At 33.8% G+C, this 144,179-nt stretch overlaps 20 protein-coding genes across 22 annotated transcripts; 11 read left to right on the forward strand and 9 right to left on the reverse strand.

Annotated features, from left to right (window-relative positions):
- Window positions 1-15,274: 15,274 nt before the first annotated feature.
- BDCG_06625 (import receptor) lies at window positions 15,275-18,871 on the reverse strand. The gene is made up of 5 exons (XM_045422377.1): window positions 18,483-18,871; window positions 18,301-18,383; window positions 17,451-18,222; window positions 16,906-17,379; window positions 15,275-16,811 (listed from the first exon to the last, which is right to left on the reverse strand). The coding sequence occupies exons 1-5, from the start codon at window positions 18,808-18,810 to the stop codon at window positions 16,561-16,563; spliced, it is 1,908 nt and encodes a 635-aa protein (XP_045278030.1). The 5' UTR covers window positions 18,811-18,871; the 3' UTR covers window positions 15,275-16,560.
- Window positions 18,872-19,645: 774 nt separating this feature from the next.
- Window positions 19,646-23,242, reverse strand: BDCG_06626 (uncharacterized protein; the record flags this gene model as incomplete). The annotated part of the gene is made up of 7 exons (XM_045422378.1): window positions 19,646-20,363; window positions 20,424-20,999; window positions 21,065-21,553; window positions 21,640-21,833; window positions 21,879-22,379; window positions 22,515-22,651; window positions 23,041-23,242. The coding sequence occupies 7 exons, from the start codon at window positions 23,240-23,242 to the stop codon at window positions 19,646-19,648; spliced, it is 2,817 nt and encodes a 938-aa protein (XP_045278031.1).
- A 468-nt stretch (window positions 23,243-23,710) lies between these two features.
- BDCG_17349 (uncharacterized protein) lies at window positions 23,711-24,127 on the forward strand (the record flags this gene model as incomplete). The annotated part of the gene is made up of 1 exon (XM_045426488.1): window positions 23,711-24,127. One exon carries the CDS (start codon window positions 23,711-23,713, stop codon window positions 24,125-24,127), a length of 417 nt encoding a protein of 138 aa, XP_045281770.1.
- Window positions 24,128-24,419: 292 nt separating this feature from the next.
- On the forward strand, window positions 24,420-24,715 carry BDCG_17350 (uncharacterized protein; the record flags this gene model as incomplete). Its single annotated transcript, XM_045426489.1, has 2 exons — window positions 24,420-24,438; window positions 24,489-24,715. 2 exons carry the CDS (start codon window positions 24,420-24,422, stop codon window positions 24,713-24,715), a joined length of 246 nt encoding a protein of 81 aa, XP_045281771.1.
- Window positions 24,716-25,159: 444 nt separating this feature from the next.
- On the reverse strand, window positions 25,160-26,222 carry BDCG_06628 (metalloreductase transmembrane component; the record flags this gene model as incomplete). The annotated part of the gene is made up of 7 exons (XM_045422379.1): window positions 26,022-26,222; window positions 25,897-25,995; window positions 25,758-25,776; window positions 25,657-25,694; window positions 25,528-25,612; window positions 25,307-25,487; window positions 25,160-25,248 (listed from the first exon to the last, which is right to left on the reverse strand). The coding sequence occupies exons 1-7, from the start codon at window positions 26,192-26,194 to the stop codon at window positions 25,160-25,162; spliced, it is 684 nt and encodes a 227-aa protein (XP_045278032.1). The 5' UTR covers window positions 26,195-26,222.
- A 1,307-nt stretch (window positions 26,223-27,529) lies between these two features.
- BDCG_17351 (uncharacterized protein) lies at window positions 27,530-27,916 on the forward strand. Its single transcript, XM_045426490.1, has one exon. It carries the CDS (start codon window positions 27,542-27,544, stop codon window positions 27,896-27,898), a length of 357 nt encoding a protein of 118 aa, XP_045281772.1. The 5' UTR covers window positions 27,530-27,541; the 3' UTR covers window positions 27,899-27,916.
- A 771-nt stretch (window positions 27,917-28,687) lies between these two features.
- BDCG_06629 (CMGC protein kinase) lies at window positions 28,688-30,184 on the reverse strand (the record flags this gene model as incomplete). Its single annotated transcript, XM_045422380.1, has 5 exons — window positions 28,688-29,095; window positions 29,154-29,272; window positions 29,325-29,534; window positions 29,590-29,916; window positions 30,046-30,184. 5 exons carry the CDS (start codon window positions 30,182-30,184, stop codon window positions 28,688-28,690), a joined length of 1,203 nt encoding a protein of 400 aa, XP_045278033.1.
- BDCG_06630 lies at window positions 29,622-32,315 on the forward strand. 2 transcript variants are annotated; one of them, XM_045422382.1, is made up of 6 exons: window positions 29,622-30,835; window positions 30,917-31,056; window positions 31,122-31,181; window positions 31,243-31,460; window positions 31,529-31,643; window positions 31,707-32,315. In XM_045422382.1, the coding sequence occupies exons 1-6, from the start codon at window positions 30,819-30,821 to the stop codon at window positions 31,826-31,828; spliced, it is 672 nt and encodes a 223-aa protein (XP_045281774.1). In that variant the 5' UTR covers window positions 29,622-30,818; the 3' UTR covers window positions 31,829-32,315. The 2 variants fall into 2 exon arrangements, with proteins under 2 accessions (XP_045281774.1, XP_045281773.1); XM_045422381.1 differs by having other exon boundaries at window positions 29,622-30,816.
- Window positions 30,396-36,841, reverse strand: BDCG_06632. Of its 2 annotated transcripts, XM_045422385.1 has the most exons (4): window positions 35,704-36,841; window positions 34,198-35,532; window positions 33,350-34,141; window positions 32,546-33,281 (listed from the first exon to the last, which is right to left on the reverse strand). In XM_045422385.1, exons 1-2 carry the CDS (start codon window positions 35,782-35,784, stop codon window positions 34,354-34,356), a joined length of 1,260 nt encoding a protein of 419 aa, XP_045278035.1. In that variant the 5' UTR covers window positions 35,785-36,841; the 3' UTR covers window positions 32,546-33,281; window positions 33,350-34,141; window positions 34,198-34,353. The 2 variants fall into 2 exon arrangements, with proteins under 2 accessions (XP_045281775.1, XP_045278035.1); XM_045422384.1 differs by having other exon boundaries at window positions 30,396-35,532.
- Window positions 32,546-34,326, forward strand: BDCG_06631 (RTA1 domain-containing protein). The gene is made up of 3 exons (XM_045422383.1): window positions 32,546-33,026; window positions 33,093-33,341; window positions 33,444-34,326. Exons 1-3 carry the CDS (start codon window positions 32,867-32,869, stop codon window positions 33,986-33,988), a joined length of 954 nt encoding a protein of 317 aa, XP_045278034.1. The 5' UTR covers window positions 32,546-32,866; the 3' UTR covers window positions 33,989-34,326.
- Window positions 36,842-39,796: 2,955 nt separating the features above from the next.
- Window positions 39,797-41,512, forward strand: BDCG_06633 (PiT family inorganic phosphate transporter; the record flags this gene model as incomplete). Its single annotated transcript, XM_045422386.1, has 1 exon — window positions 39,797-41,512. One exon carries the CDS (start codon window positions 39,797-39,799, stop codon window positions 41,510-41,512), a length of 1,716 nt encoding a protein of 571 aa, XP_045278036.1.
- Window positions 41,513-42,983: 1,471 nt separating this feature from the next.
- On the reverse strand, window positions 42,984-43,831 carry BDCG_17352 (uncharacterized protein). Its single transcript, XM_045426491.1, has one exon. The coding sequence runs from the start codon at window positions 43,517-43,519 to the stop codon at window positions 43,181-43,183; it is 339 nt and encodes a 112-aa protein (XP_045281776.1). The 5' UTR covers window positions 43,520-43,831; the 3' UTR covers window positions 42,984-43,180.
- A 254-nt stretch (window positions 43,832-44,085) lies between these two features.
- On the forward strand, window positions 44,086-44,467 carry BDCG_06634 (RNA polymerase II transcription factor B subunit 5; the record flags this gene model as incomplete). Its single annotated transcript, XM_045422387.1, has 3 exons — window positions 44,086-44,104; window positions 44,177-44,328; window positions 44,420-44,467. The coding sequence occupies 3 exons, from the start codon at window positions 44,086-44,088 to the stop codon at window positions 44,465-44,467; spliced, it is 219 nt and encodes a 72-aa protein (XP_045278037.1).
- A 40-nt stretch (window positions 44,468-44,507) lies between these two features.
- Window positions 44,508-44,855, forward strand: BDCG_06635 (uncharacterized protein; the record flags this gene model as incomplete). Its single annotated transcript, XM_045422388.1, has 1 exon — window positions 44,508-44,855. The coding sequence occupies one exon, from the start codon at window positions 44,508-44,510 to the stop codon at window positions 44,853-44,855; it is 348 nt and encodes a 115-aa protein (XP_045278038.1).
- Window positions 44,856-45,053: 198 nt separating this feature from the next.
- BDCG_06636 (uncharacterized protein) lies at window positions 45,054-47,193 on the reverse strand. The gene is made up of 3 exons (XM_045422389.1): window positions 45,904-47,193; window positions 45,622-45,836; window positions 45,054-45,486 (listed from the first exon to the last, which is right to left on the reverse strand). The coding sequence occupies exons 1-3, from the start codon at window positions 45,977-45,979 to the stop codon at window positions 45,352-45,354; spliced, it is 426 nt and encodes a 141-aa protein (XP_045278039.1). The 5' UTR covers window positions 45,980-47,193; the 3' UTR covers window positions 45,054-45,351.
- An 11-nt stretch (window positions 47,194-47,204) lies between these two features.
- BDCG_06637 (uncharacterized protein) lies at window positions 47,205-50,018 on the reverse strand. Its single transcript, XM_045422390.1, has 2 exons — window positions 49,030-50,018; window positions 47,205-48,955 (listed from the first exon to the last, which is right to left on the reverse strand). The coding sequence occupies exons 1-2, from the start codon at window positions 49,052-49,054 to the stop codon at window positions 47,547-47,549; spliced, it is 1,434 nt and encodes a 477-aa protein (XP_045278040.1). The 5' UTR covers window positions 49,055-50,018; the 3' UTR covers window positions 47,205-47,546.
- BDCG_06638 (uncharacterized protein) lies at window positions 49,325-49,794 on the forward strand (the record flags this gene model as incomplete). Its single annotated transcript, XM_045422391.1, has 1 exon — window positions 49,325-49,794. Exon 1 carries the CDS (start codon window positions 49,522-49,524, stop codon window positions 49,792-49,794), a length of 273 nt encoding a protein of 90 aa, XP_045278041.1. The 5' UTR covers window positions 49,325-49,521.
- A 6,566-nt stretch (window positions 50,019-56,584) lies between the features above and the next one.
- BDCG_06640 (uncharacterized protein) lies at window positions 56,585-56,937 on the forward strand (the record flags this gene model as incomplete). Its single annotated transcript, XM_045422392.1, has 2 exons — window positions 56,585-56,617; window positions 56,743-56,937. 2 exons carry the CDS (start codon window positions 56,585-56,587, stop codon window positions 56,935-56,937), a joined length of 228 nt encoding a protein of 75 aa, XP_045278042.1.
- Window positions 56,938-121,110: 64,173 nt separating this feature from the next.
- Window positions 121,111-121,556, forward strand: BDCG_17353 (uncharacterized protein; the record flags this gene model as incomplete). The annotated part of the gene is made up of 1 exon (XM_045426492.1): window positions 121,111-121,556. Exon 1 carries the CDS (start codon window positions 121,140-121,142, stop codon window positions 121,554-121,556), a length of 417 nt encoding a protein of 138 aa, XP_045281777.1. The 5' UTR covers window positions 121,111-121,139.
- Window positions 121,557-140,762: 19,206 nt separating this feature from the next.
- On the reverse strand, window positions 140,763-141,115 carry BDCG_17354 (uncharacterized protein; the record flags this gene model as incomplete). The annotated part of the gene is made up of 2 exons (XM_045426493.1): window positions 140,763-140,916; window positions 141,042-141,115. The coding sequence occupies 2 exons, from the start codon at window positions 141,113-141,115 to the stop codon at window positions 140,763-140,765; spliced, it is 228 nt and encodes a 75-aa protein (XP_045281778.1).
- Between the last annotated feature and the right edge of the window lie 3,064 nt (window positions 141,116-144,179).

The raw sequence follows: 144,179 nt of genomic DNA on the forward strand, positions 1-144,179 counted from the left end.
TAGATAATATAACTGGTGATTGAACAGAATTCTGAATCCCTACCAGCTCAATTGACATCTGTGTATACTACAGGTTCAATTTCAGCACCTCTGTGATAGATTATACTCTCATTGATTGAACTCTGTAGATAATGAAATGTATACTTGTATACAGCCCAGTTCTTTGATGTAGGCTGAAAGCTGAATCATTCAAGAAATCCTGCAGCAAAGCTCATATCAGAATGTGTATTAAATGCCAGATATTGCAGAGATTCAATACTAAATTAATAGAACTGTAGAATAAATTCTGCTGTGTATACAATCAGTTTCTTATCATTATTCATGAAATCAACATTCTTCTTCATAGAAGTGAATGTAGAATGACAGTTATTTATTAAGAACTTCTTCAGAAGATTTCTTATAAAGTGTAAGAAATCCCGCTTCTCGCGGATTCTTTACCTCTATTTCTATCTCTCGCGTAATTAATAGGGCTAGCGGCCCTTGACTACACACAACTATATAGACTGGAGTTCATGAATACTATTCATAACTCAGCTTGAATGCTATTATACATTTAATCTCTACATTTATCTTCTTATCATGAACACTTCTAGTAGTTAACAGTACATATCATATCAAGCTGCAAACACCTGAATAATCATCTGTAAGCACTTATTCTTATATTTCAAGCTCAGTCAGTCAGCAATCACTTATTATAACTGAAAGAACTAGAAACTTATATACTTTAATTTCTATGAACTCTACTACAGACACTCAGAAGCAGTCATCTGAATCATGAATAACTCTCATAAAAGAAGTCTCAGAGAACTTATTAATTACTTATAAGACATCATTCTCTACATCTGTGACAGAGAAACTCTTCAAACTCATGAATAAATCAATCTTAGTGAAGAACATTCTTGAGCATCTTCTACAGAATTAAGCTATTTTTCTATAAGAAATGCTTACTGTCTGTAAACACTCTTAAACTGAGTCTCTAGACATGATCTTCAGAGACATCTGCAAACTGAAAAGAAACTTTCTCAAGTTACAATCACTTAAGACTATCTATCAAATCATAATCTATAAAAGCTTTTACAAGTTTGTATTTGAAATTGACTCATAAGCCTAACTATGTGATATGAAAGATGAAGAAGCTGTTATCTATGTAATAACAGACCTCTATTACACTGAAGTTAAGAACTAGCTGAACTATTTAGAGAATAATTATAAGAGATTCTGATAATCTGTTCTCAAGATCTATCTAGAGAATAAGTTGAGAGACTCTGCAAACTGAACAGAGAACATCTGAGCTGTAATTATTAATATTAGAAAAAGAGATGAGAAATCTGATAAAGACTACTCACAGCACTTTATAGAATTATAATATGAATTAAGATCTGTGAAAACAGAGCTCTGAAACAAGACCTGAATAATGATATTTATAAAGAGACTGAATAAAGATATGTAGAATAAGCTTATTAAATAAGACTCTAAGCTCTTGACTCTGAAGAAACTGATGACTCTTATTCATTACTTACAGATCACTGTGAGAGTCACAGATCTACAGAGAGTAGATTATCAACTGACTCTGCAAGAGCTAGAATAACAGAGAACAGATTTGTCAGAAAAAGATGATAAGACACAGAGAGATTCATATCTGACTACTGAGCAGAGAGAGAGAGCTTTACAAGCTTCTGTGAATAGAGTGTATAACAGAGAGATTAAGAAAAAGAGACTCTGCTTTATCTATTCTAAATCAGAACATCTCTACACAAACTGTCTAAATAAATCAAAATAGAAATTTAAGAAGTTATGAACAGAGTCAGCAACAGTCTTCTTAAGAGTCTTGAAGCTGACATCTGAATCTGTTACTCTCTCAATGAAAATACTTGCTTATAGAGAGAGATTATATCACAGTACTGCTATCTTACAAGTATAAGAAGTATTAATGAACTCAGAATCTCAGATCACTGTGATGTCTCTAAAGCTCACAGAGTGAATAAGCTGAAAGATGAAGACTGAGAATCTGCTCTTATAATAAGTAGAGTATGAGAACTCAGATCTGAGAGCTGAGAGACTCATAAGAGTCATCTTTAAATTACAAGATCTCTCTAAAATCTGAAGAAGATTTGTGAAAACTGTGATTATTATAAATATCACAGATGACATGTATTTAAGACTTGTATAACTTTAAAGACACAATTCACACATAGCTGTCTGTGAGTCAGGTTTATACTTCTGATCAGTGTTGACAGACTTATTTACAGAGATAGAAGCAGTTGATACTGTAGAGTTGATTAGAGAAGATAAGCTTATCTATATAATGACTTTACAAGTATCTGAGAATCTCATAATTATGAAAACTGAGCTTCAGATACTAGAGAAATACTGAGATCTTACAGAGATATTTAGCTCAGTTAAGACAGCTGAGCTTTCTTCTCACTATGAGAAGAATCTGATAATAGATTTAATAGAAGAGTAGAAACTCTTCTGAGAATCAATCTATAAGCTCTTTCATTATGAGACAGAGGTTTTACAGATCTATGTAAAGAAGAATCTGAAGAATGACTTTATTCAATCTTCACAGATCTCTGCAGAAGTCTCTGTAATATTTGTAAAGAAGAAGAATGAAGATCTCAGATTGTGTGTAGACTACTATAATCTGAACTCTAAGATAATAAAGAGCTGCTACTCTCTATCTCTGATTGAAAATGTAATCAACTGTCTCATGAAAGCTGTTATATTCACACAACTGAATATAATCAATATATATACACAGCTGTGAATACAGTCTGAAGATGAATAAAAGACTGTCTTTAAAACTGCACTGAGACTGTTTAAATATCTAGTAATGTCTTTTAATCTGACTAATATCTCTGCAGTATTTCAGTCTTTTATTAATAAAACACTTCATATATATCTGAATGTCTTCATAATAATATATCTGAATGATGTGATAGTGTACTTTATAAAGAAGAAAGAACACACTGAGCATGTATAAAGTGTGTTGAAGACCTTAGATAAGACAGAACTGTATATTAAGCTTATAAAGTGCAACTTCAGTACTCACTGAATTAATTTCCTAAAATATATAATCACTGCAGATGATATTCAGATGAAATCTTCACAGATTGAGACTATTCTATCATGATCAGAGTTAACTAGTATTCATGAAATTCAGATCTTTCTGAGCTTTGTGAATTTCTATAGATAGTTTATCTTTGCATTTATAAGAATCTTCTTGATTCTTACAGACATACTGAAGAGTGAAAACAAGAAGAAGTCATTTCATAAATAGAGAATGAAAAGATTGTTAAGAAGAGAGAACTGTAAGAACTTTCTTATCTCAGAAGCTCATGAGATCTTTATAAGATTAAAACAGATATTCACAGACACAGTGATACTGTTTCACTTTGATTTCTTACTCTTAATCAGATTGAAGACAGATGTCTTCTTCTTTATAATTTCAGAAATAGTCTCATAACTACAGTTAAATGAGAACTGAGTTTCAGTGATCTTTTTCTCATAAAAGATACAACTCACAGAGATTAACTATGATATTTATAATCAGAAGCTTCTTATGATAGTGAAATTCTTTCATCACTGATATTACTACTTCAAGAATCTTATGACAGTGATTACTGTTAAAACTGATCATGACAGCTTACAATAGTTTACTTCAATTAAGAAACTCTCATAGCAGCAGATTCACTGAGCTCAGAGACTGAGTGAGTTCTGATTCAAGATAGAATATATCAAGGAAATTAAGAACTCAGCAGACAGACTCTCTCACAGATCAGACTATATTAAGAAGACTAGAGTAACAGATATAGAGAGATTAGAGAAGACAGAAAAGCTTTATAAAATGCTTAAACTGAGTATTATAAAGAGATTGACTGAAGAGTCTTCTAATCTCTTATAAGAGAAGAAAGAGAAGAAAGAGAAGAAGTCTGTGTAACTACTCTCTATAACACTGAGAGTTAACACTCTGAGAATCTCTGTAAGAATTCTTGAAGAGAGTATCTATAATCTGAAGAGTTTGCAGGCTTTGAGAAGCACTGTGAAAGACCTGATATAAGAAGAAACAGAGTACAAGTCTTTATAAGATCTTCTATTCAGATTGTCTGAACTGCAACTGAAGAATGAATATGCTCAGTATATTCAGAAACTGCTTACAGCAGAGATTAATTCTGCAGAAACAAAGAGTTGAAGAGACTTAAATAACCTCTTGTAAAGAGAGAGTCAGATTTATATGCCTGTAAATGAGTTTCTATGCATAGAACTCATTAAAAGATATCATGACTCTTCTCTAGCAGATCATTTTACAGATACTAGAACTCATGAGTTACTCATAAGAAAATACTTCTGATCAAAGATGCAAGGACTTGTGAAGAAGATAGTGAATTCTTATACTATTTATCAGAGTTTATGAGTAGTGCAGTTCAGATTATATGAAGAACTTACTTCTCTACTCATTCTGCAAGAACCTTGAGAACAGCTAGAAATGAATGCTCTTATAAGTCTCTCTGAAAGTAAGAACATATATGATGCCTGCTTTGACAGTGTGCTGATGATAGTGAATCACTTTATTAAGATAACACACTTTATACTCATCTGTAAGAACTTAAAGTCAAAGAATTTGATTTATATCTTCATCTGTGATGTGATTCAGTTATATGAGTTATCTGTGAACATTATCTTAGACAGAGAATCAATCTTTGCAGAAGAGTTCTGATCTGACCTGATGACTATACTGAAGATCTCATAAGATTTAAACACAGCTTTTCATCAACAGATAGATAATCAGATAGAATATCTGATGAGTATATTGAAACAGTATCTATGATGCTTTGTCAATTACAATCAGAATGACTGAGTACATTGATTATTACTTACAGAGTTTATATATAATAACTCAAAGTATATCAGCACAGATAAAATTCTCTTTGAGATGCTCACTGAGACTCATCTGCAGATAATCTTGATAAATCTGTAAGAGTATACTATAGAGTGTGATGATGTCTGTGAATGAGCTGAGAGAATTCAGAAGATTTAAGAGAAAGTCTGTGAATTCTTGAGAAAGGCTCAAGAGTATCAGAAGAGATACTATAACTTCAAGTATATTATAAAGAGTTTCAAGAAAGATGATAGAGTCTGACTGAGTCTAGAAAATATCATCATATAGAGATCTAGTAAGAAGCTGAATCTCTTACAGACAGAGTCTTATAAGATTATGAAGAAAGTTAGCTCACAGTTCTATAGATTGAAACTGTTATCTGAGTTACAGATATATAATGTTTTTCATATCTCTTTACTCTGTGAATATAAGAAATTCTTAGAAGAGAACTCTGTAACTTATCACTCTGTCTATGAAGCACTAGAGAGTGAAAGAGAATACTAGATTAAAGAAATTATTAACTCAGAGAAGTGAGGTCATGAGCTCTGATTCAAGATTCAGTGATAAGAGTATTCTGACAAGATGAATAAGTTTACTTAGAAATCATTTAAGTAGATAAGATATCTGCAGAAGCTGAGACATGACTTTTATGTTATAAATTCTGATAAGTCAGAATAATATAATCTTTGCTAAGAATCTGATTGTGATAAAGATATTAACACTGTTATTTATAAATTCTAGTCTATAAGATAATGAGTTTCTACTGAGATGAACAGTCTGCAGTGTATATAAGAGAAGAAGAAAATATATTCTTATTAAAGCTAAAAAATAAGAAAATAAACAGGATTGTAAATGCAATTTAGAGATTAACAAAGAAAAAATAAAGAAAACTCATATTTATATTATTAATATTCATGATACTCAATCTTCTCACAACTATTAATTTCTCTCTTCAAAGAAGCAGAGAGTATCATATCTGTAATACAGACAATTATTACATTTGATATGAAGACTGTCAGAAATGCACAGACTTCAGAGAAACTGAATATCAGAGTATATACAGTTGTGACAGAGTCTTGAAGACTGATTATCTGTGTATGTAATCAGATATTTCTTACAAAGCTGTGTTCACTCTCTCAGTTATGCTGAAGTATTCAGCCTGAAAATAATTGAGATGTAGAGAGAGAGCTCATCTGCTCAGATCAACTCCTGTCATAAATTCATAGCATTCACATTGCCTTGATTACCTGGATTTTGCAGGTACTCAGAGACTCATCTCTCATTGATAATGAGATTGCAGAAATGTGCCGCGGCGCGAGAATCATTGATAGAGAACCTAGGCATATTTACATATACCTGATCAGAGATTGTGTGAACAGAGAGAGAGTAATTGTAGATCTGTGAGACTGCAGAAGACACTGACAACATCAGAAGCTTTATAAGAACTGTTAGCTAGAGTCTGTAAGAAATTACTTATGAGAAGACTTATAGCAAAGAAAGAGACTGCACTGCTTGAAGTCAGAGACTGATCTGAGAAAGACAGAGGATTGACTGCTGACCTGAAGATCAGATATGATAACAGAGCTGAGAAGAATGAAGGTGTGATTATAAGTGACAGTGTCCCTGCTTCATCAGCCAGCAAAAAGTAATCAGAGAAGTTATGAGAACACTTATAAGAAGCTCAGCAGTGATCAGACATTGTTTATAAAGAGATTGAAATTGAAAAAATTTTTTATTCTTAAGAAGTTCTTGAATCAATACACAGACACTGTCAGAAACACTCTCTCTCTGTCATCTAAATAAAAACACTTCACAGATGAATGAGAATACTCACAGTTTATAAGAATAAGAGCTGTTATAGAAAAAGAAAAAAGAAGATGAGATTTCATAGACAGATCTGAGATATTTATACTACTCTAGAGAGGTTTACTTACACTGTGAGTGATTCTGTGAAACAGTCAGATTACTCTAGTAAATAAGAGTGATTATGAATCACAGGCCTGAATCTTTCTATATAACTATAAAGAGTGATTGTAGACTGTGAATATCTTGATTCTATAATTCTACAGAGTTGATAAAAGAATGAAAAATTCCTCACAATTCTACAGTGTCAAAGAGTAATGATTTGTAAGAATGAATAAAAGATTAACTTATGAATATTTCTCTTTGATGAGAGTAATCTCACAGAGAGTGATTCATCTGTGAGATGAATCTGTGTGATAATTACATAAGAATCTTATGAAAATGATTGAGAGTTAACTGAAACTCTTCTATATGAAAGATGTGAGATGAATCTGTGTGATAGTCAGAGAAGAATCTGTAAATTATAAAGAATCTCACAGAATAAGAAACTGAGTAACAGACTCTTTTCTCTTTATAGTAACAAGAGATTTTTTCTCACTGAGGTTTTTTATAGATATAAAGAGTTTTTAGTGAGTATTACTACAGTGCTGAGCTGACTATGAAGTCACTCAGTGAAAGACTTCACAGACAAAGCCTTAGAGAGAGAAGAGTATGTAAGAAATCTCACTTCTTACAGATTCTTTATCTCTATTTCTATCTCTTGTGTAATCAATAGAGCTAGCAGCTCTTGACTACACACAACTATATAGACTGAAGTTCGCGAATACTATTCACAACTCAGCTTAAATGCTATTATACATTTAATCTCTACATTTATCTTTCTACTGCAAACACTTCTAGTAGTTAATAGTACATATCACACTAAGCTGTAAACACCCGAATAATCACCTGCGAGCACTTATTCTTACATAAAGAGAGATTGAGACAATGTCAATGAAGTTGAATCTCTATCAATCTTCATTTCTAGATAGCAGTTGAAATTTCCTACATTCTTGATATTATAATTAGTAGTGATTTCAGCTTTGACTCAGTTCAGGTCTTTAATTTTCAGGCTGTAGAGATGAATATTATTCACATAGATAATTATATAGACCTGTCTTTCATCATAAATAAATAGTTCAGTATCATAGAGACTGACACAGAAGTCTGAGTGTAATAGCATCTTTCACAGCTCTTCATATCATAAGAGTGCTGCTTGCTTAAGACTGTAGAGTCTCTGTATCAACTCACATACAAGATCATCACAGTCTTCATGGAATTCTGTGAATTGATTCATATATATTCATTCATCAGCAGGTAATTGAGCATTTAAAAAAGCAGTCATTATATCAATCTGCAGAACATATCATCTCTGAGATGCTGAGATTGCTATGAGAGCTCATGAGATGAATACAGAGATAACAGATGTAAAGATTCTTGAGTAATTGACTCTCTTCTGTTGAAGATTTTCACAGACAATTCAGCAGATCTTATAACAGATAACATCACTTATATTATTAAACTTTTTATCAAATACTCATTGACTGTGAAGAACACTCATTTATGATGTTCTCTCAATCAGTTATCAGATCTCTATCTGTTTCAAACAGTTGATCTCTTTAACACAGGCCTTGTAATAATACTTTCATTTCATGAAAGCTTTGACACATGTGAGGTTTTTCAGGATTGAAAGTGCAGTGATCTTGGAATCAGTGAGTAGATTTTCAAGACTGTTTCTCACTGAAGCTTCTCTCACTGTAGTGATATCTCTTATAGATGTCAGAGAATCATTCAATTCAACTGTGAGTTCTGAGAAGTTCAGTGTATTCTGCACTAAAAAGATAGATATTCTCGCAGAGATATCATAGTCAATTCATCAATTATTAGTGAGTATAAGAAATAATGAACACTCAGGTTGGATTTCCTTATCAATGAACAGATTATCTATTGATGAATCAGAAATCACTGCAATCTCTTGATAGACTGCAGTGAGTAGGCCTGGTATTACTGAAGAAATCATCACAGCTGCTTTACAGACTGCATTGAGTAGAACCTTCAGGTTGTGTATTATAGTCAGTATTGATGAATTAGCAAGATGAAGATTCTTCTGAAAGATGATATCTTTTGATATGTATAAACACCTGTTGAAGAGGTTCATCAATCTATAATTGATAAAATCATCATAACTCACAAAAATCAACTTTTTGAAATGAGAAACTATCTTATTGATGAGCTTGAGAACTATCTTCAAGAATGCTTTACAATCTCATCAGCAAATGCCACATGCAGAAGGTAGAGCTTCAAGCCAGGCCTTATACAGTGTAATCAGCTTTGTATTTTCAGAGCTCTCATACAATATTATTGAGATTGATATAAGGTTAAGCAGCTCTGTAACTGCAATAACTGTCTCATCTCACATCTTTTTCAGAGCTGAAGAGTCTATTAATAGTGATCAAGACTTCTCAATGATCAAACTAATTAATTATTCAGATACTTCATCTTACTGTGAAGTATAAGAAGAAGTCAGCTTTCATTTTATATCTTCACTGAGCATGTATGCTGTGACTGTATTTGAATTCAATTCTTCATGATCTGAGTGAATGATTGCAATACTACATCTCAGCAGATTCTTGATAAATTGATTGAAGATCTGTAGATATCTCAACATCTCATCTTTGCATTCTAATAGGAATATTTACCTCATATAGATGACATCATCTGTTATCATCATTGCAAGCTTCTTACCAGTGTAAGATGATATATCATTCTCAGTTTCAAGAGTCTCATCATCATTGAATATATTCATTCAAATCTTCAAGACCTTGCAGGTGGCATGATGTGATGTGAAATTCTTGTAGAAAGTGTGTTTCTGTTTAGACTTAACATATGTGACACAGAATGATAATTTCTTCAGACTGATAATAGTAATATCAAATCACAGATCTCTGATCATTTTTAATATACTATTTTCACTGATATGATCAAGTCAACAATGTCACTCATCTATCAGAAGCTGTTTCAGAAGAACTGCAGATAATTAAGATAGAGATGAGATAACAAAGAAATCAGTATCTGAATTCTTAGAGTTAATTAACTGTTCAATCTTCTCACAGCTGAAAGATCTCAAAGATTCAGCATTCAGATTATAATCTGTTGAAATTGTCTTTGATTTCAGAACAGTCATATATATCACTGCTTCATACATTGAGTCATTCATTATTTCATGAAATGTCAGTGAGCTGTTGAATAGAATGTAAATATTATTGTAAAACAGATTGATGTAGAAGATATCACTGTTGATAGATGATAGAAACTCAAAGTAGTTTTCAGTATCAACTTGCATATTACAGTGAATATAGCTCTGATGTTTCATCAGCTTAGCAGAGATCAGATTTGCAGATAACTCTGATATGTAGTATACATAATTGAATTCTATCAATCTTTCACTCACTGAGATAAATACAGTACTGACACTCTGAATCTTTATAATAATCTTATTAGTCACTTAAACTGTTGAATCATTGATTGCTATAAGTTCTGAAAATTGTGATCTATCACTCACTATGTGGCAACTGGCGCCACTATCTCATATAGTGAGAGAATTCTTGTGAGATTTCACAAAACAGACTGACACATTGATAATCTCTGTGAGATTTGTTATCTGATAGGTGTCTGATTTATCTGTAATGAATAGTTGAGTTCTATCTTCACTATTGTTCTTTTTCTTCTTTTCCTTGAATTTCTTTATTCTCACAGTATTGTTTATTCTTCAATTATTCAGAGCACTGTCTGAATTAGTCAATCAACAGATATCAAAGTGAGATCTCTCATAATCAGAATATGTAGATGAATTTCTCAATTCTCAATGATTTCAGAAGCTCTCTTATATACTGTTATAATCACATTCAGTACAGTCTTCACAGGCTGAATTCAATATATTATTGTTTGAATTGATAGATGTAGTGATCATTATATCTATTATAGCTATTATAGCTATGTTGACTGCAGAATCTATATTCTGCAAATTCTTTTTATCTTTTGAAGAATTAAGCTGCAAACAGATCTTCTTCATGAGAAGATTAACATTCAATATCACAGCTGTGAATTTGAAATTCTGTATCTTCTCTATCTTCTTCTGAACATAATTTCTTCAATTGTTGAGTAGAACTGAGTAGAAGGTATCAAATATTCATGCATCTGAGAGGAAAGTATTCAACATCTTCAATTTTGTAATGACAGACTGAAACTTATCAAAGAATGTGTGTAGATTGATGATCTGTGTGTTATCAAGAGACATGAATTTCAGAACTGTCTCACAGTGTAACTGTGTTTTGAGAACAGAGTATTTCTATTCAATCACATTTCATAGAGTATAGATAATTCAATTTTCATCATACTTGAAGAAATGTGATCTGACATCTGCACTCAAGAAGTTTGAAATGAATGTGTAGAGTCACTGATTTCTGACATCTCAGAATGATGCTTATTCATCATCTCTTTATAGAGGGTTCTGAGTCTATTGTTTCTCTATTATATATCAACACTGTGCATTAATCAGTTTCAATTTCATGAAGATGCTTCATGTGATGTAATTGAATGTATCAGTCAGACTATTTAATCTCATAGTATTCTTAACATCTTTCTTGAATTAAGAGATTGTCTTGTCAACATGACTATTCAGTTTATAAAGATTGAATTTCAATCTTTCATCAAGATTAGAATTCCATGTAACTGTTGATGTGATAGCAGAATAATTATTAACATTCTGAGATTAATCTGTAGAGAATCTCTGTTGACAGAGTTTTTTCAGTTGTAGTTTGAGTTCTAAGACTCTTTGCTTTTTCTTATTCATCTCAAGTATTATCTTGAGATGTTTCATCTGTTGATCTGATATTGTCTCATCTGAACTGTTGAATTCATGAGAATCAGCTTTATCAAGCTATCAAGTAGATCAGAGAGCTGGTCTGACTGTGTCAGAAGCTGTATTCAAACCAGCTTTGAATCAAGAGAATGTTGCAGAGTGTTCTTCAATGAAGCTTTCAAAGACTTCAGAAGAATGTTCACTGACAGAGTATAAGTGTGAAGAATTATCATTATCAACTGCAACTGATTCAGTGAAAAGAACACAAGATCACAAATGTGTGTGTGAGTGTAATCATATTGAATCTGTCATCTTAATATTCATTTATTGAATCCTTGTCAATATCATTCTCTTTTTTTCTTGCTTTTTTGCAAATGTGATGCATTTTCTGCAAGTCTCTTTTTTAAGTGAGCAGTAGTATTATTGATCATCAAGATCTCAAATGCATTAATACTGATAGAATAAGACAATTTTAACTTCTGAAGAGTGTATCAAATGAAGCAGTAGTTCAAATAATGATTATATTGATAAGAAATCCTGAATTGACAGTGATTTTGTGCAAAACAGGTCTTATAACCTGTGAAAGATGTAAAGCTTGTATGATTGAAAGGTTGCTAGCTTTGTGAGAAGTTATATGATGAAAGGATTAGTAAGCCAGATCACGTGACCTGACACTTTAACTTTATATTATATATTAAACAGAGTTCTCTAGTAGTTCTAAAACAGTAAAGATTTCACTGAATTCAATATACAGTGATTAGATAATAATCAAATACTCTGTATAATTTCAGCAGATATATAATCATTCTTAAGAAGATATATAATCTCATTGATAATGAAATCACTGAGTTGAGATAATATGTTAATGATAAAGATAAGAAAGATATGTATTTAAATGTCACGCTCCCGGCCGCGCCAAGGCCCCGTTGCGGTTCCACACGGCCCATCGCTTCCATGCGGATGATTCCATCCCGTCCGAACCGGTTTCCAACCACCCTATGACATCATTCGGATGTATCATAGGAAGATCCGATTGATGGATATGAGAACCCCGCTTTTATACGAGGTCAGCAGATTACTCTTCCTTGGCAATGAGGCGCCGCTGAGGTATCGCTCCGGCTATCCTCGCTCGTGGAATGGGAGGAGGGTATCCGCCCATTGTCTATATAGAATAGCTAGATGCTGGCTCCCCATCAAAGGAGCCAGCGATTCGTTTTCCTCCTACGGAAATATATACAAGAGTTACTGCGTGCCCCATACAATCTTCTTAGTATACTAAGTACCATATCTGTGATATCCTCGCAATAACCTTGTAGCCTACGAGCTCGCTATTCAAGCAAGATAGTCAAGCCCACCCATACGGCTTCCCAAACAACTACTCCTACGTGACGCCGCCGACTAGCCACCGCTTCGGTTCCGCCACGTTACATTAAATAATAATTAATTAAAAAAGACATATATTAAATAATAATTAAATGATTCTAGAGAAATATGAATATTTTGATTTTTTTATAATATTTTGCTACTAATTTTCAGAGAGTGCTGAGAAAATTCTGTTTTTACAAGCAATAACTTATAACCGTGCCATGCTTACTCACTCTCTGTAGTGAGTGTGTCACAGCATATGAAAAATCACACTGTAAAGAAAATATTTTCAATATCTTCATTCTTCATCTTCAAATAATCATCATTAATTATAACCATGTCTAAATCTTCTAATTATACTGAGAAGCAGTTGCAAAGAGCTGTTGATATGTACAAAAGCAATTCAAAATTAAAAATCACATCTCTGTCACAAGAATTCAAAGTCTTATATATCATCTTGTATGAAAGGATCAACAGAAAGAAATCAAGAACTATGAGAGTTTCACTGAATTGAGTATTGAATAACAGTCAGAAAGAGGTAATTAAGATATGAATTCATCAATTAAACATTAATTTTTATTCATTCATTATCAAGCATATCAAAGCTGCTGTGAACCACATGTTGAGACAGCATCATACAGATTCAGAGACTGCATCTCTCACAGTAAGTAAGATGTGAACATATCAATTCATCAAACACCTGCCAGATTACAAACAAGTCAAGCAAAAACCCATGAATTCAAAATGATGCCCTGGATCTCAATATATATGATGGTGATGATGATGTATACAATCACTTTATCTCATCACCTGCAGATTGACTGTCAACTGCCTCCTTGCAATTAACCTCTTCAGAGACAGTTACAAAACTACATCATCAAATCGATGCAGCAGTCAAGGCCTTAGAAGATGTGAAGAATACCCTTACATCTGGTTTGACAAGATGATTGAACAAGATCTTCAAGGATAGCATGGTCCAGGCGGAATTGAACACGCATCATGAGGGTGAACTTACAGATCATTATCAAGCAAATAGACATTGAGTTGTCAAATCCTCCCGCAGACAGGTGCAAGTAGGTGAAGTCCTCACTATTAAGAATGCCAATTGCAAGATTATGACCTGTAGAGCAGATGAGATGAAAAAGACATTCAATAAGACTCTTTGATTGATTGAAATCAAATCTACAAAATCTACAGTCACTCAACCACAATAAGATAATTCTATAGAATCTCAACTTACAGTGGATTCTACACCTTCTAATGAGTATATAGATAATCTTTATATTATAGATAGATGTGATGATGATTATTAATTAATTTTTGAAGATTACTATATTCAAAATATTTTCTTTACAGTGTGGTTTTCCGTACGCTGTGGCGCACTCACTACAGAGAGTGAGTAAGCATGGCACGGTTATCTATCACAATACAAGTTGCATTCAATATCACTACTTTAAGAACCTGTGACTGCCCCACCACGAACTCGCTCAATTTTTCGAATAAGAACCCGCCGATAGATCCATCGAATAGCCCTCGATCATACGAGCATTTTGACCCCATCGCCGACCGCATACCCCGTGTGGTGGTGGAGATATCCAGCCAAACGTGAACCAGACGTTGTTCGAAACTCCTGTGTGGGATTATCCCCCGTTCACCCCTACCACACCACAACCCCGGGCCAAATTGCCATACAAATTGTAAGGTGAAGAGACCTAGCCATATGCGCCAATCTTCTTGATTTTGGAAGATCCCCGACTGTATAATTTCTTTAAAAGACTGAACTACTTATTCAGTTCTATTATATTATTAATATGAATAACTTAACAGAGTCTGATATAGAGAAGATACTTCAATTATATAAATTATTCTCAATACTACAGATCTATCTGCCTTTAGGGAAACCAAGGCGTGCAGGTTCGAAACCCGCAGGGGGATACATTAAATCCGGAACCCAAGCACCTCAGGTTTCTAATAAATACAGAGGTGTACAAATCGCTCCAATAAATCACTCTATGTTCCTGGGCTGGGAAGTTATTATCGCATGTATCTAATTGTCACTCCTTTGTATTTTCCTCTATGTTCTGTTATCTTGGCGTGGTCTCAACACTTGTATTTCCTCCTCCTGTATAGTTAACCAACACTTGGCCTGTATTTAACATCACGCAAGGACTTCATCATAAGCTCCGCTTGCATATGAGTATAATGGAAGAATAATAATAATAATAATAATCTAGAGCTTGAAGATCTGAATAGTATAGAAACTTCTCTCTCTGCATCTCTATAAGAGTAGCTTGAACTCACACTCAAATCTAGTTAATAATCTTCATAAGATATCTGTCTGTTTATTTATTTAAAGCTATATTTATGTAGCAGCATGTGAGACTCTGTCAGGCCTCACTTAAGATACCTAATTAGACTAGATCAAGACCAGTTGCATAGCGCCCTTACGGGATGCAGACACCAACTTAAAGATGTAATCAATCAATCAATCAATCAATCAATCAATCAAGCCCAGGCAGAAGGGCTGGCGGGTTTTGTCCAGTTCCCCGCGGTACCAGCTACCAGATGTTGGTGCGGAGTTGCAGGTTGTGTCCAGGTCACAGTTACACGCCTGCGATGCATGCCGCATAGATCGGTGGTATGGATACGCATGGTATTTACCAGCTGGTGTCTCAATTTAGGGCTGTTCCCTGTGGTATCGTGGTATCGGAATTACAACCAGCGTTTGGCCAGGCGGCTGATGATGTCATCGCAGTCATGTGAGATGTGTCTGATCCACATGGGATCAGATCTATTTGAACTCCATCCAGCCAGAGCAGGCATACAAAAAATAAAAACAGGGGCCAGAGGGAAAAGGGAAGAAGAAACAGATATATAATTACATTTAAAACGTTGCAGCAGCCAAACCCTAACCAGGTATGGCAGTAAATACGTCCCTCTCCCGGCACTGTCCAATCACTCCACTCACACGCATATACATACATACATTCAAACACACAAACCCAGACAGTATGTCTGCAAGTAACTCGCGGGACAAGAAAACCAGAGAACACGAAACGGAAATGCACGGGCGAGATGAATGGGGTTAGGATGGGATGCCAGCAGCCAGAGATAGGGAAACAGTCTAAGCGAAAAACGAAATGATCAGACGTTGAACAAAGGAAGAACGAAATAACAGACGAGAAGCAGTAAAGCTAGGGGCTGCCCAACACGAAGCATATGCGGAGAGGGAAAGAGAAGAGAATTTTTTGGCCTGGTTTATCCTTCTCGTCAAGTCTAGTTGATCAACTTTTGTTTTTCTTGTGCCTTTTTTTCTTTTTTCTTTTTCCATTTTTGTTTAGAAAAACCAGGGGACAGGATGTCATCTTATCTTATCCTAGCCAGCAAATCATCAACAGCGTTCGGGTTTCATTGTTCATGGACGGGCTTGCTTCGGTGTGCTTTTGCTTTTCCCTTTGCTTGGTAACTCTAGTCTGGTTGAGCAATAACGCGTTCGTCTTTTCGTTCCCATCGTCGAAAGGTAGGTGCTATAATAATTATATAGGAGGGTGGAGGAGAGAAAGGGGAGATGGAGACTAAAAAATGGCTCTTTTTTTTCTTTTTTTTCTTTTTTTTACGAAGGCGGCACACCCATACCACCCGCTCCCGCCACTTGCTGCAACCGGGCAGCGAGCTTGGGATATCGCTCCTGGACTTCGAGTTGCGCCCGTGTCGCTTCGGCATATGACACGGCGTTGATCACTTCGGCTTCTGTTCGGGCAAGCTCGCCCGCTCGCTCAAAGTATTTGAGCGCTTCGGATACTTTGCCTTGTTGGAGGAGGAGTTGGGCGAGGGTAGCCACGGCAACGTCGCATTCCGGGTCAACTATCGGAAGAGAGATTGGGTTAATAGCCATTTTAGGGTAAAGGGGGTTAGATATGGAGAACAACAACGGGATATAAAATAGGATGGAGCGTACTGATGAGCGCCTTCTGGCATAGGCTCTCTGCTTCAGCAAAATCATGCTTCCATTGGAACAGGGCTAGAGCCTTGTTGATCAGTGGTAGCACGTTGATACCCCACGGTTTGTTCTTCTTCTCCAGCTCGACCGCCTTGTCGAACTTCTCGATCGCCTCAGCATGCTTCTGCTGGTCGAGCAGGAGCTCACCGTAGTAGTTGTAGACGTCAGAGACGTTCTCGAAGTTTTTAACGGAGCGGCGGAAGGTGGCCATCGCAGAGGCGACGGAGCCCATCTTATACTGTGTTACACCGAGTTGGATGTGCGAGTAGATGAAGTCCCGGTCGACATCGATGGACTTTTGGTAATCCTTGGCGGCCTCCGGGAGCTCGCCTAGGATGAAGTGGAGCTGGGCACGGTGGTAGTAGATGTCCGGGTCATCCTTGTTCTGCGCCACGGCGAGGTCAAAGTCATCGGCTGCAGCCTCTCGGTTGCCTATTGTTGAGACGTTAGTTTCAGTCCGATCGTTGTACCTTGTGTTTGGGATAGAAGAGACGAAAGCCTACCAAGTTCAAGGTGTAGACTTGCTCGCTTGATGTAGCTCTGGACTAACGACGGATCAAGCTCCACACTCTTATTCAAGTCTTGCAGGGCAGCTTGGACATCGCCAGTCAAGTATGTGAAGGTGGCACGCATGTTCAGGGCAAGGGCTTCAAAGTTCCCAAGATTCCCCAACTCGAGTGATTTTTCAAACGCTCTTGCTGCCTCCTCATAACCATCTCCCGTCGACTCGGACAAGGCGAGGAAACCCTTGCGCAACTGACCCTTGCCGCTGTCCTCGTCTAACTCCACATCTTCACCCAGGCCCTCAGGCAGTGGTCGTGGGCGGAAGCTCTGCAGGTAGTTGGACACGAACGTGGCACCGGGGAGTTTCTTCCCCTTCGCCTCCAAGATGGCATGTCCCTTTTGCTCCGCAACTTTCTTCAACAGCCTCTCCACAGCCTGCTTGCTAGATTCCTTAGCGAAGCCATCGATGATGCAGCTGGCAGTATAGTCCAGCAGAGCCTCGCTGAATTTACCCAACTTCTCGTAAGCGTTTGCTCGGCGGTTCATGGCTTTGACATATTCATCATCCATGGAAAGAGCGGCGGAGGTGTCCTCCACCACTTTGTCCCACTCACTGAGGGCATTGTAGCATGCAGCGCGGTTCGAGTAGTACACCGGATCGGGTTTGCAAAGGATGGCCTTGCCGTATAGTTCGATGGCTCGGTTGTAATCGAGGGATCCGAAGGCCTTGTTTCCGGCGGCCTTTAACTTTGCAGCGTATGCCGCACGAGTCTGGGGGAAGGAGAAAAGAATCTCGTATTAGCAAATGATTTACTGGGTTGTTTTGCGGGTGATTCAAGGCGCGCATACTTCGGCAGACAGGCTATCGACGGTAGATGCGTCGACCTTGGGCAATTCTTCTGGAACTTCCTCAGGCTTTTTCTTGGCAGGGTCTGTATCGGAGAGTTGGGTCAGCATCTACCTCGCACCAGTTCTACCCGTGTATACAGGTATCGTAGCAGCAGAAAAGGAAGATGGGTTTGTAGCCATACCAGTAGCGGCAGCAACGCCAGCCTTTTTCTCTTCCTCAGCCTTCTTTTTCTCACGCCGCCTCTCCTTTTTGCTCTTCCTCTTCTCCGCAGGGTGTGCGGAGGCCGCGGAGCGGCCGGACGCTGATAGGTAGTAGACGACACCGGCGCTTGTGACGACAACGGCAACTCCGGCAATGGTGTAGACAATTGCCTTATTCTCGGAGGCCCATTTGGAGATGCGGTCCCAGGCGGAGGATGACGGTTGCGCTTGGAGAGAAGATGTGTTGAAGGCGGCGAGCTGGCTTGCTGGGACAGCAGGGGGTACGGGAAGGACCTTATCTGACGACATTATTGGGCGTTATGGAGGCGACTTGGAATATTAGAGCACTAGAGAAAGAGTAGAATATAGCAATTGGACTGTTATTGTTGTGAAATAATAAATAAAAAAAAAAAAAATTAAACTCGGAAGTCGCAGGTTTTGGTACAGGCAGAGCTGGGCAAATAATACAGAGACCAGGAATATTACACCCGGAATGAAAAAGCTCCCCCGAAGCAAATGGGTAAGGGCACGCAAATGAATGGGCACGAGACAGGGACGGAGGAATGACAGAGGGGTATGTTATGTATTCCAGGCTGGGGTGGTGGGGAGAGCGGGTGGTTGGTGGTGGTGTTTATGTTTATGCCGGTGTCTGTTTCAATTGCTTGGATTCAGGATGTTGATGTTTGAAGCTTTTTTTTTTTTTTTTTTCCTTTGCGGACGTCTTGGTAAGTTAGTAACAAATTAGTCAGCAGGCAGCTTAGTGATTATGTCAGCCGTATCTCGTTGTTCTTAAGGAACGAGGCCACAGGCCAACAATCTTTATATCTTTATAGTGTGTAACATGTAACTAACTATACATTATTTATATAGTCTTATTATCCTCCAAGAATTGTCTTGAGACAATTTTCATGAGACAGACAGTGGCAGATCTAGGAGAATCTTCCTAGGTCATTCTTCATGGCTCTCTATTCAACGTGTCTTCTCTCCTGGAACGGCGGCACCAAGACATGCTCTCTGGGTCGACATTCCTGGAACTGTTATTGGCACAGATCTTATTCTATTTCGTGTCTTCTCCCTTTGTGACAAATTGTGTCATTGGGTCAGTCGGTACAGTGCTTACGTCGAAACAAGACTACATCGCCTCTCAAGAATATCTTCTTATTCCACATATGGGCTTGAGACTACCGTATATGCAGTTACATGTTACATCTGACCATTCTTCTTTTGGTGTTTTGCTCCTCTTGCGCAGCAGTCCAGCGGCCGTGTTCGGCGGCTCAATCGGACACTCTTGGTCCATCTGCGCCTTTGCCTCCTTGGGAATCAACAGCAGCACGTTGGCTCCGTCCGACATCGCCGCTCGAAAGTTGGACGAGACGCTGACTGACCGCATGCGCATGTCGTAGTACAGAAACATTCCCCGCCGCTTGTAGCCCCAGACAATTCTCTCCAGGGCATCCTTCCTAGAAGGATCGATGGATAGGACGTCGGCCACCCTCCATTGCTTCCGCTCGTAGACGTGAAGTGTGATTGTGATCTTCCCATCGTTGCGCGCCGGCTCTGGCTCCGTCTCAATGGACGGAAGCGGGATCGTGGGCGGCCAAGCTTCCCTGTCGGCGACATTGGTACTGTCCCCACCAGGGTCCGTGAGCGAGCTTGCCGCCAGCTCTCTGAAGTTGTATTGGGTGACGGGCCGCGGACGAAGCCCCCTTCGTGATGCGATGTTCCTGGCCACTCGGCTGCCTCCACCTGTCCGGCCGTCGCTTTGGTCGAGCTCGGCATCCGCGGCGCCCACGTCAAATCGAACGTGAGCGCCCTTCTCCCTCGTTTCTAGCCGTGTCAACTCCACCGCTGGAGCCGCCGCTCTAGGCTCGACTAGTGGTGGCTCTAGGTTCGGTGGATCATCTATGGGCCCGGGCAGCTACTTGGCGTCTGATCTGCTTTCAAGCTCGTCACTGATTGCATCGACCCGGTTGGCCACTCGATCCACATCTCGCCGCGTTGGTTTGGCCCTTTGTGTCTTGTGGATCCCGCCAGGATTGGACTTCCGCCGTCGTTCCCGTCCTGCAGACACGGTGGCGGGGGGGGCGGGGTTGGCTGTTTCTGCTTCAACGACAATGCTGCTGGCCCGTCCCTGATCACCTTGCCCTGAGGCGGATGGAAAGGCTTCAGCCGCGGCAGCTTCTTCAGAGGGTCCCCAGATCACTTCTGGCCCCGCGCCCCGCAGATGACTGGATAATTCTACAGCGGGATTCTCCATATGACGTCGACGTGCCTGTACCAATGCGGAAGGCTCCACCACTTGCCTTTTGTCATCCGCTCGCTGCGCTGGCACTTCAGCAGCTTGCTCTTCAGCATTTCCATCCAGTTGATTTGGCACTGCTGCTTGTGTTGCTGTCATATTCATTGCTGATGATGGCTCCCTCATTTGTGGCACTGGGGTTGAGCTCGGGTCCTCAGGGTGCCATCCCGGCTGGGTATGCACCACTGGAATATGACCACTGGCCCGGTTGGCTGCTTGTTTTTCCATCCGAGATCTTTTTTAATTCCTGCTGGATTCACTCACTGGTGTCCAGTGGAAGTTTTCTTGTGAGTGTCCTGGGGCGGTCGCGCTTCATCATTGCCCAGCACACTTCCTTGCTGACGCCATCCTGTGATCATGCTCCGCGCGTTGAACTGGGTGATGAGCCGGGAAAGTGTAGCAGTAGCAGTGTTGGTTTCACATTTCGCACTGTCAGTGGTTTGCTCGGCTACCTGGCTTTGCAGTTGAGTGAGAGCCATGGCTCGCTCCTGTGCCACCTGCTGTTCTGATTTGATGCGTGTGTTCTCAACCAAGGCACTGTGTTCTATCTCGAGCAGGGCGCGTTGTTCTCTCTCCCACTGGGTGTGTTCTTGCGCATCATGCTCGCCTGCGGCTCTCTGTTCCGCATCACCCTCCAGCATCTCATTGAGATTGTCAGCAATTGCTCTCTCGACCTCCGCGTCATCTCCGGCAGCAGGGGCATCTGTGGCAGGGGCATCTGTGGCTCGCGCCTGGGTCATTTCCGGCCGTCGTCTTGTGAGTGCTGGATAATGTATCCATGCCCCTGGGCCTCTGATGGATCGTCTATCAGACTGTTCTCTGATACAAATAGTGGTGACATAGGCACGCTAGAGGGGGTGCTATCCGCCCCTTGACGAAGGGACGGCTGTGGCCCAAAGAATGCAAGATAGACACAGCACCTCATGAAAAACGTCATGACCCTGTCCGGTACAGCTGCCGCCTGCATGTGATTGACGAAGAGTAGTGGACTGTCTTGCTCGAGGGCCTCCATGGAAGGGTGTTCACAGCGAGCCTTGCGTTTCACCAAGCAGTTGACAAGAACTGATGGTGCTCAAACGTCCCTGGGCATGGCCACTGTGAAGCATTCGACGATCCGATCGATCAATGTATCGAATAGGGTATTGTCATATGAGAAATACTCGGGCTGCGGAGCCTTCAGCAACGCCTGTTCAGCGATCAATTGGTCAGGAGCTTGGTTGATGAGGTTTGTGATCTGAGTGGATCTGAATCTCAGCTGATGAGTGAGGGACGCCATTTCAGACACAACACACTCGTCCGCGGTCGCGTTCCGCGCCTTGGCCAGCTGATTTTTGTGTTTTGGGTCGCGAGGCATCTGTGGATAATGGTGCATGGTGTATAGCCACATCTGCTGAGAGGCAAGATCAAACTGCCTTCCAACAGGCTCACGCTGACTGTTGAATGCGGACTCAGAGGTTTGAACCGGGCATATGTCACTGCCATCACTGCATGTTGTCCATAAGCCCTTCATTGTCTGGTGTACAGTGGACTTCCCCAAGGTGAACAGCCTTGCCAGACAGTGAGCCCAGCTTTTGAAACACTTGAAATGTTTAAAGAAAGAATTCAGAGATAGAACCAGGGTGCTGAATGACCACAGCTTCTCTCAGATAGCATCTCTTTCATCTTCATCAAAGTCAGTGAAGATCTGACCACTGGTCACAAGATCATGCATCACTTTGGCTTTGGAGCACAGCATCATCAACTGAAGTGTCTTGACTGTATGCTGGTCAATCTTCACCATCAACACTGGATTGTTGTTGATGAGAGAGAACCAGAAATCCTTCACATAATTCAAGTATTGAGAATTTCCTGCTGACATTAGTATGGGTGAATGAATGATGCTGAGTGAGAACCAACCTCATCACAACTGACTGCTATGACTTGATGGAGCATGCTGATCCGCATTGCATTCCAGTGTCCTGGTATTCCAAGCACGCTGTCAAAGGCATGTCTGAGGCGAGTATTCTTAAACAGTGACTGCAGACGGGTTTGGCTGTTCAAACACAGCTGAGCCTTCCACCGCAGCTCTCTGTGGAGATTTCTGTTGTTTGCATACTGGCGGATTCAGCGGTAGATTTCTCCATCACTCAGTGGCATCTCATTGAAATATTCTTTGATGAGAGATGTCTTCAGGTCGTCCCTGATATCTACAACGAGCAAAAGTCAGACCTCCTCGCGGCTACCAGCCTAAGAAATCTTACCGTCCGAATAAACGTCAACGACCCACCAGCGGTGGGCAGGCGACAAGACTTCTAGCCCCGACTGCGATCCGGCGTTTCGTCCATGTAGTCCATGTAGTCCCTGTAGTTGCCCGCCCTTCTGCGGCGCAGCCGCCGCCAGATTATGCTGCGATACAGCTGGCTGCAGGTAAATACACGGTGTGCCAGAGCCATGCTCTGGCATCCCTCTTCTTGGAAAATCCTGCATAAGCGATCAACGTTCTTGTGGTCTAGCTGTCGAGATGACTGAGGATCGAAAAAAAAAAATTTGATCTAGATCGACTCTGGCGGTTCCGTGGAATTTTTGAGACGTCTCTCAGCCGCCAGATGAGTGTCTCTCTCGGTGAATTGGAGGGACTCCATCACAATAGAGTGCTTGTTGCTCGTTCAGGATAATTTAGAACAGAGATGGTAAATCGAACAGAGGGGTTGGAGACGAGCTTTATGTACCAGGCGCGGCCACTTTCGAAGGTGACTGCTAAAGTGGCTCAGGGTGAGCGCTGTTTCAAGGACCCTCGCCTTTTCTATTTAAATCGTTGCAGCGCACCCGCCCCATCCCACTCACAAGACCTACCCCCCTACCTCTTCCATTCATTCTCGATCTCTTTCTATCAAGTCTACGCTGCGTGTACCGCTGTGCCATCCCATAACCATGTCATTCCAGCAGTCGAGCAGTTCGATCACTGCATTCCCTACGACAGAACGTGGGAAAGAATCTCCCTCCGTGGAATCTGACAAGGTCAGTCGCGCCGGCACAACCGGTTCACAGGGTGCAGTCCAACCAAGCTGGCCAAAGAAGAGAGCGCCTACCCCCGAACCAGCAACATATAGAAAGCGAATGTGTGGGCCTGCCAGAGACCTGGTTCTTGGAGAACCATCTAAATCCGGGAAGAGTCTGGTAGGATACATTCGTGGTTCAGCACAAGTCACCATGGGAGACTTTCTCAATAAAGTTTACGCGTGTGAGTTGACTGGACCTTTCGATGTAGCTCTTCCTCGCGTCCGCCCCTGCGGACTTGTCGCCATCAGGACATTTCAGGGGCCTGACAGTGAGAAAGCACTGTGGTGATTCAAAGAACTCTGTCATCTCAACATCCTCTCCTCTCAGGAATGCTTTGTACATGAAGGATCAGCCTTCCTTCTTCATTATGAAGTCTCTGTCTCATTGAATCATCTTGTGGCCTGCAAAGCCTATCTGAATGAAATCGAGCTCACATCCGCTTTAGCTCAGGTAAGCTCCCCACAGAAATCAATGAGAATGTCATTTAACCACAGAAAGATCCTTGATGGCTCTTATGTATCTCACTGATTGGTGGGTCGAGCACTCTCGCTTGAGCTCTCTCAACATTCTTGTGTTCAGGATGGGAGAAGTGAAGATTGGTATGAAACATCCCCTGCAGCCGGTGATCATCACTGATCTTATTTTGTAGCTGGTCTGGAGGAATGTTTGGAGCTACCAGCAGGTCTGGTCTCACAGTACTCTAAACCACTGGAGGTGATTACAATGGAACTAATGCAGAAATACAAGAAGGAGAATGGTAAAACTGGTGTGAATAATATTGAACATTGGGGTTGCAACTCACACGTCACGGAATTTCTATCCTTCATTGAATCAGGTGTTTCAGTTGAAACACTATGGAAGGTGAGTTCTATCTGAACTATCCTACGGTTGCTGTTCTCACATTCAATAGCATTCATTATTCACAGAGATAACCTTGGTGCAAAGGTCACCTCATGGATCTGGTGTCTTTTGCTTTGCGCTCGTCGTTTACATACTGCTCTTATTTGAGATGATATGGAATGTGACGTGCCGTATTGTGAGGACCTTGATATATATATATCTATGTACACATCTACTCAAGTAGGAAAATACAACTTTTCAGGCTCACTCTGTCCATGTTCCGTCTAGCCTTGAAAGAAGAAAGGAAGAGGAAATTCAGAGCCACAATTATCAAGCTTGTATCCTGGCCCTCCAGCTCGTAGAACTGTAAACACTAAGGATTCAATATCAAGGAGATGCTTTACACGGCCCGTTCGACGCCACGGTTATATTTGTTTACTAGGTCTACTGTTTCCAAACCGATCATTCCGTCCTTTACGACTAACGTGGCTGAAACTCAAGCTCTGACATAGTAACCCTGTCGTGCAAGAAGTCGTGGACAACGCTTCGCAGCTGATCGCGCATTTTGTCTGACACCGATACTGTGAAGGTCAGACAGAACTCTCACCGGGGGTGTAGTGAACTCACTCATCATGAGCAGCTCGCCACGGTCTTCCTCGCCATTAGAGACTCTCTTGATATGGTCACCTGACACCTCTGTCTGGATGATGTTTCGGTAGTCCGCTAGGCCCTTGTAGACAAGGGCATGTTCATGGTTCTCAAGTTTCATGATCCCTCCGGACTCAACATAGATAGAGATTGTGAGGATCTGCTGTGAGTGTTAGCATGACCCTTGCAGCGGATGGGACAGGTTCACACATGTAGCCATTGGCTACAGTATCATTCTTTAGCAAGCTGTTCACTGCTGATTCTACAGCAATTGCCATATTTAACCTTGTTAGTGTGTTCAACCATACATATCAAGCTAGCTAGCCTACTGAGGGTTTGTAGTTACTAGTTGCCACATCAAATGTACCTGTTATATGCAACAAGTTGAGGTGTTGTGCTCATAGATCAGCTTTTTGAGATACAGGATCACAGCTGTGATGCCAGCATCACTGGCAATCAGCAGAACACTCTCATATCAGTCAACAGGTTCACTGATTCTGTGAGAGTTGGTAATGAAGGCACTGAAGAAAACAGTGCTCTGACACAGTCAAGCAATGTAGCTGACATACCATGCTGAGCCTTCACATAGAGATTCAACATGATTTATCTTCCTCATGATTATAAAGAGATCATGTAGAGATGAGTCTGTGTCTTCAAAAACAAACTTACTGTGAGTATTCAGAGATTGACATACTGTTCAGTATTCAGTTTCATTGAGTGAGGCAGAACAACCTGAATCACAGCAGCTTTTTTGACATCTTCACTTGTTTTCTCATTGTTGTCTGTACTGTCATAGCTAACATATGTCTGAGATGACTCATGAGACATGAATGCACTGTTCTGATAGCAGAAGAACAGGATCTGCATGAAGATAGTCAGTGTAAATGATTTCAGTGACACATAGATACAAATTCTTGACACCAACTGATTTACTGATATATGATGCCAGATTGCATATAGAAGAAGTGCAGTCAGTCCTTGATGAGTCTGAAGAAACCACTCATAGGCCACACAGTGAAAGAACAGGAAAGAAAAGAACATGATCACTGCCACTGAGGCTGAGCTCTAGAAGAGTTTATTTAGCACATGATCATCTCTCAAAGAAGATAACCTACAATGGCAGTGATGAGGTTGGTGGAATCCCTCAGAGGGAAAGCAACTTGACTGATCAGAAAGTGTAATGATGACATGGATTGCAAGAAGGAGAACACTCATCCAAGCCATTGAACCATGTATCTTGCAGCATGTATGAAGAGAAACATCAAGAATCTCAGCCAGGAGGCTGAGATGTGGCCCTGTGAAGAGAAAGGTTATATTCATGACCGACAACACACCTGCTCGGCCACCAATATCAGATACTGAGGGGGCCGAAAGGAGCAGGCAAACGAGGTTCACAGCTAGATACAAAATATGAATGAGAACAACCAGGGCGAGTCCAGGGCCCGGCGAAGCGATGGCGACCAAGGCAATACGGGGTAGGTTAGATGCCTTGAAACAAAGACCGAAACGGAGCTCGCAGTCCACCTCTTCGCGACAACCAACAGGTTGGTTGCTTCGAAGAGTGGCATTCCAGAAGGTGTTGTTGATAGTAGCCAGTCAGCTAGGAGCTACACTAAATCGACCGTGACGTGATGCAAACTAAAAAGTTCGTTGTCACTACGGAGTAATTTAAAGTTAACAACGAACTCTGGTAGTTAACTAGTTAGGGTAACTTAGGTTTAGTAAGTTACATTAGTTAAGCCAAGCATTGCAAAGTTTGCGGAGAGTAACTAGTTAGTTAACTAACTTAACTTACCCCCGCAGCAGCAGAGCTGGGGCCCCCTTTCAACCTCTTAAAACTAATCCAATCATCTCATCAGTAACTTAAATTCTCTCCACAGAAACAACTTTAGCTGGCAATCGAAAGTGGGAACCCCTTGGTGGAGTTATCAGGGGCTAATAATAAATAGTTATGAAGCTGTACTGTAACTACGGAGTACTCCGTACTCCGTACTGCGTATATATGGGGTCCCTGGCTAACTAACTGCATGACAATCGCTGGTAGGTTTCCAGGTTTCCCCTTTTTGGTACCTCTGGCATTAATCGGAACAAGCATCTTTCATTCCATAGAATGCTGGACGATTTGTCCTTCTGAACCATACAGAGTAGGTCAATCTGTACTACTAAATCTTTTGAAACTTTGTCTGACCATTTTTTTGAACCCTTTGACTTCGAATGGAATGGTCAATCTGTAGCGGCGCCCGCCCCAGTGGCGTTGCCCTAGCGATCGCTCGGCCTGCACGCACGTTGATCTCATATGTAATTATTAATAATAGAGAGATGAGGGTAGTAGTTATACAGGAATCTGGCATGTCTGCTTCTGGATTAGTGTGGGAGGCTCGCCGCTCTGTCCTCACCCTTGCCTCACCTCGCCATGCATGTTTGGTTAACGAGATCCAGTCAAATAAGATGGCTCCGAGACATAGCTGCACGTTCGAGGCTGCTCACGGCCGCCAACACAAGCGGGGTAACATGGCTGTTGCTGCCTCGTTAATATATAAAATCCGGCGCTTCGGTTTTCTTTATACGTAGGCTCCTTTGTGATCTTCCCATGACGCCGCGAGCAGACTTATCCAGTGCAGGAAAGATACAATCAGGTATATGAAGCATTGTCTCTTGCTCATAGAGTTTGGAATTCTGACAGGTTTAGGAGCCTTGCAATGAATGCATTGAAGCAAGCAATAAGATGAGCAAAGGGCCAAGCACCAAAGAACAACCCAGTTAAATGGAGAAACACACAAATTATCATCAGCAGCTTCACCGAGGACCCAACACTCCCAACTTACAGTTCCTTCATTTGGGGTGTTATCAAGTCTGTATCCTAAAAGGGAAGTGGATACATGGCGAACTGACATTATGAAGGAACACGGTGCATACTAGCCACACTGACTCTCGGTACCATATCACCCTGCATATAAATACGGCAGAAATGATAGCCAAAGGAACAGTTCGGCCAATCCATATTTACTCAAAAGCCGACAAGGGAGAGGAGTATGAGTCATTCAAAATTTTCGACGAGAGACCAGAAAAGGTGACAGATGGCGAGCCAGGAGATCAAATTGAGTAACTGAGGTCATGAGTAGAAGGACATTCAATGAGAGTTGTCTGATTGTCTTTGCATTGATTAGTTACATGAAGATGAGTTTGCTGGCTTCCTGTCTTCATCTGTGTAGCTCAGTTACTTGATCCCTTTGCACTGTGCCCATGCTATTTAAAGCCGTACCTTATAAACCACATTTCGTAAAGCCTCCATCCCCAACATCCATAGTGGCGAACCTCTTGACTCGCTCCCTTACTAAGAGCCTACGCCAATAAATCATGTCACTTATCCAGGCGAGAAAGAGTTCTAAGTAGAGAGGCAAGTGTACCTCTCTCTTGGGGTTCGTAACTGAGCAGTCCCAGTAAAATCTCTGTCAAAGACATCAGGTCTGTCTCAGTAAACTCTGGTGGCAGCTTCTCGGATTCTTCGATAGGAATTTCTTCTTCGTCTTCATAGCCGTCAAGAGCTAAAAGCTTAGCGTCATCCTGGTTGTAGTTGAGTTCAAGATATTGGTAGAATCCCATATCTCGGGCGGGGGTGCTATCAAGCATATTCCGAACATCGCTTTCCAAGCTGTCATGCAACTTTGATGGCGGTTGTCCAAGGACTTGTTTCAAGCCAACGATCATGTCCATCCGGTCTGCTAAGAAAGAATCCATGAATGTCCTTCCTGTGATAATTTCGAATATCTTGCAAGTCTTTCTGTCAGCAGTTCTCTCACGCCTTTTGAGGAGGATGGATACTGACTAAACAGCCAACGCTCCACATATCGACATTCTTATCCAGAGGTTGGGCATAGACCGACTCGGGTGCACGCATATGCCAAGGAGTGTACAAGCGACTTGGTGGGTTTTCGTGAAAGAATGCTATGTGCGTGTTAGTACTGTGAAAAAGCCTTTGGCAAGTTAGAATATCTACCGTTCCCCAAGTCAGCAATTCTAATGTCCATATCGTCACCGCGGATTGAAACTGGTCGGACCAAGTAAGGCGGCATCGAAGGCGAAGAGCTTTGACCGTCTGTCATTTGAACCCTGCCAGTCACCGGTTTCCCCAAGTAAGGCATAATCTCATCTTCTGATAGTTGAGATACAGCAGGGGCAGAGTAGAGGACATTTTTAGAATATAAATCTTCATAGTTCTGAGCAACGGCACTCTTCAAGTTGTAGGATAGCGGCTTGCTTACCTCCATGTGCAATGCCGCATTTCCAGAGGTAGTCCAAACCGAGGGCTACTCGGGAACAGACGTTTAGCGCAACCTGCTTTGGCAAGCGTTGTCCGTGCTGGGCGTCTATCCGAGAACGAAGGTCCATGCCCATGACCGGGAATATCAAACCCATGTATGGAGTTGCGGGCTCAAAGTGGTCAAGGAGCTGGAGCACTGAAGCACGACCTGGGTGGCCAACATTTGCCTGGGCAACGCTGGATTGTTGGAGGTGGTGTAGAACTCTGAACTCCTGGGAGCTATCGTTCACGTTGATAATCTTTAGGGCCACATTGGAGTATTTACGTCCTATTCGTCATTTAGCTCCACCTCTGTTATTCCATTTACGAAGACGAAGTTAGCTATACAGGTTATCTCTCGCCAGCCAAACAGTTGCGAATCCACTCCACCCAAGTTTATGCAGAACACGGTATCTACCGCCCTTAAACTCATTCCCCAATGTCACTGGAAAGTAGCGTCCCGTGTGATAACCGTTTGGATCCTCAACATCAATGGCACATTCATACACCGAGTTGTAGCAGTTGACATGCTGGTGGTTGATTACGTTAACGGCCATACGGCCATCCAATCCTTGGCTCTTGTTCTATTATTATTCCACAAGAAGTGGCTTAACTAGTTAAGTTAACTAGCTTTTAAGGCTCGCCGCCGCTGCAGTAAACTACCGTACCGCGAGCGGGCCTGGGGATTTGGATACCGAGGTAAAATAACAGGTCGATAGCCTGTGGGGAAATCATCCCGTCGATGAAATGCGGGGATGGTCTCTGGATGTCGGTCAATTATTCCTTTTATTTACTTCCTGTTCTCATATTTAATACGGTCGCTATTCTCTACTATTCCGCCGCAGCATTGGGCAATTTGAATTCTGCTACGCTATTTTTCCCGTGAGCGCTCTGATAATTTTCACTACGAAACTTCAAACTTGGCTTGCACCATGGCTACACCTTCGCTAGAAGCGCAGCTCCAGGCGCTGGGCATGATGAAAGGGCCCCTGCCTGCAGACCCTGTTGATCGGGCCAACGTGGAGCACTGTCTCCGTCACGGCTACGTCGTGCTTGAGAACTGCTTCACCACGGAAGAGGCGGACGCCGCAAAGGCTCAGATCGACCGGCTAAGTGGCTCCGATCCGATCAAAGGTCGGAACGCGTTTGAAGGGCTAAATACGAATCGGATATATTCGCTATTGAACAAGTATGTACAGTACATACATGTACGGGTCTCTACCACGGCAATATCTGAAGATTGTTACTTGTTATAGGATGAGGTTAATGTCTATTTCTTGAGACCATAGGACGAGAGCGTTCGACAAGTTCGCAATGCTCCCTCGTGTGCTTACCTTGAATGACTACTTCTTGGACACGGGGTACAATATCACTGCTTTTCATACCATCCAGATCAACCCCGGTGAAGCCCACCAAGGCTTGCATCACGGTACGCCCGCGAAGTTAATGACAGTCAAGGTTTGTCGATGGCTAACGGAATCTCGAAGCTTGTAGATGACTCTTTCTGTCATGTCCCACGTCCACGTATGCCACTGGGAAGTGCGATAATTCTAGGTACGGCATTCCAAGGGGCCGCTGCGACAAAGCAGATTTCGCTGACTTTGTCCTTTGAAAGCATTCGATGAATTCACTGCCGAGAATGGCGCCACACGCATCATCCCCGGTAGTCATACTTGGGGGGCCGACCGGCGTCCAAAGTACGACGAGACTGTGCCGATGACCTGTCCCCCAGGGAGCGTCGTCTACTTCCTTGCCACAACGTGGCATTGTGGCGGACCAAACAACTCCCTTAACCCCCGAAAGAGCGCGACGGTCCAATACTGCCAGCCCTATGTGAGGAACTAACACCTCCTTACGCTGGGTAATTGTAATGACTCCGCTGACATACCGATCCCCCATAGGTCCGACCAATCGAAAACCAAATTCTTGCAGTCGACCCTCGAAGACTCACTGAGATCCCACGACGCATTGTTGAAATGATGGGATATCAGATCCACGCACCCTTTATCGGTTACGGTGTGTTTCTCCTTATCACCTTTTATGTTCTGCTCGCTATTAACACTTCATTCCTTTGCTCAGCGGACGGCTTGAATCCTATCACTGCGGTACGTAGGATGGTAAACTGGCTTCAGGGTCCCCTGGACCCTAACCCCCCGACGTTTGCGTCCAAGGCAGAAATTTCGGGAAATGCTAAACTGTAAATAACAACTGCGTGATAGTTAATAAGGCATTTTAAGGGGAACAGTCCGCCTGCTCTAGAAATTTTACTTCTGCTTTCATCCTGTCCATTAAACTTATTCGTGGATTTGTTCATTTTCTCGAAATTTCCTTTCTGAAATATGCATGGACCGTTTTGCACCGGTATTAATCCTCCGCCTGATTGTGCAGCGGACGTTGGGAAGCCAAGCACCAAGGGGAATGAATATATTTCTTGCTGCGAAAACGATCGCGATTAGAACCAGCTACTCACAAATCACGGCCGTGGCGCCTTCATAAAGGCGAAGCGTTAATATGTGTCAGTGTGACTTTTCCCTGGCTTCCAGGAACTAATCGAACGCAGGATAAGCTGTCTCTTGCCGCCGATCGAAGTGGATTGCGCTCTGAGATATCGACACCCCATTCATCAGGGAATTCAACGGCTGGTGCCACTTTCCAATAAGCGCATGAAGTTCCAATTTTAAATTTTAGGTATTGTCCTGGCTAAGCTCCAGTTTCCATACAACACAATAATAATATTCAAAGTCTGTAGAAAGAAACTACCGGTCCTTGATTTCGGAATATCGGTCCAGATCGACTTCGGGACTTTTAAGGTTTCGGATTGGTCCAGCTTACTAGTCCGTATTTGGTCTAGTGTCCGAACACGGCCTCGCCCGAGTTGACTCTGCCGAAAGTATTGCATGACCCCTGAGTTGAAGATTCTAAAGGTGGAAATTAATCCGAACGTAGGAACTATAACCACGACCAAGTCCAGTGAGATGGCACAAGACGTACGCAATAAGAGGCGAAGTTTGGACCTGGCTCAGTTTCAAACCAGATTGTATGACGAGTCTTGCTATTTCTGTTCCGAATTGTTGATGCTCTATCGCAATGGCAGGCAATGTCCTTTTCTGTTTATATAAAAGGGGATGATGCTACTAGATCTGTTGTTGCCGTCTCTCGTTCACTTTTCTCCCATACATATATAGAGAGTTTTGTCATACGTTATCACTTCTCCTGCGGCTCGCGAAATTTCAGACAAGATGGCCAATGAAGAATTTCATGACTTCTACAAATATACCCCTTCCAAGGCTGCGGCCATAGTCTTCATTATACTCTTTTTGCCAACCACTGGCTTTCACACATTCCAACTCGTCAAAAGGAGTGTGTGGTTTTTCATCCCTGTCGTTGTTGGGGGAATCTGTGAGTGATTGATGTTGCCATTTTCGGCGTATGAGCTTTGCATGTTTGCTTGCTCATATCATTCAGTTGAGATTGTAGGATACAGCGCCCGCATCATCTCGAGTACCGAAGCGCCCTTATTCACAGATACGCCGTACATTATCCAAAACCTATTTTTACTGCTAGCTCCAGCTCTGTTTGCTGCGTCGATATACATGGAGCTAGGACGCATCATTGCCATCCTCCACGGCGAAAAGTTTTCGGTAATACGAAGAACTTGGATGACCAAGATTTTTGTCACTGGTGACATCCTTTCCTTTGTTGTTCAGGGATGTGGTACGTACTATCTCTCGATACCAGCTCTTCATCGCTAGGTTCTCTTTCACAAAACGGCTCTCGGCTCGTGCGGATACATGGATCATCTAACGGCAAGCTTAGGCGGCGGAATCATGTCTAGCGGTACAAAGTCGAATCTCTCGTTAGGCCAAAAGGTGATCATCGTTGGCCTGTGCATCCAGCTTATCTTTTTCGGCCTTTTCATCATTGTCTCGGTCATCTTTCACCGCCGGATGGCTGCTAGGCCAACGACAGCATCACTATCTATCCAGGTTTCCTGGAGTAAATACCTCTATTCTCTTTACGCCGTCTCCGTCCTTATCATGATCCGTTCCATATTTCGGATTATTGAATACATTCAGGGCGCGGACGGCACGCTCCTGAGCCGCGAATTTTACCTCTATATTTTCGACGCCACGCTAATGTGGATTCTTATGATGGTGCTGAACGTCATGCACCCGGGTGTGATTTCCGAGTTGTTGAAGGGAGATTCTCGGCTGAAATCCGTTGGCATGGATATGCACCCTGAGGAGCTTGGGCTTGCCGGAACTCATGGTAATAATCCGAACTCAATGAGGAAACAAAGGCCCAGTTTCGCGGAGACAACATATGCGAGGCATGCTATCGCAACGAGGGGCCTAGCTTGAGCGATGCGTGTACTCGGAACAACAGAAGCGCTGCTGTATCACGATTTTCCTTTGGTCATCTGGAAGCTGGGGGGTTTTGGAGGCTTCTATTGACGCGGGTTTTCTCGTACTTTGTATGTTACCGTTCATTCGCGCTTATCATGGATTTTGTTCCTTTGGGCATATTTCTCTATTAGCATTTTGTTCAGATATAGATAGATAAACAATACTTTATACTTGACCCTTTTATCGCTTCAGGCGTGTCATTGAATACTAGAGTTCGCTTGTTCTGAATAGTTCCGTCCGCAAACTGTCTCGTGATGAGCAAAGTAGGGAATAGGGCATGAGGCGCTCTACGCACCAGAATAAAAATTCATTGCAATATTTCATATACTAAGTAAATCCCAATCCGCAGCGTCTAAATCTATGCTTCGCATTTCCACACCAATTGCTCTCATCGGCCAAGCTATTGCATGCCTCCAGCGCAGGTCTAGACTTCTAAAAACAGCATCAATAACTTGCTCGCTCCAACCGTCTGCCCACCACCGTGTTGGCGCTCGATGGAGCAAAACACAAAAGTGCGCCAAAAGTACCAGGGCTGTTGGATCTCGCCGCCTCAAGGACTGCTGAATCTGTTTGGAAAATATGATGGGGAATCGTAGAGCCATCGACCAGTCTTTGCGTTTCGTTTCCGCCATGACGAATGAGTCCCAGAGCTGCTTGATGGCGACTTGATAAGTCTCATTGATCGTTCCGTCGCTACCTCGAATGGTAGTCACACTCTGACAGAATTGCTCCATGAGTTCTAGTCCCATGGCAATGTCTGGAGGGAGGTACTGACGGTCTGTAATCGCTGGCCCACGTTGAAGGAGCAGAGCGAGCGGGCCATCTGAAAGTGAGTCCCACGACGATCGTATAGTCTCCATGGCTGTTCTTAGAAGGGTAAACACGTCCAGCAACTCGCCAATCGGATCTTCCATCCTTCCATTGTCGGCCGAGAATTTTGACGAGCCCAAGGCGAAGTAGATTGTCAAATTAGAGAAAGCAAATACGGCGCTGCTATTAGACTTGGTCATTCGCGGCACCGTCGAGCGAAATGCAACCACCGCATCATGGTACTGTGTGCGTGCCAATTCCTTGTATGAAGACCCACTCCCATGAGCAGAAGTCTCGCGAAGATGACTGATATGTAGCGCGGATATGGCGAGGATGACATGCATGAGGAACTGGTACGATTGCGCCTCGCGAGGAACAGCTACCTGCCAAATGGACCTGTACACTTCGTAGTCGGCGAAAACAGCAAATGCAGTAGTAGCATAATGATGCATTAACTCGAGCTCCTGTAATGGCGTGGTTCCATTGTGTGCTAAGCGGGTAGGAGGAATAAGGGGGGGGCGGGAAGACGGGAGCAAGTTGTTCTTTTGCACTTCATTCGACGGTTGGGCAGGCTGAGGGTTACTATATCGAGATGGTATGAAGCTAGATGGTTGACCCCATTGCAACTGATAGCTGCAGTTCACTTTGCGATACTTGCAGTTGCGGCAACACGGTGCTTGTTCGTCACACTTCAACGAGGGCAAGTCAACATCGCTGGTACAGAGCTTGCTTTGCGAAAAGAGACAGAGAGAAAGGATCCTTAGGAAGAAAGGAAAAGAAAAGGACCATCCGGATGTTACGCCCTGCAGGTTGCGGCATAGGATATTTAGAGAGCTTCTACGAAACCTTAGAAGGCCTACCTTCACTTTTCTTGCTTTGCATTGTTGGCAGCCGTTGCGCGACTTCTTTGGGATCTTTCGCACGACCTGAGCATGGGACATTTGCTTCGCTTCTTTGGGTTCCGTGTTCTGTAGTTACAGAGAACGGCGAGATATGGGAAATGAAGAATTCGATAAGGAAAGAATCTCGCTGCCACGCGTCTGAATGTGATGGATGGTGAATCTTCAGGCTGCCAAAATAAATAACTTGCTCGGGTTTGTTAACCCTGACGCTACGCTAGTTACTAGCACTACCAAACCAATCAGCGACAGTTAAATAACTAAATGACTAGTTACTCGTTCCCTCAGGCTTGAGGCTTGTTCATGGTTTCGATTGACAGTCGAGTCGGCGAGCCGGAATACATTACACATTGGGAGTCAATGTGTGTTGCTGGATCGCTGGCTACGCCATGTTAAAAGTAAACACAAGAACAGGAAATGAAATTATCTTCATCTCTCAAAACATGGACAATGTTGAAAGGCAAGAAGAAACGGCCCATGAGTAGTAGATCCTGCTGTCATTCAGAGAGCATGCATGGCCATACAATGTGAAGATGGACAAAGCAGCTAGCTATTCTGGCAGGAGGGCCACCATTTTTGAAAATTGCTCAATCCCAGATTTTGTCGAAGTATCTCAACCCATCGACATCATCCAGCAACCTTCAATCAGGATATATTTTGCAACAACGCATTCCAGATTTCCCAACGCTTATGATCCCCCTTTGGGTATTCCCTTTTGCGTTCCCAATGGCAATTCATACACCTGCTCCAAGCGAGTGGGAATCTCCATATACACCAAGCACCCTCTGTACATCGTCACATAACCTTTCTGAATGCCGCGAAACCGCTTTCACTTCAGCAGCAGCTGTCGGGTGATTGTCCAGGCAATGGTCTGCTAATGAGTGAAAACTCGGAATTACAAATGTGTTGAAGAATATCTACCAACAGCTTTGAATCTACGCTTTAAGTGGTGTGGTGCTTCTATTCTCTTTCCCGCAAGCGCCAAAGGGTCACCTCGAAAAGGTTGCAGCAAGTAGATCAAGTCAGCAGCCCCAGCTCCTCTTATGTTTGCTAAACCCCCTATTATTCAAAGGTAATAATGCTGTTCGGTCATCTCGGCCTCTGGACGCAGGGTTAAGGTAAGCTGCCGTGAGCGCAAAGGATTATGGGATGTCGAATACCAGGTATAAAACGTCGCTGTCCTCATCCTGTTTTTGCCTCCAAGATTATATATATATATATATATATATATATATATATATATATATAGGTTAGGCCTGGAAGCGAAACAATGGCTTAACAGAAAAGCCTGCACGGTAGGTACAGCGCTCGAGTCAATTGTCAGTCGAATCTATTGAAGCGAAATGGCTGTTGAAAATTGAAATAAAAAAAAGAAAAAAGCCCTGGTCATCTCGGACAATGCGTATGTCGGGGGCAGACTGCTCAAACAGGTCGAGGATGGTAGTAAAACTCTGACACGGGGAGGGAACTTTTTTTTTTTTTTTTTTTGGAGAGGGGGGAGGAAGTTCAAGGAGTCAGGGGCCAAGGGGAGCCAGGAGTCAACAAAGAGATATATATTATGATTGGGCCAGGAAGCGACACCAGCAGGCCCGAGCTTATGTGGTGGGGATGCAAGATGACAATTCCCACATACTCGTAACTGTTGTCTGCATCTGCGTGCTGCAGCTTTCTTCCCTGCATTCCTCATTCCTTCTGGATCCACGGGGGGGGGAAGAGTCATCGCGCATGGGCCTCGTGCTGCAGCCGGGAGGGGATACAGACATACAGACATACAGACATGCAGACATACAGATATACAGCCAGGCGGGGCGTATCCGAGCCGGGTGGGTGGAGATCCAGAGGGAAGAGAACCCATGGGCCAACATCAAAAGGAAAACAGCGCGGGCAGCACGGGGAAAACGTGGGAGGAGGGCGCTTTTCTACTGAAGTTTGTCTTCCAAAAGGTGAGACGGGAATAAGCAATTCTTAGTAGTCCGGTCAAGCATTGTGCAGGAAAAGAGAGCGAACGGACTGAAACCGTGCAGGGGATAACAGCAGTCATTGGATCCATAGAGTCAGTCAGCCAAGGATGTATGTGTGTGTGTGTGTGTGTGTGTCTCCCGGTTGCCAGCTCCCAGTCTCGAGTCTCGAGTCTCGAGTAGCTGAGCTATATCTATCTCTCCTCTCCAAGCTATCTGGCTTGTCCAATAATGTTCAAGTGGGTAATACGCGAGCGAAGGCGCTTGGACAAGAATCGTGGTCATATGAATTTCTTCTTCAAATCAAACTCCAAACCAAACTCCTGAAGAAGAAGAAGAAGAAGAAGAAGACGGGAAATGAAGAAATGAAGAAATGAAGAAATGAAGAAATGAAGAAATCAAGAAATGTTTCTATAGATATGCACGTTAAATAGAAACCTTGGATGTTAAAAAGAAATACTGAGTGAGTGAATAATGTGTATATTCTTGCAGTCAACAGCGGAAGCATGAACTCAATACGCAGTAAGCCGTGATCACATATTCCTGAATGAATGTGATACACACATACAACACACATACAACACACATACAACACACATACAACACACATACAAAATCAGTTGCTTATCATCTTTGTACACACATCCGCCCACGTGGAGGGTGTTTCACATCTGCAATTGGGGGGGGGGGGGGGGGGAGGTTGATCTCCGGTTCGGCAGCAAGAATCAGAATGGACAATTTGGCGATGCAGCAGGGCGGTTGTTCAGTAAAAGTTGCATCTCCAGTCCCAGGTGAATATGAATATGAATATGAATATGAATGCTGGTTGGTTTTGGTTTTGGTTTCCATCTCCCTCCCACGACGCCGCCAAGGAACAGAACGAGAGACCAAATTGGGAAAAAAGGAAAAAAAAAAAAAAAAAAAAAAAAAAAAAAGATTCCATCATTCCTCCCCCTCTTCTGCCTCCACTCCGCCACCACAAACCACCGACAAGACTTTGGAATGTGGGATCAACCGATTAGATAAGAAGATGTCGAAGGGGGCAAAGAGGGAGGAAGGGAAGGGAGCAAGGAGGGATGGACGGACGAGGGAAGGAAGGAGAGGAGGTTGAGATAAACTCGGCGCGAGGTTAGAGAACGTGCTGAAGGGCGCCGCGGTGATTGGCGGGAAACCACCACGCAGGGCCAGCCCGTGGTTTCCCCCCACTAGTTAGTTAGTTATTCGTTACCTTACTCGGCCCCAGTGGCTCGTTCGGTGCTAGTCTGGTCTAGTCTAGTAACTAACTAGTTAAGTTAACTTAGTTAATAATAATAATAGTCATAATAGTCTGGCATTGGATGCTTGGATAAGCGATAAGAAGCTTGCTGGCTTTGGTTCAAGCCTGGTTGCGCCATTCCCTTGGCTCGAATTAGGGCTAATTGCCTCTTTGGGACACCTCTGACGGGAGTCCAGGAAGAACGAAATCCAGCGAAATCCAGCGAAATCCAGAACTATGGAGTGCTAAGTTTGGGGGAAGGAAGATCATAGATTCTGCTTTTTCTGACTTTTTCTGAAGGGGGGGGGTGGTTTGTTAGAAGAGGGTTGGTTGTTTGTCTAGCATGTTGCCGAGTGGTTGGCTGTCAGCTGCCGACAATTCTTCTTCCCCCTTCATGTCTTTTTTCTTTTTTTTTTTCTTTCCCATCTATGGTGACACTCGCTGCTTGGGTTTGCCAGGGCTGACAGAGCCATAGTTACATCTTGCGCCGTGGGAAGGGTACCAACGAATCCTATATCTATATATCTATCTCTATATCTCTCCTCCTCCTCCTCCTCCTCCTCCTCCTCCTCCCTCTTCCTTTTTTCCATCTCAACCTCAATCTCAACTTTACATCACATCACATCACCCACCGCAATTCCCCTTCCCTCCACTCCCCTCTCTTCCCCTCGCTTTCGTCTAGCTTAGGGCTAATCCTGCCAAGCTGGGCCGTGCTCTTTTCTATCTCCTCCCCCCCGTCTGGGTTACTTACTTGACTGATCGAGTAACTTTGATATAAATAGAAAATAAAAAATATAAAAATAAAAAAGAGGACTGCTCCCTCCCCCAACCAACCCTAGCCATGCCCGTCCTCACTCAGTATGACTGGATTCTCGCGATCATCTCTATCGCTTTCTGCGGCTCCTCCTTTGGAAACGGTGCCAACGATGTTGCCAATTCCTACGCGACCTCCGTCGCTGCAAGAACCCTCACCATGCCTCAGGTCGGTTTCCTCTCCATGATCACGGAGTTCGTCGGTGCCGTGGCCTTGGGTTCCCGTGTCACCAAAACCATCAAGAGCGGTATCATCGATATCAACCGGTTCAAGCCAAATCCCGGCACCATGATGCTTGCCATGGGCTGCGCTGAAGTTGGCTCTGCTACCTGGTTGCTCGTCGCCACCAGACTCGGTTTCCCCGTCTCAACTACCCAGACCGTTGTCGGTGCCCTTGTCGGCGTTGGTATCGCTTCCCAGGCCAGCGTCAAATGGGCCTGGGACAGCGGCAGTGTTTCTCAGATCGCTGCCTCTTGGGCCATTGCTCCCGCCATTGCCGCCGCTTTCTCTGCCATCATCTTCGGCACCATCAAGTACTCCGTCCTCGAACGCCGGGATCCATTGAAGTGGGCCATGCGTATGATTCCCTACTATCTCGCCTTCACTGCCGCCATTCTTGCTCTTTTCATCATCGTCGAGCTGCCCGGTGGCAAGTCCTATGAGGAGTTTGGTGTCGGGAGGATGTGCGGCATTGTCCTCGGGGTCTTCTTCGGTTGCCTGGCTATCGCCTACGGTTTCTTCATCCCTTACTTCCACCGCCGCCTTGTTGTTGGAGATGCCCGCATCAAGTTCTACCATATTCCCCTGGGCCCAACCCTCTGGCGCGATGATCCTTGGCTCTATTTCCCTGGCGCGGCTGATGGTGAGGTCGTCATTGACTATTACAAGAGCGCCCACACCGCTGCTCCATCCGCCAACAATAATAACAAAAACGACGCTTCCGACCCAGATGCCATCAAGCCCGCCTCCAATGACAAGGGGTCAGACTCTCCCGACCCGTCTACCCTCGAGAAGGGCCTTGAGCATAACACTGCCGCTCTCCAGAGCAAGCAATTCCTCGAACCGGAAGAGCGCTGGCTCGCACCAACAAGACACCTCCCTGTCTACAGCCCAACACGCCTCTGGTCCTGGGTCAAATATTTCTTCCTCCAGGGCGTCTCCCGTGACTGCGTCTCCCACTCCTCCGAGCTCCTTGCTGCAACCCACGCCCGCGCCAAGCGCTACGATAACAGAGTCGAACATCTCTGGACATATGCCCAGGTTGCCAGTGCCATGATCATGTCCATCGCTCACGGTTCTAACGATGTTGCCAACGCGGTCGGCCCCTGGGTCGGTGCCTACGACACCTACATCACCGGCGTGGTCTCGAAAGAAACCAACACCCCGGTCTGGATCCTGATCGTCGCCGGTTTCCTCCTCGGCGCCGGATTCTGGTTCTTCGGTTATCACATCATCCGCGCCCTGGGTAACAAGATCACCCAGTTGTCCCCTACTCGTGGTTTCTCCATGGAGCTTGGTGCTGCCGTCACTGTTCTGATGGCCTCTCGTCTTGGTCTTCCCGTCAGTACCACCCAGTGTCTCACGGGTGCCACTATGGGTACCGCTCTGATGAATTATGATCTCGGTGCCGTCAACTGGAGACAGCTAGGATATATTGTGTGCGGATGGATCATGACTCTCCCGACCGCTGGGTTGATATCCGGTCTGTTGATGGTGATGGCTCTCAATACCCCTCACCTGTAGACGTTTTTAGAATGATATGTTTGTTTATAAATGCATTTTGTCAGCGGGTTCTTTTTTCTTTATTTTTTTTTCAGCGTCTTAATTCTCATTTGTTGATTTCTTTTCTTTTATCTCCGTCTTCCTTATTTCTCCCTCTCTTGATAGCATATATATATATATATATATATATGTTTCTCAACATCGCTTGACTTCCGTGCCTCCCTCGACGTTACCCACTTCAACGCATCTTCTTAGGACGTAGATTTATCTTTCACCAACATGCCCCCTTTCTCTCTCACGCGCATCAACCCTTCCTACCTACCTACCTCACTCAACTACCACACTTCCTCGATCCCATCTAGTCGCTTCTCTCTCTCTCTCTCTCTCTCTCTCTCTCTCTCTCTCTCTCTCTCTCTCTCTCTCTCTCTCTCTCTCTCTCTCTCTCTCTCTCTCCCCCCCTCTCTCTATCTCTCTCCATTCACCCATTTCTCCTTCCCCTACCTTGATACCCAACTTCCGTTAAAATATCACAAAAAAAAACGAGCCAACACACTTACATTCATGCCGCAAATATTTCATCAATAAAACTTATCCTGTTTCCAAATAGCATCTGCTTTCGTTTCCAAGCAACTTCGGAATAAAGCGCTGTCGTGACTTGAATGTTCGTATCTTACTCTGCTATTGCTGCCTAGCTTAAGTTAAGTTTACAAAAGGTGGGGTTAAGAAAATGTTGCACCAACCCAAGCCACAACATCCGCCTCCTTCTCCCTTATTAATATTGCAAGTTAACTTAACTTAGGTTAATTTGGAGTGGCTTTTTGTCGCATAGACAAAAAACTCTTAAACCAATCGCGTCTCCAGGCACGCCTAGTGAGAGTGAGTATAGCTATATGTGATCTACCTACGAAAGATCGAATCTTTGCTAACTACTTTGAATTGAACTCTCGAGAACTGACTTTTGTTGTTCTGTCTTGGTATTCTGGAGATAATGGACGAACAATGGTGCCAAGCCGTTCTGTGCCATTCTGCTTGGCTTGGTTGGTTGTGGCTTGGTCATCGTGCGTGCATCATTGCTTTAATCTGAGTCTTCCTCAAAGTCGTGAAGTTATTTCTTAGATGTAGATGTAATTTGAAAGGGTTGTTTCTTGTCTAATATTTCACATCATGAATATGGTGTGACCAATTACCAATACAATGCGTAAATAAGAATATATATATATATATCGTAACTATATTTATCTTGGAGCCGTTCTTCGCGACCGAGGCATAATTAACTCATTAACCCGTGCTGAATTTTTCTCCCTAGAACTACAAGTTATATAAACGGACGCCTTGTCCTCCGTCACCAATACTAGATTCAGAGAAACGATATTGCAGACGGTCACTTACTGCCAATGGTATAATATATAATATAACTGGAACAGATTACGCAATTTTCTAATCAAATGGACGGATTTTACCCCCTACATAAATGATACATCCCCTCTAGTAGCCCGGTAGTGCCACGACTACCGTCATCATGACGGATGGTGAAAATATCCACACTTCTACATCCCTTCACACTCTCTTCCTCAGAAAAGCCACACCACCGCAAGGATCCGGCTCAGCACCGATGGGATCTTCGCCTCATACAGGGTTGTTATCTTGTTAGCTGTATCACCCACACACAAGTTTTTCTCACCGTCCCCTTCAAACCATCAGTGGCAAATCTATGCCGGCATATCCATTCACTCCAAGTGACTGACTATCCATGGTGATATCAATAACCCTCAATATCCCGTTTTGTGTGGCGCGGTCGAAGATCGACCTCGCTGTGTCAGACATCATCTCATCTGTAAGACTCCACCGCGAACGCACGGCAGGGAACAGGGCGCGCGCGTTATCCCACTTGAAACAAAGGGAAAGAATGGTTTTGAGGATTGATAATTCCAAACTGTAGGAGGGAGGAGGGGCGCGCGCCTTGAAACACTCTGGTCCGCAGAGGCTGCCTCTTCTCCTGGTTTGGGTGATGTTGGATGATATGATCATTCAACAGGTAGGGAGCGATATTCCCCCCGTTCAAATTGATGAACTAGCTCTTTTGCATATGTAGAGTGTTAGCAACGCGTGGTTATTATTATTGAGCGTGGTTGAGATGATATATGGAGCAATCTCGGTTTCGCGGAATACTGCATCTTTGTTTCTCTCTGCGCGTTGGTGAAACGTGAACCTGTACAAGAACCAATTCAGCTGACCTTGATTTTTTTTGGCTATTCAACCCCCAATGGGATGGTCTTGTCTTCACTGGTAGTGGGTTAGTTACTCAATTCGCGCTTTGTGAGTGGGCTCGCTGAGTTTGTCTTTATTATTGTTGTTCTCTTTACTTATTCCGTTACAAGAAAATGCAGAGAAAGTCGTAGAAGAATATCACGTGATCTGGGACAATGCCAAGCTGTGAGCTCTATCCAACCTCTCGTTTCTTGAGCTCAACAATTTATGACCAGAAACCACTCAGTTCCTAAGGATTCTTCTGCTTTTCTCCTATAACAAAAGAAGCCCAAATAACCGCGTCTCCTCCGAATCCAATCTCCACTCTACAACCGTCAGATCCAACCATGCCCCGTGCCGTAAAAGGTATGTATGCTAGGTTAAATGGCACCAGCCATAAATGTATCAATCTCAACTAATATCTTCCTGTGTCCATAGGTGTCCTAATAGAGTGCGACCCATCCGTAAAGGCCATAATCCTCAAATACGACCAGGAGCGGCACGATTACATCGTCGAGGACCTTGATGACGAGCGCCATCTGGTGATTAAAGAAAGCCAGTTGCAGCACTTGAAAGCGCGCCTGAGTAACGTGTGTTCTACATTTCTACATTTCTACGACCCATTTTTTATATCTGTTGAAGTTCCATCTTTGCTAAAATATTCCGCGTTTAAACTCGTAGGAGCTGGATGAGAAGATCATGCAACCGGAGGAGTCCGAGTCGGAGTGAATGTCTTCTTTAGTTTGACAGGAGCAATTCGATTGGGGTAATGATGGATGATCAAGTCATCAACGTGGCGGCAGCTGCCACGAAATTCCGAATTTCTATTCTGCGACAGTCCCTGCACGAAATGTGCGGGGTTGTGAGACCGAAGCTGGATCCTTATTCTGAATTTCAAATGCACTCTTATATTAAAGGCACCGTAGGTGCCAATCAGGGCACAGGGTTACCAGGCAACACTGCCACTGGTGGAATTCCCAGCCGGGTTATCCAGGCTAGCTTCGACTTCACTACACATAGAAAAGCAGCGAGCAAATCCACTCAATCCATCAGTGAGGTTGACTGCAAATTCTTTGGATGCATGTCGGGGGCAATGCGTGCAAGCCGTCGAAAATAATGCGGCCAGAGAGACAAGGACTCTCATGGAATGACTGCCAAAAAGCATAGATTATGGTTGCATTTTCTGTATGTTCGTTTCCATGGAATTCACGACTTTTTTTTTGTCGAGAAAAATCGTTTTCCGCTACGTTGGTGGCAGCTAGATACTCGAGAAGATCTCTCCAGACGTTCGAATATTCCTTACGGTTGCTACTCATGTTGGTAAATACTTATTTATTATTATGAATTCGCTTCAAACAGTACCTTAAATTAAGATAAACCAATTCAGCTTATTTCATACTAACTATCGTTCAAAATTATGAAACTCATTACTTGCTTCTGCGTCCACCTCATGGTCGTTCTTTACGAGCACTGGAGAGCCAACAAAAAAAGAGCCCGGGTGAATAGAAAAGGGAATAGGAGAAATGGAAAAACAATCAACACAACCCGAAACTATCCCCTGCAACAAGTACGCCTAGTTGAACCCGCCTGGGCCGTCAATCGGTCGTATCTGTCTACCCACTGCACTCTTTCTCGTTGATATAGATGCCAATCCCATTCCCCTCGGTATCGCGGCACTGGGTGATAAAGCCATGATCCCCCTCCGGGGTGCGCTCGCCAGTCACAGCCCCACCATTCGCGATGATTGCCTATGATTGAAAGGCTAGTCAGGACACTTGCCTACAAGAAGTGCACACGTATTCGCCATTGTCATGGCATGGCCCATCAAAGCAACTGTCGGAGTTTGTGCTACTGAAACACAAGTCAACGCAAACAAAACATACCTCAGCTGTCTTCTTATCATCCTCAACCATAAAGTACATCTTGAAGGCACTGTCGCCCTTGGTATGCACCTTGGCATCGACGCGCTCAAAGCTACCACACAGGGCTCCTGACTTGGGGTGACTGGGAAAACTGAATATGGCGATATCCTTCTCATTGAGGTTGGCGGGGAGGGGGGGGATGGTCCAATTAAAGACAGCGGTATAGAATGATTTGGCTGCGTGGTAGTGTCAGTGTCTCTTGTCCTTTGGAAGGCTGGGAAATTGGTTGAAGGAACGTCATACCACGGGCAACGTCGATGACGGGGATGTTCACCCAGCATGGGGCGCCGAAGGGGGGAGGAGTCCACTCGCCAGACATGATGTATTGGGAGCTGGGGTTAGGTACCGTGCTTTGGGGTTCGAAGAAGGTTGAAAGAGGAAGCAATTCTATAAGGCTCTGATTTGAGATGCTGAGGTGAACGAGAATAGGGATCCTATGGACAGAAGGGAGGAATCAGGGTCCTCTTTATACCCCGTCATCCCACCTCATCAACTGGGGTCAACACTTCGTATTCATCCCCCCACCATTTCGCCAGATTTCCTTCCCCGGCCAAATGACATCTCCAAAGTACCAAGACGGGACAATTCCAATCCGCTTTTCCCTCTCCCAACCCGCTCAGGATTGAAACCTGAACTCACAAATTCCAATCCCAACCACCGTAGCGCGCAATGAGTCATAAAAACAAAGTAAAATCATCCTTCAAAGGCTATCATAGCACCATCACCAAAGCAACCAACAAACCTAGCAAAAAAACCTGCAAATCGGGCAGCCACGCGCAGGGAAGCCGACGCGAGAATCCGCAAATTCGCCTGCCATTTTACCGCATGTGGTCTAGCGGATGACGCGGAGGAGACACGAGATCATGTGGTTGGGGGCTTGGCCAAGGTTGTAGGATTGGGGGACTTAGGCAGCAATCTTGGTAGTGGAGTGGTCGTCGGGCGGCGGTGGTCTTGCCGCGTTTTTGCGGAACAGGGAAAATCGGGCTCTTCGGCTTTTGGGGGACACACCGAGCGGTGGGCAGGTATCTCGAATTGATTTATTTGTTTGTAGAGTGATCCTCCTGGCTCTGAGGCGAGCGGAGTGGTTGATTTGACGACAACCAGATATTTCGCACAATGCAACCTTACGTTCATGCGTTGGATAGTTGGGATTAGTTAAAGAATGTTCAAGAAATAGTCCAAAAAACGAATCATATTTCTCTCCTAGCTATGGCAGGACCCAAAATACATCGAGAAGTTAGAAATAATATCAACCGTTCAATAAATTGAACAGTGACACGGGAGGAATCTTCTCGGATTCAATTGCCAGAAATATATACCAAAAACAGATTGAAGTCCAATATTAGGACAGAGAACAGGAGTCGTCCTCGGCAAAGTTTTACATGGCATAAGGCTAATGAAAAGTGCTTGTGCATGGACAAAGCGTTCGTTAAGCCAAAAAGTGTAAAAGGTATAGAACTGACCAAAATTAAAGGAAAAAAAGGTGCATGGAATGTCGAACAAGCGCAAAGGAGGTTGAAACGTCAGATAAAAAAAAAAAAAAAAAAAAAAAACCCCGGTATAAAAGACAGAATGCCATTTGTACAAAAATAAAAATAAAAGTAGTCCAAAAACCCAAACCATCGAGTCTTTCCCGTAATGCGCCATATATATTCCCAGTCCAAGCTTCTGCGATCATTACGCCCCATCAATCGTAAGTCGTCCCGGAATCTTCATCGAAATGATTTCGATATGAAGCAAGTCCAGAACGCAGGGTGGTGCGAGGAGCAGTGTGTGTCCATACAAAAGAAGTATTTATGTAAAATATTTGTTTCGTATCGTCTTCACAGAAAAGAACAAAAACATTATTGAGTTTTTTTGTTTTTTTTTTCCCCTCCTTCAACTTTTCAGGGCTTAACCTCATTCTTGTCGTCGAAGGGACTCATACTTCTCTGGAGTGAGTTTTCAGAATCCGGTTTACTGTGTGGTTCTTGCAACTGATTGGAACTCTGACTGGAATTGTTTTCGTCAGGGGTAGACTTTTCGCTCTGATCCGGTTTAGTGGTGGGCGACTTAGACTGGTCCGGCGAAGCGTGAGAATCATCAAAGGGGCTCTGTTTGATAGACGGTGAATCCTCAATGACAGTGACAGCGACAGACTGGTTGGACTGACGCTTATTAGGATGGTCACCTGGTAATTCCGCGACCCTAGAGGGGTTAGGAATTGCTGTGGACAGATCTCCGGGTAACTCAGCAATCCTAGCGGGTTCATTTCTCACGGACGATGCTTGCGAGACGGTGATCATAGGATTGGACGACTCATCGGTTTCGGAAATGGTGCTGGTTTTGGACCGAGGCGATCTAGGTGACCGAGGTGATAGAGGGGATTTGGTCAGGTTGACAGGGCGTGCAACCATGGAGCGGGCGACGATGGAACCGGCAAACTTCCTCTCGTTGGCGGCCTTATCATTCTTCTTTTCCATTTTGGCGCCCACGGCGTTGGCCTTGTCGATTTGGGAAGCAGTAATAGGGGGGACGACAGGAGTCGAGGAAGGAGGGCTTTCGCTGGGAGTGATACATCCAGATTTGACACTGACGACTGCAGCTTTGGCGCGGAGGGCTTGCTGAGCAGGGACGGGGCTGACGATGGCATCATGGCGGTAGAGGGTGGTAGCCACGCTGCTGCGAGCGAGACTGGGACTCATACTCTTACGATCATCCTCTGTCATTTGAGACCACACGGAATCACGGATATCGCCAGGCATGAAAAAGTGCTGGTCCTGACCGTATGTGCTTCCATTGGCTGTGGGGAGTGGAGGAACTGGAGGGACAAGTAGACCTGGGGTGTCTGGTGGGGAGCGGTTGGTGACGCCTGGTATATAGGCGATCTGGATGACATTTGATGCTCTGGTGAGAACAGTCGACGCGATCGAGCCAACGGTGGATTGCCGTGTGACACGGCTGCCTGCCAATGATTCTTGTTTCTCATACGACTCGGACTCCCACTGCTGGTTAGCTGCACGGTTCGCACGCTTCTTCCGGAAGTAAAAATAGGCCAGAACAAGAACGGCTAACACAGCCAGACCACCAATAACTCCACCAGCGATGGCACCAATATTCGAAGAGGCGGGCTCATCAGGGGCAGCCACTCCACCCACCTCCCCGAGACTGATGCAGACGGTTTTCTGGCAGGCCTGACAGGATTGGCTTATCAAAGAACAGGTTTCTCCCTCTGGGCACTTAGGGCAAGGCGGAGGTTTAGCCGGGCAATTGACGACACATCGACGGAATAGAGTATTGAGAGAGCGACCGTATACTAGAGCAACGAAATTAGTACTTTTGAAAGCAGAACAATATCAATATGGAGTGAAGGTAGTAATGATTGCTTACTAAGGTCTGTTTGAGCAGCAGCCATGGTGGTGAGGGATAAGAGTATGCTATTTTTCTCTTTTTCTTTTTTCTTTTTTTTCTTTTTTTTTTTTTTTTTTTTGTGAGTACTAAAATGCAACAAGCAAGATTGCAAAACCAAGATCAGGAGTTAAAGGCAATCGTCAAATCCCCTAGCAGCACATTTGAAATATGTCGATTGGTCCTTTGGTTGGTTGGTGCAGGGCCGGCGCCGATCAACGGCGGCAAGGTAAAAACGAGAAGGGGGAAAAGGCAAAACACAACAAACGAGCGACTGGGTGAAGATAAAAGAAGCAGAGGATCAAGATATAAAACGAGTGTGGGTATGCAGCAGCCGGGCCAGAGAGAGGATATTTTCAGCACAGGGACGGATTAGGCGTCGAGGGGAACAGCCGCAGTCATTCTGGGTAGTAGATTCGTCGAGACAAGAGCGGTATACGGGAATATTCGGGGAGCGTTTCCCAGGACGACAGTATGTATGTATGGATGATGCAGGCGAGGGGAGGGCGTGCGTGCAAGAGCAAGAGCAAGACGAAGAGGATTGAAAGGGGGTTGATGATAATGGAGGTTGAGATAGGAAAAATAAGAATAGGAGAAGGTGAGAAGAAGAAGAGGGTTGAGAAGAGGGAAACAGAACAGACAAACAAACGGGGCTGCAGCGGCTTTGGAAGTTGGGGCTGGGCTTGGCTCGGGGCTACGGGAACCACACACAACACACACCACACCAACAACCAACGCTACTGCTAACAAGTAGTAATAATAAATATTAATAATAGTAGACTAAGTACTCCGTAGCTAGTAACTAGTAAGTAACAAGGGAGACAAGACAGGGCCCAGGCCAGCCCACAAGGAGGAGAGAAAAAGGAGACGTTTTCGGTGGTTCAACCCTACCAGCGAGCTGAGCTGCCAGGGACCTGACCGTTTGAGTGACCTATTCCTTGCGCGTGTTTTATATGGCGGCCAAATGTAACTCCATAGTCAAAACCCCGCTAAGTTGCCAAGGGCGGGCTGAGCTTACAGTTGCTACTGCCACGCCCCGAGGTCTCCACAATGCCCCTTTTGCCTGTCTACGCTGTAAGTTGTCTCTCCCCATCTTGCCTGTGCTTACGCAGTACGTACCTACTACTACTTAGTACCTACGCTGTACTCCGTATACATGAGCTAATTCTGTGGCATTAAGGATCCAGCCGTGCCTGTTCTAAATTAATCTGTAATCTGTTGCTGGTGGAAATTGAGGCTCCACTCGGTCAGCCAATCATCGGCCGTATATGGCCCATCCGTCGCCCCACTCAGATTCCCTAATCCGGCTAGTGCTACCGCTTGCGTTGTGGTTCGCGCTTGTCTTTCCACTTGCCTGATTACATACAGACTTTTTACTAATTAGTGTGGCTAAGACCTGATGAGATGGAATGTTTCTTCTTCTTTGTTGTCCCATCTTGATTTCTCTCATCTGAAGGCTATGAAGCGGCCACGACGTGTAGCAAGGTATGTTGGATGAAGTACAGAAGTCCCCGCTCCCATACTCCGTACAGACTGTCTATGCTTCGTAAAACTGTCAGGTTGTTTTCAAGAGACAGACACATGTCAGTCAGCTCTACGGAGTAGATCCTGACTCGCAGAAGTGGTGACCGAAACGAAAATGCAGAGCAGATCATGCATGTCATGCCTTATTATTATTATTTAATATTATGTATGTTATGTACTCCGTACATGTGTAACATACAACAACATACATTACATGTGCTGCATAGCCCTACCGGGAAATCACCGTTTTGCAATATTCTTCTTCGAGAACCCCTTTCCGTTCAATCATAGGTTTTCCAAACAACAATAAATGATAATAATAGCGGTCTGCTCTTCTTCACTACTTGGCTCCTTGCTTTTCCCTGCCAAATTGCTGCGGCCACGGCTGCCACATGGCACCTCTCACTTGAGACTTGCAGAGTAAACATGATTGGAGAGGAGAGGGGGATAGCGAAAATCGGCAACACCGCCCGCTTCGTTGCAAGTAATATCAGATGTTGAACTCTTCACAACTATGTACTATCATTATTATTATTGACCCTTGCCAGCTCGCATTTCCTTGTCCGGAGAATTGTATTCCTTTGACTCCATAGTTCAATTTCAATTCCCTGACTGACTTGCTTTTTCAATAGTGCGGAATTGGTGTTGCTAGCTAGGGCTGACTGGTGCCTCTGTGCCCCGGTGGCCGAATGGTTAATGCGGCCACCTGGTAGCGCCTTGGCATGGGAAACCAAGGCGTGTGGGTTCCAAACCCGCAGGGGATACATTAAATCCGGAACTCAAGCACCTCAGGTTCCTAATAAATACAGAGGTGTACAAATCGCTCCAATAAATCGCTCTATGTTCCTGGGCTGGGAAGTTATTATCGCATGTATCTAATTGTCACTCCTTTGTATTTCCTATGTTCTTGTTATCTTGGCGTGGTCTCAACACCTGTATTTCCTCCTGTATAACCAACACTTGGCCTGTATTTAACATCACGCAAGGACTCATCATAAGCTCCGCTTGCATATGAGTATAATGGAAGAATAATAATAATAATAATAATAATAACTGGTGCCTCTGTAGTTATATCCGGCTTTTTTTTTTTTTTTTTTTTTTTTTTTTTTTTTAATCCACGGTTTGCTTCTATAACTAACTACCCGCGCCGACTATTTGATTAACGGCCGCCCTGAGATCTCCCGACAAGTCTAGAATTCATGCTATTTTATATCTCGGAGATATCTAGGCGTACGGATAGGCGACTCGTATTATTTATTTATTTATCTCTCTATATATTAAAGAAAAACCAACTTTTCCATGCAAAAAACACTGTAACATGACCTCATATGTCATCACATGCACCTTATCAAATTTATGATTGAGATTAACAGCTGGCTCTGCAGCCTGTACAACTCTGATAGATAATCTTCATTCTTTTCTTTACAGATGTTCTCTACTGTATTTACATTCTTTATACTCTTATCTATGTTCATTACAACCTGTATATTCATTAATATACTCTTTCATGCACTGCTGCTTGATATGTGAGAATTCTTATTCTCTCAGCATGTTTGAATATTCTTAATTCAATGCATTATTTCATACATGCTCTACATGTTATCAAGCTCAGTATTATGCATATCAGACACATTCAGTTCAAATCTCTCACTTATTATTAAGAGATGTAGCTGCTTCTGTACTTAACTCACAGTGAGTTGAGCTATCACACTGTGATATATACTGTGAAGACTGTTCATCTTATCTGTTCTATACTGTTAATCACATGTTCAAGAACTGTAATAACTGCTGAACTCTTAATTATAAACATATCTATGATGCTAAATATTATCATCTGACAGCTGCTGCAGTAGTTAATACAGACTATATATATAGAGATTTATCAGAACAGCTGTTTCTTAACATTCTTAATAATTAAATCAGCTTAACTATCTCTGAATCAGCTGTTAATTCTTTAATTACTTATAATTACTGATCTATTCTCTGCAGCTTTCAGTTCTACATTTATCACTATTAATTACTTAATTTTAACTGAATAAATATCTACTACTCTGTCTGCAGAGCTAAGTATTAAATTAATGAATATATATACAGATTATTAAAAACTCTATCAATGTTTTTTATATACTATATAAGAGATACTGTAAGACTATTATCTGTTAAAGAACTTATATAAGAGCTATATAAGCTATTTAATAATAATATAGCTGATATAAAGTATTTTTATAAGTATATTCAGAACTATAACTCTGTTCTAATATTTCTATTTATTAAATATAAACAGAATTTATATCTGAGTTATCTGACTACTAGCAGCTCAGTATTATTTTAAATACAGAGAAAACTCTATTATTTATAAGAGTTATTAAAGTCTGATCTAGATAAGAATATCTATTTTATATAAATATAAATTTATAATTTATAGTTTAATACAGATATTTTAAATAGTGCAGACTCTGTTATATATTCTAGTATATTTAATTATATTTATATTATATTACTTACTATTTATTTATTTACTTTTTTATATTGTTCTATTATATTATTATAACTGCTAATATTTTTAAAATTAATTCTTTTATTCAGCTTTATTAGTCTATATAAAAGATACTATAAAATAGCTTTATTATATATATTAGTTTAAACTCTGTTTTACAGCTAAAAATAGATAATAATTACTACTATAAAAATCTATCTACTGTCTCTGAGATTATAGTTATTATATAGAATACTCTTAGCAGTATTTATTATCTTTATATTATTCTTTTAATACTATAACAGCTCAGTACTCACTTAAGTCTTATATATATTAATTCTTACAGTCTGTTATATCTTTTACTATATTATATTCTACTTTTTTCTTTCAGAGATCACAGCTGATATATTAATATAAATATACTTATAGATCTCTCATCTGTCTATAATAACTCTGATAATAATAATAATAATAATAATAATAATAGTATTATTATTATTCTTCAATTATAGATGTATATAGTCAGAGACTATGACATTTATCTGAGAATCTTTAGTTCTCAGAGTTTTTCCTATATCTATAGAGTCAACTATTATACATTTATCAATTTCAGATATGTAAAATCAGAAAATTTCAGCTCAGAATATAAAAACTGTTTATAAATTACAGTATTTCAACATCTTCTGATACTTTGAAATCATTTGAAAATATCATGACAAAGAAAAAGAGAACATAGTCTTAAAGATAGACACATTAAATAGATAGATAGAAAAGAAAAGAACAGAAAGAAATAAGTATAATAAAGAGAGACTATAATAAAATAAAATTATTAAAAGATAGTATATAGCTGTTTTAACAGACTATATCTAATTAATTTTCATCTCTTCATATTCAGATACTTCTGAATTCAGTTATTTTCTTATAGCTGCTTGAGTTTCTGATAGAGAGTCTATTAAGTATTTAATTTCTGTCTCAGTTGAGAATAAGAATCTTATATTTAATTGATTTAAATCATACTTCTTTTTTAATCTGACTCTGAGACTATTGTATAATGCATAATATATTATAATATACTCAGAATTTTCATTTGCATTGCAGAATGAGTACTCTGTTAAATCAAATCTATTATTAAATCTTTGTATATAGAATTTGAAATAATCATGATCTAGTTTCAGCTGAATTATAGATGAGAATATTTTCTTTTTACATTTAATTAAACAAGATTTTCACTTTAATTTTATCTCAAATCTTGAATAATATATGCTTTTCTTTTGTTTCTGTCAGCTTTCATTTCACTTATTTAAATAACATTCTTTTATCTTTCTCTTTATGAAAGATCAGAATACTGTTTTTTAAATAGATCTGCTTAATTCTGAATTCTTTTTTACAGCTGAATCAGTCAATTCATTGTCATGAATATTTATATAAGCAGGAACTTAGACTGACCGTGTGACCGTGTCTGAGACCAGGATCAAACTTTACAGTTGTCACGTTGTCTAAAAGTATTACTTCTGATCATGATTTGTATTTATTACATTGATCTCAAATCATGTTATTTCAAATATTAAAGGTCTCAGATTCACTTTTCAAATAAAAATCTAGTTCTGAATAAAGAATATGTTTGAATTCTTAGTCACATTTTCATTCTGATCTCATTATTGAGAATGGCATCAAATGAAATCATGAAATCACTTCTCACTTACATAATATCATAACATAGTGCTCATTTGTTGAAAATTCAACAGAGAGTGTTATTAAATATTGTTACTTTTCTGAATACAGATCATAATTCATATAATTTTAATTATGAAAAAAACATAAAATACAAAAAAAAACAAAAAATAAAAAACAAAACAAACACAAGAAAAAATCACATTAAAAAAAAAAAAAAGAAAAGAAAAAGAAAAAAATAAAAAATAAAAATAAAAAAAATCAAGATCACAGAGTCACAGCACTCTTAAAATACTCACTTCTCAGAGTCTTTACAATATTTATTATCAACTGTGTATCTCTTACAGTGAGGGTAACACAGCTGTAATGAGTTATTGTCTTAACATCATCTAATAAATAATCAGTATATATCTGTATAAATGTGAATAATTAGAAAACATACACTCAAAAAGTGTGATCAGAGTGAACTCTGCTGCTACTTGAATAGTATCAAGAGCAGAATGCTGAAATCAATGATTTCTCTCATTGATTTCATGAACAAGATGTGTGAAGATGATCTTGAGAAATATAAGATTCTCTGACTTCTGATAAAAATGAATCTCACAGAGAGACTCTATTTTCATGATATCAGAGACTGAGTGTTATCAAAAAGTATTACTTTCATACAATGTATATGCACTTACTGCAGTGATTCACTCTCTGTGCATGTGACTGAGAGTTGCAGCTTTTTCATGCTGCACAGCTCTTTCTGAGATGCTGCTGTCAGTTTACAATTCACACAGTCTTTCAGTTCAGTACATGCTGTGTATATACAGTTCTGCATGCTGAGGCTGTGTTAGTCATTATGACCTGGCATGATACTTGCTTTTCATAAGTCATGTTTTGTTTGAAGAGGGGAGAAAAGACATGACTGTTGTTTTATTGAGAAGGAAATGAATAATTAGTATTGTTGAATTATTTTGATTTATCTGTATTTAAAATTTGATTAGTTTATACTCTTCAATTTGAGGATTTCTATAAGTGTTTTAATAGTTTTCATATCAGCTTGAACTTAGTGATGAGTTGAAGAAGAAGAGAAAAGAGAGAAGAAAGAAATGAGAATAACTTATCTTTATAATATGAAAACAGAGAATTACTGCAATCATTCTCTCTAGCAATAAAGATCTGTTTTCTGTATGTATCTCTGATATAGATTATATGATAAATGCATATAAAGAATATCAATAGTGCATGTATTGAATGAAGATAATGTTGCTATACAACACTGTAGCTGTTTCTGTACATCTCTGAAAGCTGTTAATAGTTTCTTTGTCTCTTTATGTTTGATAAGTTAATAATATATTCCGATGCACTTTCTCTTTCATCATCATTATTATTATCATCATCATTATCATCATCACTATCATTATCATCATCATCATTATTATCATCATCATCATTATCATCATCATCATCATCATCATTATCATCATTATTATCATTATTATCATCATTATCATATCATTGTCTGTCTTCACCTCTTCTCAATGCTTATTAAAATCAATCATGTCATTTCTCTTCAAATATTCTGCAGTCCTGCGGACCACCAAGGCGCGTGAGCACTGTCACAGATTGAAGGAAGAGAAGAAGAAGGTATTCAAGTGCAGAGAGACAGATTGTAAGACATGTTATAATGCCTTGAAGAGGCTCTGTAAGAAAGCAGAATGATAATGATTTTAAGTAACACTTCTGATAGATTTAGACTGAACTAAGTATAGAAATAATACAGATGACACTGTCTGTGAGAGATTGAAAAAGAAGACAGTGAAGAGCCTCATGCAGTAGCAGTGAGACCAGAAGAAGTTCTGAGAATGATTTGAGATCAAGATGAAGAGAGAGAGAGAGAAGAAGAGTGTTACTGTAAATAAGTGATGATAAAAGAAGATTGAGAAGATATTGAAGTGAGAGACAAAGAAGCCAAAACTGGTAAGTTTTTATTAAGAGATAATGATTTTTGATAATACTTCTGTTCTCTAATTGATTAGCAGGAGCTGACAGAGAAGAAGGAAATTAGGGTCTTGTTCAGGTCTCAAATGCACTTCATGATCCAGGACATTGAGAAGACAGCCCTGCTCTCTGAGTATGTCAATCTGCTTGCTGCTGAGATGGAATCTGAGACAGCAGACCAGAAAATATGGGATTTTAAGGCACAGGTTGATCTGGCTGAGAGGGAGCAGTGAGAACTCTTCTCTGAAAAGACAGCAGAGAGAGATTTTGAGATGATTATCATCTCAGATGAGAAGAAGGAGAAGAAGAAGAAGAAGAAGAAGAAGAAGAATGAGAAATGAATTATGAAGAATGATAAGAAGAATGAGAAAGAGAAGAAGTAGATTTTTTTCTTTTTATATTAGTTAGTTGTAAGTTTAAGTTTTTAATTATTAATAATTAAAATTGATTTTGAGTTTTCAAAAATTATTGTACAAGTTGTAATCAAGTCAGAAATGATATATATATATATATATATTTAACTATCATGATTCACAAATCACTATAATGTATAAGTATCAACATTTTTTCAATATTGATATTCACAATATTAATATATTTTTAATGATATTATCTGATAATGCAATTTGATAATACTCTCTTTCATAATATTAATATATTTCAAGAAATATGACAGAGATTAATCAAGATTGTTTGTTTACTTTTATATATCAATGATATTCAATCTGAGTTAGTACTAAAATTATAACTAAGCTAAGAAACAAGATTATTTTCTCTTATATTAATTCTTCTTACACATATCAGTGATCAGTTATTAAAAATAAATTATCATCTTTCTCAAATTATTATCATATCTTCTGAATTCACTTCTTTCACTTCTTTTACTTCTATTAAAGATTTACAAACTCTTCAAGAAATCACTGTGAATCACAAAGTCTATGTTGTTTACAATTCAACACAGAATGCTCTCTTTCAATCATGATGAATAACTACTTCATTCTTCATATCTGATTTCAGGTCATGAAATTTATGAAAAACTCAACACAAACATTGAGATGAACTATGAAATAATTATCAACAGATTGTATTATAGATTACTGAAGAGTCATCTCTTTACTGTAATCACTGCAACTTCATTCAGAAACATTCATCATAAACTGATCATGACTCTGGAGAAATTTTCTGACATCTGAAGTTATCAGAATGCAGACAATAAAAGAAAAATAATCAGAAAATTACTACTGAGCTGATAAGTTACTCTATCAGATAATAATTTTTGATAATACTAACTTTCTAATTTGAAGAAAATTATGTGAAAATAATCTTGTATCAGTACTCTGATTTCACAACTCTCATCTGATAACTTCTGTAAATAATTACTTTGTATATGTATATCTCTGAATCTTTCTCTTTGATCAATTGAAAACCCTGAATTCTGAACACTTCTTCAAATGCTTAATTTAAATCTTCATATTTCACATTGATTCTGTCTTCAGTCCAACCTTGAGATACACTACAAAGTCAATATATAATATCTAGAATCAGAGTTGAAGAATCATTGAAGAGTGTCTCTCACAGTGAATGTGTGAACTAGTACAAACAATCTTGCATTTATGAAAGTTACATGTTATTATATTGATGAGAACTGAACTTATTGAGAAACATTAATTAAATTTGAATCATTGATCAGTAGTCATACTGAGAATTATATGACAGAGATATTAATGACTGTGATTAAAAATGACTATTGAGATATTAGTCTCAGTCTTCTTACAATTACAACTGATAATGCTGTGAATAATTACACTATAATGAAGAGCTTGAAGCAAAAATTGACTTTGCATTTCTGAAATAATAAACAAGATCATATTCTCTGCATTGCTCATGTGATTCAACTTATGATACAAACACTGATAAAGAATCTTAACATTGAGATAAAGAATAATGAGATGGCTGATTCTTGAGATGAGAATGAGATGAAAGTGATTACTCAAGTAACTTTTACATCTACTTTGTAAAAGATAATGTTTTTTAATAACACTTTTTGATATTGCTTTTTAATAATACTTTTTAATAATACTACTGTTAATTTTGAATAGATTGACTAATAATTTAAATATCATAGATTTGAAACATTGCTAATGCAATTTGTATCTCTTCTAAACAATAACAATGATTTCATGATATTCAATAAACAAACAAATCAGTCACATCACTGAATATGATACAGAATGTTAGAACACAGTGAAGTTCAACATATGAGATAACTGTTTAAGCTCTTTGATTATGTCAGATGATTGATCATTGAGTGTAACACTCTGATTGAGAAAAGATTCAGATATTGAAACTTTCTGATATGAAGTAGACTCAGTTGAAATATGTGATTGATTTACTGTTTCAGTTTTATAAGACAATAAAGACAGTCTCAATCACTTGTACATCAATACTGCAGTCAGTCTGATGAGTGTATAACAGTTTATTTACTCATCTTAAGAAGCAGTTGAATCACTCAAAAAGAAATTCAGTCTGAGATAATGCTATAGTGCAGGCTATTGTTGCTGTAAGGGATAAACTGGCATATTACTACAGTAAAATGAAACAATCTTTTACAGAGTACTATGCTGTAGCAGCTCTACTAGATCTCTTCTGTTGAGTTAATATCTACACTTCTCAAGATTGAACAGAGAAGGAATGAGACTTATATGTCAAATTAGTCTGAGACTACTACAATGCCAACTATCAGAGATTTGAATGAGCAGATGTTTGAGATGTAAAGACAGTGAAATACAATTCTCTAGTAAGTAACAATCTTTGATAATACTTCATATCATATAGAACTATAATACTAACTTTGAAACAGAACTTACATACATTGATTACAACTGAAAATCAGACAAAACTATATGCTTATAAAACTGAATTTGACTGCTATCTTCAAGATGATCTGATAAATTTATACATCAAATCAATTCTAGAGTTATGAAAAATTATTGAGAGTATATATTCAACTGTTGCACTGATGACACATGATATTCTGACAATTTCATTAGCAGGGATGAGAATGAAGTGAAAGTTCAACTCAAGTTGAGATATTTGTCACTATTGCTGGGGACAATTACAAGGAGAAACAATCAAGAAACTCATAATTGTAAAACATGAAATTATCAGACAGTTTAATATCTCTGATCACAGTATATCAGAGAAGTGTAGTTTTCATGAGAAAGTGAAGAATAAACTTGCATAAGAATGTATTTAGTTGTTTCATAAGTGTTATCAATAATTGTTACCAAATTCTGATTATATAAGCAATCACTGAATGAACTGAATGAGACTGATTTTAATCTTCAGTTTCAGTCTCATTCTGATTTTGAAAGAATGATCATCTTTCACAGTTTATTCTGGAAAATTACTCTTATTTCACTGTTCTTGAATTAAATCTGGTCATTTTTCATGCCATTTCTCTCAGAAATGGTCCATTTTCAGATTTTTTTGAGGCTTGGTCCTGGTGGGACTCACGCCAAGAAATGTATGAAACCAGATCAAATGAGATCAAATGTGAAATTCATGGTCCCGCCGGCCAGTCTACAGGAACTCAATGCAGATGAATTATCAGTTTTAATATTCTTCTCTTTTGAATTTTCAAAACAGAGTTTAAAATCAGTTCAAGATTCATTTGACTATTATAAATCTGACTATTTCTAAGTCTTTGTAAAGTAGCTTGACTATCAGAGAATATTCATATCTCTTTCAAACTATTTTCTCTTTTATAAGATTTTATTTCAATGAGTTTGAAAGCTTTCACTATTACAAATAGTTCAGCATCAAAGACTTCAGATTCACAGTCTAAATTTCAGAAATCTGAGATAAAATTGATATTATCTTCAGTATAAGCAATGCCTGCTTCTAATCTATTCAAATTCTCATTTTTTGAGTCATCTGAGTAAATCAGAATAGAGTTTTTTATATTGATTATAGAGATCTTCTTCAAATACTGTTCATATTCTCTCTCTTTGAATAGTTCACTTATCTATAAGTCTATGAGAGATTTCAGCTTTTCTCTCAAGAGAGATATCTTCTCATGATCAATTTTCTCAATATTTAATGAAGAAAATTGATTTTTAATAAGTGAACATAGTCTATACAGTTGAGAGAGCATTTTATTTAAAGTATTATTCTTATTTCAATTAAGAAATCTATTTCAATTCAGTGCATTTCCTGAGTTAACTGATGAAAATGAAGAAGAGACTCTTTCTCTGATTATATGATTTAAGCTCATCTTCATGACTCTCAGAGCATAGTTTATACAGGTCTTTTTAAATTGAATAGCAGAAGATGAAATTGAAGCTTCAATTTTCATTACTTTAATAGAAGATGATTTGAATACTCTCAGAATTCTTCTCAAAGCTCTGTTTTATAGACTTTGAAAAAGTTCAGTGAAGTTATCTTAATTATTTCATCAAACTTGAACTTTATAATCAGCTACTGAGATAATACAGACTATGTATAATTATCTCATAGCCTGAAAGAATAGATCTCTCTCAGTATTTGATAGTCTGATTATACTATTCAGTAGTCTCTCTGCCTTGATAATTCTTTGTTGAATATGATATTTAAAATTCAACTTGAAGTTTAATCATACTTCTAGTCATTTAACATTCAAACTGAGTTTAATCTCTTTATTCAAAAGAGTTAGACTTAGTTCTTTCTCATTAAATCTGAGAAAAAAGTGAATTAACTCAGTTTTATTCATATTAAATTGAATTAGATTAATATCTGCTCTAACAAAGATTTTCTTTACTACTTTCTCAATCACTTCTAAATTCTCTTTGATTGTCTTTGAACTGTAGAGTAGATCAATATCATCTACATAACTTGAAGATCTCACTGTTTTCATCTCTCTATTCTTGAATAGATATGCAGTGTATATTGCAAATAAAACAGATGAGATTGAAGATTCTTATGATACTTCTATTTTTATCTCAGTTTTATCTTGTTTTCTTTCATCAAAGAATAGTTATATGATTCTTTTAGATATAAAACAATTAACTCATTTTATTAGAGAAAGTGACAGTTTTAACATCTTTAAAGTTTGAATCATCTTAGACTTTGAAATATGATCAAATGCATCTTTTATATTAATAAAAACTGCAGTTGAGACCAGGTCTTCATGCTTTGCTACATGAATATTATAAATAACTGAAAGAACAGTGTCAATTGCAGAACATTGTTTTCTATCTCTCATTTATTCATTAAATAGAAGAGAATCACTAATAGAGCTTATAAAAGATAATCTAGTAGCTATTATCTTTTCTAGAATTCTTCTCAAACAGTTCAACAGAGATATTACTCTATATAACTTAGAAATTGAAGCTTTTCTATTAGGTTTTGTAAGGATTATTTCAGTAGCTTCTTATCAGCATTCAGAATGATAATCATTTTTTAAGAGATTAAAAAAGTACTCAAAATATTCATTCTTCAAGTAGAAATATGTGTTTTGAATAATTAAGTGATTAATTGAATCAGGCTCTGTAGCAGTTTTAATTGAACTTGAGAATATTACTGACTCTAGTTCATCACATGTAAGCTCAGATCATTCCCAGTTATTTTCATTAATATATTCATGAAATGACATATTCTTCTCTTCTAAATGTGATAAGTTTTGAAAGAGAATTCTTATAAAAGCTTGACATTTTTTCTTAAAAGAGTTTACTGTATATGATTCATTCTGAAATTCATATTCTAAGATTGAAAGCTTTGCTACACTTCTTGTTTTAGTATAGTTGAAGGCTTTAAAAACTTCTTTTTCTTATGCTTCTTTAAGAAATTTGTTTCAGTAATCTATTTTGACTCTTTTAATATCTGAAAAATATTCATTTTAAATAGCTTTGAACTCTTCATTAGATATTAAGTTATTCTTTTAATCTCTCTTAGCAGTGACTAATTGCTTTCTTTCAGAAGTGATATTCTCATTTCATCAAGATTTGAAATACTCAGAAGACTTTTTCTTTGAAATATTTTCTTTAATACTTATTAGAAGAATAGATGTAATCAGCTTTACTCTATTCTTAAGTATTTTATTTGAGATATCTTGACTTTGATTTCAATAGAGCTTACTCTGCTTTTCAGATTTCAGCTATTTTACTCTTTCTTTAACTGCTTTTTAATCAGCTTTTTCAAAGTTATACTGATTACAGAGAAGAGAATTTTCACTTCTTTATTTTTTACTCAGTTCAATATTAAATTAAATAATTTTATAATCTGATTCTGAGATTTCATTTGAATTAATAAATCAGTTTATAAGTCTTTTTTTAATTAGATTTTATGACATAAAAGTTAAATCTATAATAGATTTCTATTTCATGTCTTTTCTAAAGAATGTTTATTAATCAGACTTGTTAACTAAATCTATTAAATGTTTAAAAGTTTATTTAACTAGTTTATCTACTCTTACTGCTCTTGTGAATTCTGAGTTTTACTAGAAATAATATGCATTGAAGTCTTCTATAATTATAGAGTTTTTTAAGAGAGTTATATTCAAAAATTCTCTATCAATTATTCAGATATTGTTGTTTTCTTTCAATGACTTTTCATTATAGATATTTATAAGTTGAATAGTATTAAACTCATTCTCTTTATCTATAATATCACTCACTAGAATATCAGAGTCAGATATGATATCAAATCTCAGATTAAAGTAATATCTTGATCTTTTTCTCTCATAGATTACTACTCTTGATTTTATCTCAGATTTTTCAGAAAGAAAGCAGTAATAACTTGAATGAGAAATAATATACTTTTACTCAGTATCAAAGTTTGATTCTTGAAGAAGTGCAAAGTTAACTTTTTATTTAAATAAAATCTGAAGATAAGAATAAATATAATTTGAGTTTCTATTCATGTTGTTTTGAATAAATGTGATTTTTGAAGAGTTTTTAAATTTTTTGTATTATTTTTATTGTATATTCATACTAAAAGAGAGTGAAGATAGAGTAAAATCTAATCACTATTATCAGATAGTAGATTATAACTATTTTAAAAAGTAGAAATCTTAACTGCTTACATTCTATCTAGTTTATTATCAGAGTCATTTCTCAATTCTCTAATCTTAACAGATGTTTAAGAATTCAAATTCTCTTTATATTTAGCTGAAGAATTGAAGTTTGAAGATCTAGATAGTTGAGAGTTTCTTCTTTTTAAGCTTACAGTTGTAGATTTACTAGCTTGACTTTTCTCTTTAGTTTTAAATTCACTTTAAGCTTCATCTTTTCTTCAGTTCTTCTGAGTTCTTAGAGTAAATACACATTCTTTTGAGCTAGATGCATGTTTTTCTTTACAATTGAAGTACTTAAGCAGAGTATATTAACATATTTTATCTCTTTTTAAGCATGTTTCATATTTATGCTCACTAGTTTTATAATCTCTAGTATTGAATACACATTTTGAGTCTCTGAAATAAGAGATTATAAAGTGTTCATATCTTTGACAGTTTGAACACTGTGTTTAAGCTTTGAGATTCATTCTTGAGTCTTTGTATTCATGAACTCTCATTTTCAAACCTGCTACTCTTACTTCAGAGATTCTTGATTATTTAAGTGTCTTTATATATATTAGAACAGAGACATTTCTTCTACTATATCTGAACTCAATTGAATTAAGTTATACAGACTCTTTTCTCAGTTGAATAGAATTGTATTCTTCTAATTCATTTTTCAGAAGTAGTATTTCTTTCTCACAGTCAAAAATATTAACTGAAATATTATAAAGAATGAATTTATCTCACTTTTTATCTCTCTTAGATAGAATTGTTGTATTCAGTAAAGATTCTATTACTGATTTTCAGAGATTCTTATTCTACATGAGAAATTCTGCACTGAATTCAGACATTGTAGTTAAAATAATGAAATTTTCAAAGAAAGATGACTCAATTTGTAGTTCGGAAGAATGTACAACTGCTGGATAATAACGCGGCCGCTTCTGAACACACTTATGAATGTAAAAGAGCCCTAGCAGCCACTAATTAAATTAGATAATGTATATAAGAAGCCGGTGTACGCCTGTAATTGTACACTGACTCAAGTAATCTTTGAATCACATCTAATAGCATGTCTAAAAACTAGTGAGAAGCACAGGCTTCTTCAGAGTATGATAATTCTGTCTATGAAGTGATTTATAGTTATCATATCAGTGTGATTCTAAAACATCTTAAAAGATAGTGTATGAAGAAGTAATGAGTGAAAGAGTATCTGATTGATGCTGCTCTGCTTGTTGAGAAAAAACTTCATACTCAGATGAATGTCACATATGTAAATAAATATGATATGAGAAAGAAGATATAAGCAGTGAATCAGATTTAAAGAAGACTGCTCTCTACTCAGAAGAATAAAAGAGAGATAATTATCACTGAAGTTGTACAATAATAACAGAAAATGAAAATCAGAAATTATATAACAATATAATTATATCATAATATAATAATATAATAATATAATAATAGTCATTGTATGATCAATGAGAAATCACTGAAATAAACATCTTCTCTAGTTAATACAAACATTCTTCTCTGCTATCTGAACTGAAAGATATACAGAACCTCTCAGAGAGTTTACTTAAAATAGTAAGAAAAGCAGCTGAGATCACTGAATCAGAATTGAAGCTTCATACATGTATGAGAATTCTAAATAAGATTGAGGCCTTGTGTACACAGTGACAGACTGAGACAGAAGTTAAGCAATAATTGATATTTATCACAGATCAAGCATTCACTATGAAGAGCTTTGCTGACACAATTATCACTATTAATAAGAATAGAGAAAACCAGGTCATAGACCTGCAGTGAAAGATTAAACATTTACACAGATAGATAATTACACTGAATCTGAACATCTCATCATGATTATTCACAATCTCTTCAGAAGTATACACATCATCTGAGACTGCTGTACATAATGAGACTTCAAGCATAAAATATATCAAGTCAGAAGATCTGCTGAAGTTATTAAGCTTTAATAATAACTGAAAAAATAATGTCATAATCAGCTGACTAGGTCAGATGCAATTATATTATCAGATCAAATATAAACTCAGAGACAGATAGTTAATAGAATTTCAATAAGTATTAAAATCTGCAGTGTTTCTATACAGAAAAGCAAAGTTATTATAAATAACTGATAAAAAGATGAATCTTACAGACTCAGAGTAATATTCATTTTCATAAATATGAAATGAGTTTTTCAAATGAATCTTGCACAACTTTGAGAAAGTGAATATATAAGATAAGTGTTATAAATACTTCACTGAGTGTAGATAATTGAGTAATCTTATATCATACTTTATACACTTCAGCTTACACTATCTCACATTGAATAATAAGCTTTCAACATCTTTCTATTTATAGATCTTTATTCATGATCTTATACCTGAGTTAAGAGTAGAATGAAAATACTTAATCTTATAATTAGACATGATGAAAGAAGTATACAATATTCTCATTGTACAGAAACAAGTGAGTCAATTATAATAGAAAATACTGTAATTAAGTATATTTGAGTGAAGAATGAGTAATCAGACTTCTACAACATAAGTCATATACTCAGATATAATGAATCTAGATTTGAATGCTATTGCTAAAGTACTGAATTCTCTGAAAAAGAGATTCTCTGAGTTCAAATCTTAATATTATGAGTATTAAGCTTACTTCAACTGTGAATATTAAAATCATGATGTAAAGAATTACACATAGCATACACAGTCAAGAGAAGTAAGAGAGTCAAAAAACTAGCAAAATCAGTGAGCTCAGAGACACTCACTGATATTATTCTATGAAAAGTCTTCAAAGTGAAAGAGATGTCTGTATTAGATAATTCTCTGAATTCTGTGAATGTCAAGAGAAAGCAGACTTCTGAATGAAGTGCAGATAAGAATGTAGAAGCAGATACTTATCTCAATATCTTAAGATCTGAAATGTTAATGTATAGAGAGCACTTGAGTAAGAATTTAGAGATAACTGTAAAAGTGTTAGCAGATATAGAAGCTTCTATACAATATATTAATAATTATATAATCTGAAGATTAAAAGAGATTCACTGAGTGAAGAATCTCTGATGTATAAGATTGTCTGATAACTAATATTTAATATCATCTGTAAGAGTAAGAGTTCTCTTGTACTTCAGAGAATAATCTTGCTATATTTGAGCATAAGTAGACTGACCGTGTGACCGTGTCTGGGACCAGGACCAGAATTTTTGATAGTTTCATTGTCAATTCAACAGATCTCATTACACGGTTCTAACATTAGATAGTAGTCTCATACTGTCTCAGTGAAACTTACTGTCTACTCTTGTCACATTTTTCAAATGAGATCATGATTTTCACTTCTCAATTTAAATTATTTTTATTGCTTTAAATGACTTTAAATCTCGTTTGAGTGTTATCAAAAAGCATTACTTTTTAAAAAATTAAAAATAGTCAAAAAAAACCTTAAAATGTCTAAAAATAGTCACTTTATGCCAAGAATGAAACTAAATGGAATCAAATGAGATCACTTTCTCATTTTTTTCAAGTCATGGTTTCATTTTGAGATCTGATATATAGTCACTTTGCATGTTTATTTAATGATTAGTCCCAGCGGGATTCACGCTAAGAAATGTATGAGATCAGACCAAATGAGACCAAACGTGAAATTCATGATTCCGGCGGCCAGTCTAAGCATAAGAGCTGCAGAATGTGAAATATAATCTTATTCTCAGACTTAATAGATTTCAAAGATTCAATCCGCAGATTCAATAGCATACATATCATATACAGTTAACTGGTAGAAAGAAAACAGTTCATACACTTCTATTAACTGATATGAGAAGAACATTTCACATCTCTGATATAGAAGAGTTAAATCTGCTTATATATTAATAAGCAAAGAGAATAATTTACAAGATCTTATCTGAAAGTATTCTGTATATCATACAGAATCTGAAAGTGAAGAAAATCAAGATAAAGAATATACAGAAGAATAAGCATATGAAGAAACTTCTGAAGAAGTATAAGAAGATCTTCTAAACAGATCTTTCACTGAAATTGCTGCTGAAATGAGAATTTGTACATAAGATTGACATGAGAAATACAAAATCAGTCAATTAAAATATGTACTCTCTGTTGCAAACATATCTTGAAGAATAGAAGTATTAGATCACAGATCTTCTAGAATGTGATCTTATACAACTCTTATTAAATGTATAGAGCTTCTCAGTTCTATTCATAAAAAAGGCAGATGAGAAGTGATAAATGTGTATTAATTATTGAGCACTCAATAAGCTTACAATCAAGAACAGATACTCATTGGCATAAATTCAACAACAGTTAAATACAGTTGAAAACACCTGATATCTATCAAAGATTAATCTTCTCTCAGAATATTAACAGATCTGTGTAGATGAACTGTCAGTACTGTAAACTGTGTTTAATATACAATGAGAAAAGATTGAATTTCTGATAATATTATTCAGTCTGATAAATGTATCTATCATCTTCTAAACAATGATAAATACAATTCTTTATAAACAGAATGAAATCTCATATCTTGTATATCTGAATGACATTCTAGTCTTCTCAAACTTATATAATAAATATCTGAAGTATCTTGATAAGGTGTTTACAACTCTGACAGAGTATAAGCTCTATATTAAATCAACAAAGTATGTGTTTGAAATGAAAGAGTTAAAGTTTGTAGAATATGTAGTAAGTGATGACTGTATACACTTCATTCTGAAGAAATTGAATGTCATAGTGAATTAACTGTGACTGAGAAATATACATTATATACAACAGTTTCTTGAGTTAATCTCATATTACTGTAGATTTATCAAGAATTTTATATAAATATCTATATCACTCTCAGATCTCTTAAGAGAAATAGATACAAATCTGTGAAAGAAGAAGTTTCATTCAATCATCTAAAATACTGTGTGTGAAGAGATCTTTCTCATACTAAGAGAATGTGTGATAACATTCTCAGTGCTTATTCAATCAGATTATAATAAACCTTTCTGCATTGAGATAAATGCATCTGAATGAGCTATCAGAGACACTCTTCTGCAGATGAGTAAGAATAGCAAGCTGCATCTGATGATATATGATGATAGAAAACTATCAGACACTGAGCTCAATTATTCAGTGTATGAAAAGAAATTACTAGTAATTAAATATGAACTGATATTATAAAATAGATATATTGACAACAGATATATAACAATGATAATCATGAATTATGAAAGTCTCATCTATCTACAATTAATAATGAAACCTTTTAAACATTTAGTATATTAAATCTCAGAGTTCTAAGTATATAATCTTTACATTAAATACTGAAAGAAATCAGATGCTGTAGTATCTGATATAATTAATTACAGATCTGATTTCATAGATAAGAGTTCTGTGAATTAAATATAAGAGAAGTTCATATTAAACACACTGAGAGAATGTAAGAAATCAGAATGAGTAAATACAATAATCTCTTACTTAAAGAATAATAAGATATCAGATAATAAATATTTTATAAAAGTAGTAGAAGAGATACTTCTGAACTTCAAGCTAAGAAAATTGAAAAATGATATTGTACTTTATCATGATCTAGAATATATAAGAACTCTCTATCTAGAATATTTATTTAGATATAACTTAATGACTTACATGTATGAGAAATTCAGTCACCTAGAAAGTTCTGAACTTATAAGTGTACTTGAATTAAGAGTGTACTGATCAAGTGTGACTGAGAATATTCAGATATACACTCATGAGTGTCTGAATTATCAGGTTGTAAAAGAATCTAAGAAAGGATTAGAATGCAAGAAAGTATAATATCAGATAAAATGTATAATATAACTATTTAAATGATGAGACATGAACCTCATAAGCATATTACTGTAAACACTAAATAGAAATTATTGAATAATCACTGCTATTAACTACACTACTGACTGATCAGTTGTGAAAGCAGTTTCAGAGACAATAGAGAAGATAATGATAAAGTTTCTATATAATAAGATCTATGTCAACTATGAAATACTATACAAGATTCTAACTGATAATAATACAAATCTTGTAGAAGAAGTAATGAGGCATTTCATAAGTCAGTTACAGATAAGACATTATAGAACAATGTCATATTACTTGTGAATAAATGAGAAGATGAAATGCTTGAATGAAATTCTGAGTAATATGCTGATGAAATATCTAGTGAACAAGTCTACAAGATTATAAGATAAATATCTCAGTCAGGTACTATTAGTCACATGAATTCAGTAGCATGCAGTCTTCAAGTATTCATCATTCTATCTGTTATATGAATTGCATCCGCGCATCTCAGAGAATGCTTCAGAAAAGATGAGAAAGAAAACAGCAGTTGCAGATACAGCAGTTGCAGATGCAGTGAGAATAACAGTTACAGATGCAATAATCACAGACACAGCAGTTGTGAACATGAAATCAAGATTGAAAGAGATCAGTTATATATGTATAAAAGTTAACAAGTTACTTCTGAACTGAGCAATTTAATTGAAAGGAATATGAGACTCACTAGTTAAGAAATCAAGTCTCAAGATAAGAATATGAGTTCTTGTATACAATGAGAATTCTGAGAAGTTTCAATCTAGATAATTTAAGCTATATAAAATACTCAAATCACATACTCTGAGAATATATACATTAGAAGAATCAGAGAGACAGATCTTACACAACTTAATAAATAATTCATATCTTATAAAGACAAAGATGCAAGATCTGAGTAGATTATAATTATTCACAGTACTATTATCAGTGTTGAAAAAGAAGAGACTTATAATTGAGAAGTCTCACAAAGTAAGAGAAATCATAGACACTTATTAATCAGATGATCTCACTTATTCTGATCTTTTCATAATTATAAGAAAAGAATGAAAAGTAATGAAGAAATCAGATAAATGCTATACTTTAATAAGTGATAAGACTGTAGCTGATTATATAATAACATGCTGCAAACAGCAGACGCAATGTGACAAAGAGCAGTCTTAGAGTGATAGACTTGTATATAAATCAGATTGCAGAAGAAAAAGAAATTCAGAGTTGAATTTAACTATTTATATCAGTTCAATCACAGAGATAACAGAGAATAAAGTATCTGAAACATCTGCAGATATATGAGACTAAGTCATCTCAATATCTGAGAATACTCAGAGATTGAGTGAGATTAGTTTTGATGAGCTGTTCACTATAGTGATCTGAGCAGGTGAAGAGAGACAGTATACTATATGAGACAGAATTATAAGAGATAAAAGCTGCTGAATCTAGTCACTGAACACTGTATTATATAGAGATCATGTAAGAGTAGTGACTAGCAGATAAAGAAAAAGTGTAAGAAAAGAGAAGAGATAATGAATTGATTATCAACTGTAAGAGTTAGTTACAAAAGACAAATACTATTATACACATCTTATTCATTTTCATATGTTACATATTTAATCTATTTCCAACATCACATTACTTAAAAAACATCAAAAACAAAGAAAATCTCAAAACTTGAGATCTGTAAGAAATTTAAGAGCTGTAAGCTGCTCTTATAATAATATCATGTATATCTCTGATTTCTCTATTACTCTGTGTACAACATTAATATCATTTATTACAAGATTGACTGAAATGTCAATATAGAAATGTGTATATATATGTATAGAAAAATTGAAGAAGAGTATAGAATCTGCAAGATCAGAAGTCAGAGTAGAGAGAATGAAGATGAAAGAAATGAAAGAGAGAGAGAGTATAGAACTGAATAAATAATAGCAGAAGTCACTCAGAGCTGAATACTTATAACTCAGTGTGCACACAACTGTCTCTGTAGAAGAGAAAGAGAGAATAATGAAAGAAGCTTAAGAATGAAAGAGAGTAGTCTCAGCAGTGTTATTATCTTCAATTAAAATGATCTCTGATACTGAAGCAACTAAGAACTATTATTAGTGTATAAAACTATAAAAACAGAGATAATAATTACTGAATGAACATCTGCTGATCTTAGAATTGTACATATAATTACAACATGCATGAGACTTCTCAGAAAGAGAGAGAGAGATATGAGAGAATACAGAAAGCAGAATACAGTATATAAACAGCTCATTTTCACAATGACATCTCAGATAAGAAGTATAAGTCTCACATCTACAGGTGTAAAAGAGTATGATATTCATATTCTCATTTCTGAAAACACAGATATCTTTCACCTGCACTATGAAGTCAGATAACAGATGTCAGAGAATAGACTGATACAGATCTATCATTTCAAAGAAATTCATCAGAGTAAATGTATCTGTAATATTGAATTTAATAGTTATGAAAAGTTTCTTAATATCTGTGAATATTATGACTTTGTGTATAATAAAATTCATAATAATCTTCTCTAAGAATAGAAAAATCAGTGTTAGAAAGAAAAGATGATTATTATTATTATTATTCTTCAATTATAGATATATGCAGTCAGAGACTATGACATCTACCTGAGAACTAAAAGTTCTCAGGGATTTTCCTATATCTATAAAGTTAACTATTATACATTCACCAATTTCAGATATGCAAAATCAGAAAATGCCAGCTCAGAATATAAAAACTGCTTATAAATTACAGTATTTTAACATCTTCTGATACATTGAAATCATTTGACAATATCATGACAAAAGAAAAGAGAACACAGTCTTAAAGATAGACACATTAAATAGATAGATAGAAAAGAAAAGAACAGAAAGAAATAAGTATAATAAAGAGAGACTGTAATGAAATAAATTATTAAAAGATAGTATATAGCTGTTTTAACAGACTATATCTGATCAATTTCCTTCTTTTCATATGCAGATATTTCTGAATTCAGTCATTTTCTTGTAGCTGCTTGAGTTTCTGATAGAAAGTCTACTAAGTATTTAATTTCTGTCTCAGTTGAGAATAAGAATCTTATATTTAATCAATTTAGATTATACTTCTCTTTCAATCTGACTCTGAGACTATTGTATAATGCACAGTGCATTATAATATACTCAGAATTCTTATTTATATTGCAGAATAATCATTCTATTGAATCAAATCTATTATCAAATCTTTGTATATAAGATTTGAAATAGCCATATTCTAATTTCAGCTGTATTATAGATGAGAATATTTTATTTTCATATTTAATTAAACAAGATTTTCACTTGAGTTTTATTTCAAATCTTGAATAATGTATACTCTTCTTTTATTTCTATCAGCTTTCATTTTACTTGTCTAAATAAGATTCTTTTATTTTTCTCTTTATAAAAGATCAGAATATAATTTTTTGAATAAATTTGATTAATTCTGAATCTTTTTTTACAGCTGAATCAGTCAATTCATTATCATGAATATTCATATAAGTAGGAACTCAGTGCAGATAAATTATCAGCTTTGATATTCTTCTCTTTTGAAGTTTTAAAATGAAGTATAAGATCAGTTCAAGATTCATTTGACTATTATAAATCTGACTATTTCTAAGTCTTTTTAAAGCAGCTTGACTATCAGAGAATATTCATATCTCTTTTAAACTATTTTCTCTTTTATGAGATTTTATTTCAATAAGTTTGAAAGCTTTCACTATTATAAATAGTTCAGTATCAAAGACTTCAGATTCACAGTCTAAATTTCAGAAATCTGAGATAAAATTAATATTATCTTCAGTATAAGCAATGTCTGTGTTTAATCTATTCAAATTCTCATTTTTTAAGCTATCTGAATAAATCAGAATAGAGTCTTTTATATTAATTGTAAAAATTCTCTTCAAATGCTGTTCATATTCTTTCTATTTAGATAGTTCACTTATTTACAAGTCTATAAGAGATTCAAGCTTTTCTCTTCAGAGAGATAACTTCTCATGATCAACTTTTTCAATATTTAAAGAAGAAAATTGATTTTTAATCAGTGAGTATAGTCTGTACAGTTGAGAAGACATTTTCTTTGAAGAATTATCTTCATTTCAATCAAGAAATCTATTTTAATCAAGTTCATTTTCAGAGTTAATTGATGAAAATGAAGAAGAGACTCTTTCTCTGATTATATAATTTAAGCTTATCTTTATAACTCTCAGAGTATAGTTCATACAGATCTTTTTAAATCTAATAGTAGAAGAGAGAATTCAAGCTTCAATTTTCATTGCTTTAATAGAAGATAATTTGAATACTTTCAGAATTCTTCTCAAAGCTCTGTTTTACAGACTTTAAAAGAGTTTAGTGAAGATTTCTTGATTATTTCATTAAACTTAAACTTCATAATCAGCTACTGAGATAATACAGGCTATATATAACTATCTCATAGCCTGAAAGAATAGATCTCTCTCTGTATTTAATAGTCTGATAATGTTATTTAATAGTCTTTCTGTCTTGACAGTTCTTTGTTAAATATAATATTTAAAATTCAACTTAGAGTTTAATCATACTTCTAATCATTTGATATTTAAACTGAGTTTAATCTCTCTATTTAAAAGAGTTAGAGGTAGTCCTTTCTCATTGAATCTAGAAAAGAAATGAATTAACTCAGTTTTATTCATATTAAATTGAATTTAATTAATATCTACTCTGATAAATATTTTCTTTACAGCTTTTTCAATCACTTTTAAATTCTCTTTGATAGTTTTTAAGCTGTAGACTAGATCAATATCATCTATATAACTCAGAGATCACACTATTTTCATATTTCTATCTTTGAATATATATACAGTGTATATTGTAAATAAAATGAATGAGATTGAAGATTCTTACAGCACATCTATTTTTATCTCAGTCTTGTCTTATTTCATTTTATCAAAGAAAAGTTGTAGAATTCTTTTAGATATAAAATAGTGAACTCATTTTATTAGAGAAAGTGACAGTTGTAATATCTTCAAAGTCTGAATTAACTTTGACTTTGAAACATAATTAAATGCTTCTTTTATATTAATAAAAACTACAGTTGAGACCAGATCTTCATACTTTGTCATTTAAATATTATGAATAACTGAGAGAACAATGTTAATTGCAGAACATTGTTTTCTATCTCTCATTTATTCACTGAATAAAAGAGAGTTATTAATAGAGCTTATAAAAGATAGTTAAGTAACTATTATCTTTTTCAAAATCTTTTCTAGACAGTTTAATAGAGATATTACTCTATATAACTTAGAAATTGAAGTTTTTCTATTAAATTTTATAAGAATCACTTCAGTGACTTCTCTTCAGTATTCAGAATAATATTCATTTTTCAAGAGATTGAAAAAGAGCTCAAAATATTCATTCTTTAAGTAGAAATATATATTTTGAATACTCAAGTGATTAATTGAATCAGGCTCTGCAGCAGTTTTAACAGAACTTGAGAAGATAGCTGACTCTAATTCATCTTGTATAAGATCAGATCATTCTCAGTCATTTTCATTAATGTAGTTGAGAAGTGATATATTCTCTTTCTCTAAATCTGAATCTGATAAGTTCTGAAAGAGAATTCTTATAAAAGCTTAATATTTTTTCTCAAAAGAGTTTGCTGTATATGATTCATTCTGAAACTCATATTTTAAGATTGAAAGTTTTGCTACACTTCTTGTTTTAGTATAGTTAAAAGCTTTAAAAACTTTCTTTTCTTATGCTTTCTTAAGAAATTTATTTCAGCAGTCTGTTTTAGCTCTTTTAATATCTGAAAAATATTCATTTCTGACAGTTTTAAACTCTTCATCAGATATTATATCATTCTTTCAATCTCTTCTAGCAGTAGCTAATTCTTTTCTTTTAGATAAGATATTCTCATTTTATCAAGATTTTAAATGCTCAGAAGATTTTCTCTTTGAAATATTATCTCTAACACTTATTAGAATAATAGATGTAACAAGCTTCACTCTATTCTTAAGTATTTCATTTAAGATATCTTGATCAGAATTTCAATATAACTCACTCTGTCTTTCAGATTTTAACAGTTTTATACTTTCTTCAACTGCTTTTCAATCAGCTTTTTCAAAGTTAAACTAATTAGAGAGAAGAGGATTTTCACTCATTTATTTTTCACTCAGTTCAATATTAAATTAAATAATCTCATGATCTGATTCTGATGTCTTATTTAAATTAATAAATCAATTTATAAGTCTTTTTTTCATTAGATTTTATAATATGAAGATTAAATCTATAATAGATTTCTGTTTCATATCTTTTCTAAAAAATATTTATTGATCAGACTTATTAATTAAATCTATTGAATACTCAAAGATTTATTGAATTAGATTATCAGCTCTTACTACTCTCTTGCATTCTGAATTTCATCAGAGATGATATGTATTGAAATCTTCTACAATTATAGAGTTTCTTAATAAAGTTATGTTCAGAAATTCTCTATCAATTATTCAAATATTGTTATTTTTCTTTAATAACTTTTTATTATAGATATTTATAAGCTGTATAATATTAAACTCATTTTCTTTATCTATAATATCACTCATCAGAATATCAGAGTCAGACATAATATTAAATCTTAGATTAAATTGATATCTTGATCTCTTTCTTTCATAGATCACTACTCTTGACTTTATCTCAGACTTTTGAGATAGAAAGCAGTAGTAGCTTGAATAAGAAATGATGTATTTTTACTCAGCATTAAAATTCAGTTTCTGAAGCAGTATAAAATTAACTTTTTATTCAAATGTAATTTGAAGATAAGAATAAATATAATTTAAGTTTCTATTCACATTATTTTGAATAAATGTGATTTTTAAAGAGTTTTTAAACTTTTTTTATTATTTTTATTGTATATTCATACTAAAAGAGAGTAGAGATAGAGTAGAATCTAATCACTATTATCAGATAGTAGATTATAATTATTTTAAAAAGTAGAAATCTCAACTGCTTGTATTATATCTAGTTTATTATCAGAGTTATTTCTCAATTCTCTAATCTTAACAGAAGTTTAAGAATTCAAATTCTGTTTATATTTAGCTGAAGAATTGAAGTTTGAAGATTTAGATAGTTGAGAGTTTTTTCTTTTTAAGCTTGTAGTTATAAGTTTACTGACTTAACTCTTCTCTTCAGTTCTAGATTAAGTTTGAGCTTCATCTTTTCTTCAGTTCTTTTGAGTTCTTGAAGTAAATATACATTCTTTTGAGCTAGATACATGTTTTTCTTTGCAATTAAAGTACTTAAGCAGAGTATATTGACATATTTCATCTCTTTTTAAGCATGTTTCATATTTATACTCACTAGTTTTATGATCTCTGATACAGAATGTATATTTTAAGTCTCTAAAATATAAGATTACAAAGTATTCATATCTTTGACAGTTTAAACACTGTGTTTGAGCTTTGAGATTCATTCTTGAGTCTTTATATTCATAAACTCTCATTTTCAAATCTGTTACTCTTACTTCAGAGATCTTTGACTGTTTAAGTGTTTTTATATATACTAGAACAGAGACATTTCTTCTACTTTATCTGAACTCAATTGAATTTAGTTATACAGACTCTTTTCTCAGTTGAATAGAGTTATATTCTTCTAATTCATTTTTCAGAAGTAGCATTTCTTCTTCACAGTTAAAAATTTCAACTGAAACATTATAAAGAATGAATTTGTCTTACTTTTCATCTCTCTCAGATATAATTATTGTGTTTAGTAAAGATTCTACTGCTGACTTTCAGAGATTCTTATTCTGAATAAGGAATTCAGCACTGAATTCAGATATTGTAGTCAGAATGATGAAGTTTTCAAAGAATAATAACTCAATTGAAGCTATAACTGATTTTTAAACTTCAATATCAGTTATTAACTGAGAAAAGAACTGCTGATTAATTTCATTTCTAATTCTGAAAATAAGATTTGAGTTTAGCTTGTTTCTTTGTAGAATATTCTGATTTGAGACTTGAAGAATAAGTCTTCTATTTCTGAAGATTTGAAAGTTTTTCTCTTTTTATATTTTTTTCTTTACTTTTCTATGAATGAAAGTATGAGCAGTATTCTTCTCAGTTTTCTCAGAATTTTGAGCAGATTTTGAGATAATAAATTTAGAGATAGCTGATTCAGCTGCTTGAGCATATATTTTCTTCTAATTCAAAGAAGAAGAAGAAGTAGAAAAAAAGAAAGAAGAGTAAGATAAAGAGTCAGTGATTATACTAGAAATTTTCAATGTTTTTTAAACTGTGTTTGAAATTCTAAGTTTGAACTTGATCATCTTCTGTAGTTGTCTAGTCTGAGTATGATGAATTAATAGAACTTCTTTATTCATCTCACTCAGACACTGCTTTTCAAGAATCTTGTTTACTTTTTCAAGTTTCTGTATTTCAAGAACTTGTTATTTCTCTATTTCTTCTTTCTTTCTTCTCTTCAGAATTTCAATCTCAGAAATAGTATTTGAGAAAGCATCTTTTTTCACATCAACTGAGTGTATTTTTGAACTCATTATTCTCACTCAATGAAAAGTTGATCAGACTGTTTCAATTCAGATATTTATTGAACTCTTTTAAAAAGTTAATCAGACTGTTTCAATTAAGAGATTTCTAAGTCTTTTTTCAATTGAAAAGTTGGTCAGACTGTTTCAAAAGAAGAATACAAGACTTTTATATATAAAATACCTGATTTTTTTCACACTAGTTCAGTAACTAGATTAGATTTTTGAAGAGAATCTAATAAACTAAAATTGATTTTTGAGATAAATCAATAAAATCTTTACAATCTCTTTCTTGAAATACAGTGAGATAAAGTATAATATCAATTGATAATAAATCAGATAATATGACAGTTTTTGAGAGAAAAACTGACTAAAAATAAATCAATTTTTTGCAGAGAAATTGATTAAAACTATTCAATTTTATTCTAAATTATTCAATTCTTCTCACACAATAAGTATACAACTCAAATCAGTTAATAAAAAGTGTAGAAAAGAATTAAGCATTAATGAAAGCTCTTCAGTCACTGAAAAAGTAATTCTTACTTAAAAGAATATAAAATTATGACAGAAAACAGCTCTGTTTTTAATTCTTTGCAAGAATATTATATAAAATTCAGAGAAAAACATCTTACTTTTTCAAGAGAAGTAAAAATCTATTTCTAAGATCTTTTTTTTTTGCATTAACTGCTGTAGAAGAATGAGATAGAAACTACTAAGATATACACTACTGTATATTCTCTATCAAGACTTTCCCTCTTCAGAGTCTTGATATTATAGAGAATATAAGTCTGTTTCTATATAATAATATAAATATTGTCAGTAGAATGTAGAGAAACTGGTTATTTATATCTCAAAATAGAAGACTTTGTCAATGATTATATTAATATAGAGTTAATTCTTAAATTCAATAGAAATCTAGTATTGCTGTTCTCAATCTCTTACAGAATCTATTGAATATTGAGATATTAAAACTAGATTTAATATATCTCACTGTACAGGGATCAAAGACTCAGTCAGATCTTGAAGTATACTGATTTTATAGTTGTTAATGTGCTGTTGACTCATTGTCTGCTGATTATATATCAAATGCTGTTGTCAAGGTATCTTTTTGTATTTTTCTGTCAGAGATGAGCCAGATTGGAAAGGGCAGTACAGTACAAGGGTGGGACTTGGTATTAATGTTTTGAAACATCAAAGATGGACAGAGTTTTCACAGAGATCACTTCTCAGATATCTTCACAATTACAAATTGAGAATCTTTCAAAATCAAGAAGATTGGTGCATATGACTAGGTCTCTTCACCTTACAATTTGTATGACAATTTGGCCCGGGGTTGTGGTGTGATAGAGGTGAACAGGGGATAATCCCACACAGGAGTTTCGAACAACGTCTGGTTCACGTTTGGCTGGATATCTCCACCACCACACGGGGTATGCGGTCGGCGATGGGGTCAAAATGCTCGTATGATCGAGGGCTTTTCGATGGATCTATCGGCGGGTTCCCATTCGGAAAATCGAGCGAGTTCGTGGATATTACTCTATATAACTTAGAAATTAAAGCTGAAGAAAAGATGAAAAAGAAAAAGATCTACAATCTTAACACTGTTAAGAAGAGAGATGATTCTCTGATATAAATGAACAATTGCTTTATCATGAATATTTAAAATAAATGAAATAATCAGTGTCTGTAACTGAGCTTCAGATAATTATATTATATACAGTCTTCATATAATAAATTGTTTTAGAGATTGATAAGAAGAGTGAGAGTGTATATGCTGAAAAATATGATTCATCAAGCCTATGCAATATCTTCATGAAATGAGAAGAGCTGATAATAAAAGCAGAAGCAGCAGAGAGAGCAGAAGTAGTAGAAGCAGAAGTGAGAGTTACAGAAACAGAGATAGCAGAAGTAGAAGAATCAGATATAAAGATAAGTGTAGAAGATAAGAGAGAAGCAGCAGAGAAAGAAACAGAGAGAAGAGAGAAAGATATAGAAGACTCAGTTATATATAATACAGATAATTTCTTCATTATTACATTCTTCAAGTTCTTAATTAATAATTTAATATTGAGGTTATAATTATTAGCAGATACAGATCTGTTAATATATAAAGATTCTATATAAATTAAAATAATACATCAGTATGATAGTATCTGTATTTATGTAAAACACAATTAGATATCTACTAGAAAAAGAAGATTGAGAGTGTATAAGAAGATGAAGAAGATATGTCATTTATAATAGTATATTCTGATAATTGTTAGAGAATAAATAAGTTCTGATTATATTTTGCAACATATTACACTTACTGCTAATAAACTGTCTGATATGAGTACTATAATAATACTTATTATGAAAATGAGAGATCATTGTCAGAAATGCATATAATATGATAGATAAACAGATAGAAAGTTTTAAATAGAAGAAGAAATAGAAATCTTGAATAAGATAATAATGTTTAATAATGATGATAATAAAGAAGATGATTAAATAATGAAAAAAGTTAGTGAATAAGTAATATAATATAGTGAAAGTTTCTTTGTGAGAGTGTATGCAGAATACTAGCTGAATCAGAGATAGATTACACTATTTATAAGAAATTCCGCTTCTCACGAATTCTTTACCTCTATTCCTATCTCTCATGTAATCAATAGGGCTAGCGGCCCTTGACTACACACAACTATATAGACTGAAGTTCATGAATACTATTCATAACTCAGCTTGAATGCTATTATACATTTAACTTCTACATTTTATCTTTCTACTGTGAATACTTCTAGTAGTTAATAGTACATATTATATCAAGCTGTAAATACCTGAATAATTATCTGTAAGTACTTATTCTTACATTTCAAGCTCAGTCAGTCAGCAATCATCTGTTATAACTGAAAGAACTAGAAACTTATATACTTCAATCTCTATAAACTCTACTGCAGACACTCAGAAACAGTCATCTGAATCATGAATAATCTCTGTAAAAGAAGTCTCAGAGAACTTATTAATTACTTACAGAATATCATTCTCTGTATCTGTGACAGAGAAACTCTCTGAACTTATAAATAAATTAATCTTAGTAAAGAACATTCTTAAGCATCTTCTACAGAATCAAGCTATTTTTCTATAAGAAATGCTTACTATCTATAAACACTCTTAAACTGAGTCTTTAGATATAATCTTCAGAGATATCTGTGAACTGAAAAGAAACTTTCTTAAGCTGTAATTACTTAAGATTATCTATTAAATCACAATCTATAAAAGCTTTTATAAGTTTGTATTTAAAATTAACTTACAAGTTCAGCTGTGTAATATAAAAGATGAAGAAGCTGTCATCTATATAATGACAGATCTCTATTATACTGAAGTCAAGAACTGACTGAATCATTTAGAGAATGATTATAAGAGATTTCACTAGTCTGTTCTCAAGATCTATTTAGAGAATAAGTTAAAAGACTCTGTAAGCTGAACAGAGAATATCTGAGCTGCAATCATCAATATTAGAAAAAGAGATAAGAAATCTGATAAAGACTACTCACAGTGCTTTATAGAATTATGATATAAATTGAAATCTGTGAAAACAGAGCTCTGAAATAAGATCTGAATAATAATATTTATAAAGAGACTGAATAAAGATATATAGAACAAGCTTATTAAGTAAGACTCTAAGTTCTTAACTCTAAAGAAACTGATGACTCTTATTCACTGCTTGTAAATTACTGTAAGAGTTATAGATCTGTAGAGAGTAGATTACTAACTAACTCTGTAAAAGTTAGAATAACAGAGAACAGATTTATTAGAAAAAGATAATAAAATACAGAGAGATTCATATCTGACTACTAAGCAGAGAGATAGAGCTTTATAAGCTCTTATAAATAGAGTGTATAATAGAGAGATTAAGAAAAAGAGACTCTGCTTTATCTATTCTAAATCAGAATATCTTCATACAAACTGTCTGAATAAATTAAAATAAAAATTTAAGAAGTTATGAACAGAGTCAGTAACAGTCTTCTTAAGAGTTTTAAAGCTGATATCTGAATCTGTTACTTCTCTGATAAAAATACTTACTTATAGAGAGAGACTGTGCTGCAGTACTGCTATTCTGTAAGTATGAAAAGTATTGATAAACTCAGAATCTCAGATCACTGTAATATTTCTAAAGCTTATAAAGTGAATGAGCTGAAAGATGAAGACTGAGAATCTACTCTTATAATAAGTAGAATATGAGAACTCAGATCTGAGAGCTGAGAGACTTATAAGAGTTATCTTTGAATTACAAGATCTCTCTAAAATCTGAAGAAGATTTATAAAAACTGTGATTATTACAGATATCATAGATAACATGTACTTAAAACTTGTATAACTTCAAAGACATAATTCACACATAGCTGTCTGTAAGTCAGGTTTATACTTTCAATCAGTGTTAGCAGACTCACTTATAAAGATAAAATCAGTTAATACTATAGAGTTAATTAGAGAAGATAAGCTTATCTATATAATAACTTTATAAGTGTCTGAGAATCTCACAGTTATGAAAACTGAGCTTCAGATATCAGAGAAATACTGAGATCTTACAGAGATATTCAGTTCAGTAAAGACAGCTGAGCTTTCTTCTTACTATAAGAAGAATCTGATAATAGATTTGATAGAAGAGTAGAAACTCTTCTGAAAATTAATCTATAAGCTCTCTCATTATAAGATAGAGATCTTACAAATCTATATAAAGAAGAATCTGAAGAATGACTTTACTCTTCACAGATCTTCATAAGAGTCTCTGTAATATTTATAAAGAAGAAGAATGAAGATCTCAGATTATATATAGACTACTGTAATCTGAACTTTAAGATAATAAAGAGTTACTATTCTCTATCTCTGATTGAGAATATAATTAACTATCTCACAGAAGCTGTTATATTCATACAACTGAATATGATTAATATATATATATAACTGTGAATACAGTCTGAGAATGAATGAAAGACTGTCTTTAGAACTGCACTGAGATTATTTGAATATCTAGTGATATCTTTTAATTTGATTAATATTTCTGCAGTATTTCAGTCTTTCATTAATAAAACACTTTACATATATCTGAATATCTTCATAATAATATATTTGAATGATATGATAATGTACTCTGTAAAGAAGAAAGAACACACTGAGTATATATAAAGTGTGTTGAAGATCTTAGATAAGACAGAACTGTATATTAAGCTTATAAAGTATAACTTCAGTATCTATTGAATTAATTTTCTAGAATATATAATTATTACAGATAATATTCAGATAAAATCTTTGTAAGTTAAGACTATTCTATTATAACTGAAGCTAACTAGTATTTATAAGATTCAGATCTTTCTGAGCTTTGTGAATTTCTATAGATGATTTATCTTTATCTTTATAAGAATCTTCTTAACTCTTATAAATATACTGAAGAATGAAAATAAGAAGAAGTTATTCTATAAATAAAGAATGAAAAGATTATTGAGAAGAGAGAACTGTGAGAACTTTCTTATCTTAGAAGCTTATAAGATCTTTGTAAGATTGAAACAGATATTCATAGATATAGTGATACTGTTTCACTTTGATCTCTTACTCTTAATCAGATTGAAGATAGATATCTTCTTCTTTATAATTTCAGAAATAGTCTTATAACTACAGTTAAATGAGAACTGAGTTTCAGTGATCTTTTTCTTACAGAAGATGTAATCTATGAAGATTAACTATAACATTCATAATCAGAAGCTTCTCATAATAGTGAAATTCTTCTGTCACTGATATTATTACTTTGAGAGTCTTATAACAGTGATTACTATTAGAACTGATTATAACAGCTTGTAACAGTTTACTTTAATTAAGAAACTCTCACAGTGATAGATTTACTGAGCTCAGAGACTGAGTGAGTTCTGATTCAAGATAGAATATATCAAGAGAACTAAGAACTCAGTGAATGAATTCTCTCACAGATTAGACTATATTAAGAAGATCAGAATAACAGACACAGAGAGACTAGAGAAGATAGAAAAGCTTTATAAAATACTCAGACTGAGTGTTGTAAAGAGATTGACTGAAGAGTCTCTTAATCTCTTATAAGAGAAGAGAGAAGAGAAAGAGAAGAAGTCTGTATAACTACTCTCTATAACACTGAGAGTCAACACTCTGAGAATCTCTGTGAGAATTCTTGAAGAGAGTATCTATAATCTGAAGAGTTTGTAGACTTTGAGAAGTGCTATAGAAGATCTGATATAAGAGAAAACAGAGTATAAGTCTTTATAAGATCTTCTATTCAGATTATCTGAACTGTAACTGAAGAATGAATATATTCAGTATATTCAGAAACTGCTCACAGCAGAGATTAACTCTGCAGAAATAAAGAATTAAAGAGACTTAAATAGTCTCTTATGAAGAGAGAGCTGAATTTATGTATCTGTGAATAAGTTTCTATGTATAGAACTTATTAAAAGATATCATGACTCTTCTCTAGTAAGTTATTTTACAGATACTAGAACTTATAAGTTACTTATAAGAAAATACTTCTGACTGAAGATATAAGAACTTATGAAGAAGATAGTGAATTCTTATATTATTTATTAAAGTTTATAAGTAGTATAATTCAGATTATATAAAGAACTTACTTCTCTACTTATTTTATAAGAATCTTGAGAATAGCTAGAAATAAATGCTCTTATAAGTCTCTCTGAAAGTAAGAATATATATAATACCTGCTTTGACAGTGTGCTGATGATAGTGAATTACTTTATTAAGATAACATACTTTATACTTATCTATAAGAACTTAAAGTCAAAGAATTTAACTTATATCTTCATCTACAATGTAATTCAGTTGCATGAATTATCTATAAATATTATCTTAGATAGAGAATCAATCTTCACAGAAGAGTTCTGATCTGATCTAATAACTATACTGAAGATCTTATAAGATCTAAGTATAGCTTTTTATTAACAGACAGATGATTAAATAGAATATCTGATAAGTATATTAAAATAATATCTGCAGTGCTTTGTTAATTACAATCAGAATAACTGAGTGTATTAATTATCACTTACAGAGTTTATATACAATAACTCAAAGCATATTAGTACAGATAAAACTCTCTTTGAAATACTCACTGAGACTTATCTGTGAATGATCTTGATAAATCTGTGAGAGTATACTATAGAGTGTGATAATATCTGTAAATGAGCTGAGAGAATTCAGAAGATTCAGAAGAAAGTCTGTAAATTCTTGAGAAAGACTTAAGAGTATTAGAAGAGATACTATAACTTTAAATATATTATAAAGAGTTTTAAGAAAGATAATAGAGTCTGACTGAGTCTAGAAAATATTATTATACAGAGATCTAGTAAGAAGCTGAATCTCTTATAAACAGAGTCTTATAAGATTATGAAGAAAGTTAGTTTATAATTCTATAGATTGAAACTGTTATCTGAGTTATAGATATATAATATTTTTCATATCTCTTTGCTCTGTGAATATAAGAAATTCTTAGAAGAGAATTCTATGACTCATTACTCTATCTATGAAGTATTAGAGAGTGAAAGAGAATATCAGATTAAAGAAATTATTAACTTAAAGAAGTGAGATTATAAGCTCTGATTTAAGATTCAGTGATAAGAATATTTTAACAAGATAAATAAGTTCACTTAAGAATTATTCAGATAGATAAGATATCTATAGAAGCTGAGACATGACTTTCATACTGTAAATTCTGATAAGTTAGAATAATATAGTCTTCACTAAGAATCTGATTGTGATAAAGATATTAACACTGTCATTTATAAACTCTAGTTTATAAGATAATGAGTTTCTACTGAGATAAACAGTCTGCAGTGTATATAAGAAAAGAAGAAATTATATTCTTATTAAAGCTAAAAAACAAGAAAATAAACAGAACTGTAAACATAATTTAGAGATTAATAAAGAAAAAATAAAGAAAACTTATATTTATATTCTTAATATCTGTGATACTCAATCTTCTCACAACTATCAATTTCTCTCTTTAAAGAAGTAGAAAGTATTATATCTGTAATACAGACAATTGTTATATTTAATATAAAGACTGTCAGAAATGCACAGACTTCAGAGAAGTCAGATATCAGAGTATACACAGTTATAACAGAATCTTGAGAGCTGATTATCTATGTATATGATCAGATACTTCTTACAAAGCTGTGTTCACTTTCTCAGTTATACTGAAGTATTCAGTCTGAAAATAATTGAGATATAGAGAGAGAGCTCATCTGTTCAGATTAACTTCTGTCATAAATTCATAACATTTGTATTATCTTAATTACTCAGATTTTACAGGTATCTGAGAACTTATCTTTCATTGACAATGAAATTGTAAAAATGTGCTGTGATGTGAGAATCATTGATAGAGAATTTAGACATATTTGCATATATCTGATCAGAGATTGTGTGAGTACAGAGAGAGTGATTATAGACCTGTAAGACTATAGAAGACACTGACAACACAGAGAGCTTTATAAGAACTATTAGCTAGAATCTATAAGAAATTACTTATAAGAAGACTTACAGTAAAGAAGAGAACTGCACTACTTAAAGTCAGAGACTAATCTGAGAAAGACAGAGAACTGACTGCTGATCTGAAGATCAGGTATGATGACAGAGCTGAAAGAGATGAAGACACAGTTGTGAATAACAGTGTTTCTACTTTATCAGCTGATAAAAAGTGATTAGAGAAGTTGTGAGAATACTTATAAGAAGCTCAGTAACAGTCAGACATCATTTATAAAGATATTGAAATTGAAAAATTTTTATTCTTGAGAAGTTCTTGAATTAATATATAGATATTATCAGAAATACTCTCTCTCTATTATCTGAGTGAAAACACTTTGCAGATGAATAAGAATACTCACAGTTTATAAAAATGAAAGCTGTTATAGAAAAAGAAAAAAAAAGATAAGATTCTGCAGACAGATCTGAAGTATTTATACTACTCTAGAGAGATTTACTTACACTGTGAATAATTCTATGAAACAGTCAGATCACTCTAGTAAATAAGAGTGATTATAAATTGCAGATCTGAATCTTTCTATATAACTATAAAGAGTGATTGCAGATTATAAATATCTTAATTCTATAATTCTACAGAGTTAATGAAAGAATGAAAAATTCCTCACAATTCTACAGTGTTAAAGAACAATGATTTGTGAGAATAAGTAAAAGATTAACTTATAAATACTTCTCTTTGATGAGAATAATCTCACAGAGAGTGATTCATCTGTGAGATAAATCTATATGATGATCACATAAGAATCTTGTGAAAATAATTGAGAGTCAACTGAAACTCTTCTGTATGAAAGATATGAGATGAATCTGTATAGTAGTCAGAAAAGAATCTATAAATTATAAAGAATCTTATAAAATAAGAAACTGAGTAACAGACTCTTTTCTCTTCATAGTAACAAGGAATTTTTTCTCACTGAGATTTTTATAAATGTGAAGGATTTTTAGTGAGTATCACTGCAGTACTGAGCTGATTCTATGAAGTCACTCAGTGAAAGACTTCACAGATGAAGTCTTAGAGAGAGAGAGATATATAAGAAATCTCACTTCTCACAGATTCTTTATCTCTATTTCTATCTCTTATATAATTAATAGAGCTAGCAGCCCTTGACTACACACAATTATATAGACTGAATTTCATGAATACTATTCATAACTCAGCTTGAATGCTATTATATATTTAATCTCTACATTTTATCTTTCTACTGTAAATACTTCTAGTAGTTAACAGTACATATCACGCCAAGCTGCAAACACCTGAATAATTGCCTGCGAGCACTTATTCTTACACTATTGTAAACACTAGTGACATACTAATCTGCATGAAGCTAGAACATACATTATAGTTACATAAGTATGACTGAAACTGATGAGAGAGAATGTGATTCAGAAGAATGTATAATCACTGAATAATAACACAGTCACTTCTGAACACACTTACAAATGTAAAAGAGCTTTAGCAGCCACTAATTAAATTAGATAATGTATATAAGAAGCCGGCGTACGCCTGTAATCGTACGCTGGCTTAAGCAACCTTTGAATTACAAATCGAAGCTATAACTGATTTTTGAACTTTAATATCAGTTATTAACTGAGAAAAGAACTGCTGATTAATTTCATTTCTAATTCTGAAAATGAGATTTGAGTTTAACTTGTTTTTTTGCAAGATCTTCTGATTTAAGACTTTGAGAATAAGTCTTCTATTTCTGAAGATTTAAAAGTTCTTCTCTTTTTGCATTTTTTTTTCTTCTTTTCTATGAACAGAGATCTGAGTAATATTCTTCTCAGTTTTCTCAGAATTTTGAGCAGGTTTTGAAATAGCAGGTTTAAAGACAGCAGATTCTACTACTTAAGCATATATTTTCTTCTGATTTGAAGAAGAAGATGAAGAAGTAAAAGATGAGAAAGAGTCAGTGACTGTACTAAAAGATTTCAATGTTTTTTAACTACGGGCGCTAGCCACCTGCAGAATGTATCTTAAGCTAATTACATTTAATTCTCTATAATTAATCAATCACTGTGTCTGTTCTCTCAGGCCAGTCACTAATTTTCAGAGATATTAGTTAGTGACTGTCACTGCTCAGTTGATAATATACATATCAAGCTTTCAGTTGCTGATCTCAGCTCCGTTAAATGCTCATAGATCTATTAATCAGCTGTTGTAATCTCACTCTGTATTAGAGTCTAATTATAGACTTGATGACTACAGTTCTCTCTATCAGTATTAGAGCTTGTCAGTGAGCTTACAGACTCTAGTCTATCAGAGTACTCTGTCTAAAGTCTAGATATACATTTAGATCTGCTAGTTAGATAGTTTTTAAAATCATTCTCTGTATTTAAGAGAGAGCTAGACTCTGATGACAGCTCTAGTTAGAGACTTACTTAAGTAGTGTATAATCACTACATTAGACTTGACTCTATATCATTAGAACCTTGATAAGTATATAGTAGAATAGTAAGATATTGACACTTTATACTGACTTTAATAAGTGTTCACAGAATCTCACTTAACTAGTGACTTGACTTGCAGTAGAAAGTTTCACTCTGTACTAAGTCTTACTAATTAGACTTAATCTCTATTACATGTAGACTGGCCGTTAAGATCATGAATTTCATATTTAGTCTCATTTAATCTGATCTTATACATTTCTTGATGTGAATCCCGCTGAGACTAGTCATTAAAAAAATATGCAAAGTGACCATATATGAGATCTTAAAATGAAATCATGACTTGAAAAAAATGAGAAAGTGATTTCATTTGATCTTATTTAGTTTTATTCTTAACATAAAGTTACTATTTTTAGACATTTTAAGGTTTTTTTTAGACTATTTTTAATTTTTTAAAAAGTAATACTTTTTGATAACACTCAAATGAGATTTAAAGTTATTTAAAGCAATAAAAATAATTTAAATTGAGAAGTGAAAATCATAGTCTCATTTGAAAAATGTGACAAGAGTAGACAGTAAGTCTCACTGAGACAGTATGAAACTACTATTAAATGTTAAAACCGTGTAATGAGATTGATTGAATTGATAATGAGACTATCAAAAAATCTGATTCTGATCTCAGACACGGTCACACGGTCAGTCTAATTACATGAAGGCTTTCATGAATAAGAAGTCGCAGATGTCAGCAGTGAGATTTGAACCCACGCATCTCTAATGTATACGGTCTTGATTACCAGTCTTATCAACTGAGTCATGCTGGCAAAGATAATAATATTGATAATACTATTAAGAATGAAGATAAGTATAGTAGCTATAATCTGACTCTCTATATATAGTATATATATAATTCTTTTTAATAAGATGATATTAATACTTCTCTTTTTCAGACTAGATCTCTATTTTAATAATATTTAATTAATACTTATATAAATATTAATGAACAGCAGCTGAACTGAGTTTATACTTATTAATTAGAAATTTATACAGATTAATATAGTAATCTATATAATACTATACAGATAGATAATACAGATTATAAGTAGTTTAATTACTATATAATATTATCTACTTCTTATATAGATAGTAAATATTTTATATATAAACTGTTTTAGAATTCTATAATAATTATTTTCAACTATAGATATTTAATTCTTTTTATTATATTTATAGTTAACTCTGAGTGAGAGAAAATTATCTATAAGTTACTCTCTAATCAGACTGCAGTGAACTGCTTAGATTTAATTATATATATTTTTATAATGAAGATTTTTCATTTTCTTAATATTCTTAAATTCAGACAGCTGTTCAGACTAATGTTAATCAGAGTATGAATAATTAAATATTAAAAATATGAACTGTCTTATATATATCTGTTAATCTGACTAGAGAACTCTGAGTAGTTTTTACAGTTAAATATAATTAATAATATTATATCTACAGAGCTGTCAAACTCTACTGAGAATGTAGACAGATTGAGTGAATTAATCTGTAAATTTATAATTTATGATTTATATAATACTGATAAGATAAGTCTCTGTTATGAGAATAATAAATGTATAAAATATTTTCTCAAAGCTTTTCAGAGTGCTACAGCTATTGAAGAGAATAACTATTCTTTGTATAAATAGAAGTATAATTTATCTATCTTCTTTAAACATACTATTAATAATAGTAAGATTATAATTAATAATTAATAAGTTATTTCATACAATCTCTATTTTATTTATATATATAAAGTATATATAAATGTAGAGATCTGTGTCTCTGTTGAAGTTATTAAATATATTAATAAATATATTTATATGTAAGAGGCCTACGCCGAATAGATCAGTATAATATATAGGTCTTATATAACAAAGTGAAAAACATTAGAGAAGAAAAGAAAGAGAATGTGTAAGAATCAGCAATTGAAGTGAGTATTTATATATGTACACAGTGAAGCTTCAGAGTGAAAGAATAGAAATTTCTTAAGTCTTTTAGCTGAGAATCAGCGACTGAAGATCAGAGCTTTTAGTGAGATCTATGAAGTGTAATGAAATAGTCTATATAATTGATTAAGCATAGCTCATTACATTAGCTCTCTCTTTTCAGAGATGAGATTGTGCATAGTTTTCATTGATTAAGAGCCGCTGTTTCAGATAGTACAGAGCTCAGAGTTCAGATTGAGTAATTATAGCTAACTCATTTTATGTGACGGGCTGCGCCCGATCAATCATATAGACTATTCCATTACACTTCATAGATTCTTCCATTCCCGATCACCAATCCTCGGCCGCTACGAACGCGCGTAACGTATGCTCCGATTCTCGGCCATTCCCGATCGCCGATTCTCGGCTGCTATGAACACGCGTATATTCTTCCGCTCTGAAGCTCCACTGTGTATGCCACCACATATGTGTATAAATATTCATCTCAATCACTGATTCTCACACTTTCTCTTTCTTTCCTTCTTTAACATTTTTATCTTTGTTATATAAGATCTATTAATATAATACTGATCTATTCAGTGTAGACCTCTTACACTATAAAAACATTCATTATCTTCTTATTAGAAAATGATTATTCACATATCATCTTCTTATTAGAAATGATTATTTATTAAGAGATATCTGAACATGTAATAATATATAAGAAATAAAGAAACAGTCAAACAGTTAAGCAGACACTGAGTTCTAAGATAGAAGCTTACTCATCAGTTACTCTGACTCTGTAATAAGATCTTATGAAGAGAATAATATCTTATAAGAGAATATCAGTGAAAGATCTGAGAGTTCTGACACTCAGATGTATGAGAATACAATTACACTTCTTCAGATTTCACAGATATTATATATCTGATAATTGATATAATCATGTCTAATAATAATATGAAACTCTTAAATATAAGTATAGATATAATATCACAGTGACTCTGAGTAATATTGAAATTATAATAATAATAAATAGCTGATATATATGTAACTTAATAACTTCAATATGAAGAGATTCAATAATTAACTCATGTGATTTCAACATCTACAGAATCAAATACAAAAGTGCTGAAAGAATACTTAGATACTCTTCTATATTTCAATACTTTTAATCTCACTCTCTACTCATCATGAAGAATGACAATGCTTGTGAAACTGAGTGTAGATGAAGATTATATCAGTTTATTAATCAATCAAAATTAATATATCAATGAATGATTGAAAGATCATATGAAACAGAAGTTTCATTCATGAATAAAAGTATGTGAATCAGTGTTATAAATGCCTGATAATATTATAAGATATCTTGATATTCTGTTCTGAGACACTGCTATGCAACAGAAAGTATTAGATTGATTACAGAGTGTCTAACAGAGAAACACTTCTCTTATAACATTCATTTCTGACTTTAATATTAAGATTCTAGAAGCAGATAATCAATCTTGAGAGAATTGAATGAAGATTAGCATGCTTAAGAAGACATTGACTTTTGAACTCTTACAGACTCTTATAAGTGTAGACAAAGACCAGACTTATGAAGGCTTCTGCACATAGCTTCAGATATTGAATGACTATCTTATCAAGCTTAAGAGTATACAGAACAGTGACAGAAGATATTATATCTCAGTCACTTATACACTCACACTGAAGAATAATGATACAGAGATTATGAACTGAATAGATTCAAATGCTTATACACAAGCAAGAGTTTTCACTGTTTGAACAGGCTTCTGAGTTCCTGAGATCACTTCTGAAGAAGTTACTGATTGATGTTAATATAAAGTGTATATTAACTGTAACTGATCAGAATATATTGCTTTCAACTACTGATCAATCTATGTATCTTCACACTTAAGAGAAAGATCAGCACCTGTCTGTGTTAATCACATTATATTAAAGAAAGATTCAGAGAATAACTATGAGAATGCTCTGATGAAACAGGAAAAAGATTAGCTTCTATTCAAATTTGCAAACAGAAGCTTGAAGAGATTGAATGACAATAATTTAAAGTGAAAATGATAATGAATGTAATTCTTGTATTTACTGTGATTAATAATATATATAATATGAAGATTATGATAGACAGTGATCTATATCACTATATAATAATTAAATCTTCAGTTGTGAGATATTATAATCTTCAGTGTATCTTCTTATCAAAATCCTGACTTCTTATAGAATTTGATGATTTAAAAGATATTTGCATCTGTTACATAGTGAAACTAAATATAGATATCAGAGAACATCAGTATGAAGATGTCTATGTATATAAAGTTAATAATCTTAATTATAATCTTATATTAGAACTTACCTGACTATCTGAATAAGATATCTTATTAAATGCTTGAAACAGAAGTTTAATATTCTCTAACAAAGATAGGATTTATAAGAATGATATTTACAAGACTATGAATCTGACACAGATCTCTGTCAATGCCTATGAAATGCTCAGAAAAAGAAGTTACTGAAAGAATTGATAATAGCAGAATCATGTATCAATCTATTCTATCAGTCTGACTGATATTAAAAAGACTCTAGAAAAATTATCTCACATTATAATAACAGATTCTTGTATGAAACTCTCTCAATAATATCATGAATATCTAGATGTCTTTTAACAAGATAATAATACTACAAATCTATCTCTCTTACAAGGTTCAGAAGTGAATCACAGTATCAAGTTAAAAATGAAGAATAGCAGAGACTCTGAATTATCATAAGACTCTCTTTATAACATGTTCTGAGATGAACTTCTTCTTCTTCAAAAGACACTTAATAATCTATTAAATAAAGAATTTATATATATTAGTAACTCTTCTGCTGCAGCCTCTATTCTCTTTACAAAGAAATCAGATAAAGAACTCTGATTCTGCATGAATTATCAAGAATTGAACAGATTAATGAAGAAGAACTGTTATTCTTTATCTCTTATCAATGAAACTCTAGCTCACATTGAACAAGCTCAATAATTTATAAAGTTAGATATTATTACTGTGTTTCATAAGATCTGTATTACTGAAGAAGATAAGTAACTTACAGTATTCTGAATATGATATAATCTCTTTGAATGAGTAGTCACACTCTCTGAACTGACTAATGCTCTCAGTACATTTCAGAAGTATATTAACTGAGCACTCTGAGATTTTCTTAATGAATTCTTATCTATATATCTTAATAACATTCTCATCTTCACTGATGAATTCAGAAAAGAATATTAAGAATATGAGTGAAAGATATTATAATAGCTACAAGAAGTAGAACTACTGATAGATATTAATAAGTATAATTTTAAAGTCAAGAGTATCAAGTATCTGAGTTTTATTATAGAAGCTGATAAGAGAATTTGAATGAATTCTGAGAAAGTCTCTGTTATTCTTGAATGAGAAGCTTCATATACTGTGAAAGATGTACAAAGCTTCATTGAATTTGCTAACTTCTATTAATGATTTATATGAAACTTCTCAGATATTGTGAGACCACTTACAGATCTTACTAAGAAAGACTCAGTATTTTAATAATTAACAGACACTGAAGCTGTATTTATACAGATAAAGAAGATGTTTATTAATATCTCTCTGCTGATAATATTCAATTCTGATCACAAGATAGTTATTAAGACTGATTTCTCTGACTATGTAATAGAAGAAGTGATACTGTAATATAATGATAAAAGTATTCTACAATTATGTACTTTTATGTCTAAGAAACTGAGTCTCACTGAATGCAATTATAAGATCTATAATAAGAAACTTCTTATAATTGTATACTATTTAGAAGAATGAGACTCTGAACATTAAAGTATCTTTAAATTTGAAATAGTCATAGATTATAAGAATCTCAAATACTTCATAACTATCTATAAACTTACTGAATGATAGATATAATAATCTGAGTTTCTAAGCTGCTTTTATTTTATAATACACTACTGTTCTGACAGTCAGAACTTGATAACAGATACTCTTTTATAATAAAAGTACAATATATTATCTGATATAATAGATACTCACTGAATGAACTGAGAGCACTGACTCTTGAATCTGAAGATACTAGTTAATTAAGATAAAACAGCTTATAGTACTATACATACTTCTCTGATTAGAACTGATATTAATATCTTCACTTTCTCTACACTGAATAAACTGTGATATATAGCAGCTCAGACTGATGAACTTCTTCAGACTCTTACTGAAGTAGTATATCAAGAAGTATTCTGATTTCTCTCAGAACTATGTATAAGAACTGATATCTTAGAATATTCAATCAATGATAATAATACTCTATAATTTTATAAATAACACTGAGTCTCTCACTCTGAACTCTTACACACTCAGATAATATAAGAGATGCATGATTTGTATATAATCAGTCATTCAGACTGTGAATAACTGTATAGAATAACCTTCTGAGAATTCTACTGATCTGAGATATTAAACAGTATCAGATGCTTTATCTGAAACTGTAATCACTGTTCTTCTATTATCTCATGAAAGAACTGTAGAAAAGATCTACTAAAATCACTTAATATCTCTGATAGAATCTGATAAGATATAGTAATTAACTTCACTGTTAATCTATTTAAGAGTAAGAATTATAGAAACATTCTGATTATTATTAACTGACTAAGTAAGAATATAATATTAAAATCTTGTAATAAAATGAATACTTAACAAGTTACTGAAGTCTTCTTAGAGAGTTCATTCTATTGAATGTATAAGTTACTGAGATTGATAATATTGAATTAAGACTGCTAATTTATAAGCACTCTCTGAATAAGAATCTGTCAAGTTCTCAAGATTATATATTATCTATCAACTGTCTATCACTCTGAGACTGATAATGCATCAGAATGAATAATTCAGACTATAAAGAATTATCTCTGTAAGTTCTGTAATTACTTATAAGATAATTAACATGATCTGCTTCTACATACAGAGATTACTATCAATGAATGAGATACTGTTTCAACAGATGTAAGTCTGTTCTTTTTTACACACAGTTATTACATGAAAGTGTTGAATCTTCTAGAGATTACACAGTTCATACTGAATTTCTGCAGTCTGATTCAGATTGCTGATAATATAGTAATAAGGCTCTGAGATACCTGTAATTGAGTAGAGATCTTCATGACAACTGTGAAACAAGAATAAGAGAATTAACTCAATGTTTATAAGATCTTGCTGAATAATATAAGATAGAAGATCTGATATGATTGAATCTTAAGAATATATAAATTATACATTCATCTTTTACACTAGATTATCATTATATCAGATATAAAGTGATAGAAGTTCTAGATAGTTACAACTATTATCTTGACACATCATCAGAAATTCATAATATATTTCATACAAGCTTGCTCTGCTATACTATTACTGATTCATTCTCTTCTCAGCTGACTTTTGACTGACAGCTATCAGACATTATAGAAGAAGATAATGAGCTTGAGTGAGAGATTGAGAATATTCTTAATAAGAGATCTCACAGCTGCAGTCAATAATATCTTGTGAAATGAGTCAGCTATAATTAACTGATCTGAACTCTGAGTTCTGTGTTATTCAAAATAATAGCTCTTAACTGATGAAAACTGCTTCTGAAAGAGAGGGATTAATATGACAGACTGCATCTGATCAATTATATAGACTATTTTATTACACTTCATAGATTCTTTCATTCCTGATCACTGATTCTCAGCTGCTATGAATATATGTAATATATACTCTGATTCTCAGCCATTTCTGATTGCTAATTCTCAGTTGCTATGAAGGTGTGTATATTCTTCTGCTCTGAAGCTTCACCGCGTACATCATCACATATGTGTATAAATATTCATCTTGATCACTGATTCTCGCACTTTCTCTTTCTTTCCTTCTTTAATGTTTTTATCTTTGTTATATAAGACCTATCAATATAATACCGATTTATTCGGTGTAGGCCTTTTACATTTTACAAGATATTGTCAGCTGCAGTTACAGAATCTCTTATTAAGAATATCTTTAATCTCTTACTCAAGTTCATTATCTTCTTCTACAATCTCTGATAACTGTTAATCAGAAGTCAGTTAAGAAGAAAATGAGTTGATAATAACACAGCAAAGCAAGCTTGTATAAAAGACATTATAAATTTCTGATAATATGTTAAGATAGTAATTATAACTATCTAGAACTTCTATCACTTTATATTTAACATAGCAGTAATTCAGTGTATGAGATGAGTGTGTGATTTATATATTCTTAAGATTCAATCACATCAGGTCTTCTATCTTATATTACTTAGTGAGATCTCAGTGAACATTAGTTCAATCTTCTTAATTCTGTTTAGTACTTACTATGAAGACTTCTGCTCAATCACAGATATCTCAGAGCTTTATTACTATATTATCAGCAATCTGAATCAGACTGCAGAGATTTAGTATGAAATGTATAATTTCTAAAAGATTTAATATCTTCATGTAATATTCATATATAAGGAAAAACAGACTTATACCTGTTGAAACAGCATCTCAGTCATTGATAGCAACTTCAGTGTGTAGAAGAAGATTATATTAATCATCTTATAAGTAATTACAGAACTTATAAAGATAATTCTTTACAGTCTGAATTATCTGTTCTGATATATCATTAGTCTCAGAGTGATAGACAGTTGATAAACAGTGTATAATCTTGAGAACTTAACAGATTCTTATTCAGAGAGTGCTCACAAATTGACAGCTTTAATTTAATACTATAAATCTCAGCAATGTATATATCTGATAGAATGAGCTCTGTAGAAAGACTTCAGTAACTTGTTCAGTATTTATCTTATTACAAGATTTTAATATTACATCTTTACTCAATTAGTTTATAATGATCAGAATGTTTCTACAACTCTTACTCTCAGAGAGATTAATAGTAAAGTTAATTATCACATCTTATCAGATTGTATCAGAGATATTAAGCAGTTTCAGCAGGCCTTTTCTACAATTCTTTTATAATATAATAGAAGAATAATAATTGTAGTTTCAGATAAAACATCTGATACTGTTTACTATCTCAGATCAGTAGAACTCTTGAGAAATCATTTAATACAGTTATTCATAATCTGAATAATCAGTTATACAAGAATTATATATCTCTTGCATTATTCAGATGCATAAGAATTTGAAGTGAGAAACTCAGTATTATTCATGAAATTGCAGAGTGTTATTATTATTAATTAAGCATTCTGAGATGTCAGTTTTTATACATAGTTCTGAGAGAAATCAGAGTGCTTCTTAATGTACTGCTTTAGTAAGTGCTTGAAGAAGTTCATCAGTTTAAGCTGTTATATGCTATAATTTATTCAGTGTAGAAGAAGTTAAGATATCAGTATCAGTATCAGTTCAGAGAGAAAATGTTCTAATCAGAGAAGTGTGTATAGTATTATAAGTTGTTTCATCTTAATCAATTAATATCTTCAGATTTAAGAGTTAGTGTTCTCAGTTCATTCAACAGATGTCTATTATATTAGAAAGAATATCTTACTCTTGTTATAAGAGAGCATCTGTCATCAAGTTCTGACTGTCAGAACAGTAGAATATTATAAAATAAAAGCAGCTTAAGAACTCAGATCATTGCATCTATTATTCAGTGAGTTTATAGATAGTAGTGAAATACATAAAATTCTTATAATCTATGATTATCACAAATTCAGAGACACTTCAGAGTTCAGAGTCTTATTCTTCTAGACAGTGTATAATTATAAGAAGTTTCTTATCATATATCTTATAATTGCATTCAGCAGAACTCAGTTTCTTAGATATGAAGATACATAATTATAAGATATCTTTATTATTATATTATAATATAGCTTCTTCTATGACATAGTCAGAGAAATTATCTTCAATAACTATCTTATAATCAGAATTAAATATTATCAGTAGAGAGATATTAATAAACATCTTTTTTATCTGTATAAATGCAGCTTCAGTGTTCACTGATTATTAAAATACTGAGTCTTTCTTAGTAAGTTCTGTAAATAATCTTATAATACCTGAGAAGTTTTATATAAATCATTAATAGAAGTTAGTAAATCTGATGAAGTTTTATATATCTTTCACAGTGTGAAGAGCCTCTTATTCAAGAATAGCAGAGATCTTCTCAGAATTCATTCAGATTTTCTTATCAGCTTCTATAATAAAATCTAGATATTTTATACTTTTAATTTTAAAATCATACTTATTTATATCTATCAGTAGTTCTGCTTCTTATAGTTATTATAATATCTTTTATACATGTTCTTGATATTCTTTTCTGAACTCATCAGTGAAGATGAGAATATTATTAAAATACACAGATACAAATTTATCAAGAAAATCTCAGAGTGCTCAGTTAATATACTTCTGAAATATACTGAGAGCATTAGTCAGTCTTAGACTGGCCGCTGAGACTATGAATTTCATATTTAATCTCATTTGATCTGTGATGTGAGTTCCACCAGAATCAAGTCTCAAAAAATCTGAAAATGAACCATTTCTGAGAGAAATGGTGTGAAAAATAACCAGATTTAATTCAAGAACAGTGAAATGAGAGTAATTTCTCAGAATAAACTGTGAAAGATGATCATTCTTTCAAAATCAGAATGAGACTGAGACTGAAGATCAAAATCAGTTCTATTCAGTTCATTCAGTGATTACTTATATAATCAGAATTTGGTAATAATTATTGATAATACTCATGAAACAACTAAATACATTCTTGTACAAGTTTATTCTTCACTTTCTCATGAAAACTACACTTCTCTGATATACTGTGATCAGAGGTATTAAACTGTCTGATAATTCTATGTTTTATAATCATGAGTTTCTTGATTGTTTCTTCTTATAATTGTTCTCAGTGATAGTGATAAATATCTTGACTTGAGTTGAACTTTCACTTCATTCTCACCTCTGCTAATGAAATTGTCAGAATATTATATATCATGAATATAACAGTTGAATATGTACTCTGAACAATTTTTCATAACTCTAGAATTGATTTAATGTATAAATTCATCAGATCATCTTGAAAATAGTGATTAAATTCAGTTTTACAAACATGTAGTTTTGTCTGATTTTCAGTTATAATCAATATATGCAAGTTCTGTTTCAAAGTTAGTATTATAGTTCTATGTAATATGAAGTATTATCAAAGATCATTACTTACTAGAGAATTGTATTTCACTGTCTTCACATCTCAAATATCTGCTCATTCAAATCTCTGATAGTTGACATTGTAGTAGTCTTAAGCTAATTTAATATATGAGTCTTATTTCTCCTCTGTTTAATCTTGATCAGTGTAGATATTAACTCAATAAGAGAGATCTAGTAGAGCTGCTATAGTATAGTACTCTGTAAAAGATTGTTCAGTTTTACTGTAGTAATATATCAGTTTATCTCTTACAGTAACAATAGCCTGTGCTATAGCATTATCTCAGACTGAATTTCTTTTTGAGTGATTCAACTGCTTCTCAAGATGAGTAAATAAACTCTTATACACTTATCAGACTGACTGCAGTATTGATGTATAAGTGATTGAGACTGTCTTTGTTATCTTATAAAACTGAAACAGTAAATCAATCACATATTTCAACTGAGTTCACTTTATATCAGAAAGTTTCAATATCTGAATCTTTTCTTAATCAGAGTATTACACTCAATGATCAATCATCTGATACAATCAAAGAGTCTGAACAGTTATCTTATATATTGAACTTCACTGTGTTCTAACATTCTGTATCATATTCAGTGATGTGACTGATTTGTTTATTTATTGAATATCATGAAATTATTGTTATTATTTAGAAGAGATACAAATTGTATTAGCAATATTTCAAATCTGTAATATTTAAATTATTAGTCAATCTATTTAAAATTAACAGTAGTGTTATCAAAAAGCATTATTAAAAAGCAATATTAAAAAGTGTTGTCAAAAAACATTATCTTTTGTAAAGTGAATATAAAAGTTACTTGAGTAATCACTTTCATCTCATTCTCATTTCAAGAATCAGTCATCTCATTATTCTTCATCTCAATATTAAGATTCTTTATCAGTGTTTATATCACAAGTTGAATTACATGAGCAATGCAGAAAATATGACCTTATTTATCATTTCAGAAATACAAAGTTAATTTTTACTTCAAGCTCTTTATCATAGTGTAGTTATTCACAGCATTGTCAGTTATAATTATAAGAAGACTGAGACTAATATTTCAATAGTTATTTTTAATCATAGTCATTAATATCTCTGTTATATAATTCTCAGTATGACTACTGATCAATGATTCAAATTCAATTAATGTCTCTTGATAAGTTCAGTTCTCATCAATGTAATAACATATAACTCTTATAAATGCAAGATTATTTGTACTAGTTTATGTATTCACTGTGAGAGACACTCTTCAATGATTCTTCAACTCTGATTCTAGATGTTGTATATTGACTTTATAGTGTGTCTCAAGGTTGAACTGAAGACAGAATTGATGTGAAATATGAAGATTTGAATTAAGTATTTAAAGAAGTGTTCAGAATTCGGGGTTTTCAATTAATCAAAGAGAAAGATTCAGAGATATACACATATAAAGTAATTATTCACAGAATTTATCAGATGAGAGTTGTGAAATCAGAGTACTGATACAGAGTCATTTTCACATAATTTTCTTCAAATTAGAAAGTTAGTGTTATTAAAAATCATTATCTGATAGAGTAACTTATCAGCTCAGTAGTAATTTTCTGATTATTTTTCTTTTATTATCTGCATTCTGATGACTTCAGATGTCAGGAAATTTCTTCAGAGTCATGATCAGTTTATGATGAATGTTTCTGAATGAAGTTGCAGTGATTGTAGTAGAGAGATGACTCTTCAGTAATCTGTAATACAATCTGTTGATAATTATTCCATAGTTCATCTCAGTGTTTGTGTTGAGTTTTTCATAAATTTTATGACCTGGAACCAGATATGAAGAATGAAGAATGAAGTGATTATTTATCATGATTGAAAGAGAGCATTCTGTGTTGAATTGTAAATAACAAAGACTTTGTGATTCACAGTGATTTCTTGAAGAGTTTGTGAATCTTCAACAGAAGTAAAAGAAGTAAAAGAAGTGAATTCAGAAGACATGATAATAATTTGAGAAAGATAATAATTTATTTTCAATAACTGATCACTGATATGTGTAAGAAGAATTAATATAAGAGAAAATAATCTTATTTCTTAGCTTAGTTATAATTTTAGTACTAGACTGACCGCCGGGACTATGAATTTCACATTTGGTCCCATTTGATCTGGTCTCATACATTTCTTGACGTGAATCCCGCTGGGACTGGCTATCAAAAAAACATGTAAAGTGACTATATATCAGATCTTAAAATGAAACCATGACTTGAAAAAAATGAGAAAATGATCTCATTTGATCTCATTTAGTCTCATTCTTGACATAAAGTTACTATTTTTAGACATTTTAAGGTTTTTTTTAGACTATTTTTAATTTTTTAAAAAGTAACACTTTTTGATAATGCTCAAATAAGATTTAAAGTCATTTAAAGCAATAAAAATAATTTAAATTGAGAAGTGAAAATCATGATCTCATTTGAAAAATGTGTTAAGAGTAAACAGTAAGTCTCACTGAGATAGTATAGAACTAGTATCTAATGTTAAAACCATGTAATGAGATCAGTTGAATTGATAATGAGACTATCAAAAAATCTGATTCTGGTCTCAGACACGGTCACACGGTCAGTCTATTTAGTACTAACTCAGATTGAATATCATCAATGTATAAAAGTAAATAAACAATCTTGATTAATCTCTGTCATATTTCTTGAAATATATTAATATTGTGAAAGAGAGTGTTACTCAATTGCATTATCAGATAATATCATTAAAAATATATTAATATTGTGAATATCAATGTTGAAACAATGTTGATACTTATACATTATAGTGATTTATGAATCATGATAGTTAAATATATATATATATATATATTGTTTCTAACTTGATTACAACTTGTACAATAATTTTTAAAAACTCAAAATTAATTTTAACTATTAATAATTATGAACTTATAACTAACTAATATAAAAAGAAAAAAACTTTTTCTACTTATCATCTTTCTTGACTTTCTCATTCTTCTTATTATTCTTTATAATTCACTTCTTATTCTTCTTCTTCTTCTTCTTCTGCTCATCTGAGATAATAATCATCTCAAAATCTTTCTTCACTGTCTTCTCAGAGAAGAGTTTCTACTGCTTCTTCTCAGCCAGGTTAATCTGTATCTCAAAATCCCGCATTTTCTGATCTGCTGTCTCAGGTTTCATCTCAGTAGTAAGCAGATTGACATGCTCAGAGAGTAGAGCTGTTTTCTCAATATTCTGAATTATGAAGTGTATTTGAGATCTGAACAAGGTCTCAATTCTCTTCTTCTCTGTCAGCTTCTGCTAATCAATTAGAGAACAGAAGTATTATCAAAAATCATTATCTTTTAATAAATAAAAAACTTATCAGTTTTGACTTCTTTATCTCTCACTTTAATATTCTCTTAATCTTCTTCTGTTACTACTTATTTATAGTAATACTCTTCTTCTCTCTCTCTCTCTTCATCTTGATCTTAAATTATTCTCAGAACTTGTTCTAGTCTTATCACTTCTGTATGAGACTCTTCACTATCTTCTTCTCTAATCTCTCACAGACAGTATTATTCATATTATTTCTATACTTAGTTCAGTCTAAATCTATCAGAAGTGTTACTTAAAATCATTATCATTCTACTTTCTTACAGAGTCTCTTCAAGGTATTATAACATATCTTATAATCTGTCTTCTCTTACTTAAATGTCTTCTTCTTCTCTTTTTTCAATCTGTGACAGTGCTCACGCGCCTTGATGATCCGCAGAACCGCAGAATATTTGAAGAGAGATGACATGATTAGTTTCAATAAGTATTCAAAAGAGATGAAGGCAGAAAAGGCGGCCAGAAATAATATGATAATAATAATGATAATGATGATGATGATGGTAATAATAGTAATAATAGTGATAATAATGATAATAATGATGATAATGATGATGATGATAGTGATGATGATAATAAAAGAGAAAGTGCATTGAAATATATTACTAACTTATCAAATATAAAGAGACTTAAAGAAAATATTAACAGCTTTCAGTGATGTACAGAAACAGCTACAGTGTTGCATAGCAATATCATCTTCATTCAATACATACACTGTTAATATTCTTTGTATACAGTTATTATATAATCTGTATCAGAGATACATGCAGAAAACAGATCTTTATTACTAGAATAAATGATTACAGCAATTCTCTGTTTTCATATTATAAAGATAAGTTATTCTTATTTCTTTCTTCTCTCTTTTCTCTTCTTCAATCAATCACTAATTTCAAGCTGATATGAAAACTATTAAAACACTCTCAGAAATTCTCAAATTAAAGAGTATAGACTAATCAAATTTCAAATATAGAAGAAATTAAATTATCTTCTATAGATTCAATTATTCATCTCTCTTTTAAATAAAACAGCAGTTGTATCTTTCTTTCCTCTCAATTAAATGAAACATAGTCTGTGAAAAGTGAGTATCATATCAGGTTATAATGATCAACACAGCCTCAGTATACAGAGCTGTATATACACAGTGTATACTGAACTGAGAGACTGCATGAGTTACAAATCAGCAGCAGCATTTTAGAGAGAGCTATGCAGTGTGAGAAAGCTGCAACTCTCAGTCATATATACAGAGAATGAATTGCTGCAGTAAGTATATATATATTGAAGTAATGCTTTTTAATAACACTCAGTCTCTGATATAATAAAAATAGAGTCTCTCTGTGAAATCTGTTTCTATCAGAAGTCAGAGAATCTTATATTTCTCAAGATTATCTTTACATGCCTTATCTATAAAATCAATGAGAAGAATCATTGATTTCAGTGTTTTATTCTTGATATTTATCAGATCATGTGATCTGATAATTCAAGTAACAGCAGAGTTCACTCTGATCACACTTTTTAAGTGTATATTTTCTAATTATTTACATTTATATAGATATATACTGATTATTTATTAGATAATATTAAGATAATAACTCATCACAGCTGTGTTACTCTCACTGTGAGAAATACATAGTTAGTAATAAATATTATAAAGACTCTGAGAAGTAAGTATTTTAAGAATACTGCAGCTCTGTGATCTTGATTTTTTTTATTTTTAGTTTTTATTTTTTTCTTTTTCTTTTCTTTTTTTTTCTTTTTCTTTTCTTTTTTTTTTTCTTTCTCTTTCTTTCTCTTTTTTTCTTTCTCTTTTTTTTTTCTTTCTCTTTTTTTTTTGTTGTGATTTTTTCTTGTTATTTTATTTTTTATTTTTTTATTATTTTTTGTATTTTATATTTTTTTTTTAATTAAAATGATATTAATTATAATCTATGTTTAGAAAAGTAATGATATTTGATAACACTCTCTATTAAATTTTCAACAAATGAGTACTATGTTATAATATTATGTAAGTAAGAAATGATTTCATAATCTCATTTAATGCTATTTTCAATAATAAGATCAGAATAAAAATATGACTAAGAATTTAAATATATTCTTTATCTGAGACTAGACTGACTGTGTAACCATGTCTGAGATCAGAACTAGAATTTTTAATAGTTTCATTATTAATTCAACAGATCTTATTACACGGTTCTAACATTAGATAGTAGTCTCATACTGTCTCAGTGAGACTTACTGTCTACTCTTATCACATTTTTCAAATGAGACTATGATTTTCACTTCTTAATTTAAATTATTTTTATTACTTTAAATGACTTGAAATCTCATTTAAGTGTTATTAAAAAGTGTTACTTTTTAAAAAATTAAAAATAGTCTAAAAAAACCTTAAAATGTCTATAAATAGTAACTTTATATCAAGAATGAGACTAAATGAGACTAAATGAAATCACTTTCTCATTTTTTTCAAGTCATGGTTTCATTTTGAGATCTGATATATAGTCACTTTACATGTTTATTTAGTGATTAGTCTCAGTGAAATTCATGTCAAGAAATGTATGAGATCAGATCAAATAAGATCAAATATAAAATTCATAATTTTAGCGGTCAGTCTAGTCTATCTGAGACTAGATTTTTATTTGAAAAGTGAATCTGAAATCTTTAATATTTGAAATAACATGATTTGAGATCAATGTGATGAATATAAACTATGATTAGAAGTAATGCTTTTAGGTAATATAATAACTGTAAAGTTTGATTCTGGTCTCAGACACAGTCACACGGTCAGTCTAGTCAGTCTAAAGAGTGTGACTACTCATTCAAAGAGATTATATTATATTTAAAATACTGTAAGTCACTCATCTTCTTCAGTAATACAGATCTTATAAAATATGATAATAATATCTAACTTTATAAATTATTGAGCTTGTTTAATACAAGCTAGAGTTTCATTAATAAGAGATAAAGAATAACAGTTCTTCTTTATTAATCTATTCAGTTCTTGATAGTTCACACAGAATCAGAGTTCTTCACCTGATTTCTTTGCAAAGAGAATAGAGGCTGTGATGAAAGAGTTACTAATGTATATTAATTCTTTATTCAACAGATCATTGAGTGTGGCGGGCTGCGCCCAATCAATCATATAGACTATTTCGTTACACTCCACAGATTTCAACCACTTCATTCTCGAACGCGTACACTCCGATTCTCAGCCATTCTCGATCGCCGATCCTCGGCCGCCACGAACGCGTACACTCCGATTCTCAGCCATTCTCAATCATCAATCCTCAGCCGCTACAAACGCGTGTATATTCTTTCACTTCAAACCTCCACTGCGTACATCATCACATACATGTATAAATATTCATCTTGATCACTGATTCTCGCACTTTCTCTTTCTTTTCTTCTCTAACATTTTTATCTGTGTTATATAAGACCTATCAATATTATACTGATCTATTCAGTGTAGACCTCTTATACTATAAAAATGTTCATTGTCTTCTTATTAGAAACAATTATTCATCAAGAGATATCTGAACATGTAACAATGTATAAGAAAGAGAAAACACAGTTAAGCAGACACTGAGTTCTCAGATAGAAGCTTGCTCATCAGTCACTCTGACTCTGTAATAAAGATCTTATAAGAGAATATCAGTGAAAGATCTGAGAATTCTGACACTCAGATATATAAGAATACAATTACATTTCTTCAGATTTCACAGATATTATACATCTGACAATTAATATAATCATGTCTAATAATAATATAAAACTCTTAAATGCGAGTATAGATGCAATGCTACAGTGACTTTAAGCAATGTTAAAATTACAACAGTAATAGATAGCAGATATGCATGTGACTTAACAACTTCAATACAAAGAGATTCAATGATTAACTCATGCAATTTCAATATCTACAGAATCAAATATAAAAGTACTGAAAGAATGCTTAGATACTTCTATATATTTCAATAATTTTAATCTCACTCTCTACTTATAAAGAATGAAAATGCTTGTGAAACTGAGTGTAGATGAAGATATCATTAGTTCATTAATTAATCAAGATTGATATATCAATGAATAATTGAAAGATTGCATGAAACAGAAGTTTCATTCATGAATGAAAGCATGTGAATCAGCATTGTAAATATCTGATAATATTGTGAAATATCTTGATATTCTCTTTCAAGACACTGTCATGTAACAGAAAGTATTAGATTGATTACAGAGTATCTGATAGAGAAACACTTCTCTTACAATATTTATCTCTGACTTTAACATCAAGATTCTAGAAGCAGGTGATCAATCTTGAAAGAATTGAATGAAGATTAACATGCTTAAGAAGATATTAACTTTCAAACTCTTACAGACTCTTATAAGTGCAGATAAAGATCAGACTTATGAAGACTTCTGCACACAGCTTCAGACAATGAATGATTATCTTATCAAGCTCAAGAATATACAGAACAGTGGCAGAAGATATTACATCTCAGTCACTTATACACTCACACTGAAGAACAATGATGCAGAGGCTATGAACTGAATACATTTAAATGTCTAATTATAAGCAAGAGTCTTCACTGTTTAAACAGACTTCTGAGTCTCTGAGATCACTTCTGAAGAAGTCACTAATCAACATTAATATGAAGTGTGTATTAACTGTAACTGATCAGAACATATTACTTTCAACTGCTGATCAATCTATGTATCTTCACACTCAAGAGAAAGATCAGTGCCTGTTCATGTCAATCACATTACATTAGAGAAAGATTCAGAGAATAACTATGAGAATGTCTCAATGAAACAGAGAAAAGATTAGCTTCTATTCAAATTCACAAATAGAAGCTTGAAGAGATCAGACAATAATAATTTGAAGAGAAAATGACAATAAATGCAATTCTTGTATCTACTGTGATTAATAACATGTATAATATGAAGACTATGATAGACAGCAGTCTATGATACTATGCAATGATAAAATCTTCAGTTATAAGATATTAGAATCTTCAGTGTATCTCTTTATCTAAACCTCAACTTCTCACAGAATTTGATAATCTGAAAGATGTTTGTACTCATTATATGATAAAGCTGATCATAGATGTGAAAGAACATCAATATGAAGATGTCTATGCATACAAAGTTGATAATCTTGATTATAATTCTATGTTAGAACTTGCCTGACTATCTGAACAAGGCATTTTATTAAACACTTAAAACAGAAGCTTGATATTCCCTAACAATGATAGAGTTTATAAAGATGACATTTACAAGATTATGAATCTGACACAGATCCCTGTCAATGCATATGAAATACTCTGAAAAAGAAGTCATCATTAAAATTATCAACAGAGTTATTAATAAATTCATTAATAGTAGAATTATATATCAATCTATTTCATCAGTCTGATCAATATTAAAAAGACTCTAGAAAAGTTATCTTATATTATAATAATAAATTCTTGTATAAAACTTTCTCAATAATATTATGAATATCTAGATATCTTTTAATAAGATAATATTATAAACATATCTCTCTTACAAGGTTCTGAAGTGAATCACAGTATTAAGTTAGAGAAAAAGAATGATAAGAACTCTGAATTATTATAAGACTCTCTTTATAACATGTCTTAAGATGAACTTCTTTTTCTTTGAAAGACACTTAATAATCTGTTGAATAAAGAATTCATATGTATTAGTAACTCTTTCACTGCAGTCTCTATTCTCTTTGTAAAGAAATCAGATAAAAAATTTCAATTCTGTATAAACTACTGAGATCTGAACAGATTAACAAAGAAAGATTGATATCTCTTATCTCTTATCAATGAAATTCTAGCACAGATCAGATGAGCTTAATAATTTATAAAATTAGATATTATTACTGTGTTTTATAAGATTCATATCACTGAAGAAGATAAATGACTTACAGTATTTCAAACATGTTATAGTCTCTTTGAATGAATAGTCACATTCTTTGAACTAGCTAACATTCTCAGTATATTTCAGAAGTATATTAACTAAGTACTTTCCAGATTTTCTTGATAAGTTTGTATCTACTTATCTAGATAACATTCTCATCTTCACTGATAAATTCGGAAAAGAATATCAAGAATATATGTGAAAGATATTACAATGACTACAAGAAGTAGAACTATTAATAGATATTAATAAGTATGATTTTAAAGTTAAGAGTATTAAGTATATGAGTTTTATTATAGAAGCTAGTAAGAGAATTCAAATGAATTCTGAGAAAGTCTTCATTATTCTTGAATGAGAAGCTCTGTGTACTGTGAAGAGTGTATAAAGCTTTATCAGATTTACTAACTTCTATCACTGATTTATATAAAACTTCTCAGATATTATGAGATCACTTACAGATCTTACTAAGAAAGACTCAGTATTTCAATGATCAATGAACATCAAAGCTGTATTTATATAGATAAAGAAGATATTCATTAATATCTCTCTACTGATAACATTTGATTCTGATTGTAAGATAGTTATTAAATCTGATTTCTCTGACTATATAATAGAAGAAGTGATATTGTAATATAATGATTAAGATGTTCTACAATTATATATCTTTATATCTAAGAAACTAAGTCTCACTGAATACAATTATAAGATCTATGATAAGAAACTTCTTACAATTATATACTGTTTAGAAGAATGACACTCTGAACTCTGAAGTGTCTCTGAATTTAAGATAGTCATAGATTATAAGAATCTCAAATACTTTATAACTACTTATAAACTCACTGAATAACTGATATGATAATCTGAGTTCTTAAGCTGCTTTCATTTTACAATACACTATCATTCTGACAGTCAGAACTTGATAACATATGCTTTCTTATAACAAGAGTAAGATATATTATCTGATATAACAGATACTCACTGAATGAATCAAGAGCATCAGCTCTTGAATCTGAAGATACTAGTTAATCAAGATGAAACAGTTTATAATACTATATATACTTCTTTAGTTAGAACTGTTATTGATATCTTCACTTTCTCTACACTGAATGAACTGTGATATACAGCAGCTTAAGCAGATGAACTTCTTCAGATTCTCACTGAAGCAGTATATTAAGAAGTATCTCAATTTTTCTCAGAACTACATATAAGAACTGATATCTCAGAATATTCAATCAATGATAATAACATTCTATAATTTCATAAATAATGCTAAGTCTCTCACTTTAAACTCTTACATACTCAGATAATGCAAGAGATGCATAATTTATATATAATCAGTTATTCAGACTGTGAATAACTGTATAGAATGATCTTCTGAGAGTTCTACTGATCTGAGATATTAAACAGTATTAGATGCTTCATCTGAAACTGTAATTACTATTCTTCTATTATCTTATGAAAGAACTGTAGAAAAGATCTATTGAAATTACTCAATATCTCTGATAGAATCTGATGAGATGTAGTAATTGACTTCACTATTAATTTATCTAAGAGTAAGAATTGTAGAAATATTCTGATCATCATGAATTAACTGAGTAAAGATATAATATTGAAATCTTATAATAAGATGAATGCTGAACAAGTTACTGAAGCTTTTCTATAGAGCTTATTCTATCAGATGCATGAATTACTGAGATCTATAGTATTGAATTAAGACTGTTAATTTATAAGTACTCTCTGAACAAGAATCTGTCAAGTTCTCAAGATTACACACTGTCTATCAACTGTCTATTACTTCATGATCAATAGTGCATCAGAACAGATAGTTCAGACTGTGAAGAATTATCTTCATAAGTTCTACAATTACTTATAAGATGATTGACATGATCTTCTTCTATACACAGAGATCACTATCAACAGTTGAGATATTATTTTAACAGATATAAGCTCATTCTTTCTTACATGTAGATATCACATGAAAGTGTTAAATCTTCTAGAGATTACACAGTTTATATCAGATCTCTGCAGTCTGATTCAGATCACTGATAATATAGTAATAAAGCTTCAAGATGTCTGTGATTGAGCAGAGATCTTCATGACAACTGTAAAACAAGATCAAGAGAATCAAATCAATATTCACTGAGATCTCACTAAATAATACAAGATAGAAGATCTGATATGATTGAATCTTAAGAATATACAAATCACACATTTATCTTATATGCTAGATTATCATCATACTAAGTATAAAGTGATAGAAGTTCTAGATAGTCATAACTACTGTCTTAATACATTATCAGAGATTTACAATGTATTTTATACAAGCTTACTTTATTACATTATCATCAATTCATTCTCTTCTCAACTGACTTCTAACTGACAGTCATCAGATATCATAGAAGAAGATAATAAGCTTGAGTGAGAGATTGAGAATATTCTCAATGAGAGATCTCATAGTCACAGTCAGTAATATCTTGTGAAATGAGTTAACTATAATCAACTGATCTGAACTCTGAGTTCTGTATTATCTGAAACAGTGACTCTTGATCAATGAGAACTGCTTCTGAAAGAAGAAGCTAATGTAATGAGCGGCGCCTGATCAATCATATAGACTATTTCATTACACTTCACAGATTTCAATCACTTCATTCTCAAACATGTACACTCCGATTCTCAGTCATTCTTGATCACTGATCCTCAACTGCTATGAACATGTACACTCTGATTCTCGGCCATTCTTGATCACTGATCCTCAGCCGCTACAAACGCGCATATATTCTTCCGCCCCGAAGCTCCACCGCGTACATCATCACATACATGTATAAATATCCATCTTAATTGCTGATTCTCGCACTTTCTCTTTCTTTCCTTCTCTAACATTTTTATCTTTGTTATATAAGACCTATCAATATTATACTGATCTATTCGGCGTAGGCCTCTTACATTGAGTGTCTTTCAAAGAAGAAGAAGTTCATCTCAGAACATGTTATAAAGAGAGTCTTATAATAATTCAAAGTTCTTATTATTCTTCTTTTCTAACTTGATACTGTGATTCACTTCTGAGTTTTATAAAGAGAGTATATTTATAATATTATCTTATCAGAAGACATCTAGATATTCATGATATTATTAAAAGAGTTTTATGTGAGAATCTGTTATTATAGTACAGACTAACTTCTCTGAAGCTTTCTTAATATTAATCAGACTGATGAAATAGATTAATATATAATTCTGCTATCAGCAATCTCTTCAGTGACTTCTTTTTCAAAGTATTTTATAGATATTAACAGAGATCTGTGTCAGGTTTATAGTCTTGTAAATATTATCTTCATCAATTCTATCATTGTTAGAGAATATTAAACTTCTGTTTTAAGTATTTAATAAAATGTCTTGTTAAGATAGTTAGACAAGTTCTAGTATAAAATTATAGTCAAGATTATTAACTTCATATATATAGACATCTTTATATTAATATTCTTCAATATCTATATTTAACTGTACTATGTAATGAATATAAACATCTTTTAAGTCATCAAAGTATGTGAGAAGTTGCGGTTTTAATAAGATAATGTGCTGAAGATTGTAATATTTTATAACTGAAGATTTAATCATTCTATAATAGCATAGATCACTGTCTATCATGACTCTCATATTATACATATTATCAATCACAGTAGATACAAGAATCATGTTCATTATTATATTCTCTTCAAATTGTTATTATCTGACCTCTTCAAGCTGCTGTTTGTGAATTTGAATAGAAGCTAATCTTTTTTCTGTTTCATCAGAGTGTTCTTATAGTTATCTTCTAAATCTTTCTTCACTACAATGTGATTGACGCGGACAGGCACTAGACTGACTGTGTAACCGTGTCTGAGATCAGAATCAGATTTTTTGATAGTCTTATTATTAATTTAACTAATCTCATTACACAGTTTTAACATTAAATAGTAGTCTTATACTGTCTCAGTGAGACTTACTATCTACTCTTATTTATTTTTCAAATGAGATTATGATTTTCACCTCTTAATTTAAATTATTTTTATTGCTTTAAATGACTTTAAATCGCATTTAAGTATTATCAAAAAGTGTTATTTTTTAAAAAATTAAAAATAGTCTAAAAAAACCTTAAAATGTCTAAAAATAGTAACTTTATACTAAGAATGAGACTAAATGAGATTAAATGAGATCACTTTTTTATTTTTTTCTAGTTATAATTTCATTTTAAGATCTGATATATAGTCACTTTATATGTTTTTTTAAGAACTAGTCTTAGCAGAATTCATGTCAAGAAATGTATGAGACCAGATTAAATGAAATTAAATGTGAAATTCATGATTTCTGTAACATGGCGGAACCGAAGCGGTGACTAGTCAGTGATGTCATGTAGAAATAGTTGTTTGAGAAGTTATATAAGTGAGCTTGACTATCTTGCTTGAATAGTGAGCTCATATTATTATTATTATTATTATTCTTCAATTATAGATGTATGCAGTCAGAGACTATGACATCTACCTGAGAACTTTTAGTTCTCAGGGTTTTTTCTATGTCTGTAAAGTTAACTATTATACATTCATCAATTTCAGATATGCAAAATCAGAAAATTCCAGCTCAGAATACAAAAACTGTTTACAAATTGCAGTGTTTTAACATCTTTTGAAACTTTGAAATCATTTGACAATATCATGACAAAGGAAAAGAGAAAAAGAACACAGTCTCAAAGATAGACACATTAAATAGATAGATAGAAAGAAATTGAAAGAAAAAGATAAAGAAAAAGATAAAGTAAAGAGAGACTATAATAAAACAAATTATTAAAAGAGAGTGTATAGCTGTTTTAACAGACTATATCTGATTAATTTCCTTCTCTTCATATTCAGATAATTCTGAATTTAGCCATTTTCTTATAGCTGCTTGAGTTTCTGATAGAAAGTCTATTAAGTATTTAATTCCTGTCTCAGTTGAGAATAAGAATCTCATATTTAATAGATTTAGATTATACTTCTCTTTCAATCTGACTCTGAGACTATTGTATAATACACAGTGTATTACAATATGCTCAGAATTCTCATTTGTATTACAGAATGAGCATTCTATTGAGTCAAATCTATCATCAAATCTTTGTATATAAGATTTGAAATAGTCATGTTCTAGTTTCAGCTGTATTATAGATGAGAATATTTTCTTTTTACATTTAATTGAACAAGATTTTCACTTGGGTTTTATTTCAAATCTTGAATAATGTATACTCTTCTTTTATTTCTGTCAGCTTTCATTTCACTTGTCTAAACAAGATTCTTTTATTTTTCTCTTTATAAAAGATCAGGAAATAATTTTTTGAATAGATCTGCTTAATTCTGCACCCTTTTTTACAGCTGAATCAGCCAATTCATTGCCATGAATATTCATATAAGCAGGAACTCAGTGTAGATGAATTATCAGCTTTGATATTCTTCTCTTTTGAATTTTCAAAACAGAGTTTAAGATCAGTTCAAGATTCATTTGATCATTATGAATCTGACTATTTCTAAGTCTTTTTAAAGCAGCTTGACTATCAGAGAATATTCATACCTCTTTCAAACAATTTCCTCTTTTATAAGATTTTATTTCAATGAGTTTGAAAGCTTTCACTATTGCAAATAGTTCAGCATCAAAGACTTCACATTCAGAGCCTAGATTTCAGAAATCTGAGATAAAATTAATATTATCTTCAGTATAAGCAATGCCTGCACCTAATCTATTCAAGTTCTCATTTTTTGAGTTATCTGAATAAATCAGAATAGAGTTCTTTATATTAATTGTAAAAATTCTCTTCAAATACTGTTCATATTCTTTCTCTTTTAATAGTTCACTTATTTATAAGTCTATAAGAGATTCAAGCTTTTCTCTTCAGAAAGATAACTTCTCATAATCAACTTTTTCAACATTTAAAGAAGAAAATTGATTTTTAATCAGAGAGCATAGGCTGTACAGTTGAGAAGACATTTTCTTTGAAGAATTATTTTCATTTCAATCAAGAAATCTATTCTAATTCAGTTCATTTTCAGAGTTAATTGATGAAAATGAAGAAGAGACTCTTTCTCTGATTATATGATTTGAGCTCATCTTTACAACTCTCAGAGCATAGTTCATACAGACCTTTTCAAATCTAATAGCAGGAGAAGGAATTGAGGCTTCAATTTCCATTACTTTAATAGAAGATGATTTGAATGCTCTCAGAATTCTTCTCAAGACTCTGTTTTACAGACTTTGAAAGAGTTCTGTGAAATTCTCTTGATTATTTCATCAAACTTGAACTTTATAATCAGCTACTGATGTAATACAGGCTATATATAACTGTCTCATAGCCTGGAAGAATAGACCTCTCTCTGTATTTGATAGTCTGATTATGTTATTTAATAGTCTTTCTGCCTTGACAGTTCTTTGTTGAATGTGATATTTAAAATTCAACTTGGAGTTTAACCATACTTCTAATCATTTGACATTTACACTGAGTTTAATCTCTCTATTTAAAAGAGTTAGAGATAGTTCTTTCTCATTGAATCTAGAAAAGAAATGAATTAACTCAGTTTTATTCATATTAAATTGAATTTGATTGATATCTGCTCTAACAAAGATTTTCTTTGCAGCTTCTTCAATTACTTTCAAATTCTCTTTGATAGTTTTTAAGCTGTAGACTAGACTAATATCATTCATATAACTCAGAGATCACACTATTCTCATATTTCTATTTTTGAATAGATATGCAGTGTATATTGCAAATAAAATGAGTGAGATTGAAGATCTCTGTGATACTTCTATTTTTATCTCAGTCTTGTCTTATTTCATTCTATCAAAGAAGAGTTGTATACTCCTTTTAGACATAAAACAGTTAACTTATTTTATTAGAGAAAGTGACAGTTTTAATATCTTCAATATCTGAATTAACTTTGACTTTGAAACATGATTAAATGCTTCTTTTATATCAATGAAAACTGCAGTTGAGATCAGACTCTCATACTTTGCTATTTGAATATCATGAACAACTGAGAGAACAGTGTTAATTGTAGAACACTGTTTTCTATCTCTCATTTATTCACTGAATAAAAGAGAATCATCTATAGAGCTTATAAAAGATAGTCAAGTAGCTATTATCTTTTCTAAAACCTTTCCTAGGCAGTTCAATAGAGATATTACTCTATATGACTTAGAAATTGAAGTTTTTCTATTAGGTTTTGCAAGAATCACTCCAGTGGCTTCTCTTCACCATTTAGAATGATATTCATTTTTCAAGAGATTGAAAAAGAGCTCAAAATATTCATTCTTTAAGTAGAAATATGTATTCTGAATAATCAAGTGATTAATTGAATCAGGACCTGCAGCAGTTTTAACAGAACTTGAGAAGATAGCTGACTCTAATTGATCCTGTGTAAGATCAGATCATTCTCAGTCATTTTCATCAATGTAGTTGAGAAGTGATATATTCTCTTTCTCTGAATCTGAATCTGAATCTGAATCTGAATCTGATGAGTTCTGAAAGACAATTCTCATAAAAGCTTGACATTTTTTCTTAAAAGAGTTTGCTGTATATGATTTATTCTGAAACTTATATTCTAAGACTGAAAGTTTTGCTACACTTCTTGTTTTAATATAGTTAAAAGCTTTAAAAACTTTCTTCTCTTATACTTCTTCAAGAAATTTATTCCAGCAATCTGTTTTAGCTCTTTTAATATCTGAAAAATATTCATTTCTGACAGCTTTGAACTCTTCATCAGATATTACATTATTCTTTCAATCTCTTCTAGCAGTAGCTAATTCTTTCCTTTTAGATGAGATATTCTCATTTTATCAAGATTTTGAATACTCAGAAGATTTTCTCTTTGAAATATTATCTCTAACACTTGTTAGAATAATAGATGTAATAAGCTTCACTCTATTCTCAAGCATTTCATTCAAGATATCTTGATCAGAATTTCAATATAACTCATTCTGTCTCTCAAATTTTAACAGTTTTATGCTTTCTTCAACTGCTTTTCAATCAGCTTTTTCAAAGTTATACTGATTAGAGAGAAGAGAATTTTCACTCATTTGTTTTTCACTCAGTTCAATATTAAATTGAATAATCTCATGATCTGATTCTGATGTCTTATTTGAATCAATAAATCAGTTTACAAGTCTTCTTTTCATTAGATTTTGTGATATGAAGATTAGATCTATAATAGACTTCTGTTTCATGCCTTTTCTAAAGAATGTTTATTGATCAGGCTTATTAATTAAATCTATTGAATGCTCAAAGATTTATTCAATCAGATTATCAGCTCTCACTGCTCTCTTACATTCTGAATTTCATTAGAGATAATATGCATTGAAGTCTTCTGCAATTATAGAGTATCTTAATGAAGTTATGTTCAGAAATTCTCTATCAATTGTTCAGATATTGTTATATTTCTTCAATGACTTTTCATTATAGATATTTATGAGCTGTATAGTATTAAACTCATTTTCTTTATCTATAATGTCACTCACCAGAATATCAGGGTCAGACATGATATTAAATCTTAGATTAAATTGATATCTTGATCTCTTTCTTTCATAGATCACTACTCTTGACTTTATCTCAGATTTTTGAGATAAAAAGCAGTAGTAGCTTAAGTGAGAAATGACATATTTTTGCTCAGCATCAAAATTCAGCTTCTGAAGCAGTATAAAATTAACTTTTTATTCAAATACAATTTGAAGACAGAAATAAATGCAATTTGAGTTTCTATTCACATTATTTTGAATAAATGTGATTTTTGAAGAGTTTTTAAACTTTGTTTATTATTTTTGTTGTATATTCATACTAAAAGAGAGTAGAGTAGAATCTAATCACTATTATCAGATAGTAGATTATAACTATTCTGAAAAGTAGAAATCTCAATTACTTACATTATATCTAGTTTATTATCAGAGTCATTTCTCAATTCTCTAATCTTAACAGAAGTTTGAGAATTCAAATTCTGTTTACATTTTGCTGAAGAATTGAAGTTTGAAGACTTAGATAATTGAGAGTTTCTTCTTTTTGAGCTTACAGTTGTGAGTTTACTGGCTTGACTATTCTCTTCAGTTCTAGATTTACTCTGAGCTTCATCTTTTCTTCAGTTCTTTTGAGTTCTTGAAGTAAACATACATTCTTTTGAGCTAGATATATGCTTTTCTTTGTAATTAGAGCATTTAAGCAGAGTGTGTTGATATATTTCATCTCTTTTTAAGCATGTTTCACATTTATACTCACTAGTTTTATAATCTCTGACACAGAATGCACATTTTGAGTCTCTGAAATAGAAGATTGCAAAGTGTTCATATCTTTGACAGTTTGAACACTATGTTTGAGCTTTGAGATTCATTCTTAAGTCTTTGTATTCATGAACTCTCATTTTCAAATCTGTTACTCTTACTTCAGAGATCTTTGACTGTTCAAGTGTTTTTATATATACTAGAACAGAGGCATTTCTTCTGCTTCATCTGAACTCAATTGAATTTAGTCATACAGGCTTCTTCCTCAGTTGAATAGAGTTGTATTCTTTCAATTCATTTTTGAGAAGTAGTATTTCTTCTTCACAGTCAAAAATTTCAACTGAAATATTATGAAAAATGAATTTATCTCACTTTTCATCTCTTTCAGATAGAATTATTATGTTTAACAAAGATTCTACTGCTGACTTTCAGAGATTCTCATTCTGAATAAGAAATTCAGCACTGAATTCAGACATTGTAGTCAGAATGATGAAGCTTTCAAAGAATAATGACTCAATTGAAGCTATAACTGATTTTTAAACTTTAATATCAGTCATCAACTGAGAAAAGAACTGCTGATTAATTTCATTTCTGATTCTGAAAATGAGATTTGAGTTTAGCTTGTTTCTTTGCAGAATATCCTGGTTCAAGATATTGAGAATAAGTCTTCTATTTCTGAAGATTTGGAAGTTTTTCTCTTTTTACATTTTCTTTTTCACTTTTCTATGAATAGAGGCATGAGCAGTATTCTTCTCAGTTTTCTCATGATTTTGAGCAGGTTTTGAGACAGCAGGTTTAGAGATAGCAGATTCAGCTGCTTGAGCATATGTTTTCTTCTGATTCAAAGAAGATGAAGAAGTAGAAAAAGAGAAAGAAGAAGAGTAAGATGAAGAGTCAGTGATTGTACTAGAAATTTTCAAGATTTTTTGAACTGTGTTTGAGATTTCAAGTTTGAACTTGATTATCTCCTGTAGTTATCTAGTCTGAGTATGAAGAATTAACAGAACTTCTTCATTCATCTCACTCAGACACTGCTTTTCAAGAATCTTGCTTACTTTTTCAAGTTTCTGTATTTCAAGAACTTGTTGTTTCTCTATTTCTTCTTTCTTTCTTCTCTTCAGAATTTCAATCTTAGGAATAGCATTTGAGAAAGCATCTTTTTCCACATCAACTGAGTGTATTTTTGAACTCATTGTTTTCACTCAATGAAAAGTTGGTCAGACTGTTTCAATTGAGATATTTCTAAGTCTATTTTCAATTGAAAAGTTGATCAGACTGTTTCAAAAGAAGAATAAAAGACTTTTGTATATAAAATACCTGATTTTTTTCACACTAGTTCAGTAACTAGGTTAGATTTTTGAAGAGAATCTAATAAACTAAAATTGATTTTTAAGATAAATCAATAAAATCTTTATAATCTCTTTCTTGAAATACAGTGAGAAAAAGTATGATATCAATTGATAATAAATCAGATGATATGACAGTTTTTAAGAGAAAAACTGATAAAAAATAAATCAATTTTTTGCAGAGAAATTGATTAAAACTATTTAATTTTATTCTAAATCATTCAATTCTTCTCACACAACAAGTATGCAACTCAAATCAGTTAATAAAGAGTGTAAAAAAGAATTAAGTATTAATGAAAGCTCTTCAGTCACTGAAAAAGTAATTCTTATTTAAAAGAATATGAAATTATGACAGAAAACAACTCTGTTTTTAATTCTTTGTAAGAATATTATATAAAACTCAGAGAAAAACATCTTACTTTTTCAAGAGAAGTAAAAAACTATTTCTAAGATCTTTTTTTTTTTTGCATTAACTGCTGCAGAAGAATGAGATAGAAACTGCTAAGATATGTACTACTGTATACTCTCTATCAAGACTTTCTCTCTTCAGAGTCTTGATATTATAGAGAATATAAGTCTGTTTCTATATAATAATATAAATATTGTCAGTGAGATGTAGAGGAACTGATTATTTATATCTCAAAATAGAAGACTTTGTCAATGATTATATCAATATAGAGTTAATTCTCAAATTCAATAGAAATCTAGTATTGCTGTTCTCAATCTCTTACAGAATCTATTGAATATTGAGATATTAAAACTAGATTTAATATATCTCACTGTGCAGGGATCAAAGGCTCAGTCAGATCTTGAGATATACTGATTTTATAGTTGTTGTGTCTGCTGATTATGTATCAAGTACAGTTGCTGAGATATCTTTTTGTACTTTTCTGTTGAGGATGGGCCAGATTGAGAGGGGTGGTACAAGGGTGAGACTTGGTGTTGATGTCTAGATACACTGAAGACAGACTGCGGAGATTGCACTTCAGGAGTGGCTGTTGATTATGTGCTTGATATTATCACTGAGGTATCTTTTTGTATTTTTCTGCCGGGGATGGGCCAGATTGGGAAGGGCGGTACAAGGGTGGGACTTGGTGTTGGTGTTTTGGAACATCAAAGATGGACAGGGTTTTCGCGGAGGTCACTCCTCAGATATCTCCACAACTACAGATTGGGGATCTTCCAAAATCAAGAAGATTGGTGCATATGGCTAGGTCTCTTCATCTTACAATTTGTGTGGCACTTTGGCCCGGGGTTGTGGTGTGGTAGGGGAGAACGGGGGATAATCCCACACAGGAGTTTCGAACAACGTCCGGTTCACGTTTGGCTGGATATCTCCACCACCACACGGGGTATGCGGTCGGCGATGGGGTCAAAATGCTCGTATGATCGAGGGCTTTTCGATGGATCTATCGGCGGGTTCTTATTCGAAAAATCGAGCGAGTTCGTGGTGGAGCGGTTGGCTGATTAATAGTGAGCTCATAGACTACAGAGATATTGCAAGAATATCACAGATATGATACTTAGTATACTAAGAAGATTGTATAAGATATGTAGTAACTCTTATATATATTTCAGTAGAACAAAAACAAATCACTGACTTCTTTGATAAGAAGCCAGTATCTAGCTATTCTATATAGACAATAAATGAATACTCTTCTCTCATTTTATAAGTGAGAATAGTCAGAGTAATATCTTAGCAGCATCTTATTATTGAGAAAGAGTAATCTGCTGACCTCATATAGAAGTGAGGTTCTCATATTTATCATTTAAATCTTTCTATGATACATCTGAATAATGTTATAGAGTGATTGAAAACTGATTCAGATAGTCTGTGAGATGAATGAAATCATCTATATAAAAGTGATAAGTCATGTGAAACTGCAACAGAGTCTTGATATAACTGAGAGTGTGATAATACTCTTTTCTTTAAGAGTATAGTCTCTATACTCTTAAAATTACTGAATTAGAAATTATCTTTATTGTATAGCAACAGTTGTTAACTGATTAACAGCACATATGCTATGTATAATATAAAGAAATAGATGAGTTTTTCTACTGACTGTGTAGATCTTTCTTTACTCATCTTCATTCAAATCAAACATACAATAAGTGAGTTTCTTATATATCAATTTGAAATGTGAAAAATGTAGTTAATAAGTAACTTACAGATCTCTTATCATATTTCATTCTATGTATAAAATTCTCTGCAAAAGTAATGTATTTTAGAGACAAAGCTAACTTTATTATTATTATTATTATTCTTCAATTATAGATGTATGCAGTCAGAGACTATGACATCTACCTGAGAACTTTAGTTCTCAGGGTTTTTTCTATGTCTCTAAAGTTAACTATTGTACATTCATCAATTTCAGATATGCAAAATCAGAAAATTCCAGCTCAGAATACAAAAACTGTTTACAAATTACAGTGTTTTAACATCTTTTGATACTTTGAAATCATTTGATAATATCATGACAAAAGAAAAGAGAGAAAGAACACAGTCTCAAAGATAGACACATTAAATAGATAGATAGAAAGAAATTGAAAGGAAAAGATACAGAAAAAGATAAAGTAAAGAGAGACTATAACAAAGCAAATTATTAAAAGAGAGTGTATAGCTGTTTTAACAGACTATATCTGATTAATTTCCTCCTCTTCATATTCAGATAGTTCTGAATTTAGCCATTTTCTTGTAGCTGCTTGAGTTTCTGATAGAAAGTCTATTAAGTATTTAATTCCTGTCTCAGTTGAGAATAAGAATCTCATATTTAATTGATTTAGATCATACTTCTCTTTCAATCTGGCTCTGAGACTATTGTATAATGCACAGTGCATTATAATATGCTCAGAATTCTCATTTGTATTGCAGAATGAGCATTCTATTGAGTCAAATCTATCATCAAATCTTTGTATATAAGATTTGAAATAGCCATGTTCTAGTTTCAGCTGTATTATAGATGAGAATATTTTCTTTTTACATTTAATTGAACAAGATTTCCACTTGAGTTTTGTTTCAAATCTTGAATAATGTATACTCTTCTTTTGTTTCTGCCAGCTTTCATTTCACTTATCTAAACAAGATTCTTTTATTTTTCTCTTTATAAAAGACCAGGACACAATTTTTTGAATAGATCTGCTTAATTCTGCACCCTTTTTTACAGCTGAATCAGCCAATTCATTGTCATGAATATTCATATGAGCAGGAACTCAGTGCAGATGAATTCTCAGCTTTGATATTCTTCTCTTTTGAATTTTTAAAACAGAGTTTAAGATCAGTTCAAGATTCATTTGATCATTATGAATCTGACTATTTCTAAGTCTTTTTAAAGCAGCTTGACTATCAGAGAATATCCATGTCTCTTTCAAATAATTTCCTCTTTTATGAGATTTTATTTCAATGAGTTTGAAAGCTTTCACTATTGCAAATAGTTCAGCATCAAAGACTTCACATTCAGAGCCTAGATTTCAGAAATCTGAGATAAAATTAATATTATCTTCAGTAAAAGTAATGCCTGTGTCTAATCTATTCAAGTTCTCATTTTTTGAGCCATCTGAATAAATCAGAATAGAGTCTTTTACATTGATTATAGAAATTCTCTTCAAATGCTGTTCATATTCTTTCTCTTTTGATAGTTCACTTATTTGTAAGTCTATAAGAGATTCAAGCTTTTTTCTCCAGGGAGATAACTTCTCATGATCAACTTTTTCAACATTTAAAGAAGAAAATTGATTTTTGATCAGAGAGCATAGTCTGTACAGTTGAGAAGGCATTTTCTTTGAAGAATTATTTTTATTTCAATCAAGAAATCTGTTTCAATCCAGTTCATTTCCAGAGTTAATTGATGGAAATGAAGAAGAGACTCTTTCTCTGATTATATGATTTGAGCTCATCTTTACAACTCTCAGAGCATAGTTCATACAGGCCTTTTCAAATCTAATAGCAGAAGAAGAAATTGAAGCTTCAATTTCCATTACTTTAATAGAAGATGATTTGAATGCTTTCAGAATTCTTCTCAGAGCTCTGTTTTGCAGACTTTGAAAGAGTTCAGTGAAATTCCCTTGATTATTCCATTAAACTTGAACTTCATAATCAGCTACTGATGTAATACAGGCTATTTATTAACTGTCTCATAGCCTGGAAGGATAAACCTCTCTCTGTATTTGATAGTCTGATTATATTATTCAATAGTCTTTCTGCCTTGACAGTTCTTTGTTGAATGTGATATTTAAAATTCAGCTTGGAGTTTAACCATACTCCTAACCATTTGACATTTACACTGGGTTTAATCTCTCTATTTAAAAGAGTTAGAGATAGTAAGACAAAGCTAACAGTAGTGATAGACTTTTTTGAAAAGATTCTTCTCTCTGTGAAACATTTTTCTTTCTCTTCTTTCTCAATTGTAACAGTGAGTGTATGAGAGTATCATTCTTGAAGAATAATAAAGAACTTATTCTGATATTTTCTAGTAAGTAAATATCTTCATGATGCAGCTTCAGTCTCTGTGACTGTCAAGAAAGTCAGGTTGAAGGTGAAGACAGTGTCAATAAGCTGTGAAAGTACTGCTTTCATTGTCACATCTTCTTTCTCTTCTGCATCTCTTGTGGCTGCAGTGATAGTAGTCACACTGTGCAGTGAGATGTTATCTCTTCTGCTGGCTGGTGCATCTGTGTTCAGTTCATTCTCTACCTCTCTCACTGCTGTTGCAACGCCGCTCTCTCTCTCAGTTAATACAGTGACATATGACTCTGTGTGATCATTCAGAGAGGAACTCGGAGAGAGCTTGATTTCAGAGACAGTGACTCTGAGAAGCTCAATCTGTCATTTCTCTCTTACATACCTGAGCTCTGCTCAGAATACTGCTGAGTTGAATCTGCAGAGTTCTGTGATTTCTTTATCTTCTCTCTGTGAGAAGGCTCTGATACAGTCTCTGACTGATATCATCACTTATCTGTGCTGCACTAAACAGCTGAAGAAGAGAGAGATTTTATACACATATCTCTTCTCTTACTCTCATTGTTTCTGTTATATCTGTAACAATGACTTCTGTCTCTCTGTAAGTATTATCTCATAGAAAGATGTCATATCAGCTCTGATAAGAAGCCTAGATACTCAAGCAGTACAGAGTGAGAGTCTTGAAGCTTTAAGTGTTGATGAATTCTGTCAAGACTAAGAAGATCTCTCTTACTTATCTATAAAAGAAGATGAAAGTATAAATCTCTGAGATGAAAAAACACCTCAGAATAACTGATTTTAAGAAGAAGTTAATCAACATCGCTGTTAAAAGCACTGCAGAGATCAATTACTGATTAGAGAGAATCTTACTTCAATTAAAGCAGATAACTGAGATGCTTTGTAAATTAATAAGTTAATATTTTTATACATTTCTCATACTCTTCTGCAGTGCTGCAGTACTAACTTCTCAGCAGATAAAGATATTAGTATCAGAGACTTCAACAGTGAAGAATGAGTTTGATAAGAATGTGATTATTAATGAGTAGACTCTGATCTCTCTTTTTACTTTTTCAGCAGGCTGCAGCTCTATTAGAATAGTAGTGACTCACAGATTAATAATATTAATCTTTTTTATTAGTTTTTAATATCTCTTTTCTCTAACTGCTTCAGGAATTTTACACTTGTATAGTCTTATTAAACTTCTAAAAAACTCTTTGAGAGAAAATAGAAGAAGAGTGCTACAGAGTCTATAAGATGCCAGCTTATCACTGTAAGATTATCTTTAAAAAACTCTTTAAGAAAAATAAGAAATCTTAAGCAGTATTTCTTACTTAATATCTCTGATGTATAACAGAGCAGTCTCTACTAGTTATCTCATAGCTTACAATCTCTTTCTCAGTATTTTTCAAATGCTTAAGTGATTCTTATAAATTCTCTGACAATGAATAATCTTCTTATTTAATAAGATATTGAAGCTTACTGTAATATATTCACTTATTCAATATTTTCTTCATAAGATATTCAGTATCACTCTCAATCTTAATATTATTCAGCTGAGACAGCTCTGCTCTGAGACATTGTTTATAGAGCTTTAAATAGAAAATGTGAAAAATAGAATGAATTGATTTCAATTCTATAAGTAATTTCAACTTATATGTCTGCTTATTTATCACTCTTATTACTGAGAAAGATTCTAGTCATCACTCACTGAGCTTCTTACACAGTCTTATTATCTTGATATTCTTTGCTGAAAGTAGTACTTAATTCTCTATCAAGAACTTTATTGAAAGATGTTTTTAATTATAGTATTTTATTTATCACTTCTGAGCATAGCAGATACTTTTCACTGTCTTCTTATGAATTTTATTCAAAAGTTTCAATCTCACTTTTACTTCTGATATTAAGAGATACTTTATTCTCTGTATCTATCTAATATTCTGACTGTCTATTTCTCTTTTTAAAACATTATTCATGATATTACTGAGTAACAAAGAATTATATTTATAATAAGTATAGAAAGAAAATATCTTTAAGATTACATTTTTTATATTGTTATATACAAATTCAGCAGTTAGAAGATATTTGAGTCAATTATTCTGATAATATGAATAGAATACTTAAAGATACTGTTCTAGTATCTGATTCTGATATTCAGTCTGATCATCTGTCTGCAGATAAAATGCAGTACTGAGAAGATATCTTATTATAAGATAATAGTAAAAAGCTGATCAGTATTTACTGATGAAGAGGAATTCTCAATCTGTTATCAATGATTTCAGAGTACTATAATTATAAATAATAGTATTTAAAAACAGATCAGTCAATTCAGAGGCTTTAATCTTTTTATAAGTAGAAATATATCTAGTCATCTTTGTAAAGCAGTTAACAATGATTAAAATTGAGTTATATTCTTTGACTTTTATTGACTTCAGCAGATCAACTATGAAATTCATCAATAGATTCTACTATAAACTCTTTGAAATAGACAGTGATATCAACTTACTGTATTACTTATACTATGAAATCTTTATTCTTTAACAGATATTATAAGTCTCAATATACTCTTTAACATCTGTCTAAAGCTTGTCTTAAATATATTTACATTTTAGAAGCTTCTCAGTCTTCTCTAATCTGAAGTACTCTGTATGAGAATTATTATAATGAATTCTCAATATCTTCTGACATATCACTCTGCTATGAGAGACAAAGACTGAATTATTCAGCAGTAGAAGTTCATATTCTTCTAGTTATCAGTGACTTGATTTCTTAGCAGTATCACTCTGCTCAGAGTCTGTCTCTTTCAAGTTCAAACTGAATTCTTTCTTCTTTAACTTCTGAATTCAAGCTGCAGTAGAGATGTCTCTCTTCTATAATTTATCAATAAATTTTAAAAGTAGTTGAGTTAAAAGATTGTAGACTGTTTCATTCTTTGTCAATTCAATAGTTATAAGATATGATATAAGAAGCTTATAATCTTCAGTATCAGTTCTCTATGAGAATCTGAGTTTTCTTTCATCTTCTATACTGAGTTATATAGCTGTCTCTTCAGCACTGTTTCTGAGCTTCAGAGAATCTCAACTCTCTGCAGCCAGCTTCTTCTACAGTGATGACAGAGATTCTTTTGTAGAATTCTTCTTCATATCAATGATATTATAATCAGATTACTTAGACAGCATATCAGTAGAGTTAAGCTGATCTGAATAATATCAGATATAGAAATCATACTCTGAAAGCAGCTTCACTTATCTGACTTAACATTCTGTCAAGCTCTTTGTTATCAAGAAATAATATAGATTTGCATAATCAGTGAGAACTTGCACTGAGTACTTACTACTCTGAAGATAATATTATCAGATCTTAAAGAATTTGATAATTACTAATATCTTCTGATTATGAGTATTATATCTTCTCTGTATGAGTGATAACTTCTTGAAGAAGAAGATCACTGATCTTCATTTATAGTATCTTATAGACTCTGTAAAAAAGTCTTCTCTCACAGACAATTCATTGTCTGTTTTCTCAGAGATAATTATTCTCTGTTTCTTTTAATATTGAAAGATCTTCAGTGTCAACTGTGAAAAGATTTCACAGATCTCATTTTCAGATATATCAGTCTCACACTGACTGAGTAAGTCAGAATTAAAGTGATTCAGCATTGTAATATCTATGAAAGCTTGTTTTAATTCTGCAAACACCTGTATAATGTCTTGAGTAAGAATAAACAGTCTTATTTTTCTGTCTTTCACACTTCTCTTTAACAGATCTGTAAGAGGGACAGTAATCTGTGAATATATATAGATGAATTGTCTGTAGAAATTTGTAAATTTTAGAAATATCTACATCTTACAGTACATTCACAGCACTGATTAGTTCTCAATAACAGAGATCTGCCTTCTATTTATTGAAATGTCATTTATCTTAATAATATAATCTAAGAAATCAATCTTCTGCATGTAGAATAAGTATTTTTCAGTGTTTATATAGAGTTAATACTGTCTCAAGCAACTTAATACTTCTTAAACATGAGTATCATGTTCTTTCTTCATTTTTGAGAAGATTAGAATGTTGTTCAAATATACTATATAGAAGACATTAACAAGGTCTCACAGCATCTCATTTATATAGATCTAGAAGATGACTGAAGTATTATAAAGATTAAAAGATAAAATAAGATATTCAAAATTACTGTACTTAATATAAAAAGTCATTTTTCAAACATCATCTTTATTAACTCTGATTCTATGATAGATATTCTGTATATCAATCTTTGAGAATATCTTTGCTTCAGATAATCAATCAATCATCTCATCAATTAACAGTAATGAATAGTAATTCTTAACTATCACCTTGTTAAGACCTCTGTAGTCTATATATAGACATAGTCTATCATTCTTCTTAAGTATAAAGAGTATAGACATCTCTGCTGAACTCTTTGATAAATATATTCAGTTCTTTGATTGCACTTCTTTAAGATATTTACACAGAACATTCAATTTCTTTACAGATAAGTTATAAAGAGATCTGTACAGTACTGTTATATCATCTTCAAGACAAATCTTATATTATATCTTGATATCAGAAAACTTCACTGCTTCTCTTTTCAAAAAGACATTCTTAAAATCTGTAAAGAGACATTATATATATTCATCTTTAATAACAGATACTGCTGCTAATCTTGCAGTGAGAGTGATGACTTCTTCATCTATTTTCAAGTCTCAGTCATCTGCTACACAGTATATTAACTTAATCTTTTTCTCAAGATTCTTCTGATAAAACTCTTCAGATTTCTCTATCACTGTCTCTTCATTAGTGAGATGATACTGTCATATCTGAGTGACTCAGTTAATGAGAGAATTGTTTTCTCTTAATTATAGAAAATCTAGAACAATATTCTCATCTATAATATTAACTGTATAGAGAAGCAGACTGCTTTTCTTGATGATTTCTTCTGAGTCTGTGACTACACACTTCACTTGAATTATATTAAAACAGTGATATTTCATTTCATCAGTATTTTATATAATCTGACAGATCTATCTTCTTTCAATTCTTCATCAAAGAAAAGAAATAGAATATGAAGTTAGTATTCACTGTGAAGTTAAATAGATATCTCACTAATATCTCTTCATTCAGAGTATGCATTGTAATCATAATATGAACTTAGAGATATAAGAATTATCAATTCTTTTCTTTCTCTTCTTTATCTTTCATGAATACATTTGTCAGAAGAGAAGTCAACTTTGAGAAGATATCTTCTCAGTTTCTTCTCTTCTTCAGCTTCTTACAATTACTGATATAGTGATTATCAGCTTTACAGTTAAAATAGAGATCTTTATTAAATCTTTTTTAACATTTCTTCACAGTTAGTGAAGAATTAGAATACTTGAAATTCTTCTTTACTTTCTCTACACTGAAGCTGTCACAGTGCTGTTTAGATTCTATTATTAATTACTTAGAAGAGATCTTATTAATCTTTTTCTCAGAGAATTAATTATTCAAATAGATTTGAGAAGCTAGATTAACAAGCTCAGTGCAATTAGTTAATGAACTCTGATATTATAATATTATTATTCACATCTTATAAGTCAGCTTTATAAGATAAAGCTGTGTTTTTAATTAATCTAAATCATCAGTTAATTTCTCTCAATATTCTTTAAATCTTATATTGAAATTAAAAGAATTCTCATCATCTTATTAATATAATAAGTTGAACTACTATACTGCTGTGAAGCTGCAGTTGCAGTGATCTTCAATTTAATTCAGTAGAAAGTTCTTGAATTCTTCTCAAATCATAATAGTATTGATATGCTCAAGCTCTTTCTTCTTAATAACTCAAGTAGTTGCAGAGATGTCTTTAAGAAGATTGACAGTGTATATTACTTATATCTCATAAGTATTATACTGACTCAGATTAAGGTGGAATTTCTGTTCAAGAGTACAGATAAAGCTGTGAAATTCAGACAAGATGTTTTTCTTATATCTTGATAAATCTCTGATCTTAATCTCTCTATCTTTATAATAGATGTAGATGTGTAGAGACTGCAGTGATAATAGAGCAGTTGAAGAGATTATATCAAAATGTACAGTGATTTCAGAAATCTTGAATTTCTGCTGAGATAGAGATATACATACTCTAGAAAATGATGTAGTATTTCTTTCAGAGAGTGAGATCAGATCAGTCTCAGTACAGATACATGAGATTATATCAGTTTATTAAAGCTTGACTGATTCAAATGTATAATCAGATTAAGTGATTTAAATTATAATATAATAAAACTGAAGCAGTGACTAGTCAGCAGCATTATATAGAGATAGTTATTTAAAAAACTGTATAAGTGAGCTTGACTATCTTGCTTGAATAGTGAGCTTGTAGACTACAGAGTTATTATGAGAATATTACAGATATAATACTTAGTATACTAAGAAGATTGTATAAGATACATAGTAACTCTTATATATATTTCAGTAGAAGAAAAACAAATCACTGACTTTTTTAATAAGAAGTCAGTATCTAGCTATTCTATATAGACAATGAGTGAATACTCTTCTCTCATTTCATAAGTGAGAATAGCTGAAGTAATATCTCAGCAGTGTCTCATTGCTAAGAAAGAGTAATCTGCTAATCTTGTATAGAAGTGAGGTTCTTATATTCATCAATCAGATCTTTCTATGATACATCTGAATGATGTCATAGAGTGATTGAAAACCGGTTCAGACAGTCTGTGAAATGAGTGAAATCATCCGCATGGAAGCGATGAGCCGTGTTAAGAAGGTATTAACTTTTAAACTCTTACAGACTCTTATAAGTAGACTGACTGTGTGACCGTGTCTGAGACCAGGATCAAACTTTACAGTTATCATGTTGCCTAAAAGCATTACTTCTGATCATGGTTTGTGTTCATCACATTGATCTCAAATCCCGTTATTTCAAATATTAAAGGTCTCAGATTCACTTTTCAAATAAAAATCTAGTCTCAGATAAAGAATATGTTTGAATTCTTAGTCACATTTTCATTCTGATCTCATTATTGAAAATGACATCAAATGAAACTATGAAATCATTTCTCACTTACATAATATCATAACATAGTGCTCATTTGTTGAAAATTCAACAGAGAGTGTTATCAAATATCATTACTTTTCTGAACACAGATCATAATTAATATCATTTTAATTAAAAAAAAAATGTACAATACAAAAAATAACAAAAAAACAAAAAACAAAACAATAAGAAAAAATTAAAACAAAAAAAAAAAAATAAAAAAAGAGAAAGAAAAAAAGAAGAGAAAGAAAAAAAGAGACAGAAAGAGAAAGAAAATTAAAAAAAAAAAAAGAAAAGAAAAAGAAAAAAACAAAAAATAAAAATAAAAAAAAATCAAGATTGCAGGGCCACAGCATTCTTAAAATACTCACTTCTCAGAGTCTTCACAATGTTCATTATCAACTGTGTATCTCTCACAGTGAGGGTAACACAGCTGCAATGAGTCATTGTCTTAACATCATCTAATAAATAATCAGTATATATCTATATAAATGTGAATAATTAGAAAACATACACTTAAAAAGTGTGATCAGGGTGAACTCTGCTGCCACTTGAATGACATTAAGAATAGAATGCTGAAATTGATGATTTCTCTCATCAATTTCACAGACAAGGCATGTGAAGATGATCTTGAGCAATATAAGATCTTCAGACTTCTGATAGAAACAGATCTCACAGAGAGACTCTATTTTCATCATATCAGAGACTGAGTGTTATTAAAAAGCATTACTTCAATACACATGTACTTACTGCAGTGATTCACTCTCTGCACACATGACTGAGAATTGCAGCTTTTTCACGCTGCACAGCTCTTCCTGGAATGCTGTCACTGATTTGCAATTCACACAGTCTCCCAGTCCAGCACATGCTGTGTATATGCAGTTCTGTGTGCTGGGGCTGTGTTGGCCATTATGGCCTGGCGTGGTACTCACTTTTCACAGGCCATGTTTCATTTGATTGGGGGGGGGGAAGGGGGATGTGACTGCTGTTTTATTTGAGAGAGGATGAGTAATTGAATCTGTAGAAGATAGAAGATAATTTGATTTCTTCTGTATTTGAAATTTGATTAGTCTATACTCTTCAATTTAAGAGTTTCTGAGAGTGTTTTAATAGTTTTCATATCAGCTTGAAATTAGTGATTGATTGAATAAGAGAAAAGAGAGAAGAAAGAAATGAGAACAACTTATCTTTATAATATGAAAACAGAGAATTGCTGCAATCATTTGTTCTAGCAATAAAGATCTGTTTTCTGCATGTATCTCTGATACAGATTATATAATAACTGTATACAAAGAATATCAATAGTGCATGCATTGAATGAAGATGATGTTGCTATGTAACACTGTAGCTGTTTCTGTACATTGCTGAAAGCTGTTAATATTTTCTTTAAGTCTCTTTATATTTAATAAGTCAGTAATATATTTCAATACACTTTCTCTTTCATCATCATCATCATTATCATCATCATCATTATCATTATTATCATCATCATCATCACTATCATCATCATTATTACTATCATCATCATCACTATTATTATTATCATTATCATCACTATCATTATATCATTTCTGACCATCTCTTCTACCTTCACTTCTCTTCAACACTCACTGAAATTAATCATGTCATCTCTCTTCAAATATTCTGCAGTCCTGCGGATCATCAAGGCGCGTGAGTGCTATCACAGATTGAAGAGAGAGAAGAAGAAGATATTCAAGTGAGAGAAGACAGATTGTAAGGCATGTTATAATACCTTGAAGAGGCTTTATAAGAAAGCAGAATGATAACAATTTTAAGTAATACTTCTGATAGATTTAGACTGAACTAAGTATAGAAATAATGTGAATAACACCGCCTGTGAGAGATTGAAGAAGAAGATAGTGAAGAGTCTCATACAGCAGTGATGAGATCAGAAGAAGTTCTGAGAATGATTTAAAACTAAGATAAAGAGAGAAAGAGAGAAGAAGAGTGTTACTGTAAATAAGCAGCAGCAGAAGAAGATTAAGAGAGTGTTGAAGTAAGAGATAAAGAAGTCAAAACTGATAAGTTTTTTATTTATTAAGAGATAATGATTTTTGATAATACTTCTGTTCTCTAATTAATTAGCAGGAGCTGATAGAGAAGAAGAGAATTGAGGTCTTGTTCAGGTCTTGAATGCACTTCATGATTCAGAATATTGAGAAGACAGCCCTGCTCTCTGAGCATATCAATCTGCTTATCACTGAGGTGAAACCTGAGACAGCAGATCAGGAAATGCAGGATTTTGAGATGCAGATTGACCTGGCTGAGAGGGAGCAGTGAGAACCCTTCTCTGAGAAGGCAGTGAAGAGAGATTTTGAGATGATTATCACCTCAGATGAGAAGGAGAAGAAGAAGAAGAAGAATGAGAAGTGAATTGTAAAGAATGATAAGAAGAATGAGAAAGAGAAGAAAGATGATGAGTAGAAAAAGTTTTTTTCTTTTTATATTAGTTAGTTGTAAGTTCATAATTATTAATAATTGAAATTAATTTTGAGTTTTTAAAAATTATTGTACAAGTTGTAATCAAGTCAGGAACAATATATATATATATATATATATTTAACTATCATGATTCACAAATCACTATAATGTATAAGTATCAACATTTTTTCAACATTGATATTTACAATATTAATATATTTTTAATGATATCATCTGATAACACAATTTAGTAACACTCTCTTTCACAATATTAATATATTTCAAGAAATATGACAGAGATTAATCAAGATTATTTATTTACTTTTATACATCAATGATATTCAATCTGAGTTAGTACTAAAATTATAACTAAGCTAAGAAACAAGATTATTTTCTCTTATATTAATTCTTCTTACACATATCAGTGATCAGTTATTGAAAATAAATTATCATCTTTCTCAAATTATTATCATATCTTCTGAATTCACTTCTTTCACTTCTTTTACTTCTATTGAAGATTCACAAACTCTTCAAGAAATCACTGTGAATTACAAAGTCTATGTTATTTACAATTCAACACAGAATGCTCTCTTTCAATTATAATGAATAATCACTTCATTCTTCACATCTAATTCCAGGTCACAAAATTTATGAAAAACTCAACACAAATATCAAGATAAACTATGAAATAATTATCAACAGATTGTATTGTAGATTACTGAAGAGTTATCTCTCTGCTATAATCACTGTAACTTCATTCAGAAACATTCATCATGAACTGATCATAGCTCTGAAGAAATTTCTCAACATCTGAAGTCATCAGAATACAGATAATAAAAGAAAAATAATTAGAAAATTACTACTGAGCTGATAAGTTACTCTATCAGATAACAATTTTTGATAATACTAACTTTCTAATTTGAAGAAAATCATGCAAAAACAACTCTGTATCAGTACTCTGATTTCATAACTCTCATCTGATAACTTCTATGAATAATTACTTTACATGTGTATATCTCTGAATCTTTCTCTTTGATCAATTGAAAACTCTGAATTCTGAACACTTCTTCAAATACTTAATTCAAATCTTCATATTTCACATCAATTCTGTCTTCAGTTCAATCTCAAGACATATTACAAAGTCAATATACAATATCTAGAATCAGAGTTGAAGAATTATTAAAGAGTGTCTCTCACAGTGAATGCATGAACTAGTATAAACAATCTTACATTTATAAGAGTTATATGTTATTACATTGATGAGAACTGAACTTATTAAGAGATATTAATTGAATTTGAATCATTGATCAGTAGTCATACTGAGAATTATATAACAGAGATATTAATGACTGTGATTAAAAATAACTATTAAGATATTAGTCTCAGTCTTCTTACAATTACAACTGATAATACTGTGAATAACTATACTATAATGAAGAGCTTGAAGCAAAAATTGACTTTATATTTCTGAAATAATAAACAAGGTTATATTCTCTGCATTGCTCATGTGATTCAACTTATGATACAAACACTGATAAAGAATCTTAACATCAAGATGAAGAATAATAAGATGACTGATTCTTGAGATAAGAATGAGATGAAAGTGATTACTCAAGTAACTTTTACATTCACTTTACAAAAAATAATATTTTTTGATAACACTTTTTAATATTACTTTTTGATAATGCTTTTTAATAATACTACTGTTAATTTTGAATAGATTGACTAATAATTTAAATATCATAGATTTGAAACATTGCTAATGTGATTTGTACCTCTTCTAAATAACAACAACAATTTCATGATATTCAATAAATAAACAAATCAGTTACATCACTGAATATGATACAGAATGTTAGAATATAGTAGAGTTTAATATATAAGATAGCTGTTCAGACTCTTCAATTGTATCAGATGATTGATCATTGAGTGCAACACTCTGATCAGAAAAAGATTCAGATATTAAAACTTTCTGATATGAAGTGAACTCAGTTGAAATATGTGATTGATTTACTGTTTCAGTTTTATAAGATAATAAAGACAGTCTCAATCACTTATACATCAATACTGCAGTCAGTCTGATGAGTATATAACAGTTTATTTACTCATCTTGAGAAGCAGTTAAATCACTCAAAAAGAAATTCAGTCTGAGATAATACTATAGCACAGGCTATTATTACTATAAGGAATAAACTGACATATTACTACAGCAAAATAGAACAATCTTTTGCAGAGTACTATACTGTAGCAGCTCTACTAGATCTCTCTTATCAAGTTAATATCTACACTTCTCAAGATTGAATAGAGAAGAAACAAGACTTATATGTCAAATTAATCTGAGACTACTACAATGTCAACTATCAGAGATTTGAATAAGTAGATGTTTGAGATGTGAAGACAGTGAAATATAATTCTCTAGTAAGTAATAATCTTTGATAATACTTCATATCATATAGAACTATAATACTAACTTTGAAACAGAACTTATATACATTGATTACAACTGAAAATCAGACAAAACTACATACTTATAAAACTGAATTTGACTGCTATCTTCAAGATGATCTGATGAATTTACACATCAAATCAATTCTAGAGTTATAAAAAATTGTTGAGAGTATATATTCAACTGTTGCACTGATGACATATGATATTCTGATAATTTCATTAACAGGGATGAAAATGAAGTGAAAGTTCAACTCAAGTCAAGATATTTATCACTATCACTGAGAACAATTACAAGAAGAAACAATCAAGAAACTCATGATTGTAAAACATGAAATTATCAGACAGTTTAATATCTCTGATCACAGTATATCAGAGAAATGTAGTTTTCATGAGAAAGTGAAGAATAAACTTGCACAAGAATGTATTTAATTGTTTCATGAGCATTATCAATAATCATTATCAAATTCTGATTATATAAGCAATCACTGAATGAACTGAATGAGACTGATTTTAATCTTCAGTCTCAGTTTCATTCTGATTTTGAAAGAATGATTATCTTTCACAGTTTATTCTGAAAAATTACTTCTATTTCACTGTTCTTGAATTAAATCTGATCATTTTTCACATCATTTCTCTCAGAAATGATTCATTTTCAGATTTTTTTAAGGCTTGATTCTGGTCAGATTCCTCACCTTGAAACTTGAGGGACCAGACCAAATGAGCCAAATGTGAAATCCATGGTCCCGTCGGCCAGTCTTCTTATAAGGATAGATAAAGATCAGACTTATGAAGATTTCTGTATATAGCTTCAAACATTGAATAACATCTTATCAAGCTCAAGAGTATACAGAATAGTAATAGAAGATATTATATTTTAATCACTTATATATCTACATCTGTACTGAAGAATAATAACAATGATACAGATACTATAAACTAGACTGGCCGGCGGGACCATGAATTTCACATTTGATCCCATTTGGTCTGATTTCATACATTTCTTGGCATGAGTCTCACCAGGACCAAGTCTCAAAAAAATCTGAAAATGGATCATTTCTAAGAGAAATGGTGTGAAAAATGACCAGATTTAATTCAAGAACAGTGAAATGAGAGTAATTTTTCAGAATAAACTGTGAAAGATGATCATTCTTTCAAAATCAGAATGAGACTGAGACTGAAGATCAAAATCAGTCTCATTCAGTTCATTCAGTGATTGCTTATATAATCAGAATTTGATAATGATTATTGATAATGCTCATGAAACAACTAAATACATTCTTGTGCAAGTTTATTCTTCACTTTCTCATGAAAACTACACTTCTCTGATATACTGTGATCAGAGATATTAAACTGTCTGATAATTTCATGTTTTACAATCATGAGTTTCTTGATTATTTCTTCTTGTAATTGTTCTCAGTGATAGTGATAAATATCTTGACTTGAGTTGAACTTTTGCTCCATTTTCACCCCTGTCAATGAAATTGTCAGAATATCATATATTATCAGTGTAACAGTTGAATATATACTCTCAACAATTTTTCATAACTCTAGAATTGATTTGATGCATAAATTTGTCAGATTATCTTGAAGATAGCAGTCAAATTCAGTTTTACAAGTATATAGTTTTACCTGATTTTCAGTTACAATCAATGTATGCAAGTTCTGTTTCAAAGTTAGTATTATAGTTCTATATAATATGAAGTGTTATCAAAGATTGTTACTTATTAGAGAATTGTATTTCACTGTCTTCACATCTCAAACATCTGCTCATTCAAATCTCTGATAGTTGACATTGTAATAGTCTCAGACTAATTTGACATATGAGTCTTATTCCTTCTCTGTTCAATCTTGAGAAGTGTAGATATTAACTCAACAGAAGAGATCTAGTAGAGCTGCTATAGTATAGTACTCTGCAAAAGATTGTTCTGTTTTGCTGTAGTAATATGCCAGTTTATTTCTTACAGTAACAATAGTCTGTGCTATAGCATCATCCCAGACTGAATTTCTTTTTAAGTGATTCAACTGCTTCTCAAGATAAGTAAATAAACTGTTATACACTCATCAGACTGACTGCAGCATTGGTGTATAAGTGATTGAGACTGTCTTTATTATCTTATAAAACTGAAACAGTAAATCAATCACATATTTCAACTGAGTTCACTTCATATCAGAAAGTTTCAATATCTGAATCTTTTCCTGATCAGAGTGTTGCACTCAATAATCAATTATCTGATACAATTGAAGAGCCTGAATAGTTATCTCATATATTGAACTTCACTGTGTTCTAACATTCTGTATCATATTCAGTGATGTGACTGATTTGTTTATTTATTAAATATTATGAAATTATTGTTGTTATTTAGAAGAGATACAAATCGCATTAGCAATGTTTTGAATCTATGATATTTAAATTATTAGTCAATCTATTCAAAATTAACAGTAGTATTATCAAAAAGTGTTATCAAAAAGCAATATTAAAAAGTGTTATCAAAAAACATTATCTTTTGTAAAATGAATGCAAAAGTTACTTGAGTAATCACTTTCATCTTATTCTCATCTCAAGAATCAGTCATCTCATTATTCTTCATCTTGATATTAAGATTCTTTATCAGTGTTTATATCATAAGTTAAACCATATGAGCAATGCAGAGAATATGACCTTGTTTATTATTTCAGAAATGCAAAGCTAATTTTTGCTCTAAGCTCTTCATCATAGTGTAGTTATTCACAGCATTGTCAGTTGTAATTGTAAGAAGACTGAGACTAATATCTCAATAGTCATTTTTAATCACAGTTATTAATATCTCTATCATATAATTCTCAGTATGACTACTGATCAATGATTCAAATTCAATTAATATCTCTTAATAAGTTCAGTTCTCATTAATATAATAACATGTAACTCTCATAAATGCAAGATTGTTTATACTAGTTTATACATTCACTGTGAAAGACACTCTTCAATGATTCTTCAACTCTGATTCTAGATGTTGTATATTGACTTTATAGTGTGTCTTGAGATTGAACTGAAGACAGAATCAATGTAAAATATGAAGATTTGAATTAAGCATTTGAAGAAGTGTTCAGAATTCAGGATTTTCAATTGATTGAAGAGAAAGATTCAGAGATATACACATGCAAAGTAATTGTTCATGAAAGTTATCAGATGAGAGTTGTGAAATCAGAGTACTGATATGAGATTATTTTCACATGATTTTCTTCAAATTAGAAAGTTAGTGTTATTAAAAATCATTATCTGATAGAGTAACTTATCAGCTCAGTAGTAATTTTCTGATTATTTTTCTTTTATTGTCTGCATTCTGATGACTTCAGATGTCAGAAAATTCCTTCAAAGTTATGATCAGTTTATGATGAATGTTTCTGAATGAAGTTGCAGTGATTGCAGCAAAGAGATAACTCTTCAGTAATCTACAATACAATCTGTTGATAATTATTTCATAGTTTATCTTGATATTTGTGTTGAGTTTTTCATAAATTTCATGGCCTGGAATCAGATGTGAAGAATAAAGTGATTATTCATTATAATTGAAAGAGAGCATTCTGTGTTGAATTGTAAACAACATAGACTTTGTGATTCACAGTGATTTCTTAAAGAGTTTGTGAATCTTCAATAGAAGTAAAAGAAGTGAAAGAAGTGAATTCAGAAGATATGATAATAATTTGAGAAAGATAACAATTTATTTTCAATAACTGATCACTGATATGTGTAAGAAGAATTAATATAAGAGAAAATAATCTTGTTTCTTAGCTTAGTTATAATTTTAGTACTAACTCAGATTGAATATCATTGATGTATAAAAGTAAATAAACAATCTTGATTAATCTCTGTCATATTTCTTGAAATATATTAATATTGTGAAAGAGAGCATTACTAAATTGTATTATCAGATGATATCATTAAAAATATATTAATATTGTGAATATCAATATTGAAAAAATGTTGATATTTATACATTATAGTGATTTGTGAATCATGATAGTTAAATATATATATATATATATATCATTCCTGACTTGATTACAACTTGTACAATAATTTTTGAAAACTCAAAATCAATTTTAATTATTAATAATTAAAAACTTAAACTTATAATTAACTAATATAAAAAGAAAAAAATCTACTTCTTCTCTTTCTCATTCTTCTTATTATTCTTCACAATTCACTTCTCATTCTTCTTCTTCTTCTTCTTCTTCTTCTTCTTCTCCTCCTCATCTGAGATGATAATCATCTTAAAATCTCTCTTCACTGTCTTCTCAGAGAAGGGTTCTCACTGCTTCTTCTCAGCCAGGTCAACCTGCATCTCAAAATCCTGCATTTTCTGGTCTGCTGTCTCAGGTTTCATCTCAGCAGTAAGCAGATTGACATGCTCAGAGAGCAGGGCTGTCTTCTCAATGTTCTGAATCATGGAGTGCATTTGAGACCTGAACAAGGCCTCAATCCCCTTCTTCTCTGTCAGCTTCTACTAATCAATTAGAGAACAGAAGTGTTATCAAAAATTATTATCTCTCAATAAAAACTTACCAGTTTTAACTTCTTTGTCTCTTACTTTAATATCTTCTTAATCTTCTTCTGCTGCTGTTTATTTGCAGTAATACTCTTCTTCTCTCTCTCTCTCTTCATCTTGATCTCAAATCATTCTCAGAACTTCTTCTGATTTCACTGCTACTGCATGAGACTCTTCACTGTCTTCTTTTTCAATCTCTCACAGATGATGTCATTCACATTATTTCTATACTTAGTTCAGTCTAAATCTATCAGAAGTATTACTTAAAATTATTATCATTCTACTCTCTTGCAGAGCCTCTTTGAGGCATTATAATGTGTCTTATGATCTGTCTCTCTGTGCTTGAATGCCTTCTTCTTCTCTTTCTTCAATCTGTGACAGTGCTCACGCGCCTTGATGGTCCGCAGAACCGCAGAATATTTGAAGAGAGATGACATAATTAATTTTAATGAGTGTTGAGAGAGAGTGAAGACAGGCAATGATATGATAATAATGATGATGATGATAATGATGATGATGATGATGATAATGATAATGATAATAATGATAATGATAATGATAATGATGATGATGATGATAATAATAATAATGATAATGATGATGATGATGATGATGATGATGAAAGAGAGAGTGCATTGAAATATATTATTGACTTATCAAACATAAAGAGACAAAGAAACTATTAACAGCTTTCAGAGATGTACAGAAATTACTACAGTGTTGTGTAGCAACATTATCTTCATTCAATACATACACTATTGATATTCTTTGTATGCATTTATTATATAATCTATATCAGAGATACATGCAGAAAACAGATCTTTGTTGCTAGAAAGAATGATTACAGCAATTCTCTGTTTTTATATTATAAAGATAAGTTATTCTCATTTCTTTCTTCTCTCTTTTCTCTTCTTCTTCAATTCATCACTAAGTTCAAGCTGATATGAAAACTATTAAAACACTCATAGAAACTCTCAAATTGAAGAGTATAAACTAATCAAATTTTAAATGCAGATGAATTAAAATAATTCAATAATACTAATTATTCATTTCTCTCTCAATAAAACAACAGTCATGTCTTTCTTCTCCCTCTCAAATGAAACATGGCTCATGAAAAGCGAGTACCATATCAGGCTATAATGACCAACATGGTCCCAGCACGCAGGGCTGTATACATGCAGTGTGTGCTGAACTGAGAGACTGTGTGAGTTGCAAACTGATAGCAGCATCTCAGAGAGAGTCATGCAGTGTGAGAAAGCTGCAACTCTCAGTCACATGTGCAGAGAGTGAATCACTGCAGTAAGTACATGTGCATTGCATGAAAGTAACACTTTTTGATAACACTCAGTCTCTGATATCATGAAAATAGAGTCTCTTCATGAGATCTGTTTTTATCAGAAGTCAGAGAATCTTATATTTCTCAAGATCATCTTCACATATCTTATCTGTGAAATTGATGAGAGAAATCATTGATTTCAGCATTCTGTCCTTGATGCTATTCAAGTAGCAGCAGAGTTCACCCTGGCCATACTTTTTAAGTGTATGTTTTCTAATTATTCACATTTATACAGATATATACTGATTATTTATTAGATGATGTTAAGACAATAACTCATTGCAGCTGTGTTATTCTCACTGTGAGAGATACATGATTGATGATAAACATTGTGAAGACTCTGAGAAGTGAGTATTTTAAAGATACTGTGGCTCTGTGATCTTGATTTTTTTTGTTTTTATTTTTTGTTTTTTTCTTTTTCTTTTCTTTTTTTTTTTTTTTAATGTGATTTTTTCTTATATTTGTTTTGTTTTTTGTTTTTTATTTTTTTTTGTATTTTATGTTTTTTTTATAATTAAAATTATATGAATTATGATCTGTGTTTAGAAAAGTAATAATATTTGATAATACTCTCTGTTGAATTTTCAACAAATGAGCACTATGTTATGATATTATGTAAGTGAGAAGTGATTTCATGATCTCATTTAATGTCATTCTCAATAATGAAATCAGAATGAAAATGTGACTAAGAATTTAAACATATTCTTTATTCAGAACTAGATTTTTATTTGAAAAGTGAATCTGAGACCTTTAATATTTGAAATAACATGATTTGGAATCAATGTGATGAATATAAACCATGACCAGAAGTAATGCTTTTAGACAACATGACAACTGTAAAGTTTAATCCTGGTCTCAGACACGGTCACATGATCAGTCTACTATAAACTAAGTAGACTTAAATATCTATATATAAGTAAGAGTCTCTGTTATTCAAATAGACTTTTAAGTTTCTGAGATCACTTCTGAAGAAGTCACTGATCAATATTAACATAAAGTATATATTAACTGTAATTAATCAGAATATATTACTTTTAACTGCTAATTAATCTATGTATCTTCTTACTTAAGAGAAAGATCAGTGTCTTCTTACTTAAAGAATGAATCAGTGCCTGTTAGACTGTTATTATTATCATTATTATTATTCTTTCATTATACTTATATACAAGTGGAGCTTATAATAAGTTCTTGTGTGATATTAAATACAAATTAAGTGTTAATTATATAGAAGAAAATACAGATGTTAAGATTATATCAAGATAATAAGAACATAGAAAATACAAAGAAGTGATAATTAAATATATATAATAATAACTTCTCATCTCAGAAATATAGAGTAATTTTATTGAAGTGATTTGTATATCTCTGTATTTATTAAAAACCTGAGATGCTTGAGTTCTGAATTTAATGTATCTTCTGCGGGTTTTGAACTTACATGTCTTGATTTCTCATGTCAAGATGCTATCAGATAGCTGCATTAATCATTCAGTTATTAGAGCTCTGTTAGACTGATCACTGGAATTGTCACGCTCCCGGCCGCGTCAAGGCTCCGTTGCGGTTCTTTTCATTTGATTCTCTCAAGATTAATTATCTGCTTCTAGAATCTTGATATTGAAGTTAGAAATAAATATTATAAGAGAAGTGTTTCTCTGTTAAGTACTCTGTAATTAATCTAATACTTTCTATTGTATAACAGTGTTTTAAAACAGAATATCAAGATAATTGATGATATTATCAGATATTTATAATGCTAATTTATATGCTTTTATTTATGAATGAAACTTCTGTTTCATGCAATTCTTCAATTATTCATTAATATATTAATCTTAATTAATTAGTGAACT

Source organism: Blastomyces dermatitidis (genome assembly GCF_000003525.1).
Source record: "Blastomyces dermatitidis ER-3 genomic scaffold supercont1.7, whole genome shotgun sequence".
Taxonomy (NCBI): Eukaryota; Fungi; Ascomycota; class Eurotiomycetes; order Onygenales; family Ajellomycetaceae; genus Blastomyces; species Blastomyces dermatitidis.

Excerpts from the sequence above, each read along its gene's own strand:
- BDCG_06637 (XM_045422390.1), bottom strand. The coding sequence starts at position 49,054 with ATGGCTGCTGCTCAAACAGACCTTA. Across the intron at positions 48,956-49,029 it reads TGCTGCTCAAACAGACCTTA|TATACGGTCGCTCTCTCAAT; the intron begins GTAAGCAATCAT and ends TCGTTGCTCTAG.
- BDCG_06636 (XM_045422389.1), bottom strand. The coding sequence starts at position 45,979 with ATGTCTGGCGAGTGGACTCCTCCCCCCTTCGGCGCCCCATGCTGGGTG. Across the intron at positions 45,837-45,903 it reads CGTCATCGACGTTGCCCGTG|CCAAATCATTCTATACCGCT; the intron begins GTATGACGTTCC and ends ACTACCACGCAG. Across the intron at positions 45,487-45,621 it reads ATGATAAGAAGACAGCTGAG|GCAATCATCGCGAATGGTGG; the intron begins GTATGTTTTGTT and ends TTTCAATCATAG.
- BDCG_06632 (XM_045422384.1), bottom strand. The coding sequence starts at position 35,784 with ATGTCCCATGCTCAGGTCGTGCGAAAGATCCCAAAGAAGTCGCGCAAC. Across the intron at positions 35,533-35,703 it reads GCAAAGCAAGAAAAGTGAAG|TGTGACGAACAAGCACCGTG; the intron begins GTAGGCCTTCTA and ends CCCTCGTTGAAG.
- BDCG_06625 (XM_045422377.1), bottom strand. The coding sequence starts at position 18,810 with ATGTCGTCAGATAAGGTCCTTCCCGTACCCCCTGCTGTCCCAGCAAGC. Across the intron at positions 18,384-18,482 it reads TGGCGTTGCTGCCGCTACTG|ACCCTGCCAAGAAAAAGCCT; the intron begins GTATGGCTACAA and ends TCTCCGATACAG. Across the intron at positions 17,380-17,450 it reads AAGTCTACACCTTGAACTTG|GCAACCGAGAGGCTGCAGCC; the intron begins GTAGGCTTTCGT and ends TCTCAACAATAG.
- BDCG_06631 (XM_045422383.1), top strand. The coding sequence starts at position 32,867 with ATGGCCAATGAAGAATTTCATGACTTCTACAAATATACCCCTTCCAAG. Across the intron at positions 33,027-33,092 it reads TGTCGTTGTTGGGGGAATCT|TTGAGATTGTAGGATACAGC; the intron begins GTGAGTGATTGA and ends CATATCATTCAG. Across the intron at positions 33,342-33,443 it reads CTTTGTTGTTCAGGGATGTG|GCGGCGGAATCATGTCTAGC; the intron begins GTACGTACTATC and ends CGGCAAGCTTAG.
- BDCG_06630 (XM_045422381.1), top strand. The coding sequence starts at position 30,560 with ATGGCTACACCTTCGCTAGAAGCGCAGCTCCAGGCGCTGGGCATGATG. Across the intron at positions 31,057-31,121 it reads CCACCAAGGCTTGCATCACG|ATGACTCTTTCTGTCATGTC; the intron begins GTACGCCCGCGA and ends CGAAGCTTGTAG. Across the intron at positions 31,182-31,242 it reads GGGAAGTGCGATAATTCTAG|CATTCGATGAATTCACTGCC; the intron begins GTACGGCATTCC and ends GTCCTTTGAAAG.
- BDCG_17351 (XM_045426490.1), top strand. The coding sequence starts at position 27,542 with ATGGAATGGTCAATCTGTAGCGGCGCCCGCCCCAGTGGCGTTGCCCTA.
- BDCG_17352 (XM_045426491.1), bottom strand. The coding sequence starts at position 43,519 with ATGATCATATCATCCAACATCACCCAAACCAGGAGAAGAGGCAGCCTC.